Genomic DNA, 144,179 nt, shown 5'->3' with positions numbered 1-144,179 from the left:
CAAATCTTGAGGAGGACCCTGTGAACTAGTGAAGTCGGAGGGAACACGTACATCAGCCTGCCTGACCAGGAGACACTGAAGGTGTCTGCTTAGGACCCCAGGCTCTGCTTGCGGTAGGAGCAAAATGTCCTGCATTTCGCATTGAGGTGGAAAAGGAACAGGTCCACCTGGGCATACCCCCACTTCTGCAAAATAGAATGAACAACCTCCAAGTGGAGAGACCACTTCTGATCTGTAAAGGACCTGCCGAAATGGTGTGCCAGTGAATTGTACAAACCTGGCAGGTAAAAGGCCTGCAGCATGATGCTGTGCTGTATGCAGAAATCCCAGAGCATCACGGTCTTGTGGCACAAGGGAGGGGAGCGTGCACCCCCATTTGTTGATATGGTACGTTGCTCTCATATTGTCTGTAGTGACTGACACGTAATGTCCTGTCAGACTGGCCTTGAAAAATCACACATGCCCGTCTGATGGCCCTGAGCTCCCTCACATTTGTGTGAAGCCAAAGGTCCAACACACTCCAAAGAGCCTGGGTTTGTAGCTGACCCAGGTGCACTCTCCACCCTTGGTCCAAAGCGTCCATTATTAGGGAAATTGAGAGATGCTGAAGGGCAAAGGGGACTTCTGTGAGGACACCCACCTCATCCAACCACCAGGGCAGGGTCGACAAAGTGTGTGTTGGCACCGTAACCACCAAGCCTAAACTGTCTCTACAGGTCAATGCACCAATGACAGACAGAGCTGTAGCGAGCGCATCCTTAGCCTGGCGTGCTGTACCACGAAGGTGCATGCTGCCATGTGACCCAGCAAACGCAGGCAGCACCTGGCCGTTATGGTGAGAACTGCCAAAATGTCTCGGATGATGGCCCCCATGGACCTGAACCTGTCATCCAACAGGAATTCCTTGGCACATGTGGCATCCAGTTGTGCCCTTCCAAACTCTTTTGATTGAGATGGGAACAACCAACTTTACCTCATTGATCAAGAGACCAAGGCTTACAAGGTTTGATGGATCAACTGTACATGCTGAATCACCTGCTTCCTGGAACGACCCTTGACTAGCCAGTCATCCAGGTACGGGAACAGCTGCACCCCTTGCCTACATAGGTGCGCTGCTATTACCACCATGAATTTGGTGAAGACCCTTGGGGCTGCAGACAGACCGAAAAGCAGGACTGTGAACTGGTAATTGTTTCCATCTGCCATGAACCTGAGAAACCTCCTGTGAAGAGGATAGATTGAAATATGGAAACATGCATCCTGTAAGTCAGGACCTGTGAACCAATCCCCCTGCTCCAGCATTGGGAGTATGAAACCCAGGGATATTATATGACACTTTATCTTTTTCATGAACTCCTTGAGACCTCTTAGGTCCAGGATGGGTCTCAAGAATAAAACCCCTGTCCCCTGAACCTGGGAGGAACTTCTTCTATGGCTCCAGAACCCAGGAGGGATTTCAATTCCTGCTGTAACAGGATCTCAAGAGAGGAGTCCCAGAAGAGGGACAGGGAAGGGGGTTGGGAAGAGGAGTATGAAGAGAACTGAATGATGTATCCCTTCTCTACTGTATGCCAGACCCACCGGTCTGTGGTGATACTGCACCAGGTATGGTAAAAGGGGGATAGATGAAATGAAAAAAGTGGGGACGCTGGAGTGGGTGAGATCGACTCGATGCTCCCGATCATGCCATCAAAACTGAAGCTTGTGTCCTGGTGGGCTCTTTTGGTGGCCTTGAGGTTGCTGGCTTCAACGGCGCCTGCCTGTCCTTTCCGCCTTCTACTGCCATCCCTCTGTGGCTGCAGAAACTGTCTTTGCTGCGGGTGGGGGTTAAAATGCCTGTGTTGGTTGGCAGGTGTATGCAGGCCCAAGGAGAGAAGGGTGGCCCTAGAGTCTTTCAGACTATGCAGTCTTTTATCTGTCTTATCTGAAAATAAGGGAGGGCCAGCAAACAGGAGGTCCTGGATTGTCTTCTGGACTTCATGAGACAGGTGGGAAACCTGCAACCAAGTCCCCCTGCCACTCTGGAGGCCATAACCCTCGTGGCAGCCTCCGCAGCACCCAATGCTGCCTGCCGGGATGCCCTTGAAATCAGTTTGTTCTCCTCCACCACAGCTGTGAAGTCCTGCTTGGCTTTGGGTGGTACCATCTCAGAGAACCTAGACATGGTGCTGACTGTATTATAAGTGTACCTGCTAACCAGAGCCTGCTGATTCTGAATTGCAACCCTCCTGTTGAATATACCTTCTTCCCATAGATGTCTGAGAGTTTAGCTTCTCTATTTTTCAAGGAGAAAGCCTGGAAACCTTGGCGCTTAGCAGAGACCACTACCAGGGAGTCAGGTGGCGGGTGCATGAACAAACGTTCATTGCTCTGGGATGGGACAAAGTACCGTCTCTCATTCCTATGGGCCGTAGGAAGGGCAGAAGCAGGGGTCTGCCAAACCGTTTTAGCCGTCGCGTCAATTGTTTTGATTATGGGCAGAGCCACCCTGGTGGGGCCTGTGGAGCACAAAATGTCCGTGACAGGGACCATTTCATCCTGGACCTCCTCTGCCTGCACCCCCTAGTTTTGGGGCACTCTCCTAAGGAGCTGTTGAAAAGCCCTGCCATCCTCCAGTACAAGTGAGGCCGATGAGCCCACCACCGCCCCAGGCAGGGAGGAAGAAGATGATAGCACTCGCACCTCCATTTGGAGGGGAAGGGCAGTAGAGACCTGTTCAGGCACTTGAACCCCATGGAAATTACGGGCAAACTGGGAGTTACCATAGGCAGAGCGAGCATAGGCACCGGCTGGACAGAAAACCCCACCACAGGCGGCACCAACGGTGCCGTTACCACTCCCTGTACTTGAATTGGTGCCAGTGCCTGGGCTGGCGCCTGCCCCATTAACACCATAGATACAATTACAGATGGCGCCGGCACCAAAGGGGTCCAGTCCCACTGTGATGGTACCGATGAGGATGCCAAGGTAGACGCCAACAAAGTAGATGCAGGTGGCTCCATGATGACTGCCACCTCCTGTCTTTGTTCCAGTGGTGGGGCACACACTGACACCGACGGGGCCGAGCACAGGATCGGAGGGACCCCCAGCACAGTTAAAGTTAAAGGCCAACCAACACAGTTAAAGGCACTGCAACAGCCTGGCCCTGCACCTGGTGAAATGCCCATGGAGTCCAGAAGAGCCATTGCTGAGTCACCTGCGAAGCCAGCAGCCAACCTGTGTCATCCGAGTGAGGGCTACGGTGCCTGTGACGGCTATGGTTCGACCTTCTCGAGCTCCCACTCCGTCCAGAGCTCGAGTAATAGGAGTCCGACTTTGATGCCAATTCAGCAGCAGATGACCACGGCGGGGCCATCCAAGTTGGCGCGGCTGTCATGTGTGCTGAGGACAGTGCTGGTACTGGAGCACAGGGCACCTGAAACTGGCCCACAGGCTTCTGGGTCGGCACTGGAGCGCTCAGCACTGAATACGGTGTCAGTGTCAGTGTTGACGTGAGCACAGGGGTTGGCACTGGTGTTACGTTCGTGGGCCCTGATCGCTCCGTTTCAGTGCTACAGCGCCTGTTCTCCATAGATAAAGAAGGACCCGACACCGTCATCTGTAGGAGTCCTTGTGCTGCTTGAAACGTCACCGGCATTGAGGGCAAGTCCGGCACCTGGGGGATCCGGCTCTGCACCGGCTTCAGCAGTGTGCGCCGGAGCCTTGGACTTGAGGCTGCCGTGCTTCGACTTCGGCAAGCGATGCCTCTCATGCCTTGTCCTCTTCATCGGCACCGGAGATTGACTTCTATGGCACCAAGAGGGTGATGGTGCCTTCACCTGCTCTCTGTGCCGGGAGTCCTTAGGCAGCACCGTGGCTGATGGCGCCGGTGCACTTTGCACGGAGGAGGCCCCATTCTCTGCTCCTGCTGCAGACTCTTGAAGCTGAAAAGCTGCCTCCATGAAAAGGACTTTAAGGACTTTAATGGATGCATTGGATTGGGTCCAGCGGAGGGCAATGAAAATGATTAAGGGGCTGGAGCACATGACCTGTGAGGAGAAGCTGAGGGATTTGGGTTTATTTAGTTTGCAGAAGAGAAGACTGAGGGGTGATTTAATAGCAGCCTTCAACTTCCTGAAGGGGGAATCTAAAGAGGATGGAGAGAAACTATTCCCAGTAGTGGCAGATGGCAGAACAAGGAGCAATGGTGCAAAATTACAGTGGGAGGTGTAGGCTGTATAGTAAGGAAAACTTTTTCACCAGTAGAGTGCTAAAGCACTGGAATGAGTTACCTAGTGAGGTGGTAGAATCTCCTTCCCTAGAAGTTTTTATGTCCCAGCTTGACAAAGTCCTGGCTGCATGATTTATTTAGGCTTGATCCTGCTTTAGGCAGGGGGCTGGACTCTATGACCTCCTAAGTTCCCTTCCAGCCCCCAGATTCTATGATTCTATGATAAGGCATTGGGCCCTATTTTTCATGGTTCTGGGCTTAAAGGCCTTACAAATTTGACAGCGATCACGCAAGTGTCCTTCCCCCAAGCAAACAGACAAGCTGAATGGGGGTCACTTTTGGGCATACGTTTGCCAGAGTCTGAACAAGTCTTAAAGCCTGGGGAGCCAGGCATTTCCCAGCACCAAGGGGAACGGAAAGCCCAGCTTTGGCTATTAGTTAAAACAGTAAGGCTACGTCTACACGAGCCCCAAACTTCGAAATGGCCACACAAATGGCCATTTTGAAGTTTATCAATGAAGCGCTGAAATGCACATTCAGTGCTTCATTAGCATGTGGGCGGCTGCGGCGCTTCGAAATTGACGCGCCTCGCTGCCGTGCGGCTCGTCCCGACAGGGCTCCTTTTTGAAAGGACCCCGCCTACTTCGAAGTCCCCTTATTCCCATGAGCTGATGGGAATAAGGGGACTTTGAAGTAGGCGGGGTCCTTTCGAAAAGGAGCCCCATTGGGACAAGCCGCGCGGCAGCGAGGCACATCAATTTCGAAGTGCTGTGGCCGCCTGCATGCTAATGAAGCGCTGAATATGCATTGCAGCGCTTCATTGATAAACTTCGAAATGGCCATTTGCGTGGCCATTTCGAAGTTTGGGGCTCGTGTAGACACAGCCCATATCAGTGCCACTCCAGGGGGTGCCGCACCAACCCTATGGCTATTGGCTAGGGCAAAAAGCTTCTGGTGACTGGGCATCCGCCAGCGCATATCCAACTTGGAATGGACATGAGTGATCACTCAAAGAGGAACGGTCTCTTTCTCACCAATTTCTTCACACTCCACTTCAGCCCCCTGCCTGACCTGGCCTGAGTCCATGGGGTTTGTTTTTATTTGCCTCCTTTAGCTCAGCTGCCAGCAGTTTGGGGCAGGGCATGTCTCCCCCTCACTCACTGGTTTGTAAAAGGTGATGTTTTGAATGTGTGGGGAATAACACTGTAACTCAGCTAACTAGCTGGAGGGGAACAAGGGCCTTCTTTGGCAGGGAAGTGCTCCTGCTTAGTCCTTACTGGAGGATATTGGTCTTCTATGCAAGGACAAGAACAAATGAGAGAAATAATCATTTGAAGTAACATAGTTTGTCTGCTGGAGTCTTGAGTCATTTCCCTTCCCATTTCCGATGCCACAGTGAAACTTAGGGGATGTCTACACTGCAGTTAGACACTCCTGGCTGGTCCCTGTGAGGTGACTCGGGCTGCTTCTACTCTCGCCCCCTCCTGTCAGAGGGGGCGTGGTAATGAGGCCGTTTGCAGCAGGCTAATAAGGAGCTAATGTACATATTCAGCGCTTCATTAGCATAATGGCAGCCACACAAATTTCAAAGTGCAGACTTTGAATCACAGATTGACACTGAAGGTGGGGGCGGCTTTGAAATAAATTCCCCACTTCGACATCCCTTACTCCCACAGAACTACACTGTCAACCTGCAATTGGACGTCTGCCCTTCAAAAGTTGCATAGTTGCCATTATGCTAATGAGGTGCTGAATATGCATGTCAGCGTCTCATTAGCCTGCTTCAAACTGCCTCATTACCATGCCCGCTGTGACAGGAGTGGGAGAGTGCAGAAGCAGCCTCTCTTTCACTTAGGCGTCGATGTTCAGACTTGATCTGGAGCCTGGACTGTAGGGGCCGGTGAGTGGGGAAGGTTGAAAGCTCAGACTCCAGCCCAAGCCATAGCCAGAATATCTACACTGGAATGAAATAGCCCTGGGAGCCTGCCTCAGCTGGCCTGGACTGGCCCTGGGTGTCTAACCGCACTATGGGTGTACCTTAGACATTTGAACAATATAGCACCAAATCCAAATGCCAGCCTCCCATTTCAGGGAACTCTTTTATGGCCATGGAGCACACAGGCACTGCTCTCTCCTTTTTCTTCTAGAGGCACCCAGCATCTCAAAGGGCATGGGGGAAGGGAAAAGGGGCAGCACCCTGGCTATTTCCCCCATTTGCAGTTGTTCACAAAGCAAGTGTGTATTGCAGTGCCCCCTGCTGGGCTGCATGCACACAGCAGCATGCTGGGGCTCAGCCTGGCACCTGGAGGTGTGCGACTCAGTACAGGATTGTACCTTAAAGAGAACACTGGGCCCAAAGAGAAGGCTGAGGTGAGTAAAGCTTTGAAGGGTCAGGCTCCGTTTGCATAATGACCCAGATGCGTGGGTATCAGCACATTCTCAGGGGAGGCTGGGGGCATGCCGCTTACCTACTCACTGCCTACAGATTGTGGTGTTATTGCATGTGCACTAGTGTACTTTTGCTGTGGTCCTCCTGCTGTCTCGTTGTTGAGATGCATTGAAACACGCAGCAAAGAGACAGTGCCACGGAGTTAGGGTGTGAAGAGACCAAAGCAGTACGAAGGCAGCGAAGGCTCCACTGTGGAACATTCCATGGAAAAGATTTTTGTCGTTGATTAAAGAGTACATGGTGAGTAGATACGCACTGGGGGCTTCTCATTTCATTTGTTGGGCATATGCCCTTTTGAGAGCTAAGCTACATTCTCTAGCCAGGGTAGCCCCTGCGTGCTGCCCCATATGCAGCTGTCAGTACGCTGATGGACAGTGCAGGCTCAACGTCCCAGAGCTGCGAGTCCCTGCCCCAAATTCTCCTTTTACTGCATTGTAGGGTGAATTATAGAGGCATTTCAGTGAGCAAACCTTTCAGCTGTTGTGATCACAAGTTGTTTGTGATTCACCCCATTTAGCACCTCACTTTCTAACTTCACCCCAAGCTGACTAGAATTTGATGGGGGTGGTGGTTTAATACAATATCACATTATAGAAAGAAAAAAAATACATGGCAAAATTGAATTGTAATCTTTTGAAGTTCCAGGGCTGTCACATCTGAAATATACTGGAACTCTGTAACCCTGCATTGCCCATTTTTAGTAGAAATAATTTTGTGCCAGCGCAGAGCTCAGGGGACATTTGAGAAAAATGTCGCACTGCTGTGCCTTCTTTATAGGCAGCGTGGTCACTCATTCATTCATACATTATCAGCTGCCATTGGAACATGTGGCCAGGACTTTCAACTTAAAAAAAAATCAACTATTTATGCTCATTATTTTCCATAAGGTGCCCACCATTGTATTAAGACTGCTCTGAATACACCATTTCAAATAGGTCTGTGAAAAAAAAACCCCAGCAACTCTATCAGACAACCCCCTTTGGAGATGACTGTATCACCACAGACTTAAACAATGGGTTTGTGGCAGAGTTCTTGATCTAGCTCAAGAAGTGAGGGGTTTTCTCATTGTTCCCCAGAAGCATAAGTTAAACAGCACCCACCAGTGGAATTCTTTCTGATGCAAACGGGTAAATGTAGTGTACGCATTTCTGATGCAAAGTGTAACTTGCATTGACTAAGTGTGGTTCTTGTTTCTATTGTACCGGAAAAATCAGTGTGAGAGCTGAGTTTCAAAAAGCACCTGTGGCCAGATAGGACTGGACGCTACTGAGTTTAAACAAGATCTCTGAAACTGGGCATTCAGAACTAAAAGGCAGAACCTTTGCTGGTGCAAACTCAGATAGGTTCACCAAAGTTAATGGAGTTATACGAATATACACATGCTCTTAATGTGCCTTAAACCTTTAATCTGACTTTGAGAGTTTCAATGCAGCATTTTGGAAGAAGTTGTAAGTATTATCAGAACACAAAAGGTAAGTTTTAGGATACAGTCCTGTGAACACAATAATCATCTTCCTGATATTGCTACCTAATCCCTTTTTAAGTCTGTTTTTCACTGTTATCTGTATTATGCACCTTAAACACCCAAGATCTACACCTGGTCAAAACGTCTCCAGAACCACCTTAAAATACAGAATTAAAACCAAAGCTCCCTCCCCGCAACAAGCAAGTCAGCATGAGTTCCTTTTGAAGCTTTCTACATTCCTGCTGGATCCCTAAAACTTGCCTGATCCATAGTGAACCCCCCACCTTCCCCATGCTATACCTTTTTAACAAACTAGCCTTTTTAGGTTAACCCACGCAAAGCAAATGACATTTGCAGACTATCATTTTTGAGCTCTGGAGAGACAAACAGCTTCCAGTTATGTCAATTGTTAAATTACTCACTGAGCAGGTGGAACTGCACCCTCTGCGAAGGATTCACCCTTTATAGACTGGACAGGTGGTGACAGTGTGTGAAATTAAGGGACACCTTTGAAGGACTAACAGGAGCAGCACACACACACACATCACCTAGGTGATGTATGTCTACTCAATCAAAAATGGTTTGCTCCTGTTGTACCAGTAAACAAGCCTATCTTTAAAACACCTGAAAAGATAAATCAACTAATATAAAGTGTACTCCTTTGGTCCTTGGTAAGTTAGATGCCTCCTGTCCTTAAAGGTAAAATCAGCATGTAAAAATATTGCCTCTAGCAATTGTCAGTTAAGTTGGATTTAATTCTTTGGATCCTTAACACATGATTTGGAGGTATTAAAAGATCATTTTAGATTGATTGCCTGAGGAGCTACATTAAAAAAATAAAATCTGCTGTAAATATTGTTGCCCACTATTCCTGTTTCAAGGACAGAGCTTTTAAAAATGGAAGAGGCATACACCTAGCAAAGAAAGGAAAAAAAACCAGTTTGATTTATATTTGCAAAAAGCATGAAGACACTCAACATATTCACAGGGATAGTTTAAATAGAGAAACTGTTACTTACACTCATGGACAAGTAGAGATGCACGCACACACAGAAAACCAGCAGAACACACTGATAGCCTGCACCGTTCTTTATTAAACTCTTCCTGAAAACACAATCCGAGTAGCATGACTAAGTTAAGGTGTGGTTCGGTGTACATAGTAATCGTACAGCAGGGTAACTCTGCGTGTATCACATGCATACAGTAGGCAATTTAGGATTGCTAAAGTTAACATACAGCAGGACATGCAACCAAATGACAGCTGCTTAAACAGGGCTCAACAACAAAAACAAGGCATAGAGCAAGAAGAAGAAGAAGCATGCATTGCCCTTACCTATTGTTTATGTTAAAACACTGCTTAGTGTCTTTACAGAGACCAGCTATTTCGACCTAGTGGGCATATGACTTTCTGCACATGCACACAGACTATTGCAAAAGCCATCTTCTCCCTGTCTGTTAGCACACTGTAAGTCTGCGGTAGCTTGGCTCTCCAACTGCAAACATCTCATTAGACGCATTCAGCACAGGCAGAAAACTCGATTTACCATAGCTACAGCAATGAATTTCCATTACGATGACAGCTTCAACCACATCATGTCCGGAAAACCAGCCAACCACTGCCTTTTTAAAGAACACACACATTTTACACACAGAAAATGAGGCTTGTGTGTTGTTTCCTTTAGCTTAGCAGCTAAGCTAATGGGTGGGAGACGATGGAGGAAAATCACCATTTATTTATTTATTTAATATCCACACAAACTGAGATGGAATGCCACTTTCACTTTTGTAATAGTTGTGTCTCTTGCAATAACATTAATTAAATTATGATGATCGGAATGGATGTTGGCAACATTTCTGTTTTGACTACCCCTCCTCTGTTGCCATAGAAACCTGACTGTATCATCATCTCTGTGTCCCGATCATGCAGCAATGTGGCCCAATATTGAGCTTTCTACAAACCTGATGGATGAGTTGTTTGACTTTTGGTAATTAAAACAAGGATCAATGATTTGGTGCTGCGGATAATTTAATGATGCTCTGTGCATGGGAATAGCTTTCTACACACACGTGTACACAGCTCTAGAGTGTGGAGACTAGCGGTACAGTATGACAGAGAGTAATGGGCAACTATAGTCACCGTACATGAAAATATGGGGTGAAGATCAGCATAACATGGTACTTCATCAGGATATGGGAGATGCTTTTCATGGCATTTGGCTTGTAAACACTTTCAAGAAGGAACCGTGCCCTCATTTATTTTGCACAGTGCTGAGCATAATCGTTCTAAAAAAAGGCCCTCCTATAATTAATAATTATCCTAATCCAATCACACTCCACGACCTCGTCTGTGCTAGATCAGTTATACTACCAAAGGGGCTGTTGGGTGGTTTAAAAGTGTTGCAAATGTCCCTGCTGTCTGCTGCACATACATATGCTGCTACAAAGTATTTATTACAAGCCAAGATGCACTGCTAACCAGGATAAGGGCTATTCACATGAATGCCTCTGTGAGTATGTGTGATGGGGTTGATTGTGGTCTCACTAATACTGGTTTCACACTGGGGCAACTTTCCTGAATTCTCCGAAGTCGCTTCTGATTTACAACTGTTCACACTGAAATCAGAATTGAAGTGCTAGCATATTTATGAAGCAGTGGCTGGGAAGAGAAAACAAAAATGAAGAATGATTCCACTCATACAAGTAAAAGGCCAAAGCCTTGACGCGTGATATTCATGCACAACGTTAGCAAAACTTTTATAAGAGTTGGCTAGAATTGCCTTCATCTGACATACTCTTAATCAACGCTCTGCAGGTAAGGTGAGACACTTTAACCCACATCACTAATTGCCTACGTGAAGAATGTGTCTAATAACATGGTTAATATGGCATTTTCCCTTTGTTTCAAAATATACTTCCAGAAACCTGGATAGCTTGAGAAAGAGGGGTAAGACTAATGGGTTAACACAGATGTAAAGCCAACAGGCTTAATGCTATATTTTCTTGCCCAGGTTGCTGAGGTCAACAGGTATGCAGAGTGCAAGGAACATGTTAGACAAATCTATATACGGAGAAACACATCACATCTCATAGAGCTGGAAGGGAGCTTGGGAGGTCATTGAATCTAGTCCCCTGCACTCTTGGCAGGACCCAGCACCATCCCTGACAGATTTTTTCCTGTTGTTGATCTATGTGCCCCAGACCCCTAAATGGCCTCCTCCAGGACTGAGCTCACAACCCTGGGTTTAGCAGGCTATTCCCCCCTCTTTCTGATTTCTCTCACATGTTTTTGTTAATGACACTCATGTTATTTGCATGTGTGTATTATGTATTTAACAAGAGTAAAGGCAAGATCGTTGCAGCTGAGGGTTTGTGCTGACTGGAGATCAAACCTTAAATTTACTTTTTTTTTTCTTTACTATTTGGAAAAAGCAGCAACACCAGGCCAGCATCTATGAGTTAGCAAACAATCTACAGTTAACAAACAACCCAAGAAAAAACCAATAACATATGTAGATCTGAATTTCAAGTTTTCACTAGTTTAAACAATAACAAGTAAAAAAAAATAAAAAAAATCATGACAGGGTCTTTTTAAAGCCCCTTTCTTCTCTTCTAATCTGTTCAAAGTTTGGTGCATTGTTCTCCGACACGCCTGTCTTTTCATATTTTTCTCAGCTAATGTGTCATTGTGATTTGTCATGTCCAGTTATGTCAGTCATGTCACAGCATGTTTATCAATGCCATCTAACTGAAGGCATACCAGCACAGCAGCAAGACATCAGCTTGGACCATTGCATAGCATTAGGACGGTTCCAGCCACTGCGCTTCGAAACCGCGTGGCTCGGCACGGCTACATGGGGCTCCTTTTTGAAAGGACCCCGCACCTTTCAAAATCCCCTTATCCCGATCACTGATCAGAATAAGGGGATTTCAGAAGGTGCGGGGTCCTTTCGAAAAGGACCCCCATGTAGCCACGCTGAGCCGCGCGCTTTTGAAAGCAGAGCTTTTGAAGCACCGCAGCCGGAAGCGTCCTAATGCTGATGGACAGTGCAGCGTCCTAATGCTAGTGAATATTCAATTCAGTGCCTCATTAGTAATCTTCGAAATATGGCTATTTCAAAGAGTTGTGCCCGTGTAGACACAGCCAGGTTGATTTGCTTGATGAAGGATCCCTGAATTTGCTCATTTTTCTTTGGGGGTCCAGTGAGAGGCATTGGCCCTAGGAATTTAAAATACATGGGGTGTGTCTACACTTGCATTCCTCTTTTGCAAGAGGCATGCAAATGAGGGGAATCAAAAATGCAAATGAGGTGCAGAGTTACATATCTGGTCTCATTTGCATATTCTTCTTTAGAAAGACCTTCTTTCGAAAGAAGAAAAGCAGTGTAGACACAGCTCTTTCAAAAGTAAACCCCATCTTTGAAAAAAGCCTTTTTCCCTTTTTTTATGGGAAGAATGGTTCTTTCGAAGATGGGGTTTATTTTCAAGAGAGCCGTGTCTACACTGCTGTTCTTCTTTCGCAAGAAGCTCTTTTGAAAAAAGGATATGCAAATGAGGTACCATATATGTAAATCTGCACCTCATTTGCATTTTTGTTTTCCCTTGTTTGTATGCCTCTTTCGAAAGAGGAATGCCAATGTCGACATAGCCGTGGGTATTATGAAAGGGAATATAAGCTACAAACAAAAAGGAGGGTTAGCTATTGTGGCAAAATCGTTAAAGACATTAAAATTAGATAAAGGCTACAAATCCACGTCCAGATTTTGATCATTACAGGACTGGAAAAGTGGACAATTTAGGGTGGGGGGGGTCCTGGATTGGTCCCATTAATAAGATATGGCCTTTTTGGAGAGGTAAGACCAGGTTTTGAATTTCAGTCCAGCACACCCTCAAAGATGAGAGGGTTTGTACCCAGCATTCTGGTTTTGAGACAAATCTAATTTACAAGTGATCTGGTGTAAGTAGTATGTAAACAAAACTACTTACAGAGAGAATGCTTTTTTGAAAACAGCACGTTTGTTTAAGAATCTGGCATGTTGTTAATTTTCTTTAGCAAAGTATGTACATTTCTATTCTGCAACTATTTGGGCTGAATGCACACGCTAGGAGCTGACAGAATACAGTCAGTCGATGTCGGTACAACGCTGTACAAAAGATAGCAAGTTCTATCGTATGCCACAGGGATTTCCATAAGGGAGAGGTGCGGCAGTTTTGCAATCCTGTCTCGTATGGTCAGCTTCTATTCACGGTGAGACCTCTTCACAAGAGACCTGCTCTGGTCACTAAAGAACTGGTCATTCTCTGCTTATTTTGTTTAAACTCTTTACCCCAGGTTCCAACGCTCCACTTCCTGTGCTGTCTGGCAAGTATGTTGCCAAAGAAGTTTCCAAAGACCCTTTTGAAATCTCAGGTTCAATTTGCTTTCATGCATTTATGAGAACATATGTTTGGTTACATGTCTGTGCATACAAAAATGGACTTGTGCATGCACTGCTCCTGGACACCTGCCTTACAAGTTGTTCATTATTTAACTTCAGTGGAACAGTGTCGTTGGCGAGGGGGACTGGAACCCTCAGTAGCATGATCATTGGTTAGAGCACTCATCCGGGAGGAACGAATCCACGGTGGAAATGCTTCATCAGGCAAGATGGAGGGACCCCCACAGGGAAAGTCCCATAGCTCCATAGTTAGGGCACTCACTGGAGGAGTGGTGGCTTTCTGTTCCAAACCCTTCTCCCCCTCAGGTGGAGTGGGGACTTGAACCAGAGGTGTAGACCATAAGCACTCTGCTTGAAGTAATGAGGAAGGATGCCCCCTCCCCCACAGATCTCCCTGGCATAGACACCTAATACCAAGAGAGGGTTTGCACTGGAGAATCTCAAGTGTGTGCGTGCGGGGGGGAGGGACTTATTCCTCCAGGGCTGATTTAGGTGCTATCTTGCAGAGGAGTAAGTTTTAGCCCACAACCTTTGGCTTAGCATCTCCCACTAGCTAACCTAGGTGATAAGCACCTCACACGTTGGACCCATTCTAACACAGGTGACACATAGGGTGCAAAGGGCCCCCCCCCACACACACAAACAGAGTGAATTCTGCGCCGCTTTGGATGAGTACGAGGGCAGGCCCACCCCTCCTGCTCAATGATGCAGTCAGAAAGTGCTACTCCCAGGCTGTGCTGCTCCAGAGGAAGGTGGTGACTGCCCCCGCACTCACAGCAAGTGGCGAGTGCTTCCATAGGAAGGGATGGGCAGGACGGAGCAGGTGCAGGGAGAGGGCAGGGCGTAGGTGGAGCAGGGGCAGGGAAGGGGCAATGCATGGGTGGGAAAGCAGAGGGGCAGGGGTAGGGAGTGGGCGACGCCAGGCCATTTGACTGGCTCATTCTGAGGTGCCTATCATGCAGGCGCCTGAGTGCCTAAACTCAGGCTCTGTGGACCCCAGGGGTTTTCTAGGTGCCTAAAAGTGAGGCATGGCGACTCTGACTGGAGCCAAGCCTACATCACTACAGGAATCTAGGCCTGTGGGCCTGATCCACAGCCCACTCCCCTCAGCAAGAAGCTTTCTATTGACTGCAGTGAGCTCTGGATCACACCTGTGCTTTAGTTTGTGAGCTGTTTTATTCTCAGGGCACTTCGGCTTTTAAAAATCCAGATTCTTCTAGAGGGCAGGACACCCCCCCCCCCCCCGTAGTGATACAAGGGCTTATTTAACAATTTAACCTGGTACGTATGGTCCCTGTGTGCAGTGAGTACACTGGATGCATTTGTCATTCTCCCACTGCATCTCCTCCCCACATTCAGTTTGTCACAGCCCCTCAGTGTTTGCATTGATTTTTACTGATTTTTTGCTAATTTTTAGGGATTTTTCAGCCCCCCCCCGCTGCTCTCCACTTCCAGGCTGCGCCTACACTACAAGATCTTTTCAAATTTAAGGCGGTTAGCTTGGTTTTACCACCTGACTGTCTTCACTCTAAAGACCATTAGCTCGATTTTGGGTGCACTAATCTCAAGATTACAAAATCGCAGTTAACTGATGGGTTTAGTGTCAAGCTCAAATTCAGAAGTTCAGTTAAAGACTAGCATGGAAGCGCCATGTCTTAAAAGCGAATTTATTAGCCTCCAGAGGTGTCCCAGATGTAACCCAGAATGTTCCTCTCATGGCTACACACTGGCCGCTGCTCTCCAGCAACAGGAAGAGCCTGATTTTCCAAGTGGGAGCAGCGAGCCTGTAGCCGTGGGCTCATGTTACTTTATGACAGCCTGAGAAATGGCTTTGTTCTTTCTATGCTGTTAGCGATGTGCGTGCATCTACCCATTCAAATAGCCCCTGCAGGGTGTTCACAGCTCTGTCTGTACACTTGCTATTTTTTTCTGCGCTGCCTGGCACCAGCCACTGCCCCACTGTGCCACATCACCAAGGCTGTGCTCATGGTCGTGCTCGCATAACAAGCTGAGAAACTTCTTCTCAGCATTTTACATTTGTGTGTGAACCTCCGTCCCACCCCCATAGGCGCCACGCAGTCTGGGTCTTTCCCATGCTCTGCCACGTCATATAGGTAGCCCCAACACAACCCAAGAAAAGGATGTGCCTGCCGTTCAGTGCTGGCAATGCTGCCAGTAGTGCAGGAAAGAGAGGGCTTTGCTGACACTGTGGGGAAGTCTCCCCAGTGGTTAAGATACTGGGGCTTTTGCTGCTGCTGTGGGGAAGTCTCCCCTGGCAGTTAAGATACTGAGGGCTTAGGGGAAAGAACAGCTCAACTGTTCATCCAGCAACACTGCCCTCCTCCCCCTGTTTTGCCCATACCTGGTCTTGCTGCTGCCATCGGCTGGGGAAAAGTCTCCCCCAGCAGCCAAGGAGCTCGCTACCGATGGGGGAGAATACTTCAGCTGGTCATCCACTGACACCACCCACCCCTTGGCCCATACCTGGGAAATGTCTCCCACAGCAGTTAAGATACTGGGGACTTTGCTGCTGCTGCTGCAAGGAAAAAGTGTCCCCCAGCAGTTAAGATGCTGGAGGTTTGGGGGAAGAAACAGCTCAACTGGTCATCCAGACACACACACACACCTGGCCCATATCTGGGCTTTCTGCTGCCACTGGGGAAAAGTCTCCCCTGGTGACTAAGGGGCTCACTGCCAATGGGGGAGAAAATTTCAACTGGTCATCCAGTTGAGACCCCCACCACCTCATTGGCCCATACCTGGCTGTGTTGCTGCCTCTGGGGAAAACCAAACACTTATTTTTTTCTGTGATGATGGGAGGAGAGATGGATGGCCAGTTGAGAATACAGTCACTGCACCTGTGCTGTCAATATAGTGTGGGGGGAAACCAAAAATTCTTTCCTCATACATTCTTCTCAATCTAACATCCCTGTCCTTTGAATGATTTTCAGGGATCCCATGCAGGCAATAATGGGAGGTGGGAAGGATGACCAGTTGAGAATACAGTCACTACACCTGTGTTGGCAATGTAATCTTGGGGGAAACCAAAGACTCTTTCTTCTAATTTTGAGTGTCTTCTGCATTATTTCCAATGAATGGACATATTTTCAGGGATCGGGAGGGGAATGATGAAAATGCAATGGGGGAAGATGACATCAAGACCAGCGAGCATACCCAGAATGCTATGGGGATGAGAGAACTGTGGGATAGTTTCCCACCATGCACTATTGCAACAGTCAGTGTTAGCCAATGTGTGTGTGGAAGCAATGACTCGACTTTGTGGGGAGCAAGGTGTGAAGTGAGGATGGTCAAAATTGAACGTATATATTCCAAAACTAGAAAACTGATACAAATAAATTCAAATTTGTCTCATAGTGTAGACACAGCCCCCTGTAAGAGGGTGAGAGCAAGGCCAGGCAAGGTAGGGGGTTAAACAGGGCCTGTTGGCCCAATTAGCCCCACCCCAGTTCACCTGCAGCCAGTGTCAGGCCTGCAGAGGTATTAAGGGAGGGAAGCCAGCCCAATTGGAGGCTGAGCAGCCAAGGGGCAGGAGCTGGCTCTGAGGCAGCAGGGCCCGAGCCACAGCTGCCACCCGGTTGGCTGCCAGAGGCAGGCCCTCAGGACCCTCTCCCAGGTACAAAGGGCGTGAAGCCCCTCCAGGAACCTCTCTCCCACCAGAGTGGAAACTAGGTTTTCGGGCCACTCCCCAAACTTAGCCAACAGACTCACAGGTGGGGCGGAAGACCTACACCCCAGATGCGGCAAGGGGGCCTAGCCACTAGGCTACGTTGTCACCACAGGGAACCGTTCACACCCACATAGAAACAAATCCAAGAAATTGTGAAACCAATGTTCAGTGCAAATGATGGAGAAAAGGGGGCAGAGAGAGGCTAAGAAAATTGCCCCAGTATGCAGAGTGGGTCAGCACCACAGACAGGATCAGAATTCAAGAATCCTTGGACCCTAGGCTAATTCCCAGACCATGCCACCCCTCTGAAGCTTACCACTAATAATACTTGCTTTCCTGCAGCCTATCCACTTCAAAACAATCATTATTGATAATATGGAACATGATTATAACTATAATTGCCACCTGTGACATTACATGATTAACATATGACCATGTGCATCATTATTGCTATCGCTGTTACAGAATCACAACAAATCTTGTACAAAAGGTGTAGCGTAAGGTGTCTACAGAAAAGTTATGAATATTTGAATACCGGCATAATTTTTTTATCTAAAGTTATGAATGTCGACTATGTTCCTGTATTTCAAATGTGTTTGCTCTTGGGCTAACACCCACAAGACAGTTTATAGTCAGTCTAGCCGAGCATTGTGAATGGAGTATTCATGTGACAGCCCATTGACAGACATAATGGACCATGGAAAAGGCCTGTGTGCCAAGTTGTTCAGGACAGTCAAACCAAGTTGTTCAGGACAGTCAAAACCAAAACAGATTGTAAAGAACTACAAAAAGATCTCAGCAAACTGAGTGATTGGGCAGCAAAATGGCAAATGAAATTTAATGTGGGTAAGTGTAAGGAAATGCATGTTGGAAAAAATAACCCAAATTACACATACTACATGATGGGGTCAAATTTAGCTACGACAGATCAGGAAAGGGATCTTGGAGTTATAGTGGATAGTTCTCTGAAGACATCCACGCAGTGTGCAGCAGCAGTTAGTAAGGCAAATAGGATGTTAGGAATTATTAAAAAAGGGATCGATAATAAGACAAAAGATATCATACTTCCCCTATATAAAACTATGGTATGTCCACATCTTGAGTACTGCGTGCAGATGTGGTCTCCTCACCTCAAATAAGATATATTGGCATTAGAAAAGGTTCAGAAAAGGGCGACTAAGATGATTAGGGGCTTGGAACGGGTCCCATATGGGGAGAGGCTAGAGAGACTGGGACTTTTCAGTTTGGAAAAGAGGCGATTGAGGGGCGATATGATAGAGGTATATAAAATCATGAATGGTGTGGAGAAAGTGAATATAGAAAAATTATTTACCTTTTCCCATAATACAAGAACTAGGGGACACCAAATGAAATGGATGGGTAGTAGGTTCAAAACTAATAAAAGGAAATTTTTCTTCACACAGCGCACAGTCAACCTGTGGAACTCCTTGCCCGAGGAGGCTGTGAAGGCCAGGACTCTATTAGGGTTTAAAAAAGAGCTTGATAAATTTTTGCAGGTTAGGTCCATAAATGGCTATTAGCCAGGGATAAAGTATGGTGCCCTAGCCTTCAGAACAAGGGCAGGAGATGGATGGCAGGAGATAAATCACTTGATCATTGTCTTCTGTTCTCCTTCTCTGGGGCACCTGGCATTGGCCACCGTCGGCGGATGGGATGTTGGGCTGGATGGACCTTTGGTCTGACCCAGTATGGCCATTCTTATGTTATGTTCTTAATGGCCTTTCATGTGGATGTTCTAGCCAGAGTATGGGTAATGGCTGCTCTGACTCAAAGCATGTAAGTGCATGTGACTAGATCATGTAACCCTAACTCCTGTTTTGTGCCTGTATTTTTCCACAAACTAGGGCTTTGTTTGAAACAGTGGGTTCCTCCCCACATTGCAGAACCATCTGGAAACTTTGACATTTTACCTCTTTCCTCCTCTGGTCTCTGGACTATGGGCTTATAGTCCATTGCAGCATTCTAGCCAACGGACTGAGAGACTTCCAATTATTTGGGTGCAACCAGGGACATAACGAGTTAGCAGTTTATTACATTACTGCTTCAACCCTAATCCAAGAACTCTTTGCAATTCTAAAACACATTGTCTCTACCATGAAACTAACTTTAAAACTGTATTCATGTACATAGCTACAGTGATATTTTAACCAATACTATCACTTTCCTTTTTATATACATTTTAGTTTAGTTAATAAGAACTGGCTGTAAGAGTGAGCCTGGGTAAGATCTGAAGTATACATTAATCAGGGAGATAATGTGTCCAATCCTTTGGGATTGGTAAAAGTTTTCATATGCTTCAGGAGAACTGTATTTTGGCTTCTGTGTAACCAGTAAGGTGTGATAGAAGCTGTCTTGTTGGGTAGATCTAAGAATTAGAATAACCACCATCTTTGTGGATTGTCTGTTCCATTCTTTGCAGTTTGCAAAGAATTGAGTAACCTCAGTGCAACCTCTCCCATCCCCCAGGGTACTCCAGTCACACTATCTACCTGGTTTTTGTCCTGCTGAAGAATAGCGTCATTCTGGATCTTGCTGCATTTGCTCTTCCATGCATACTACTTGCCCATATACGTCACCCTTGTGCCAGAAGCGGTCAGCAGCAACCAGGGCCCTGTTCAATATCTAGGGGTTCCTTTTTATCCATTTCACACAGAACCAGCTCAAGCCCCCACCCAGAAACCTGGGAAATTCACACACTCCTGGGTGCCTCGGAGAGGCAATGCTTCCCCACTCGCAAGCACAGACCCTGAGTGTAGAAAAGAAACCTTTAATGAAAGAGGCAGAGAACTTACATGGCATTAGCTTGGGAAAAATAAATTAGCTTGGGAAAATACCTAGAGTTCGTAACCAACCCACAAGTAACTGTCCCAACTCAAATGGATTGAGCAATGTCCTATGCTTCTTAGGCTCACCAGTCTGACACTGTAAGGGTCCCATTCAAACACCCAAACTTTATATGTACCTCGCTTCAAATGCCTCACTTAAAACTCTGTCCAGTCTGTGCAGGCCCTGAGACACCACCCTGCTGCATTCCCCCATTGAGCCTGAGGTAATGCCACCTTTGTGCTGGTCCTGAGTTCCACTTGCCCCTACCAGTTGCCCCACCAGCTGCTCATCAGTCACTCCTACCAACCGCCCTGCTGGCCACCTGCTGCTTCTCCTACTGGCCGCCCACCAGTCACTCCTGCCAGTCACTTGTCTGCTGTGCTCCACCAGCTGCTTGCCCACTGTATTGTGGGTTTTGCTGTAGGCAAAACCCTGTGATTCCCACTCTCCGTGGCTTCAGGAGCCAGTAATTTCCGCTCATAGTCTCTGGGCCTAGCTACAGCATCTCAGTATCCATCAGGGTGGATTTTCACAAAATAACTATAGACCACAGCTTTAGCTCTATCTTTGAACAGTGGGGGAAGAACTAGTCAAACCAGTCTTACAGCTATATGGCCAAAAGGATCCCAGCCAGCTGGTTCAACCACTGTCCCTCCCCACCTTCTGCCTCACAATGCTCAGATGGGAGGAGCCCTGTGTAATCCATATCTTAGACAATGATGATCCTGTACCCCCACAACAACTTCAAACATTCATGAGACTCCACAATTCTTACACTAAGTGATAGCATAAACTGTGACTTTACGGCAACATGTTGTTTACAATAGACAAAATCTCATTGCTTCACCTGCTACCCATCAGGCGTCACCTGCTACCCATCAGCCTTTGTTTACAAGGAATTACATATGCACACCTTTGCATGCACACCTTTGCATGCAAATGATCTCTAAAGGACGCATTCCACAAATCCTTCCACAGTATTGAGCTCCTGCTGGCACAATACTTACATCCACAATATATAGACTGCAGCCTGAGGCTTTGATCAGATGAAATTCTTTAATTTGGTTTATTCTAGGCAGAAGACATGACACCAAAATTAGTGTACACCCACAGACGATCATTTCATTTCAGACATTATTCTGTAATTTAAACAATCCTTTAAAAATTAAATTCATTGATCTTAGATTTTCAGTTGAATTATAAAGTATCTGTGATATGTGAAAAGGAAATTAATATCCCAAAGCAGCCTAAGTCCTGTGCCATATATAGTCTTAAGATAAGTAGCCAGCATATTGAAAAGTCTAGTGTTCTAAGGCAGGGGTATTCGTGCAGCTGTCTTTTTAAATAGAAAAATGCTGGACTCTGATGCCTCCATTAGCTCACTATGTAGCCAGTGTATGCAGCACTAATAACAGGACTTAAGAGAGTCCATATGTCCACTCAGTAGTGTTGATCTGATTTTCTCCAAGTCTTTCATTATTTGACATTTAAGTTTAACCATGTTTGTATCCACAAATCTGGTTAGATACTGAGATGGTCATGTGATGCCTGTGTTGATATTGATAAAATTGGTTAGGATGGAGAGAGATCTGGGTTAAGAGAATGAATTTAAACAATTACCTTAACTACAACAGCAATATCATCTTTTAAGAGCGCAGGTCCCTAGGAAGACCATCTTTGGGTAAGTCATGAAAGTTAATAGTAACAGAGAGGTAGCTGTATTAGTCTGTATCTTAACAGAACAAAAAAAGCAGTCATGTAGTACTTCAAAGACTAACAAAATAATATATTAGGTGATGAGCTTTTGTGGGGCAGATCCACTTCTTCAGATCTGGAGATAGTGCTGTACTGGAAATAGTCAGCTCATCACCTCACAAATTGTTTTGTTAGTCTGTAAAGTGATACATGACTGCTTTTTTGTCATGAAAGTGAGCGAGTCTTTAATAACCATGGCTAAGAGGGAACCCAGTACCAGATGTCACTGAAAGCTATAAACCCTGAAATTCAAACTCTGTACATATATAGCAGTTGAGTCAAGGGTTTCAAAGCACTTTACAAATGACAGTTAGTTAAGCCTTCCAACATGCAAGCCCAAATTCAGGCATTCTCTCTTCAGCAAATCAGTTACACACATAGGTAGCTTTAGATGCATTCTTAAAAGTGATTTGCTTCTATGGGATTTGAGGATGTGCTTAAGTGATTTGCTGAATAGGGATGGACTTAAAATTTATGTTGAAATTTCAGCACGTGTAAATGTTCTGCTGAGTTGGGGCACCAGGGAAGGAGGTAGGAATTTTAGAGGTGGGTAAACTCTGGGAAAACTACAAATTGCATAAGCTATTTTGAGTTAACTTATTTCGAACTTGGTGCTGTCCACACTGCACAGAGGTTTGATATAAGCGGCTGTTTCAAAGTTTTCTGCTGCTCTTTGTACAACGAGGGGCACCGGAACCATAATACCACACCCCAAATAGCACTGCTATTTCAAGCGCAGTGCTTAGCTTGACATTTGTTTGCTGAAATAGCAACTATAGTTTAGCCGTAGCCTGGGGAAACAACTGACCTAGCCTGTCATGGTGTGGCAATGCCAGGAACAGAATTGTGTTGTCCTATCTCAAACGAATCTGGTCAAACCCCTTTTTCTTCCTGAAGACAGTCCTAAGTGATCTGAGGAACCAGAGGCCCCTCTCCCTCCCCTAGAAGCTCATCTGCAGCTCTCAAAGCACTTGATGTCACGTAGGTAATTTTAATTAAATTGACTTTACAGCAAAGGAAATTTGGATGCTGGTATATTTCCAAAGGTCAGTGAATCTGACCTTGTCTCTGCTAGGATTTAAAAGTGTATTATTAGGAAGTGTTCACTAACACACACATTGGGAAAGTCTGGTGTAGACAAGGCAGACAGCTGTCAACTCATGCCAAACTAGTTCAGTTAAAACTTAAGTGGGACCCATAGGCTTTAACTTGATCACTGTAGCATTTGTGTCTAGATTAGAGTGCGCTTATACAAGCTAAAGAACCTACTTGAAACCATAGTCGAACAAACTCTTTTAAATCCTTGTCTGAACCAGGCCCAATTGTTTCCTTCCTATGAGCTAGTCCAAGGCCTTGACAGTCAGGAAAGCATCCTGCTCAGGACAGCATATCAGCACACGCTATCAGCTGAAATCAACTGCACTTTAGCACATGCTTAAATGTTGGCCCGAATAGGGATAGGCATCAGCACACACTCAACTGCTTTTCTCAGTCTGGGCACTGATAAGTGGAAGATGCTCTCCCCGTGGCAAGGGATGACAGGGCAAGAGGTGCAAATCAGAGCCCCTGCAAAAACCAGGGTGAGTTACTGGACGCACGTTGGCCTGCTGTGCTCTCAAGTTTTCCAGGAGAGGCATTTGGGGCATTACTGTAGCTAAAAGTTCCCAGTGGCAAAAGGAAACTGTGCTCTGCTCTCTCATTCCATAGCCTCCCTCCCTACTCCCATACACCAAACTATTTTAAGTTGAATATAAATACAGAGGTTCCTCATGGTGCCTTTTTCACTGACTACTATTATAGACTTTTGCTCTTTGAAAATTTTACCCTGATTTGGAAGCTAAAGATCTATATTCAAAGGTGATTTAGGTACTTGTGAGCCTAAGTCTTGCTGAAAGTTACCAGTGAAAGTATGTTTTAAAAAGAACAGCAATGGAAAGGGATACTGCAAAGATAGACGGGCTTGTCAGTTGCTCTGACACTAGGCTTCAGTATTTGGAAACCTTCACTGTAATATTCTCAATACAACTGAACAAGAGTATGAGGCTTCCAAATTAGCATTCCTGGAAGTTGTCCCAAAAGGATGGATGTACAAGTTATTGAATATCCCATTAGCATATGTTCGGAATAGATACAGCAGACATTGGGAAGAAGGTATTGCTCCAGAAATTAGAGTTTGAATGGTAATTCATTCCATGTAATGATCAAAGAACAGGCAGGAGTATTTTTTGCATGATTTTCTGTTGCTAATTACATTACAACCGCATGAGAAGGCTGAGGTGTTGAAAGGCTGGAGAAACTCTCCACTGAGAACACGCCAGGATAATTATCTATGAGGCAACATGCTGAAAAATTAGCTTTTTCATTGTAAGAATGACAACACTATACAGACGCAGAGGGGTAGCCATGTTAGTCTGTAGTTTCACATATAATAAGCAGTCATGTGGCACCATAAAGACGAACACATTTATTTATCAGGTAATGAGCTTTGTGGGTAAGACCCACTTAAGCTTACCCATAAAAGCTCTTTACTTAATAATATCCTGATTGAGCTTTTGGTTCCTCCAAGGTTTTAGGGGAGAAAGAGAGCCCAGTGGCTTGAGTACTAGCCTACTAAACCCATGGCTGTGAGCTCCATCCTTAAGGAGGCCATTTAGGGGTCTGGGGCAAATAAATTAAAAAAAACCATCAGAGATGGCACTTAGTCCTGCAAAGAGTGCAGGGGACTGCACTTGAGGGCCTCCCAAGGTCCCTTCCAGCTCTGTGAGATGTGTATCTCTGGATTTTATCACATATCATGAACACATTGGGGCGACCATTATATTCTCTTAGCACAAGCACGAGGCTCATAGGGTGTACCCATTAGATCTAATAGTGGCCTGTAGGCTGAGGTTTAGGGCCAGATGGAATAGATCAAGGACTTTTTTAGGCTTTTACAAAATGATAACATGCAACTAGAAACTCTGTATACCAGGGGTCAGCAACCTTTCCAAGGCAGAGTGCTGAAATTTGACACTTTGACCTCCATGTATGGTCCAAGTACCAGGGATACTTTTTAAAGTCATTGAGTCCTCCTTACAATAGCTTCATAAATGACGATGCAGAGGTTTACCATTTAGGTGGTGGTTGGTAGCATTAGCTGGTCTTTTGTTAATCCACAGGCGACATGGATTTCTTTGCACAAGCTCCCAGCTGCATGGTAGAGGAGGGGCAGGGGCTGAGCTCCCACCTTGCATGCCGGTGAACATAGGCTCGCATGCTACTCTTGGCAACTGTGGTTGGGGTTACTGATTCCTGTTATGTATGGTACTGTGTGTGTTGATAGTAATTTGTATGGGGCAGCACCCAAAATCATCTAGAAGCTCTGTGGATATATAGGTGAAGATATTCCCTTTCTTGAAAAGTTGAGGCTCTGCAAGGGAAACATACAGACAAGGGGGCCAGGAAAGACATTGACTGCTTGAGCAATAGTTCCCAATTGGCTGCTGTTTTATGCAGCCAGGTGTTTCTAGTACACATGCCTCAAGGTACCTAGGTACCAAAACAAGGGCAGGAGTTAGATAAAGCTAATGCAATCCCAGAGCCACTGAGACCACTGACAAGGTAGAGTGAAGTCTCTGCTCTACAGCCTCAGCTGAGCAGCAGCTGGCTTTTAGCTCAGACCAGAGAGCCCATGTGTTTAGCCCCCCTAAGGTCACAGGTTCATTCTCTCCTGCTGACGACCTGGATCTAGTGGCTTTACATTAACATAAAAGCACAGTAAAGCACAAAAGTAATAGCACACACTGAATAGAATGACTGAATGACCAGAGCAGCATTTTCTAAGGTTAGAGTGAAAAATATATTCCACCCCCGTTTTCCCACTCACCTCCCCCACCCCATCATTCTTTGCCTGGAGAGAAGCAAATTGTAAGAACTACCATATATTTTCTTTGGTGCAGAGGCTGTTTGGTAATCTATGGTGGTTTATCACCTAGCAAAAGAGGGCCCTGGTTTTGACTGGGGCCTCTCGGGGCTGCTGGAATAAAAATAAATCTATAAGTAAATTAATGTTCTGGATCCTGCATATGAAAACTATAAAAGCAGAAAGGGGGGATTTGATAGGCTGCTCTGCAATATGGAAGGGGCCATGAAAGTGTTTAATTCTGCAGTCTCTGAATGGTGATAGCCCCTAAATGGTTTTGTATATGTGTTTTATATGGGCTCAGGTAAATTTCCTTGCGGACTCTCTGCTCGCTAAACATCATTTTAACTATGACAAAAAGCAAATTCATTTGAACAATGGGTGTCCATTTTGGCAATAAGCTTTGCAGTGCATTTAATCACAAACATACAGTTGCCAGCAGCAGAATTCAGCCAAAAAGAACGAGCTCCTTTGCTGAAGCCATGTGTATATGACAACCTTTAGCACAGTGAATATCACACCTGCACATGTCTGCATGGTGCCACAGTTACACACCAGGCTGGCTTGTGTCAATGCAAAATGCTCTGCTCCCATGGCTTGGTAGCCCAAAGGACCACACTGTCATCTGATGAAATGCATTTTTTGTGATATTTTCACAATGCTTTATGGGACAGAAATTCATCATTCTAGGATCTCTGGGAGCCAGGGCGCTAGTTCCCAGAATGCAAGTGTCTCCAACCTCACTGCCATCAATAGCCCACAGTTTGTGTCTTTTTAAAAAAAATCCCATAAACCAAGGGCACCAACAGCCACTGTGGACCTGAGGCAGGGTAGGAGGGGACCCAGCTCAGGGTGGGGCCCAGGGCAGAAGTGGGGGGCTTTGGTCAGTCAGCTCTGTCTCCCCAACCACACATGGAGGGACAGCACAAAGCTCCACATCATTTCAAAGGGGCCCCTGGGAAACTGGCCCCTTTGCTCCTGCCCCTGGCAGGGGACCTGCCACAAACCACAGCGCATTGCAGCATCTTCAAAAACAGCAAAAAGTCCTGGGGCACCTTAACAGATATTTTGGAGCATAAACTTTCATGGGCAAAGACCCGCTTTGTCGTGCATCTAACAAAGCAGCTCTTTGCCCATGAAAGCTTATGCTCCAAAATATCTGTTAGTCTATAAGGTGCCACAGGACACGTTGTTTTTGAAGATACAGACTAACTCGGTTACCCCTTTGCAGCATCCGCCATATTTGACAGCAGCCATAAAGCTCTGCAAAAGCATGGCGCACGTGCAGCCTGTAATTGCAATATTCATGAGAACCATGCAGAGCCTCAGGAAGTGCTCCAACAAAAGGAGACTTAACCATTCTTTCAAGCACAGACTGTTAAGGAATACGGCAAAAAAACAAAGCTAGTGGTGGCATTTCTGAGCAGCTGCAGATGATGGAATTCTGCCTGCAGGCTCAGGAAACAAGCCCTGGGTTATTGGAAAGCAACCCTATTCAGGCAGAGCACTTCAATAGGGTCTGAACTATAAGCATGTGCTCCTGTGCTTTCCTGATGGAGGGCTAAGTTTTTGATGCTTTGAAATTAGTCCTCCAACCCTGTTATGAAACAGTATTTCAATCTAGCAACAGAATTAGCACTCAGACACCACAGTGCTTTGTATTTTCAAAGTGTTATATAAACACACACATTAATTCTGATAATACACACCCAAGGACCACGTTTATCTATATTTTACAGATGAGGAAACTGAATTCCAGGAGTTGCATGGTTTGCCCCAGGTGAACAAGAAGGCAGGTCAGACTCCTGGCCACTTTGGCAATGGGTGCACTGCACACTAAGCCTGGCCTGTGGGACCTGGGCTTGTAGGCTTGGTGTTTCCAATCCCAAGCTTGAGTGGACACACTGTATTGTAAACCTGGGTTTACAATTGGAAGACATAGGTGTCTCAGCCATGGTATCAGTTTCATACTGAGCTATGCAGACCTTCCACCTCAGGACTGTGGATTGACTTGCGTCCACACTGCAAAGTAAGAGGGCTTGGACCTTGCAGGGCTCCTAGGACCTGGGGCTCCTGAGTGACTATTAGGCTACATTACCTCCAGATGTCCATGAAAACCAGGGAAGACTTTGTTTTTCATGGTCTCATCCAGAAAACCATAGACATAGTAAGCTGTTTGTCTATATTCATGTCTTTAGTACCTTAGAAAGACAGATTGGTTTGATCCTGCTGGAATTCAGAGCTGTAATTTCGGAATGCAAATATTTTAAACCTGATGCTTAGACCGTTACAGTTGTACAATACACCTTTACAATCACACTGCCAACATTCAGATTTGTCTTTGGATGTAATTACTTTAGGGCACAATGATTGGCATGCTTAATATGCTCAGGTTGTGAAATATAAACTAATGCTGGCATAGACATATACAGAAATTCAAATCGGTAATTAGCCAAAAGTTTGACATTCAACTGCAAAGCACAGAAGCAGCTAACTAGCTTGCCAAATATTTGTAGTGCAAAGGATTGCTTTACATTTTGGCACAAAACTTGAGCTTCATCTCAGTTTTCATCAAAATTTTGACCAGCTCCTACATAATCAGAGATACTGTTGGAGGTATTGCATGAAACAGAAGAGGAAATGTAGCAAACTTTAGGCCAAATGGTTAGATGCTCAATTTTGCTGCACTTTAGCATGCCTTTTCTCAAACATGTTGGTAGAAGCATCTGACTTTGATGATTTATTTTCCCCTTTTAGTTAAAAGGGGTTTTATTCAGTTTTCTTGGCTGTGAGATATCTGAAGCTCACACACCAGCTTCAGGGAAGTAATTTCAAATATCCATTCAAAGTTAAATGACACAAATAGCCACAACTTGTGAGAATCATCTCAAAATGTCTTCTTTTAAGATATACCTTGCAAGGCATTGTGGGATGTGTGAGTTTATGCTTTTGCAAGCTGCAGGAACAAGGGCCCACAGCAGTAAGCCTTGTACTTCAGTAACATGCTGGGGTACAGGCAGAGGTGCCATATATCCAGAAAGAATGGGAGAAGAGGAATCAGGGGACTCAAAGCCCCATGCTCAGAGCCCATCCACAGCTCAGCAAATACCAGCGTTTGTTTGGATACACACGGTCTTTAATGGGCCGAGCCTTATAGCACTCATCTGACGTAGAAAACTACCCTAACATCCCTGTTAGACAGGAAAGGAACTGACACACAAAGTAAGGCTATATCTACACAGCACAGATATTTCAAAAGAGCAGCCACAATTTCAAAATATCTATGCGAGTGTCTACACAATGCAACTGCTATTTCAAAACAGAGGATACCTTATGTTAAAGTTGGTGTACAAGGAATAGAATCTATTTTGAAACAGGTGATTCTGAAATAGGGGCTGCGTAGACAGGGGATAGACCCTATTTCAAAATAAGCCACAGTGCATTCAGTGGCTCTATTTTTAAATAGAACGCCTACACACAATAGAGCCTATCTCAAAATGCATTTTGTGCGTAGCTGTGCTATTTCAGAATATACTGTTCTGGAATACTTCCTCAGGAATATCTTATTCGGGAACAACGCTGCTGTGCAGACATAGGCTGTCTCTCCACTGTGAGATAAAATCAAATTTCAAGGAGTTAGCTTGATATTAAAATGTCACTGTCTTCACAGTTAATGCTATTATCTTAATTTATTGAGTGTAATACCGATAACAAAATATCAATATTATGGGATGGGTATAGTATCAATTCGAATTTCAAATCTTGAATCAAGGCTAGTGTGGAAGCGCCATGTCCTTACTTCGAATTGCTTAGCCTCCAGAAGCGTGTTGTACGTATCCCACAAAGCTACGCAGTGACCCGCCATATATGGCCGCTTCGTTGTATGCTGCTCTTCATCTACGTGCACAGGAAGAAGGTCACAGTAAGCCTGGGAAGTTTGGATAGAATTCAGCAGCACCCAATCCTGCAAATATAAAGGGTGCCCATTATGAAAAAATTCCTTTGTCCATCACACCGCACCAGTATCAATTGCATTGTTAGCCATTTATTGCAGTCATGAGCACTCAGGTTAGTGACTGCCTAATACTTTTCTGGGTCACAAGAGAGCCCCAGCATGGACCCACGAGGAGCTTCTGAATCTTACTACAATTTGTGGAGACCTCGGTGGTGAAAAGACTTTGGGTGGCCACGAGAGACATGGCAATCTGCACGTGAGGTGACCACCCAAGGTTGCTCCTGGGACTCTATGCAATGCTGGGTGAAGGTGAAAGAACTCTGGCAGGCATATCAAAAAGTCTAGGAAGCCAACCAGCGGTCAGGGACAGCTCCACTTACATGTCGCTATTATGAACAACTGAACTTGCTTATGAGGAGCAACCCACCATGCAGCCTGGTTTGAATTACCACACGCCTGGGGGCCCTGGTATGGAGTTTGGGTGAGCCCAGAGGAGGTGGGTGGCCTGGAGGAAGAGGGCAACAGAGAGGAGGAAGAGGGCAAGGAGCAGGGGACCAAGAAAGTTCTGCCAGAAAGCCTTCACCACGGATGTGGAACCATTCCCCTCTACTGTGGTCCCCTCCACAGCAGTCCCGGAGACCCCTGGACCAAGAGGTTCAGGTGAGTATGTATTCTGCATGCTAAAAGCCGGTTGGGGCTGGTATAGCTATAGGGTTGTGTATGGGTACAGGTTTGCTAGCCATGGGCCAGTGCCCCTCAGAACAGCATGTTAACATTTCTTGGTATGGAGCACTTCTTCTTTTTGGAGATCTCCTCGAAAGCCTCATCTGGGCACTTGTATTTTTTTCACTAGGTTCTTGGGCAGCTTCCACAGTAGCACACTTTGCGATGCCAGGCAACCAGACAGCGATCTGCTGCCATGGCGCCACACAGCATCTTAGCAAATTTTCCAGGCTTTTGGTCCCCCTGCAGGAGTAGCTGCTCTTTCTCCATAAGTGTGAGTTTTAGGAGGGTGATGTCTTCTTTGACAAGCTGCAGAAGCACAGGAATTTGCCTCTTTTTTTTTTTTTCGGTTTGTTTGTTTGTTTTAAAAAAAAAAAAAAAACATGCTTCCTGCCCCTTTACATTTGCCTGCTGCAGGCAGTGGGCACTCAGTTCACCACCCCCTAAGTGGTTTGCAGGCTCAGCAGGGCTTCTCCCCACCCCCAAACTCCCTTTCCAACCACCATTTGTTTTCATTTTTCGGGAATCCCCTGGGCCCTGCAGCTGCCGGACTCTGATGGGTGTTTCCCCTCCCATGTCCCCTTCCACCAGCATTTCCTTTGATTTTTTTCAGGACTCCCTGGTGCCATGCAGCTGCTGTACTCTGCTGGGCATTTTCCCTGCCATGTCTCTTTCCCCCAGCACTTCTTTTGATTTTTCAGGACTCCCCAGCACCACACAGCTGCCATGCACTGCTGAGCATTTCCCCTCCATGTCTCTTTACATCCAGCCTCTCTTTGGATTATTTATTTGATTTTTCTGTATTTTTATTGTACATCAACCCCCCTCCCCCATAGGCAGCCATCCATGCGGTTGTAATCGAACCCTTCCCCACCATCCCCTTCACATGATTTGAGCATTGGAAAAGATTGCTCCAAAAACGGCCAAAAATTTTTTTTTGCCTCCCACAGGACACCCCCAGGACACCTGATGGGTTCCCCTGCTTTGCAGCCCTCCCCTTCCCCCGAAAAGCGAACAATTGCTTATAGCTTACCATGTCCACAAAGAAAAGCGCTGGATAAGTGATGGCGAATGATGTATTGTGAAACTCATGCTTACTATACCATCCTCGGTAAGCCTTCAGCAGCCTTCAAAAAGTTAACTTTCCCAGATGGACAGAGAGACCCATTCTTCCAGACATTTCAGCCCATCCACAAGTACCTGTTTGCCACAAAGCTACTCTGTTCCAAGAATTGCCTCCAAACAGAATAAACCGGAGAGTATGGTGCCATCTCTGACCACTTTTCTCCAGTGATCACTGCGAAAGGAAACAGCAAAGTGCATCTTCCAAACGCCAAATATTTGCTTGCATACACACACACACATTTTGAATAATTAAAACAAAAAGCAGTCAAGTATATAGTGTATAGACTAGCATGGCTTACTCTCCGTTACTATTCAATTTTGAACAATTGTGTGCAATAGCACCATCAGCTAAATCCTTCAATAATAAATAATTAATAATAATATAGTCATTTGGCCCATGCCCACCTAACACTAATACAGCAATAGCCGTAACAGAGAAAACTATTACAACAAAATTATGTGAAGATGTGCAAGTCCTGTGGGATTTGATTTATCCCAGTAGTTACTGCAGCAACAACATCTTTTACATATAAAATGGCTTTTCATAATCATTTTTCCTGCTGTAATTCAACACATAATTTAAGTCAGTTGCTATCCAAACTCCCTATCTTGGGGCAGGAGATATTTTTTAGTCCATAAAAATATATGGCTAAACTACAACAAAGTTGTTTTAAAAATTATATATGCCAGTGTAGTTTATAGAATTTAATTAGATATGTAGTTGGGTGGCTATCATCCATCAAGGAGAATTACATATTATTTGCTATAATCTCAGTGCAAAAATCTCTTTATATAATCAGCTAGAAACAAACTTTGACGGCTGAAGTAGACCCTTTCCAGTAGCTACATCAGATTTGGTACCGTTTATGTTCAGTTTTAGAAGTTTGAATAGTAGTCATGAGCCAAGAAATCAATTAAAGTGGCACTTTCACTCATAGATGTATGGATTTTAAGACCAGAAGGTCAACACTCTGTAAAGCTTCTCAGAATTGGAACAATTAAAAAAATAAGTCACCATTGTGATTGGAATGAACATGCTACTCTGAATATTCATCTCTTAGGATAACCCTACTGAACATTTAGAGACCAATACTCAGAAGCACTTAGCTCTCATGTGTCCCAGGAGAAGTCAGCAAGTTACTCTGGCTCAGATCCTTATGGATTCAGACTCTGTCAAAATTATATCAGCTCAAACCTTTGCCTTGTATCTGTTCCTCACATAGGCTGTGGCCACACTTGGCCAAAACTTTGAAATGGCCGTGCTAATGGCCAAATCGAAGAATACTAATGAGGCACTGAAATGAATATTCAGCGCCTCATTAGCATGCTGCCAGCCACAACAGTTCAAAAGTGCCGCTTTCGAATGTGCGGCTTGGCTACGCAGGGGTCCTTTTCGAAAGGACCCCACACATTTCAAAATCCCCTTATTCCTCTATTCAGCTGAGAGGAATAAGGGGATTTTAAAATGTGGGGGATGCTTTAGGAAAGACCCTCGGGTAACCAAGCCACTCGTGTTCAATAGTGGCACTTTCGAAGCGCTGTGGCCGGCAGCATGCTAATGAGACTCTGAATATTCATTTCAGAGCCTCATTAATATTCTTCAATTTGTCCATTAGCATGGCCATTTTGAAGTTTTGGCCAAGTGTGGTCACAGCCACAGGGTAAAAGCCTGGGCCTATTGAAAATGATCATTTTCCAGGACTATCCCTCAGAAGCCAGCACTACACAGAACAGCTCTTAATATTTTGCTTCATTTTCCATTAATAAATCTCCGACTATCTACAGGAGATGCTCCTTGCAGTATGAGAAATATTAGCAAAATGCTTGCTGTCCAAGGTGGAAATGCAATTGAGTGCATATCCACAGGGCATATTAAAATCAGTATCTGGTTCAGCTGCTCTACGACTCATTCAAATAAACTATATGAGTGTTGTCAACCATATCAGTGGGATGAATTCATCCGCCTGCCACACTTTGTGCTGAAATCCAAGAGCTGTTTACAGAGTATAGCACAAGCAACCAGCCCAAACAGCTGCATAAATGAGACCAGAGCCGTGTCTACACGTGCACGCTACTTCGAAGTAGCGGCACTAACTTCAAAATAGTGCCCCTCACAGCTACAGGTGTTGGGCGCTATTTTGATGTTAATATCGACATTAGGTGGCGAGACGTCGAAGCCGCTAACCCCATGAGGGGATGGGAATAGCGCCCTACTTCGAAGTTGAACGTTGAAGTAGGGCACGTGTAGACGATCCGCGTCCCGCAACATCGAAATAGCGGGGTCCACCATGGCGGCCATCAGCTGAGGGGTTGAGAGACGCTCTCTCTCCAGCCCCTGCGGGGCTCTATGGTCACCGTGGGCAGCACCCCTTAGCCCAGGGCTTCTGGCTGCTGCTGCTGCAGCTGGGGATCCATGCTGCATGCACAGGGTCTGCAACCAGTTGTTGGCTCTGTGGATCTTGTGTTGTTTAGTGCAGCTGTGTCTGGGAGGGGCCCTTTAAGGGAGCAGCTTGCTGTTGAGTCCGCCCTGTGACCCTGTCTGCAGCTGTGCCTGGCACCCTTATTTCGATGTGTGCTACTTTGGTGTGTAGACGTTCCCTTGCAGCGCCTATTTCGATGTGGTGCTGCGCAACGTCGATGTTCAACGTCGACGTTGCCAGCCCTGGAGGACGTGTAGACGTTATTCATCGAAATAGCCTATTTCGATGTCACTACATCGAAATAAGCTACTTCGATGTAGGCTTCACGTGTAGACGTAGCTCAGATGTGCTGGTGAACATTAGATTTTTAGGCAGACTAAAAGCAGCTACGTGTAATTTACAAAAATTGGAATTCTGTGTCACCTTTTCCCTAACTCAGGAAGAAGTGAAACAATCTCTATAGAATCTGGGCCAACTAATATTAATTACTTTTCATGTACAATCCTGATACATTTTTTGCAATCAACGACGACAAAAATTGTCTGTGAGGTAACTTTTTTTTTTTTTTTTTTTTTTAAAATTGGACCAACTCTGTTTGGCAAAACAAGATTAGCTCCACAGCTCTTCTGAGGAGCTTCAAAACTTGTACCTTTCACCAAAACAAGTCATCTCAATAAAATATATTACCTTACCCACATTGTGTCTCTCATGCTCTGGCATCATCGCAGTCATAACAACATTGCAAACTGAAACTGGGCATCCTTTATTTAAAAAAAATATTTTAGTGGCATAATGTGTGTGTAAGCCAATATAGCAATATTTGCATCTGTTGCCTGGATAGGCAGTGAAATAAATCCATAGCAATGCTTGAAATACAACTGAAGTAGCTAAAGTGCGCAATGTACATTACCTGACATGTACCAGCAAAAACTTCACTACTGAGAGCACCTTTTGACTTCTTATTTGGCTCAGAAGCTTTAGCAAGCCCAGCTGAGGCAGACCTAAAGCTTCTTGGGGCAGGAATCCCAAGAAAAAGATCATCAATAATTCTTTAGTATCAGGAGGGCTCAAATTCACAACAAAGGGAAAAACTCAAACGTGGATTTTGAAAATTACATGCTTTCAACACAAAGAAAAAAATCTGTTGTACAAGTGGTCTTTATTTTCCACATCTCCAAGCAAAGCCAGTCATGATCCATAATCTTTCTTTGCTTAATATCAGAATACATTACCTTTTCAGTATATAATGATCTTTAGCATTTTGTTTTTATGCAGTGCATGCAAATGTTTTCTTCCATAAGCAGTACAGCCATTACATTTGATCTTAAATATTTCACCAAAATGCTAGTAAAAGAGTGGGTGAAATTAGGCGTCTAATATGGATGATATGGCCTAAATAAGCCACCTGAAGTGACTGAGTACCCTACCCAACCCACCCTGTTGATTTTGGTGGGTGCTGCTTAGAGCCCTACAACTTTTGAGCAACAGATCGCCTATTTAGATGACTAATATGAATTTAGGCACTTAAATACAGGCCCCAGTTTTTTAAAATCTTGGCCCTAGATTTTCTTTATTTAAAAATCTTAAATATTAAATGTTATTGCACTTTTCTGTAGAAGAGCCATGAAAAGCTCCATGCATTCAATAAGTTAGAATTTACAGAACAATCTTTAAAGCACTTTCTTAGAATTTATAACTGACAGCTATACCTGGCACTGCTCAGGTCCTGGATCTCAAGTAATAATTTTCATTAAAAAAATGTACATGCTTCAAACAATTGTATTCTTCAGAAATACAGTGCTACTTGCCCTCAGCTGGAGTACTGTGTCCAGTTCTGGGCACCACATTTCAGGAAAGAGGTAGAGAAATTGGAGAGGGTCCAGAGAAGAGCAACTAAAATGATTACATTTCTAAAAAAACATGACCTATGACAGAAGATTTAAAGAATTGGGTCAGTTTAGTTTGGAAAAAAGAAGGGACTTGATAGCAGCTTTCAAGTACCTAAATGGGTGTTGCAAGGAGGAGGGAGAAAAATTATTCTCCTTAACCTCTGACAGGAAAACAAAGAATGAGGTTAAATTGCAGCAAGGGAGATTTAGGTTCAACATAAGGAAAAATTTCATAACTGACAGGGTGGTTAAGTACTGTATAAATTGCCTAGGGTGGTTGTAGAATCTCTATCACTGGAGATATTAAGGGGTCTGCAACCGAAATAGTGAGAAGAGACATTTTTTCAAATTCAGTTAAAGAATCAATATGCCAGGAGCCACAACGCACAAGGATACAAGACAGTCCTTAATAAATAGTCAAACTGTACTTTTTGTCACCCCATTTCAACAGCACCACACACTGATTTGAACCAATTAGTGACCCTCATCTCCAGACTTTACCTGCCTCAGCCACCAAACCTGCCTCCCTAGCCCCAAGCTTTGCCACCCCCATCCCCCAAACCTGGCTCCCATCCCCAGGTTTAACCCCTTCAGCCCCATACTGCCTCTGCCATCCCCAGGATTTACCTTCTCCAGATTCTCTGCGTGCTACCCACCTCCCTTGGCTGCTGAGGTATAAGGCAGCAACCTGGAGCTGGTGCCCATCCTGCTCCCCTCGCAGTACAGGCAGATGGTGCAGTCCTAGCAGTAGCAGCACTCGTGTTGGCTGCTGTAGATAGTGGCTTCCGAGCGGGCAGCAGCAGCAGCAGCAGGGAAGATGGGGGAGCAAATAGCTGGCAGAAGAGCTGCTGTCTCTTTCCCCTTTGGCTGCAGTGCCCCACTGACGCTGGAGGAGAGCTGCCTTCTCTGTCCGACTGCTGCCACCGCTGCTGAATGCAGCACCAGCTGGGTGGACGGGCTGGAGCAGGGTGGCAGCCAGAGGGGGACAAGGCCCGCCTCCGCTGGGCTGGGAGATGAGGAAGTGGCACTGGCTCTGGCTGGGGGTGAGCCAGCTGCTTTCTTCCCCCATCGCCCTGGCACGGGTAGTGGCTGGTGGGCAGTGGGCTGCCAGGGGCAGGGCTTGGTTCCTGCTCTGTGCCTGCACTGCCATCTCCCCCTGCCCCACATCCTGCTTTCATCATGGATCTGGCAGGAGAGTCCTGCCAGCTTCCTCTTTTGGGGCTCTTTTGTGCCAGCTGGCTGCTTCTTCCACGGCCCCCTGGTGCTGCAGCTGACTCCATTGGCAGCTCCAGAAGTGGCCACCACTTTAAACAAAAAAACTCAAGCCTGTTTTAACTGCAGACATTGTTTGAGTGGTAGCCACCTCCAGAGCCACCAGTGGAGTCAGTGGCCCCAGCAGGAACAGCGCTCAGAGCCACAAGTGTCTCCTTAAAGAGACGCAGGCAGATCTGGAGCCACAGGTTGCCAACCCTGATATAGATCGTGCTTGGTTGTAGTATGAGGGCAGAGGACTGGACTTGATAATCTCTTTAGGTCCCTTCCAGTTTTAGTATTCTATGATTTTTATTTCAAATTTCTTTAAAAAAAAAAAAAAGATAGTTTTTGTTTTTGTTTTTTTAGTTTTTCATCCCGCTGAAATCTTACCACTTGCTGTGTCTTAACAAAAAAGGGCTATAGCCAATCTGATTTCTTCTAGTTTTCAAATCAAACATTTATTTAGCTGTGCCAAAACAGAGCACTACCTCAAATTTCCCTATTTTATCTCTTCTTTATCACGTTTGAGGAGCAATCCTACTCCAGGTTCATTCTATTTTTCTGGCTCACCCTGGTTCAGTCTCTTTCAATATTCACTCAGTTATGTCAGCTGCAACAGCTGTACTTGATTTGGTGATTGTCTCTTTTCTGCTTGGTTTTATGAGAAACAATCCCATGCCAAGCACATCCTGTTTTCCTGGCACATCCAAACCCTTACTTGGCTTTAAATTACTTGAAGAGGAAGCTGTATACAAAATGGGGTGATCCTAGCTTTTACCAGTTGGGAAGCATTCTTGAACAGACCTACAAATGCTCTAAAAGAGACAGTAGATCATTGCAATGGTCCTTGGCTGTAGTATTTCATCTCACAGACTGGTGAGCTGAGTGAGAAGTTAAAGACTTGTATGTGGACACCGGAGTCAGTGTCAGAACTGGAACTGAAGTGGGAGTGTAAACCCGCAAATATTAACTGCACATTCAGCAGCAGGCCTAGAACCTGAAATCGCTATAAACTCTTTTTAAAACTGATGAGGCTTCAATGACACAGTGTTCCATTCAAAAGAATAAAGATTAGTAAAGGAAGATGCAGCAAGGCTCACCAATCAAATTCCTTGTGTGGTTATCTTAACATCTGACATAAAAACAGGGCTTTAAATCCCCTTGAAAACAGGGACTTCCAATTTACATCCAATGAAGAGTATGACTAATTATCCACGTTCTTCACCCAGCTATAACTCTGCCACAGCATATCAGATTCTCTTATAAATATGACTCAAGCTTTGCAAACTACAGAAGTGACCTATGCTTAGTACCAGTGGCAGGGAATTTTTATTTTGCTGTGTCTGTATAGTTGACTAACACCTACAATGAATTTTTAAATCATATTATAGTTAGCTTAATTTTATTATAACTTTGGGGGTGATTTCTAGCCAAGCAGCTTTAGAGCTTTCCCTAAACATAGAGATGATAGATGACCCTCTGTTACAATACTTCCATCAATTGCAGATGGTCGTGAAATGCATCCTAAAGAGTCTTGCCAATGTCTATGAATTATCATAATACCGTCTGGCCTGTAGCCTTAAACCCATTGAAACTTACATTACAAAGGCTGGTGTTACACTCAGGTTGGAGCTCCTGTAATATTTAATTCTTAGTACTTACCTAACATTTCAAAGCGGAGTACAAAGATTAATTACCATCTTTCCTGTGACTCTCCCTGTCATGTGCGTGACCAAATGACCAGGCTTCTCTCTTAAAAGCTGTTATGGTTTGAATAATAGTGTTCTAATTTTTTTACAATTAGCATTTAATAGTAAGTGCAGAAGTTGCTTATGCTGCCAAGTGGTCTCTGAATAGAGCCTAAAGCGTAGCTTTGACGTATAACCAGCTGATTGGCAGTGTGCTGACACTGACCATCAGAATTGTTTTGTTTGCTCATTTCATCTTTTATTTGCTTTAATCCACCTGTTGTCTCACCGTTGTATGGATTGCCAACTCTTTGGTATCTGCCCAGAGAGGGAAGGGATGTACAGGGCCTCGCAGAATAAGGCCCTGATCACCATTTGGGAGCCTAGGTATTCCTGTAATAGAAATAACAGTGCTATTCTGAAATATTGGGTATGTAAGGGGTCACCTCATGCCATGTTAATACAGTTAGATTTGGAGATACTTACACTTGATGCCTACCATGAAAGAAGACAGCCACAAGAGCATTCTCTGTAAGGGTCCCTGGAATTCACTCCCTACCCAATTCTGAAATAGTCAGGACCCAGATGTACATCCCAGCTCAGAGACTGACTCACTGGTGACAACCAATCCTAACCGAGCACAGGGGCACTCCTTCCTTTGCAAATGAGAGGATCTGACAGGCTCTTCCCCAGCAGCTGATTAACTTGCTTAGACACAGCTGACCCTTCTTTAGGTCAGGAGGAGCAGCAGAGGTAAGAGTGCATACAAAACCCACCACCATGCTGCGTTTCCCATGCAGCCAGTCAATGCTCCTCTTCAGATATCTCTGACGCGCCTCCACTTGTAATGTTGACAGACCACAGTCATCGGGGGAGGCGGGGGGATGAAATCAACACCAGGGACTTCTGAAGCTTAGCCCAAGAGCCTCCACCACATGAGCTAAAAGCTAGCTGACCAGCCGCTCAGGCTTTAGAGCACACTCATTGTCCCTGTAAGTGATCACAGTGCCATGAGATGACACATTATACCACAAGCAGCAGACAGGAAGGGACGGTGGTGTGTTTATCCACAATTGCTTGGGCACTTCAGCATAGGGATCTAGAGGTGTAGGGGGTGCAGTAGTCAGGGCCCAGTCTCAGGAAAGTGGGAGAAGGTGATGTTCATGGGGGCCGGCCCAGGGCAGTGGGGGCCAAGCTGGTCAGTCGCTGGCATTGCTCACTGGGATGGTGGGAACATGCTTGCTTGCTTACTAATTCTGTAGTGTGTGTGCACCTGCTACCCAATCCCACCCTTTCCATTTGATGAGAAACAATGCCCATCCCATTGGCCTGGCACAATCAAACACAGACCTTGCTTTAAGTTAAGAGGAAGCTGCACAGCAAACTTGATGGTCCTAGCACTTACCGTTTAGGAGTTCTTGAGCAAAAGGGCTCACGGAAGGAGGGACTGAAACACAGAGACAGATGCAAAAACTCAAATATATCACAAAAAAAGCTACACGGAGATTCAAGATAACATAACTGAGTAAATAAGATCCCTCATCTTAAATAGCAGACAGGAACCTGCTCATAGGTGAGTCCAGCAGTTCACTCAAGGAAACAATGAGCAGAACAGTGCAAAACTCTGGGAATTTCACCTATATGTGTTTGCTTGAATTTGTGTCCACATGCACATCTGGTTCACACGGTTCTCAGTTTGGATCAACCCAAAACAACAAAGCAGAAAGTGCCAAGTTGCAGCCTTTCATTTTGAAACATGCTGCATGTCTTCAGTGATCAACAGCTTGCCCTACAATCTGTCACGTCACACCACCCCGCACAGACAGAGTATCTTTCATCCTTTCTAACCTAATCTCTCATAACTTGATTTATGTACAGTAATTACTAAAGCTTTGGTTGCTCAACTTGAAAATAAATGATTGCACCAGACATGCATAAATTAGTAAATCCAAAAGATACTGCTGAGATATGAGCATAAGACTAAATGAACAGGAGAAAAATAAAACGTGAAAATGAACACTGCCCACTCATGCATTTCTCTGTCTCCTAAACTGACCTCTAGCTATCAATGAAGTTCGTGAAGGTAATGGAACTATTGATGAGTAAGGATCAGTGAAGATTCTTTTGTGTCAGTACTTGCTGACACTGAGTACTTGCACCTCAGCAGCCCTAGCCATGGGATTGGCTGTGGGTGAGGGGTGTAGAGTCAGCTGAGTACAAGCTCCTCCTTTTCTGTTTTTAAAAAAAAGGCACTGGTAAGGACTATACACAGACACAATCAAATGGAAGGTGCAGGAGGGTATTTGCTCTGCTATAAATGTTTTAAATTGAGTGTCCTTGTGATGCTCCAATGAATGCAGGTTGACCAGAAGTATGGTTTGCACAAACTTCTCCCTACTTTATGATCAGCCCTTTCAAGCTTTCAGATGGTTTGGGAAGAACCTAGTATCAGGTATATTGCTTCTTTATAATTAAATAGATTTCTCCTCCAAGTGTTCAAAGGCTTGGAACATATATACAACATTATGATGGCGGCCTGAGAATATACAGGAATGGAAGTCTCCAAACATTTACATTTCTGGATACCGTTAGCAGCTCTTGAAATTGTCTGTTAATAACATATCTATCTCAAGCTGGCTCCTGTATGCTGTAGTCATGCATGTGCATGCCTCCTTCCCTATGCAAACAGAAAAAATGCTTCTTATATTCATAAGTCCTAGACTATGTCTCACTGACTGACCATCCACGTTACATGGTCCATAGACAAAAGTCTCACTGGACTTGCACATGCAAATTGGGCAGTGAATCTGGCCCAATGGCTCTTCTAAAAAATAGTTAAACCTGTCAACAAGCCATAAAGCTGAAGAACACCAAAGCCATTCTACTTTGGAAAATCCTAGCCCTAAAGCCTTGCATAGAGCTAAATACTATGAAGGGTCCTATCCTGCTCCATGTGGACAGATATTTACTTCTGTGCAGAGTGGCCGTCTTTAACAGAACTCTGTATTGGTTTATGAGTGTCGGCATAACTTTAACAGAAGAATCAGGATGAAGTGTCAGCCTGAAAGAAATAAATGCAAAAATTCTCAGAGTTGCAGAAATATAAACACAGAATTCCCCTTATCTGAATTTAAAGACCTGTTTCTGGAGCCACTCTCCATGCTGGACTACTTGGGATCATTCCCCAAAATGTGGATGGGAAACTATGCTACCATTTAGTGAGGTGTACAATTCTTCTAGGAAGTAGGCTCCCCTTGTTTTCAGAGGAGGCAAAAAGGTTAATTTTTTAAATATTAACTTAAAGATGAAAGTCTTGCCCTTAATGTTCTGTGGAACACACTGTTACATTACATTTACAAGGCTGGTGTCAAAGCTTACTTTTCCATTTAGTTTTCAGTAAAGGCAGAAAGTCCTCACCAAGTAAACCCATTAAAATAATCACTTACTTCATACATTGATTAAATAAATAAATTCTGCCTCAATTCCATATGCATAACTTTCCGATAAAAAGCAGGGTTCTGTACAAGTTTTGACCAATCATGTCAATTCTAATTAACTTCCTTATTGCAATCCGTCAACTATACATACCTTAATTAAAATAAACTTATTTAAGCATTCAACTGAGTGCAAGAGTTCCAGTTACTTTAGCAGCAGATTATTTCAAACTAAGTGTAGTCTCTGTGTTTAAGGTAATGGCTTCTAAGGGATTTACATAAAGGAACTAAAAGTACAAACCATGTATATCAATATATACAGCAAAAACAAAGCAGCAGTCACGTAGCACTTCAAAGACTAACAGAACAATTTATACGGTGATGAAGTTTGGTGGGACAGACCCAAGCCACTCATCACTTAATAAATCATTCTGTTAGTCTTTAAAGTGCTACATGACTGCTGGCTTGTTTTGTTGGAATACTGACTAACATAGCTAACTCTGTTACTATTCAATATATATAGCAGTATTTGTAATTAATCTACATGCAAGTTCAATGTTTACACAAGTGTGCAAACCTTATACATATCTTGCACAATAACTCTTTGCTACACAGTTCATATTTATTAAGCGCCCAACTTAACAAAAGCAATTATGTACATGCTTCAGTTGCTGAATAGGGATGAACTTAAATCAGTGCTTAAAAACTGACCAAATACTAAAATACTTCGCTGAATCATTGTAAGGTATTTGAATAAAAAAGATTTCCTCCATCACAGTCCCTTTCAAACCCCTATTTGTTATCCTAGAATTTTAAATCTAATAATATTTAAGATTAATATGACTTTATATAAAAGTTAAAGAGTGAAGTCTTCCTTCAAAGAGGTAGTCACCAGCTAGAACACTCGGGCTACATTATACTTTATGGCTCCAAACGTACAGTTGTCAATTTAGTCAAAGATTTTTACGTTTCTATCTAATGTTTCTTTAGAGGATCTTGCAGTATACAGTAGCTAAACCTCAAACACTTAAGTTAAATAAATATCACCAGTATTTAAGGCATAAATTCTAGAAAATAAAAGCAAAGCGATGCGCTACTAAAAGACAATAGTGAGTCAGTGGAAAGGGTAAAAAACAAAATTCAAGAGTCCTGCCTTTTGTCTCCCTGTTGCAAACACCACAGAACACTGTCTTCCTTCTATTGCAGAAATTTATAATTAGTTTCTAGCTGACAGATACCTAACTGTTTTTGTAAACGCTGCACTTCTGGTTATTAACTTTAATTAATTTTAAACTTAAATAATATTTATTTGTACCAGGACACAGAATGGCCATTGGAAAGTTGTATGAATGGTTTGGAGTTTAGAGCTATAGGAATACACAGAATTGTTCATATCACTGTCACAACATACTTCTGCCAGTCCTCAAAATAATTCAATATTTAATTTAAACATGTCCTTGTGTTTGACATTTATATCTACAGTTTTTTCTCCCCCCCCCCCATTTACACCTTTTTATGCAATTCCACATCCTGTATTTGAAAACTGGTTTTTAAAAAACAAATTTAGCCTGCTAAGATTCTACTCCTTAGAACACTGGCTAAAATTATGATTCAAACAGCTGATCTGTTCTAATGCTATTTTAATAAGCATTTCTAGTTATTTTGCCACAACCTAAAGATGATTATTTTTTAAAAAGCGTTAATTTGAAACAAGTGCAGATGTAACATTCTCCTGTGCCCAAAAGGAATGAATGTCAGACCAAAAATAGGTATAGGAGGAGACCTCTAGAGCAGAGGAAAATTCTTTTCACTAAAGAAACTTAGACACCTGTCTCCCCCTGCTGGAATCAGATCAAGAACCACATTAAGTAGCTTTTAAAAGAGAGGAAAATGTTAAATATTTTGTTTTTCTGTTTTAATGAATGTGGATGTTTGAAAGTTTTATTATTTAATTGCTAAGCAACCAGCTCTGCCCTCTCACAGAAGGCACTAAATAGCTTTTATTATAAGAATTCTGACTATACATACCTGTGTTGCCACCAGACTTTAAAATCTCCAATACTGAAATGAAGAAGATTTTGGTATAAATGACAATCTGATTCCTCCTTAGCCCTACACATACTTTACCACTAATACACTGGAAATCATGTGTGCATTGAGGACTGTACTCCAATTGGTAATTGAGTCCATGCCGGGAAAAATTCACTGTGGCCGTGTCTACATGAGCCCCAAACTTCGAAATGGCCATTTCGAAGTTTACTAATGAAGTGCTGAAATGCATATTCAGCACTTCATTAGTATGCGGGCGGCCGTGGCGCTTCGAAATTGACACGGCTCATCCCAACGGGGCTCCTTTTCGAAAGGACCCCGCCTACTTCGAAGTCCCCTTATTCCCATCAGCTCATGGGAACAAGGGGACTTCGAAGTAGGCGGGGTCCTTTCAAAAAGGAGCCCCATCAGGACGAGATGCACGGTGGCGAGGCGCGTCAATTTCGAAGTGCTGCGGCCGCCCGCATGCTAATGAAGCGCTCAATATGCATTTCAGCGCTTCATTAGTAAACTTTGAAATGGCCATTTGCATGGCCATTTCGAAGTTTGGGGCTCATGTAGACGTAGCCTTTGAGTGTGTTTGGCCTTGGCATCCTGTGGTGTTCCACGGCAAACTACACCTTGTACAAAATGACAGTGTAAGCTCTTCCCCAGCACTTATCCTCCAGTGTAGGCACCCAGGACATCTGCAACTGGAATAGCCATGCAAGGTGCTGCAGTTCATGCATGCAGGATGGAGACAAAGGTGGGTGTGTGTTCTTCTAATCAGCTATGTTGCACCTGAATCTCTCCTGCGTTGCTGACCAAGCGCTCAGCTTACAAGGGACACCATAAGTGACAAAGGAATAACTTAAAACATCTTAGCCCCAGGTTGGGTATACCAGCAGAGGGATTTCAATTCTACTATGTTTTCAACTGCATCAAGTCCCCTGAATCATGACAGTTCCATCAAAGTTGGTTCAGTGATTTATTTTCTCTTAGTCTATCTTTTCTTCTGTCTCTTTTAGGCCTTGGAAAATTTTAAAAGTAGGAAAGTGATTTTCAAAAGAGGTGGACACAATTATTTCCCAAAGTCAAGTCCCTAAACATGAGCATAAACAAACATATCTGCCACCCCAGAATATCCAAAGCATCTCCTGCATTAAGCACAATAAAGTTAGTGAGCTTTTTTCCAGATGCTGTTAACGTAAAGTACATCAATGTTTACCATATTTATTTTACTTATTTGATATACTACATCTGATGGTTCTTCCTCTGGTTCCTTTCAACAGTGGGAAGTCTGCTGCATGGTTGAGATTACTGAAATTTTCTAGGAAAAAATTATATCTATTTGCATAACGTAGATGACAAAAATAATCCAAAACCATACAAAATATAATGCAGAAAGGGATGTTCACCTCTGGTGTTGAAAGGTGACAAATGGACAAGCCATTTCAACTGGAACAGCTTGTCAAGCAAGAGCCCAACCTTCATACTTTTCTGCTAAGCACCACCACACTGCTGCTACATCAGCAAATAACTGGTTTTCTTCTCTGAAGTGCTATCACACAGGAGTGTTTTAAGAGATACTATATTCACATTTATTTTCAAATTCTATTTGCAAATATTGCAATTACAAAAGAATATATAAATGTAAAGTTGCATTAAAGTAATAACTCTTTAATAAACAAGGTCCAAATCAGTGAGCAGCTATTTTGGTCTTGTGGATGGCTTCCACAAGGTAGAAATTACCCTGTAGGACAAATTTGTGTGTGCCACAATATGTATGTTAGTACTTTAATCTTTTAGTTCTGCTACACTTAGTAACAGAAACACATCCCTTTTTATACAGTTGACATCTGTAATCACCTTTATACAGCCACTCCCTTAACTGATTATACTTGAGGTGGGAAAAATATAAGCACTTTGCTTGAGCTGTAGAAATACCTGGTTGGCCATATGGCAGGGTTGTGTGTGTGTTTTGTTTTTTTTTAATTAAAAAAAAAAAAGGATGCACACTATTACAAATGCAGAGTCTTCAAATTTTGTCCAGTTTATTGTTAGGAATTCAAAACTCATACAAAACATGCCTCTTTTGCACACTGTTCTTTTTCTTTAAAAGTGTTCTGACAGTGTGAGATAGGTAAGAGTTAAGAATGTATTTAAACTTTAAGAGTGAACCTTTTACAAAAGGTATAACAATTAACAACCTCATGTAACATATGGTTCCACACTCATTTTTAGATATAATTTATTAAAAGAATTAGATGTCATGTTTATCTTCTGACGTATAGGCTTAAAAATGTTTTAAGCCATTAATAACATCTTGGGAACTTGTCCAGAAATTTTTATAATCCGCATGATAATTCTGGGCAATAAAGAAAAGGCAGAAGAGTCCCAAAAAGCAGCCCCCAAGACTAAATAGAATGTGCCCAGAATTATGATGCCAACTTGTGATGATCAATTAAAGAAAAATGGAAGATTTAAAGCTATGGTTTGAGCGGTATTACTGCAAAATATCATATGAATATCACAGAACTGAAAAAGATCAAAACTTAAGCAGACGTAATTTCAATCAGAGACTTGAGATATAACCCAGACCTAATGTCTTCTAAAATAAACTCCTAATGCAGAAAAATTGATTTCAAGGTTGTTCCTGGCTACCAGTACCTTTTATTTCATTGGACCCTAAATTGATCAGAAACAATATGCAATTTATAATAAAAAGATTTTATTTTAAATTGAAATAAATGCATCATCCTGCACTTAATGATATAGCAAACCACGAGCATCTTCCAGACTGTAACAATCATAACCCATTTGTTTGGCCTTCACTGAGAAGTTACATAATGCAGTTACACTTCGCAAAGAGAAACTGAACTCAGCCTTCTCAATGTTACCACACTGTTGCTTGTTGATTGTACAATTCCACAGTCAAACCACAAGTTTGCAAGGTGTGTAAATGTTGTAGTTAATAGCACTATTTAATCATCATCCTCTTCTTCCTCCTCTTCTTCCTCAAAGCTGTCATCAAAGCCTTCGCTGTCTTCCTGGTCCTCATCACCCTCTATTGTTGTATCCCACTGTGGATGATTTTCTGGCACTGGTTTAGCTTCATGAACTTCCAGCTGCACGAGTGATCAGCCAGACAGAAGGAAAAAAAATGATTGAAAAACACCAATGAGAACTAGAAACACCAATGAGAAAAACATGAAAAATGATCATATGCTTCTTATACCTCATAAAAGCGTAAACAAGTTGCTTTCGGGGTGTGCAGAGTTAGAATTTCTGATTGCTTTTGTGTGTTTAAATTTTGGAAAAAAAGAAAGAGACAGTTACCAGTTTCCATAACTGGTGCTCTTCAAGATGTTTTGCTCATGTCCATTGTGTGCTTGTGCTTGCCACATGCACTGGCGCCTGGAAGATCCTCCCTTAACAGTATCCATAGGGGACCAGCTTGAGCCCCCCCATGATTGGTGTGCACATGTAACACTATATCGGATGCTGCCAGACCCTGTTCCACCTCAGTTGCTTCTTGCTGAAGACTGAAAGAGGTCAAGGAGGGTGGATCATGGAATGAACAGGAGCAACACATCTTGAGCACCAGTTAGAGAAATCAGTTGCTGTCTTTTCTTCAAGCATTTGCTCATATCCATTCAACACAGGTGAGTCCAAGCAATGTTCTTGGAGGTGGGAAGGAGTCTGAAGACATGCCTATAACAGAGCTTTTCCAAAACCAGCATAATCACTGGCAGATTGGGTGATGGCATCGTGGGATGTGAAAGTACATACTGAACATTGCACCCTTGTACATGTCCTAGATGGAGATATGAGTTAGGAAGGCTGTCGAAGAGGCCTGCACCCTGGTGAAGTGTGCTCTCACCAAAGGCAGCCTTGTCAGCTCCTAACACATCCAAAAGCAAGAGGTTATCCGGTTACAGATCCTCTGCTTGGACACCAGGAGACCTTTCATTTGTTTGAAAGAGCGATGAAAAGCCAGGATGGCCTATTTAAGGATTTTGTCTGATCCAGTAAAAGGCAAGAGACTGCCTGATGTCCAGGGAATGAAGGTGCCTTTCCTCATTGGTCTAAGGTGGTTTAGGTTAAAAGACCAGAAGGAAGATGTCTTGGCCCACAGGGAATGCAGAAACCACATTCTGAAGGAAGTCTGAGAGAGGTCAGAGCTGCATCTTGTCCTTAAAGACGACACTGTAAGGCAGCTCCAATGTCAAGGCGCAGAGTTCAGTGACTCTTCTGGTGAATGTTATTGATACCAAAAATGCTGCCTTCCATGATAGCTACAAGAGGGAGCAGGAGGCAATGGGTTCAAAAGGCAGTTTCATCAGCTGGGAGAGGATCAGGTTAAGACCTCACCGGCAGAAGGGGGCTCAAAGCTGCAGAAAAAGTCTCTTGAGGCCCTCCAAGAACCAGACTGGTCATTCTGTGTGAAAACACTGATCGGCATTGAATTGGAGGATGGAGGGCCGAAACTGCTGCCAAGCATACCTGGACTGATGAATGCACTAGGCCCTGATGCTTCAGATGGAGATGGTAATCCAAAATAGTTTGTACAGATTGAACCTCTCTAATCTGGAACTCTCTAGTCCAGCAATATCCGTAATCCAGCGTGATTTTAGTTATTCAGATGACCTCTGATTATGGGTGTGGCCAAGTTTCCCGTGGTCCGATAAAATTTGTTTACAGCCACCAGTCCTGACTCAGCATTCTGTGCTGTTATTTAGCAGTAATTTAACCCTAAATGTCTTCTAAGAGCCCAGTAAGCAGTGGAAGTGTTGGTAATGTGCTAGACAATGTTAACATTTCATGGTCTGAAAGTCTCTTGTCTGGCACAAGTCAGGTTCCGAGGGTGCTGGACAAATTCAGCCTGTCAGGAGGGCTCAAAGGGAGAATCCCTTTACCTGCAGCACACGCTGAGACTGTAGGCCATTTTGATATGCACATCTGCCTGGTTGTACACTTTCAACCCTCCAAGAGAGCAAACAGCACCTGAACATGAAGCAGCCACATGGTCGTGTGGAGGGACAGTAGGTCGGGATGCCGCAGATGACTGTGCTCCTGGGACAGCAGAGCTGGTTCAATGAGCAGAGCCATGGCAGAAGTGCTGCAAGGTTCACAGTTCTGAACCACTGCTGAGGCAGTCACATGGATGCAGTAAGAATGACTCAAGCCCTGCCCTGCCTGATCTCCTATAGGATCTTGCTGATGATGGAAACTGGAGGAAACGCACAGAATAGCCTTCCTGTTCAGGGAAGGAGAAGTGTCCAGGAGGGATCCTTTGTCCATAGCTCAATGGGGAAGATCACAAACTGATATTGGTTGGCACCTATCATAAATCTGAGGAAGCATCTGTGATGATGAAAACACTCATCCTTGAGACTGAAGGCAAGATACCAATCTCCTAGATCCAGGGAGGGGATGATGAAGGCTAGGCAGACCTTGGGGAATGTGTCACAAGGTTGCAATTTAGGTCTTGCAGGTCCAGAGTGGACCAAAGGTTGCCCTTGACCTTGGGGATTAAGTAATAATGACACACAACTCTCCTGTACTGGGGCACAACCTCCTCCACTGCACCCATCTACAACAACCCTGACTTCCTGCATGAGCAGGTTCTCATGAGAAGGGTCCCTGAAGACGACGGGAGAGAGTTGGAAGAGGGGGGCGTGACAAGGCATCTGCCCCACACTGGCTCTGCAAGGGTTAAAACCAGTCTTGAGAGGCTGAGTGGTAGGCAGCCACAGGTGGGTCTGCAGACCATTAGGGCCCAGCTGAAGGTGTACAAATAGGGGCTCCTTGAGAAGATCAAAAAACAGCACACACTTGCTCCAGCAGCAGAGCAGAGGGGATCTGGCTGCCAGGGAAACTAGAGGCTTCCTGAGACCGAGTAGTGCTGGAGAGAGGTGGACAGAGATGGGGAGCTCTGGCCTGACCGTATTGAGACAAGGCCTGAAGGTACTAGGGCTGCAAGGAGGCAGCCAGAGCAGCAGGGCACTGCCACAGGACTGTACCATGAGGGAAAGGCACCTTCGGCTGGGAGGGACCTGGAGGCTGAAGAGAAAGAGAAGACAGGTAACTGAGGGTGAGACACTGGTCAGCAGGGGGCACAGCTTGGCTGAAGAGCTCATTCCCATGCAGAGCAGGAGAAGGCTCTCCACTGGTGAGCTGCTCTCTGTAACAGAGGGGTATAGGTGAGAGTTTCAAGGTGGAGTCTTCCTGAACTGTGCTGAGCATCCAATGGTCCATTGCTATAGCATGCCAGGCCAGAAGGGTGTAAACCAGGGCTGGGCAAAATATGGCTCACAGGTTGGATTTGTCAAACCAAGCCACTACATCTGGCCTGCAGACATGGTGAGGAGTTTCAGGCAGTCTCGTTGCCTGCCACTGCCCTGGCCCCCCTCCCCACACATGCTGCTCAGAAAAGCAGCTTCAGGGCCTTGTTTTGTTTCTCAACAGCTGTGAGCCCAGGGAAAGGGGGGAGAGGCTGCAAGTGCTGCCCCCACCCCCTGCATAATCCCACTGGCTAATTTCTGGGCTCTTCTGAGGCACACGCTGGGAAGTATAGTGCCAGTGAATGGCATCAGTGAGGGGAGCGGTGCCAGGATATGGGTGACCTGTGATCGTGGGGGGTGCCAGTCCTCAGCGCCAGTATCCTGCAAGTGCCAGCGGACGTGGACCTCTATACATCTACCTCCTCCTACTGGTGAGCCATGCCACAAGCTATGTTGTGCCACCTCTGCCATCAGGTTGACAGCTGTCTGCCCTTTGGTAGTCATGGGCAATCTCTGGCGCAATGCCACCCCTCTAGAGTGGGACTGTTGTCTACTTGGGGATTGAGGCAGGTCAAACATAGGTTTTCCCCCACATACTGAAGCACTTGTACTTTGTGCTGAATCCAAGCCCTGCCCCTGTAGGGCCCAGGCTAACTCCACAGAGAGCGCTTTTAAAAGAATCTCTCCTGCCTGGTTTGTGGCTGGAAAGATTTACAAATTCAGCACTTGTCACTAACACGGGCTTCTCCCAAGCAGCGTGAGCACACCCATCGTGCGGGTCACCAATGGGCAGGCATGCAACTACAAACACACACCTTAAAAGTGGGGGAGCCAGACATGCCCCACTCCAAGGCAAAATCCTTAAGAAACTAAACACTGCTAACCACTAAGAGGGAACTATTTACAAGTAAAACAACTACTACTGAGGAGAAAAATGAAAGCAAGGTCTGCAGCACTGCAGTGCCAAGCACTGTCACTGGTGACGACAAGAAACTGATGGGACAGAGGATCCTGCAGTGCCTGATATAGCGCGGCATATGCACACCTCTCCTGGGGACACTGGGATATTGCTGAGGGAAAATCTGCCAGCATCAGTGCCTACGCTGAGCACATGCACCAATGCTGGATGGAGAGGAGCAAACACTCGAATTTTCTTCGCTATCTGAACTGTGGGACGAACTCAGAATGAAAAGCACCCTGGTATATTTAAATACATATAAACAAGCTTATCTGAGAGTGGGTGACTAATAAAATGAAATTGCTGTTAGTGACCTCATTCTTGGTGTTTCCTAAAACAAAAACAAAAACCCAGACTGAGATTCCGAACATTGTTCTAAATGTGTAAGTCTATAGCATTTATATATCACACAAATAACTGGCAGAAAAGAATTGTTCAGATTTGAAGCGTCAGTTTTAGAATTATTGAATCCAAAGCTAGAAGTCAGCAATTTCATACTGCCTCACTTCTGCTCAGCTACTTGGGCATTAAAATCTGTACGAGGTGATTTTCAGCAAGAAATCAATTTGTGTTACTTATCACCTTCAATTGTTTAACCTGGTCCAAACCCATAAACGAATCCGATCTTAAATAAACGGTGTACTGGTAGTTTCCAGGTTTGCTTGGTGCAGGAAACTTCAGTTCTACCTAAAAAACAATTACAGGCATTTTTATTCTGAACAAACCTTCAAAGGATACATGTGAACAACTTGTAACTGGTTTCTGTACCTTAGCACACAGTACATATCACAAAATAAGACTGAAGGATTTTTAGTTGTTACTTAAGAATGCTACCTTTGTCCAAGATCCACAGCACAGAAAAATAAGTGTATAAAATAGCCACAAATGGGTACCAAAGAGAGGGGCTATGTAAGCACAATATCTGCAGCTAAGGATTAAACTTTAACACTACATCAGTTTTATTGTTTGTAGTTCTGGCAGAGTCATATGTGTTTAAAACTTTCAGGAAAATAAAACAGTTCTGTACTTCTGAAGGATAAAAAAAAACTATAGTAATTTTAGAGATTAAATAACTAGCTCATGGAATGTATTTAATGCACTTTATCACTACTGCCACATTATACTGCAGTTTACTTAGTATATTGTTAATAAGTAAAAATGGAGCACTTATTTCTTAAACACAGAGTGACAGGATTAAATATTCAACAGGATTTTAACAGGAGAAATTAATGTAATTTTAAATGATGAAAGATTTTAAAATTCTACTTTTAAGAACTAGAAAACGACTGCCTCATTGCCACATGACAAGTACATATTTCTGTGGCACTGAGAATTTGCTCAGAAATCCCAGAAAAACAAAAAGGTAAAATGCTAAGAGTAAATACAGCGGGAGCTGAATTGCATGTTACTGCTTATCTTGGATGATTTTTGCACTTAATACCTCGCTTGGTCTTTGATGGTATGACAGACAAACTTAAAAAAAACTCATTTGAGTAGAAATGTTTTATTTCCAATAATAAAATAAAAAGCAATTGAAGGAACAAAATTCTGTGAAATTTGTAGGATGACCTGACATAAGCAACATAAAAACAAGAGACTTCCTTTTCTGAAATATTTTATCTTATTTCAATAATTATTAAATTAACCCATGTAGTATGACAAAGTAACAAAAACTGAAATCACTTCAAACCTATGATAATACCCCTTGCTGTCTTATGTGAAAAACCATACAGATGGAATTACTGTATTTCTATTACACCAATTCTTTTCATGTAACAGTTTTATTTTATAACATTAAACACTTCGAAAAGCAATGTTCCAACTTTAAAATTCTCTGCTAAAATGTAACAATAATATAACATTGTGGTATGTCAACTGCTGAAATTGGTGATTTAGTATACTCTGGTGTCCAGAAGTTCATCACTCTTAACTGTCCTAAGTTTATTTCAAAGCTCTCAAACCAGATGAATCCTGCCTGCCATCAACTTTTCATGCCAAAATCAACCACAGTTCCTCATTACCAACCTCACTTTTTTCCATCCTCAATTTTGGAAAGGCAGGAAGCCAGAATAAAACTATCCAAAAGTTATGTTCCTCCAGGAAGCTTTACAGTACTATGAGACCTTTGCCTATGTTTAATCAGTCCGATGGAGGCAAACTCTCTCTATCCGAGAGAGAGAGAGAGATTATGAAACACGACATTGCAATTCAGAACATGCTATGTAAATATATTCCTACTTCATATAAACCACTGAAAAGTAATTTATAAATATTTAAAATTAAGCCTTTGACAATACACAAAGCTACAAATCCTTTACCTCTTCTCTATCCTTCAGTGTGCACACATGATATGGCATAGATACTAATGTCAGATCCTTCCGATCTGCAATATACAGCCACCACCATTCTTGTTTTTCCTGTGGGGTTAAAAAAAATAAATTGAAAGACTAGAAAGTAGAGGTAACATTTTGTAAGGCCTGGCATACCATAATTTATTATAGTCTAGGGTAGTAGTTTATGCTTACATTTATCTTAACAGTATATATTCACTCCCTTCAGCGTGTAGATTTCTGGGGCCTGGCCTATACTAAAATTAAATTGACATAGCTACATTAGTCAGAGTTAATCAAAATTTCATAGCCCGAGTGCGAGAGTCAGTCTGACCTAATCTCAAGGACAGGCATAGGTAGGTAGAGAGAAGAATTCTATCAGTCTAGTCACTGCCTTTAGAAGAGATGGATTAACTACACTGGTGGAAAAACCCTGTCCATTTATGCAGGAAGCATCAACTCTATGGTCTCACAGGCATAGCTGCAGAGCCAAAGCTGTGCTACTGTAATGAAGATAGTGAGCATACACAGCCCACTTAGCGGTACTATACAGGATAAAATAGGAGCTAAGGCCTGTATTTTTTGTTTCGGTTATAGAAGAAAATGGATGGGAGAAACTAAAATGCCAGTTCTGGTCAGCTATCTTCTCCTTATTTAACTTGTCTGGTGGTCTGGCAAACAGACAACGCAATATAAAATAAATTGAAAATCGCTCTCTAGAGGGAGACTTGGACATATTATTGCCTTCATACTAATGTATGATATGAAGTTGTTTCAACGCTAATAGCTGCTGAAGTGTTTCAACTGCTTTGAAGGAACTCTTCTGCTGGTCCAAACTGAAGGGCAGGGCTTAAGCTTAGAAAATCTAGCAACAACACAGGACAACTTCCTAATTCCATAGATGAGAGGCATCTTTTAAATGATGTGTAGAATGGGAAATGATTCCTGGAATTTGGTGAAACACACTTTCAATCTCAATTAATTTTGTAACTATATTTTTTGCTTATAAATATTTAAAATTAACCCTTTGACTAGACACAAATCTACAAATCCTTTACCTCTTCTCTATCTTCCAGTGCACACACATGATATGGCATAGACACTAATGTCAGATCCTTCCGATCTGCGATATACAGCCACCATCATTCTGGTTTTTCAGAAGCCAACAGGATTGCACAGTAACCAAAGAATTAAATTGATATTTAAGTTACAAAATAACAGTAAACTACACCTTTTAGTTTTTAAAAGTGACTGCTTTTAAAACTAGTAAATTGCAGAAACCCACTAAAATATATACACTGGACAAACAGAAGGCCTTTTTTTTTTTTTAATGCCCTCAATAGAATCCTGAATTCCTATCACACTAGTGAATATTAAGGCTGAGACTGTGAAAATAACCTGACATACTATAAAAATGGAAAATTAATATAACAATTAATGGGAAAGGACCTGCATCTATGCTCAGTAGCATCCCTGCTTTTTGTGTATACTGGGTCAGTCAATACAAATCAGGACACGCAGGGACCTATGCATAAACTGATTTTTAAAGTTTAGATTGTTCTAAGCTTAAAATTATTTTAAATTTTATGAAGTTTTCTGTATGCATGTTGTTACATGTTGATATCAAGGACAGATGATTTTTTCATTTAAATTAAAATTTAAAAATCAGATCACAATTTAAAATAATTTTGATAAAGATGGATTCTATGCAGAAACAATTTTTACATTTAAGTATGTAAGAGTCAATGGTAGCTACAGATACCTAAAACATGAGGGTAGGTCTACACAGCACAGTTATTTCAAAATAACTGCTGTTATTTCAAAATAAGTATCCTACCATCTACATAACGAAGTTGGTAAACCTCATTCTACCAGGAATAGCACCTATTTCAAAATAGCTATTTTGAAATAGGTGCTGTTAAGAGAGAATAGTGCCTATTTCAAAATAAGACATAGTGCAGCCAACAGCTATTTCGAAATAGGCTCTGTGTGTGTAGATGCTGTATTTTGAAATAGCTGAGTGCTAATTCAAAATGTCTTTCATGAGTAGCTGGGTTACTTCAGCATATTTCAAAAATAAGGCTGCTGTGTAGCCATACACGTAGCCATATATGTAGTCTGAATGATGAGGGACACACTAGAGATAGGCAAAACTTTTCAGCTTGAATTATTCACAGATAAATGAAAATTTGGGTGAAGCAGGAAACAATAAAACAACTAATTTTGACATTTATGAAATGAAATATTTTTTCAGACTAGATCAGCGGCTTCCTGCCACCCGTTTCCACTAGCAGCCACTGCAGCCTGGAGCCACATCCCACGGTGAAGTCCCAGCTTCTCCAGGACTCAGCCCAGCTCCCTGCCCAGCCCCAGTGAGTCTGTTGCCAGCACTGCTGGGTGGGGAGCGGCTGGGAAAGCTGAAGGCATTTTCTGGCCTGAGAAGTTGAGGGAGGAGGGCAGGGAGACCCAGACTGTGTGTGGGGACAGAGAAGTGGGTGGGCAAGTAAGATCCAGTTTCAGTGGGCAGGTTAATCCTGGAGGTGGGAGGGCAGGTTTGGAGCTATTTTGTGTTTGGTCCTCGGAACATGTAAAAAGTCATCACGTGGCCCCTGATGAATAAAGGCTGGCCATCCCTGGGCTAGACTGACCAGCGACTTAACCACTAATCACAAAACCTAAGAGATGGAAGGCAGTGAACCCCTCATCTTACCTATAGCCTGCTGGTTTAAGAACTATTCCAAGAAAGAAGCCCCAGGTTCAAATCCCCATTCTACTTGGTGTGAAGGCAGGATCTGAACTCGGGTCTCCCACCTCTCACTCTCTTTACTCTGAAAAGCAACACTAAATTTCTGCGTAATCTGAGGCAGCACAAGGATTTTAAGCTACTAAGAATAGTAATTTTTCAAAAAGTAAATAACCGACAAACCTAACTGAGGGCTACATTTCAGTATGGAATGTCATGAATGCTCACAAAATTGAGGGAACTGTTGTGAAGCAGCAAAATGAGTTCAGGGTACAGGAGGTGGTTCTCGGCTGGGAGAGGGTGGGGCCACAAATGAGGGGTCTGAGGTATAGGAGGTGGAAAAGAACAGGAGTGGGATCAGGGCAGGGTCAGGGGGCTGGGGTGCAGTAGGAGGGGAGGGCTCCTGCTAGGGATGTGGGGTTTGGGTGCAGGAGGGTGCTCTGGGCTGGGATATAGGGGTTTGGAGTATGGGGGGAGGATCAGGCAGAGCTGGGGGAAGTGTCCTGGGGAATGGGAGCAGTGCAGGCTCCAAGACACGCTTATCTTAAGTGGCTGCAGGACTCCTTTGTGGAGATGTAGCCAGGCAGTTCGCTGTTCTGACCCATCTGCAAGTTCTGTCTCAAACTTCCACTGGAAACAGCTCCCAATCAATTGGAGCTGCAGCACCAGTGGTTTGGCTGGGTGTAGGGCAGCATGCGGAGCTTCCTGGCTGTTCCTGCTTCCACGAGCCAGGAAGTGCCATGTGCACAGCGGGGTGAGTCCCCAACCTCATTCCCTACTGGGTGCTTGAGGGCTAGTGTAAAAGGTCTGACTGGCTGGACATAGCCTGCCACCTGTAGTTTGCCCACCTGTTATGGTAGTGCTACTGCTCTGCTATAACATTCTGTAAAGAGACAAGGATTATAAGAAGTCATCATACAAGAGCAGCTCTCGGCAGCAGATTCTGTTGGTTTTGTGACCAACACTGAGCAACAGCTCAATGGAAAGAGCACAAAAGAAGCTGATAGTGGAAGTTGCACCTTTTCTGCTCAACAGGGCCTTAAGAACTCATACATCAAAGTTTGGGAAATCCAGTGTAAAATTCAGTTTTCCAAAACGCAATGCCAGAACCAACTTTTTTACCTAACTTCATCAGACAAGCAAGCAATGTATAAAAAAGCAATCTTAAAATTAGAATTAACTTTAACACACTACCTAAATTAACTATTTTAAAATATATTTTAGAAATGTGCCTGTGACTGAGTCCATTTGCTCAAGAATGCCTCATGAATGAAGAGAACTAGGACCACCAAATTTAGTATGTACCATCCTCCTATCATAACTTAAAGCAAGAAAAATGTGTCGGGAAAATGGGATGTGCCTGGAATCAGACTGTTTCTCGTTAAATCTAAAGCAGGCGGTCTGATTGAAGGGACATTTATGTTCTATAGTGAGCACAGGGGCAGCAAGTATGGGGAACAGTTGCACTGCAGAGTATGGCCACACCTGTAAGAGTGGCCAGCCAGGGTTGGGGCTCTGTGTGTTACATATAAGTGGCCTCCTGCCCCCAAAACATTCCCCAAAGCCCTTGGCCCCAGCACCAGACACAGAAGTCGGGGAAGCATCCTGATGGCCCACAGCCCTGCTGCCACAGCCCGCAGGTAGCAGCTGCAAGAAAAGGCTGGGTAACAGCCCTGATACTGTGTCGCCCTCAGGAAGCACTGCCAGCAGGGCAGCACAGGCCCAATCAGCCCAAAGATGGGGTCAGCCAGCTCAGCCCCCATTGCTCTGCACCCTGCCTGGGAGGAGCCACTGGCAGGACAGTGCAGCCATACCTGGCCTTAGGGCTCCCGAGCCCCTCCCCAACACAGCAACCCCCTACCCTGAGGTCCCCCCTCCCCAAAGACCCAAGCAATGACATGTAAATCCTCTTGTTAAGTTATATACTTTGGTTGATTAATTTCCCGTTGCCAAGCTCTAATGAAGTATACTATTGCTGACCTCAGGAAAGTAAAGACTGTAAACAGGATGTGTTATCTTTGATTTGGTTTCCAAAAGGGCTCGCTCCTTTCTCTGTATACTTTGCTGTAATTCTTGCCATTCCTGTTGAAAACAAAGACTTAAAGAACTATTTTAGTAATCTCTTCTCCTATTAAAAATCAAACCCCAGCACCTCATGAAAAGCATACAGACAGCATGGTAAATGCTTATTGTGAAATGTGAGGCTTAACACAAACAAGCCAGTGTAGATAAGGTTCAAATTCTAAAGCCTGATGCTTAAAAATCAAATGGCAGTGAAACACAGACCAGTCACAACACTTCTTAATATGTACTTGCTCCCTCTATAAATCTGCAAGGCTGCTGCATTAGTCTCATGCAAATCACTCGAAGATTTCTTTTTCAATCTTACCTTCAAAATATTCATCAATAGCTAAGCAGTTGATTGGCCATAACCATAGTTAACTACACTTAATTACTCACTTGTACTCCCCATTTGTTGCATCTAAATGGTCTCTCTTATTTGTAAAATTTTTGTTGTATGAGACCCTAGCACAACAGGGTCCCAATCCTTGAATGAGGCTTCTGGATGCTGATACAACCCAAACTCACAAACATTTAATTTACCAATTTAAGCAAAAAGCTTTAGAATTTACTTACATACACTCACTCTCCTCCCACTGCTCTGTGGGACGCACACAGAATCTATTATACAATGTGCAATAGTAACTATGTGCAAGGATGTAAAATGTAATAGGAGGTTTTATATTGAAATCTCACAGCAACTGTCATATTAAGTTGAAAAATGTTATTACATTCGTATGTTAAAACTGAAGTTTCATTCCTTTTGTCCTTACCAATACATTGGACGAGGAAGGCTTGATATAACTTTCTCCTGAAAGAGTTCATGATACTATTTCATCCTTGTGTTGTTCAGCTTGAGGTAATTGCTAAAGTAAAAAAAAGTTTTCCCCACAACTCCAGAGACAGAGCCACCCCCCAACACAAAGTAAAACTTACAGCTTCATCATCCTTGTTTTGTTTCTCATCTTGTTCTCTGTCGGAATCCCTTTCACTTCCATCATCTTTTTCACTTTGAGAGTCCCTGTTGGTTTCTTCTTCCTCAGACTCACTTCCTTTATCAGAAATTTCTTCTTCTTCCTCCTTTATTATAGCTTCCTATAAACAAAAAACAAACCATCTGTTATTCCCATGGGCAGCATGCCTGTACTCCAACTCTGACGGTCATGGATTCTTCAGTCTCACTTGAAGTCTAATATTTGACATTGAAATGCCATGTTGGTATTCCATTGTTTCAGAAAGTGTCTTTGGATGAAATGTAAAACAGATTTCATGACTATTTGTGGTTCAAATACAGAGGGAATGAAACACCCCACAGTACGAAAAAATTATGATGTAAGAGACAGCAGTACCTAAACACTTATTGCCAGGTATATTTGTCCACTGTTTATGCTCTCGAGGGAACACTGGGCCAAAAAATAATTCTGCACACACTATTTTAAAATTCTGCAGATTTTGTTTGTGAAAAAATATAATCACATCGATTTCAATTATTTGCTGGCAAGTATTTTAAAATAAACTACAAAAATAATTGAAAAAGGTGTAATTATATTATTGTGTTTCTGTGGTATATTGACAATTATATATGCAGAACTCTGAAGAATTTTAACAATTTTAATTAGTTGGTGCAGAATTCGTTCAAGAGTACCAGGGTCCTGTGTTGCACAATCGGGGTGCAGACATCTCAATCTGCTCTGGGGGTGTGGGGGAGGTGGAAGAGCATATGCAGACATCACGGCTTGGTACAGGGCTCTGAGTTTTTCTGGGGAGGTCCAGGTGAAGGTCTCATGCACTGAAGTACCACAACACCATGCTACCATGAAGAAATACTTTGGGTCAAATTCCATCCTGGTTCAGTGGAAAAGATAAGGCAGCAATCATACATAAAACAGATGAAAAAAGGGGATACTGTTAGCAATTGAAATAAATTAAAAGTTATGGCTGTGTAGAAATTAATATGGGAAACTAAAGACACCACCAAGTTAAAAAAAAAAACAAAACAAAAAACTAAGGCTTCCAGGGCTAAGGAGAGCAAAAAAAAAACCCCTAACTATATTAGGAACAGCTCCCTGCTGCACCATTCGCCCCACATTTGAAAAGCAGCTTTAGGGCCCTGTTTATCTTACAACAGCTGTGAGCTTGGGGGAAGGAGGGAGAGGCTTCATGCACTTCCCCTGTCCCCACCAGCACAATCCTATTGGCTGGTTTCTGGCCAATGGGAACTGCATATCTGAAGCACAGGCACTGTGCGACATCACCCGCTTCTCCTCAGGCTTGTAGCTGTTCAGAAACAAATTGCCCCTGTTATGACCAGACATGCAGGGAGCCTGCTTGAGAAATCGCTGGGCTGCTGACCAGGAGTTACCAGGTAAGTTTCTTGGCCAGAATCTACCACTGGTACTCCAGCCCCTCCCTCCCCCAACATTTTGCCCTCACTTCTGCCCCCACGTAACCCAAACTCTCTGTGCCCCCTCCCATACCTATGCCCCCTCCCAGACTCTGCACTCCAATCCCCGGCCCCAGGTCACAACCCCCTCCTGCCTTAAGTACAGCCCTAGCCCCTGCACCCACTCCTTCACCCCAGCCCATCTCAGGTCACAAGTGCCTCCTTCACCCAAACTACCTCCCAGACCCACCCCCCCACACTCTCTTGCATCTCAGTCCTTTACCCCAAGGTCTCTTCTACACCTAAACTCCATCCCAGATCCCTCACATCCTTCATTAATATCAAGGAAGAGTTCAGCCCTCGATCACTTGCCAAATTCTTGGCGTGTCCTTCCCATCAAACATTATTGCCCACCCCACGCCTGGATGAATTAACAGTCCCTTCTGGCTTTAAAAAAATCTTTCAATGTAATACCCCATTAGCTTGCTTTTGCTTCTGTGGCTTTGGCTGCTGCAATGATGGAGGAGCAGGCTTCTTTTTCAAAGGTTTTTTTTTCTTTGTTTTTGATGCCTTTTTGGCTCCTTTATTCTTTTGTTGCCATCCTCTGTTCTTAATTTTGTTGGCCTCTCCTTGCTGTAAGGAAATATGGTGGTCAAAGTGTAGGCTGATTAAACCACAGTAAATATTTATATTCAGACGCAATCTTCATGTACTTCAAATGTTTTAAGATATATTACTTTAAAAGCTATGTTATACTGGATATTTGTATAGGACTTTGTGACCAGCTATATCACGAGTACATGAATGACTCATTCAAAATCTCAGTGAAGATTCATTTCTTCAACTAGAAAGCAAAGGCACTGTGATATAGACAAATTCTCAGCTTACCCCATCCTCCACAGGTTGCTCTTCTGCTGAACAGATGGACTGTTCCTTTTCAAACACTTCCTGATAAAGGAAGAAAGATGAAATCTTAGTGTCATCAAGCACGGATACTTAGAGACAATTACAATGTCACATATACTAAAACAAAAATTTAATTTAAATCTTAAGAGATTTTGTTCATTATTTAGAATTCCATTTCCAGTGACAATCATAAGACACTAATTCACCAGCGCTGAAAAGATTAAGTAAAAATTCAACCCTTTGTAGAGGATTTTACCAATACTTGCATAGTTCATCTATTTCAAAAATATTCAAAATAATCACAGTGCTGTCTTGCACTGAAAGATTTAATTAAACTAGAAACTGTGAAAATTCTGTACCACAAAATGAAGCAGTAGTAGTAAAATGCAAATTCTTTCCAAGGCACATGAATATTAAGACACAGGAACTCCATATCTAGCCTGTCATTCATGGAGCACAAATCAAGCCAGAAATATCAATGTTTAGATTAGCAAAACGTAATACTTTTTACCTGCCTCTCTCTAGAGGAACAGAAGCATCTTAGGCGGAGAAGTATTTTTCAGTTGTTACATACACAGCACAATACCAGTTATGTGGCACAAAAATTCAGGGCAATATCATAAATGCACATAGCTTACATAAAATAATTTGGGTTGCCAGTACACATTCTAATTTTAGAAGCTATTATCTGTTTAGTTTTTAACCATGAGAAATGTAAATACATTGTTTAAAGAGTTGTTTTCGACACAGTAGCAATAGCAAAATTGACTAAATTTTACATTTCGGTGCATTGAAAATGTCAAGATTATAGTGCATAGCAAAATTCATTTAACTTGCTATACTGTTACATGTTGTACGTTAGGAAAATACAATTATTCCAAATCTACCAGGTATTCAACTTCCTCAAATTTTATTTCATACAAACAATACAAAAACTACACAGAGCCATTTTAAGCATTAAGTTTAGAAAGTCAAGCACTCAGAAGTTAGAAAATGTGAGAATATTGTCTGTACAGCCTAAATTCAGCCCCCTTGTGAGAGTGCACTATGAAAAAAAATCTTTAATTTCATGATCACATACCACCGTGTACCACAGGGCCCGTGTCTCACCGGATTCAGAGCACAAAATGAATAATGCGCTGCTGAGGCATCAGCTATCCAATACTTTGTATCATTCTCCTCACAATGTGTGGCCCTAGGCTTTGACTTACTTGACTTAAAAACACCCTGGTACTCTAAATGGAGCATCGGCCATCCACAAGTCTCCTCCACTTCACTCTGACTCAAAACAAAACTTCCAGCTGACTCCAGGAGTACCCCAGCTGCTGTCTTCAACGTCAGTAGATCTTCTCCAAGTTGCTGGAGGTCTCTCTCTTCAGTGTTTTCCTTGCAGGTTCCATGTGAGACCTTGACAAATTATACTGGATGATGGTTTTCTGAGAGAGTGACCTAACCATCCCCACTTCCTTCTCTTGATTTGAACGTCAAGTGGCTTTTGTCCTGCTATATTCCAAAGCTCCTCATTTGTGAAACTCTTGCTGTTTGATGTGAAGGATGTACCTCGGGCATCTGTTTATGAATGTCTGCAGCTTGTGATTTGAAGATTTCTTTAGTATGCCAGGTCTTGCTTCCATACAGAAGCATATGCTTCAAGTTTGTATTAAAGATCCGCAGTTTCGTCTTTGCAGCTTTTACTTGTGAACTCCAGATGGGACCAAGAGTCTTGAATGCAGCTGCTGCTTTTCCTATCCTGGCTCTAATATGCTTGTTCATTCCTCTGTCTCTGCCCATAATACTCCCCAAGTAGCTGAACTGCTCCACTTCTTCCGTGTCATCCCCTCCACGCGTGATGGTGTTGCTGTTGGACTGGTTGGTCTTCATTGCCTTGGTCTTTCCCTTATTAAGGCTCAGTCTAGTCACTGAGGCAGTTCTGCCTAGCATTGCAACTACTTCTTCCATGCTTTCATGTTGATGTGAAAAGAGGGTGACAACATCAGCAAAATCAATGTCCTCCAGCTGTTTGAAAAGGGGCCCTAGGCTTTATTTACACATAATTCAAACCCCATTCTGAAGACAGAATTGATTTTCTCCAGAGATTTTCCTATGGAGCTCATTGTTACAATTTGTGTGCTTCAAACATTAATCAAGCTATCATCACAAACCCACTCAGAGATGATAGCAGGGTATTACCCCCTTTTTAAAGATCGAAAGCTAGGCTATAGAAAGAATAAGATCAAAAGCATCCACCAATTTTAGGCACCCAGTCGAAACACTAAGGACCTGGGATTTCATACGACATAACACTGTATAGCACTTAACATGTTCAAGCACAGTTCTCATGGACTTGAGTTGGAGTTGCGCGTGCTCAGTTTCTCTCAAAACAAAGGTACCATACTTGGTGACAAGAAAAGAACGTACACAATTAGTGGCCACACAGGAAAAGCATGGAATTCTGTGGCACAGTGAGGGATAGAATCCAGCTCCTCGGGACATGAGACCCTTTCCCTTCAGTTTCTACAGTACTTTGCCTTATTCACTACACATTCCAGGTTCTGCACCAATGACACAGGGATCTTACAGACAGCAGCTTATTTTACTATACAACCCTGATTCATCCCCAGAACAGGTCCACCCTTCCCCACAACCAAGAGTGACTGGTGATTTGCCCCTCTTGCCTGAAAACTAGAAGATGCACACATGTTTCAAACAAAAGGATTTATTCTCCTGAAGTCTTTATTTTGCCAGCAGGAGGTAACTGGTGTGCAGATACCACTGCCTACCCTACTGATCAATACTGTTTCATTGTATTCCTCATCTGCCCATTTCCATCTGTTGTCTCACACTTCGTTTGGAAGCTCTTTGGACCTTTTGTTCTGTGTTTGTACAATGCCAAATGCGAGAGTCCTCATGTAGGTCAGATGCTACAGTAAGACAAATAATAATGAAAATGCCAGCCGTTGGGAATTTTTGTGACATGAAAACCTATTTGAAGCTGGGCACATACCACTGACCCATTTCACAGATCAATGTCAGTGCTGGACAGCAATCATATGAAATATTTTAGCCACTACAAGTGAGAGTCATGTTTGAATGGCTGTTTAATCAGCGAGTAAGTCTTTGACCAATATTTAAAAACTCGGTTCACCAAAAAAAAGATAAACACGTGTGCTTTAAGCTGGTCTATGAAAAAGGAAAAACTGGGGCAGCTCTCAATGAGGATGGGTTTTTCTATCTTTGTGCTTAGCCAGTTGTACAATTCTCGGGGACATTGTGCGATATTAAATCTTTGGTTGAAATATCAACAAATGCTGAAGATTAGTGTTTCCAAGTTATCAGAAATACTACTTCAAAAATTAGCAACTACAGCCAGCCTCCTGCAACAAGAAGCTTTGACTGGGAAAGACACCAACTAAAGAAAAAATGTCAGCTAGCAAATTATCCAAGAGGCTAACAAAGATGTGATGGATGTGAGAGGAAGCTAATTATTTCTGATGGTGGCTAATGACTAATGGCAACACTTTGAGACAGAGTACCATAAATTCATCAAAAAACATTCGCAGATAGAGAAAAATGGAGTGCTAGGAGCTCTGGCTCAGAAAATCCACTGATGGAAGGCTTTACGGAAGAAGGGTTCTCCGGCAAACAGTTGGTTTTAAAGACTTTTCTGGAAAACCGCAGTTTGTTTTGTGTATTTCTGGAGAGACCAGAATTGGTATTGGCATATCAATCATAGTGATGTTATCTGTCTCATGGAACAATTTCAATTTCAGAATCAATCAAAATAGTTTTCAGAAATAAGTGGGTTTTTGTAAGTCCAATCACAGGTCATCTTTCATATACCAGGTCTACACAATGGGTGCTATAGTGCTGTAGCTATGACACTGCAAACTGTAGTACACAAAACATTGAGAAAAGACATTTTACTGTGTCTACAGGAACTCCTCCTACCTGAGCAATGGTAGCTAGGTCAACAACACAGGAACTCCTCCTACCTGAGCACCATGATTATGTCAACCTAAGGTTTAAGTGTATGCCAGGCCTTAAGACTGCAGGTTTTAATCTTCAGATTTGGAGAAAAAATTGAGTATTGTCTAGGAAATGGGATATTTATGAAGACAAAAATACATCAGCCAAATTTAGATGATTGAGGTTTGGCTTGTTTTCCCCTTCAAAGTAGGCTACCTGGTGCCCAAATTCAGCCTGTTTTCACATGGCTTAGACTAGCCAGAAAGGTGATCCGTTACATATACATCTTCTGTACTCAGCTGAATTATTTTTATGGAAACTTCTCTTGTCACTATGATTCTTCTATAAGTGTGCACCTGTTGCAAGACTAGACTCTTATCTATGTGCTATGGCCACCAAACAAAAATAAGCTGCAACTTTTTATCTTCTTTTAAAAGATGTACCTTTGCTATTTAATCTATTAAACTAACTCTATTATTGCTATTAAACTCATGACAAGCACTACCACTGGAACTTTCAATGTGAACTAGTGCAAAAGCTATCAGCCAGCCTATTAAGGGTAAAGTTATTCCATAACCTTTTCAGAACAAGATATTCCATTGAATCTAACTAGTGTAGTAAACAGAATTAATTGTCAGCTTTCCAACATGAAACAAAACCCTTGAGGAACAGAGGCTGTTTTGACAACAGAAGAGTTTAAGAATGGTGTCTTAAAATCAATTACCATAAAAATTAACAAGAAATCAGCCCCAAACAAAAATTCTAGGTTATTGCAACACATTTGAAAGTAATCAAAAGTCATATGTTGTCTACTTACTGCCATTGTTTGCCTTGTTAATGTAACCAAAACAGTGACTAGCGATCCCACTGTAATATTGTTGCTGTCTTCATCATCCAAAACTAAGGGAAAAGAAAAGTTAATGAACAATGGTTAAATGGAAGTATAATCAATTTCACATTTATTTTTTGAATTAAACATTACTTCAGTGAGAGATACAATTGTGAGTGTAATCATACAAGTTTTCCAGTGAACTCAACAGAAAAGAATTCGTAAATATTTGCAAGAATAAAGACTTTCATCAACATCTTTAAATAGTCTTATTTAGAATACTTTAACAGAATGAGGAGAAATAACAAACTTTCATATTATAAAATACCACTTACGAGCAAGGGGGCTAAATTACAGTTCTGGGAACCATAAAAATTGGTTATTTACTTCTAGTCACTGTTGTTCTTTGAGATGTGTTGTTCATGTCCATTCCACTTCTATGACTATCAGAAGGTTTCTCCCCTAGCAGCATCCACTGGAGTCCATGGAGACCCCTGAAGCAGCATGGGGCATATATACCCCTGACAACCCTCTGCCCTCTCATTTCCTTCTTCCAGGAACACTCCAATGCAGTGGAGGTGGGCAGCGTATGGAATGGACAGGAGCAACACATCTTTAAGAACAGTTATGAAGGGTAATCAACATTTTTTTCTTGAAGTCATTGCTCATCTCTATTCCATTTAGGTCATTTCCAAACTGAATGACCAGAGGAGGGTCAGAACTCATGTGGAAATGAATTGCAACACTGCTCTGCTGAAGGCTATGTCATCCCTAGCTTGCTAGATCACCTAGCGAGAGATGAACGTATGACTGGAGAACCAGGTAGCTACCCTGCATATGTGCTGGATGGGCACCTGCACTTGGAATGTGGCTGAAGATGCTCGGGCCCTGGTGGAATAAATCATGAGTGCTAAGGCTGGCACTTTTGCAAGATCATAGCACGCCCTAATTCAGGATGTGATCCATACCAAAATGCACTGGAAGGAAACTGGGAGCCCTTTCATTCTCTCAACTATTGAGATGAACACCTGAGGGGACTTAAAAAAAGGCTTTGTACGACAAATAAAAGGCCAAAATGCATCTAAGAAGTGAAGCATGTGTTTTTTTTTTTTACTGACGTATGGTTTAGGGAGAAAGGCCACAAGGAAGATATTCTGGCTTATAATAAAATTTGGCACCAACTTAAAGAAAACCACTGGATGTTGGTGTAGCTGCACCTAGTCTTTAAGGAAGATGGTGTAAGTGATTTTCAACATTAGTGCCCTGAGCTCAGGCACTTCTAGCTAAGGTGACAGCCACCAGAAAGGCCACCTTCCAGGACAGGCAGCGTAAGCATGTTGCCATGAGTTCAAATAGCAGGGCCATTAGATGACCAAGCACCAAGATGAAGTCCCAGAGGAGTAGGGGCTAATGTATATGAGGGTACTACCTCTCTAGTCTCTTGAGGAAGGGGTTTACCAGTGGGTTAGCTAAGACTGAGCTTCCCTGGGTTCCTGGGTGGAAGATGGAAATGGCCAGTAAGTGAACCCTGACTGAAGATGTGGACAACTCCTTTCAGATCAATGCATAATTTAAGATAATGGGGATCAAAGCCTGCAGCACACGGGTTCCCTTCTTCAAGGAACAGATGGAGAAGTGCTTCCACTTGTCCTGACAAGCAGGTTGGGTAGAGGGCTTTCTACTTCCCAGTCTCGGACTGACTCAGAACACCGGGTCCTCAGCACAGGTCAACCATGAAGCTTCCATACCATGTGGTGGAGGGATTCCAGGTTGAGGTGAGGTCCTAGATGTAAAGGCACCCTTGCCTGCATCCACTGCTATTCATGTCTCAGGGAAGAGCTAAAGGTCTGTCCATGGCGAGGTTCAGCAGGATGGTGAACCACTGCTGCCAAGGCCAAGCCAGCACTATCAGGATTAGAGAGACCTCTGACTGGCAGACCTTGAAGATGATCTGGGGAAAAGACAGCAATGCACGGAGGAGGTGGTATGCACATCCCCTAGTGAGCCCAGGATATGCTCTGCATAGTGAGCAAATCTAGGTAGGGAAACTCATCTTCAGAACATGGTCAAGGCAACATTCAATCTGAGGGACCACATCACTGTCGTGTGTCAGTCCTGACAGACAACACATCTGCCATGAATGCAGACATGGAACATGTGGCATGCCAGACCATGATAGTTCTGCTTGGGACCATGTATCTTGTGTCCTCATGTCACCAAGGTGCACACACCACGCCAGGGCTGAGGCATACATGATCAGCTAAATGGAAGGCTGTGATTTGGCAAACGGTACCCTGCTGTACACATCTGGTTCCTGCAGCCACCATCAGAGGGCATTCAGCATGTGGGAAGGCACAGTGACCCCTCTGTCCAGTGGATCTTGGGCTTGTACAGGTAATCAAACTTACCATTATTATTGTAGACTGGCATACTCTGCGTTCAGCCATAAGACTCAGAAACCTCACGAGTTTCTGGCTTTCGTAGTGGGAAATAGCTGAAAATGCTTGATTATGTCCATTATGGCCTGGTAGCAGGACTTGGCGGAATGCTCTGGTTTGCATCTCGTCCAGACAGGGTCCTACAAACGCTATGCTGTGTGGGCACTAGAGCAGGATTTGGCCTTATGGAACACGAAGCTGAGGTTGAGGAACATGGTTTGAGCGAGGGCTATAAGCTCCTCTACCTGTTCCCACAATCTGGCCTCGATGAGCCAGTTGTCCAGGTATGGAAACACCTGGCCCAATGTTTCCAGAGGAAGGCAGCTATGACCGCCATATGCTTCTAAAACATGAGGGGCTGTTGAGAGTATGAAACAGAGAAAGTAATTCAAACTGGTAACGGGAGGGATAAACTGTGAACCTGAGAAATCACCTGCGGGTCAGAATGACAGAGATATGCGAGTACGCATCTTTTAACATGAAAGATCCCAGGAGGGTATAATGGAGACCAAGGTTACCATATGGAACTTTGCTTTCTTTACGAACATGTTGAGGTCTTGCAGTTCTAGAATGGGATGCTGCGGTGTTTTTCCAACCACAGAGGTGTTAAATGTTATTACATTATGGTCGCTACCACCAAGTGGTTCAGTTATATTTCATCTTGGACCAGATCCTGCATTCCACTTAGGACTAAAATCAAGAATGGCCTGTCCTCTTGAGGGTTCCAGAACCAGCTGCTCCGAGGAGGAGTCGTTTAAATTGTCAAGAAATTTTATCTCTGCATCCTGTCCTGAGGTGACATGTACCCAGTCAATATGGAGATAGTGGAAATCCCTCCATATATCTTCTGTAATCAATCCTGGCATGTCACAGCGGCTATTGCCTTCCTGGTCAGGCAGCGGTAATATAGCCCTACTGCTATATTCTGATTAGAGCATGAAATTATTATCCATACAGATTTTAGGTAACCATTTGGTTCAATTAAGATTTTTACTTCATTTTATTCTATACTTTCTTTCATATACAGTGCCACTACCCCACCAACAAGACCTGTTCTGTCCTTGGGATATATTTTGTATGCTGGTATTACTGTGTCTCATTAACTATCTTCATGCCACCAAGTTCTGTGATGTCTATTATATCAACATCCTTGTTTTACAGCAGGCATTCTAATTCACCCATATTATTTAGACTTCTAGTGTTTGTACATATGCACTTCAAAAACTTGTCACTATTTTGTTATCTGCCATTACATGATGTGACTGAATGGAACTCTTTCATATCCTATGAGATATTACCTGTATATTTTACCATCTTCCATCTTCTCCCTCTTTACTAGGGCATACAGAATCTCCATTTATAAAGCCTATGCTAAGGGATGTCCATCCAACCCACGTGCTCCTTTGCACCTGTCAGATTTCCCCCGGCCATTAAATTTAAAAAGACTGTAGAGCAGTTTTTAAACTAAGTGCCAGCAATCTGGTACCATTTTGGTTTAGTTGGATCCCATTCTTCCTGCATAGGCTCTATCTTCCCCAAAAGCGTCCCAAGTTCCTAACAAATATAACACCCTTCTAGGGAGTTATTCATGCACCGAGACCCGGCAGTGCTGCCCATCTCCTGGGCTCTGAGTGTGGAGCTGGAAGCATTTCCAAAAACACTACACTGGAGGTCTCAGATTTTCATCTCTTATTTAGCAGCCTAAATTTGGCCTCCAAGACCTCTCACCTCTCCTTTCCTATGTCACGGGTACCAACACACACCACAACCACTGACTCCTCCCTATCAGTAAATATAAGTCTATGTAAATGTCTTGCAAGATCTGCAACTTTTGCAACAGGCAGACAAGTCACCATGCAGCTCTCCTAGTCATCACAAACCCAACTATCCACGTTTCTGATGATTGACTCTCCCACTAACAACAACCATATCTTCCTAATAACTGGTGTTCCCTTCCACCGAGAGGCATCCCCAGTGCAAGAATATACCACAACATCTGGAAGCAGAGTCTCAACTATGGGATCATTTCCCTTTGCTCCAACTGAACAGTCTCCTCCTCTGAGACTCACCCATAGGGCAGGTTATCATAAATACTGTATGGGTGCAATAAACTGGATAGCCCCACTCTGTTGCTGGTCTTCAGTCTGCATTCTCTTTAAGCTAACACTCCTGGATTTTCTCTTTTTTTCAAATCAGGTGGTTTTGATTTTCATTTAAATAATGTTAAGTCTATCTAGCCCCCTTTAAATTCCTGTTAGCTGTTCCTGTTCACTAGCTCCTCTGGTCACTTAGAATCTGACCTTCCTGTGTAAGCCCGTCCCTACTTAAGCATTGATGGGTGTTAGGTATCAAAGCTTCCTGAAGAAACGCTCAACCTTGCCTAGCAGAGTGCTAGCTTCAGCACATGGTCCTCCAAACAAACAAGCTCAACCAAAGGGTATTTTTCAGGCACGCAGCAAGCACAATATAAACATACACACTACAGTCAAAAAACTTACCCCTAGGATCAAGTAATCACTCCTTCTCCTGAAGGATTCCCTCGCAAAACTCATCTGTTAGCTTCTTTTGTTCACTAGCTCCCAGGCTTAAAGCCCTGAGATTGAGGCATACCCTGGTCCCAGAAAGGGGGAAGAACCCCAACTACAAAAACACTAGTTAGCTAGAACTACATACAACAAGATGAGATGAAATGACCACTAGAAAAGGCACTTGGGGAATGCAAAGACCGACACACTCCAACAATTGTGACAGGCGGCTGGGGCGGAGGGTTAGCAGGGGGTATACATGTGCTACCGTGGAGGCATCACACCACACAGCTCTACAGCTGAGTCAATGGGTACCACTATGGGACAATCATGCACACATCATACTACACTTTGAGAATCTGGCATGCAGTGCCTGCCCACCTAAATGGAACGGACATGAACAACCAAAGAACTATGATTTTCCTGACCTCTGAGTGATTACTATGTTGCTTTCAAAGCTGCAACACACTTAATTCCTTCCCACAGAGGAAGAAATCAGGAAAGTGTGCCATTTTACAGGTCACATAAATAATGTAACAGAGAGGGAGCCGTGCTAGTCTGTATATTATCAAAACAAAAAAGCAGTCAAGTAGCAATTTAAAGACTACCAAAATAATTTATTAGGTGAGCTTTCATGTTTTTGGTTCTCTGTGCCTTAAATATTGAGTCTGTTCTGGTCCGGCTATGGTCTGAAGTGGACTTGTCCCACAAAAGCTCACCCAATAAATTATTTTGTTAGTCTTTAAAGTGCTACTTGACTGCTTTTTTGTTTTGATAAATAATGTAAGGAATTGGTGTTTAAAAATCACTTATCACTGCCAGCAGACTCTCCAGCTGTCAAGGAGTATGTATGCAGCAATGGAACAACATCCCATCTTACCTTGTGGTTTTATATCCATGGTGACATGGGGGAAGCTGCCTAATACAGCCATAACTTCCTCATATTTTTCTTCTTCAAGGAAATGGAGTAAGTTGCGGCGATCAGATCCTTTCAGACTCACCATGTCCTGGATACTTTTGATTTTGAACTTGGTTGAAAAGAGAAACACACTATGAAAGAACATTGCTCAAAACCAAACTCTAGTTAATGTAACAGTGGTGACACAAGCAAGCTGTTTATTCATTTCAGTCCCACTACAATAATTATAAATCTTGAGCTAAAGTAGAAATTAAATTTCTGTTCCATTTAACTGTTGCATTTAAGATACTGTTTTGGAGGAATATCAGAATAGGAAAATGTATCTTCTTCAATACTAGGTTCAGGAACTATGTAATTAACTCAACATACCTTTGATATTTCAGGTATGTCCTCACAAAACACTCCAAATTATGTTTTGTGGGAGGGCACAGTCTGAAGTAAACAAGATGTTGTGCTTTGCCTTGTATGCCTATCCTATATTTTCCCATGCCATAGATCATAACTCCTTGTTAACTGTGATGAACAGTCACACTTCATTTGTAAAGCCAACTGTTACAGTTTAAGGAACATAAAGCACGAAGACTCAAGAGGTACTGCATGCCTGAACAAAGGCTTTTTATTCTGCGAACTATTAATAAGTTTGCTTAGTGAGAGACAGAGCCAAGTTAAAGGAGGAAATGTAAACAAAACAAAAAGACTGAGCATCATCTGTAGCTTTATACCTTTTTATGATTGGAAACTCGCCTTAGATTGTCCTCTTCAATATGAGGGAGCTGCAGAAGGGGAGACTTGAACTGCTGAAGTCCTTGGACAGTCATCTGTGAAAGCTTCATACAGTTTTCCAAAGATCCCAGTGATGGAGCATGGAATTCCCTTTCTTGGGGAAATGAATGTTACAAGAGCTTGTTTTTCCAGTATATTTTGAAATGTGCAATACACGATGTATTAAATTAACATATTTTTATCAGCTCAGCACATTATAAGTTCATAAGAAAAGACGTACAATACCTTATAATGCATATGGCATTTTCTTAATGCTGTACAGCTTTTAAATAGTTGCCACTGGAGCCTAGTATTCATGGCCACCTTGCTATAAAAGCTGTTGCTGTATAGTTTAGCAAACAATTTAGTGCCTGTTAATGTTCTTTCTTTAGGTTGTGCTAAATTAGTCAAAGGACTGTGTGAAAGAATAATGTACTTTCAAAGCACGATAGGTTGGTCAAGACATTAAGGAGAAAGATGGGATAGCTTGCCTATTTATTATAATCCAACTGCTTTCAGTTCTAATTTTCTTCTTAAAATGATGAAGCACCAGGATTAAATTCCTGCAACACCAGAAACTAGTTTGCTTTAGAAGATTTTTTGCATAACCTCCTAGACACAGAGCAGCATTTTAAAAATAATTAACTAAAACGGTCATTAGGGGAGGTTACTGGTATTCTTTTAAAAACAAAATGGATCTGTAACTGTACTATTTAACGATAATGCCACAGCAAGGCACTGAGGACATGGGATCATCAAACCAGTAAAACAACAGTACTGAGGAGTGTTCTAAGACAGAACAAGGTGTATTCATTGTTGTAGGCGTAACCAACCCTTGGCACTAGAGGTGCGATTTCTAGCTTGCCCAGATGTATCTGTGTTTGATTGAGATAGTACGCTAAAAATAGCAGCATAACCAGGCTAGTTGGATGGTAGCTCAAGTCTGGTACCTCTGTACAACCAACCAAATCCTATACCCGTGGTGTCAAATACGCTTCCCATTCACCACATGCGGTGAATAGTGCAGTGGGATGCAGCGAATGCAGCTCAGGAGAGCTGCACACATGGAATGCCCCTCTGGCCACTCCGTGCGTGCACCCCATCACATGGTGGAACAAGTGCCTGGCCGCAGTGGCTGAAGCAGCTCCTCTGGGCTCCTGCCCCAGGTGGCTCATTCGGCTCTAAAGTCAGCAATCTCATGGTATGCGTGGGGGAAGGAGTGCACCTGGCTGGTGGGGAGGGTGTCTGGTGATGCGGGGGGCGGAGGGGAACATGACACAGTGGCTCATGGCCGTTGGGGACAAGGGGGTAAATTTATTTTGGACACCACTGCTGTATACCAAGGGTGCTAGACTGTGCTGCCTCTCACTGCTCCCTGTACTATCTGTGCTAGTTCAACGAAAGCCAGTGTGATTATGTCTGCTCCCTAGCTCTAAGTACAGACATACCATAACAACAGTGCAAATGGGTGAGTACTGTACTTCTAGTTTAAATACAACACTAAGATTTCTTCCTTACCTTCACGGCTACGTGCCATTATTATTAATTGGCAGATTACATTAATCATTTCTTGAAGTAAGGCAGGACACTTTTTCAGGATAAACTGTTGATCTGCAAAAGAGTGAGGTGCTAAAATAATCGGATTCTCTGCCCAATCACTATTTTCTCTAACTGTGTGCACCCCACCCTACTGTTATTTATAACACTGCCCACCCAGTCACACACACCCTGTGTTTTTTGTTTTTTTTTTTAACTCTCCAAGCTAGTCTCTAATATATATGTGTATTTTAAACCACAATGGGTCAGATTCTACCAAATGCTGGTCATGTTCAACTCCCACCACACTGTACAATTCAAAAGTATTTAGATAAGAAGTCTAAGAAAAGTTACACATTTCAATAAAAGTCAAACATGCAGAATGCCATTTTAAAAATTTATTAAAAAATTTTAAAGGTTACCTATTGAGGAAAAAATAGACATATATTCTCTTTGATTCATTCAATGTCAATGCCTGAAAGGTTTTTAATTGAAGTTTTTCTACTTGAATTTCAGAACAAAAATCAAAGTGTCAAGTTGGAAGACACTATGGAAACTAGAGAAATCATGGTAAGATGCAATAAATTGAAAATGGAGCAAATGAGAGGGAAAGGGAATTTTAGTCATATACTTTAAAAATGTTTACTTACATGTACTTGTTCTTCAATATATGTTGCACATACGTACATTCCATGACAGATGTGTGCACACCCAGAGCACTCAAGCTGTGATTTTGCCAGCTGTACCTGCAGGTGGCAAATGCATCACTGCTATTGCCACGTGTCAAGCCAAGCATATAAAGAGGACATGGTAACTTCCTCCTCTCTGTTCCTTCATATAACCATTAAGTTATACCTGAAGCACTGGAAGGGTCATGAAATGCTTACATGCAAAACACATGTTGAAGAACAGTTACAAGTAAAGTAATTATCTTTTCTCCTTCAACTGATTGTGAGGTTACACATTCCATTGTAAATCCTACCAGAAGACTCCCTACAGGTGGTGGGACTTCAGGTTACTTGAAGAGACACTATAAAAACTGACTTGCTAAAGTCTGCATGATCTCTGGAACCGAGATTGCGTGTAGATATGGTACACACAGAGGACCACATGGCTGCTTTGCGAACACTCACTTGGAGGAATGTTGCTTAAAAAAAAGTTAATGAAGCAAAATGAGCCCTATTGGAGGGAGATGATATTCTCTGTAGAAGAGAGACCTTTGGCAAATTGTAGCAAAGTCTGATATATTCAGGCTGCATCTACATTGCCCCTCCCTTTCGGAAGGGGCATGTAAATACGGCACATCAAAAATGTTAATGAGGCACTGAGATGAATATTCATCACTCTATTTGCATAATGGTGGCCATTCAACACATCAAAAGTGCTGATTTCAAAGTGCAAATAGCTGTAAGGAAGATGGGTGCTTTTGAAAGTGGGGCTTCCTTTCAAAGGAACCCCATCTACACAGCGAGATTGCATTTCAAAAGCAGCACTTAACGTAGCGAGTGGCTGTCTTTATGCAAATGAGGCACTGCATATTCACATCCGTGCTCCATTAGCATTTTCGATCTGTTGCGTTTACACACCCCTTCTGAAAGGGAGGGGCAGTGTACATGCAGCCTCAGACATCCAGCATGAAATACATGGGCTATAACAGGTTGCCCTTTAGTCCTGTCAGCACAGACTACAAAAAGTCTAGGAGAATCTGAGAGTACAATTATACTGATAAAAATTCCCACAGAACTCAGAGCCCAGAGTCTCAGAGCCCAGGTCAGCTGACTTGTGCTCACAGGGCTAAAAATTGTGGGGCTAAAAATTGAAGTGTATGTGAAGTTGGGCTGGAACATGGACCCTAAAACCCGACAAAAGGAAGGAAGGTCTTAGAGCCTGGGTTCCAGCCTAATCTTGCTACAATTCTATGGTCCTGCAGCCCGAGCCTTGCGAGCCCATCACCTGACAAGTCAAAGGTCTTTTATCACAGTGTGAACATGCACTGAGAGTGTGTAATCCAGGTAAAAATACCAGAAGCTTCTAATATCTACGGTATAGAATTCTTTTTCAGAACTAGAAGGATGAGGTTTCGAAAAAGAATATTGGGACGTGAATAGTCTGGTTGAAATAGACTTCAGAAATCACATTAGGCATAAACATAGGCTGCAGCCTAAGCACGACATAATTTTTTATGGCATACTGTGAAACCACGGTCTACAGCAAGTACCTGGAGCACTGATACCTTCCTTGACAAAGTAATCACTTCTAACATTTTTTCTTTTTTGTTCTCTTTGATAATCGTGACAGACATCGCCAATAGTTCAATGGTGAAAGCCATCAAAAGATAAATTCAGATCCCATGAAGGCACTAGATTAGATGCAGAATACCCAAAGAAGCCCTTTCAAATTTATACCCCTAATGGATGTAAAAAGAAAACATCTGCTGGCAGCTGTACTGATAAATGGATTCTCACTAAACTGGTGAAGAGACTGGAATATTTCAGATGCAATAGGTAATCCAATACAGGTCTAATTTCTGTACTCTCTCATGACAGCTGATAAGAGTCTGCTCAAACTGAAAACTTCATTTGACTGCATATGTGGTTCTGCTGCTCATCAGAATGGCTTGCACATCTCAAGAGCAGAGTCACTTTGCTCAGCTAGAGATCCTCTATGCCCTGAAGTGAAGAGACTGAGCTTGGTCTGCAATTTCAAGACAAGTGAACCTCAGCCAGAGGTTGAACGTATGGATGGTTGAATTTAGAGTCGATATAAGTGCAGATACCAATGCTGTCTTAGGTCAGGCAGCTGCTGCAAGCACTAGAATTATCTGATCTCTTTTTGGCTACCTCATCACCCTTGGAATCAGAAGGGCTGAAGGGAATGCATAGAGCAGATAGCTTGAGCAGAAAATAAAGGCGCTTATCATAGAATCTCAACTGCAACTGCTTTGGAACAGAACCACTAGAACCACTCCTAGATGGTAGAAGTTCTTTAGGGAGATACTATTCTTTATATAGAAGTTGCACAAGGTGATCTCCTCTTGGCCCATGAGCCAACCCTGCACGTCCATGCTTATTCTGACAACATATAGCAGTAGTGCTGTTGGTGAGAACCTGACCCAGTTGACCACGATGAACATTCATTGCCACCACAGGCCCAAGGCATGGCTCAAAACTTCACCACATTTTTATGGAACTAAACTTCCTCAGGCATTCAAACACTTAAGCGTCAAGTTGACTTAAATATGTTCTCCACCGCAGCCCTTTGCAAAAAGCAGCTGTTACCAGAGTCATAGCTGGTTGTGATGGTAACAAAGGAACCACCCGATGCATACATTTTGAAAGTCTAAGCACCAATTCAAGGACTGAAGCACTCATGCAAGTATACTGATCAGCATGTCCAATGAATATCTGTTCAGATATACTGAGTGAAATCAGGCCTGCAGACACTTGACATGAAACCTATCATGATGAATCTCACACATGCAGGAGGCTACATCTCCCAACAGCTGCAAACGTGAACACACTCTTGTCCTTATGTTGAACTTGAGATTCTGTGGCACAGAGTACGGTCTGGAAACTGTCCACCAAGAAGTAAACAATGGCAGTTGCAGCATCAAGATACAGCCCTCAAATTTATTTTCTTGTTGGCTGCATCATCAATTTCTCTACTTCAGGTTTACATCTGGACAAAAGAACAGATGTCTGATGACAAGGACACTATTTTAGACATGGCACCTTGACCTTCCCCAAATTAGCCAGCTGTCCAGGTACAGAAATATTTGAATGCCAAGACTGACTACTGTCATATACTTTCTGAACAGCTTGAAATGGAGGACAAGCCAAAGTAGCACATAATGGTAATGCATACTGTTCTCCCGGGAATCAACATTTTCCATGGCCATGATTTTATTGCCCTGTAAAAGTAAATATTCTGCATGGTAAAGGTGGCATTAAATCTCTGTGGAAAACGTGCCAGGATGATTATTCTGAATATCATCTTTTCAATAAATCCATTCATCCTCCTTAAATCCAGAATGGGTCAAAGACAACACTGCTTTCTGGAAATCAGAGAAAACAGAACACTTTCCCTGCATATTAGTAAGAAGCATCCTTCATTGCCCCCAATTCCAATACAGATGGTATTACTAGATGTAAAACAGCCTTATGAAATTGGTCCCTGAAAAGGTAGGTTGGTGAAAGGGAAGGAGATGATCCCTTTCTTTACTGTTCTAAATATTGATTTATCCATTGTAATCTGCCCATGCAGTGTAAAACTGAGATGGATGCTTTGTCAGAGAAGAGTTTGCATGAAGAACAAAGGTTCCTAATGGTTTTTCCTTTCTGAGCTATCCCACCCCAATACGCTACAAAAATCCCAGGACCCAGCCGGGGAGGTGGGCGACAGAACTCTGGGCTTTAGCTCCAGAGGACAGCCAGGCTCAAGACTTTGGCCCCATGGGGGTGGTGGATTCTACCATATGGCGCACTGGGGCTTCTTCACCATGGAGCATTAGATGTTGGCCCTGATGGACTAAGGTCTTCAGTCGTACCAGACTAGCAGCCTTCTCCTTTGTGGGACTGAGTCTTTGGGGTTTCTGCTGCACAGGGCACTAGGGTTCAAGGGCTTTAGCTCCCAAGATGCTAAGGCTACGAGCTTTAGCCCTGTGTTGAAAGCGTTTTGGGCACTCCCTGTAACAGCGTGCAGCTTCCCAGGAGGCCACAGACATCTAGTTGAGAACCAGTGACACAGAAGGTGAGAAATGGTAAGTACACAATACTTGATTGTGTCAGAATGACTTATGAAGTCACTGAAGTTGGACAAAAAGGCTTCATACAAACTGTTAAATGGGCGCTTATTGAGGAGACTAAGGGTTTCTGCTGTACTAGTTCTGTACTGCATTTGGGGCTTCAACTGCTTTCTCTTTGTCGCTCAGGTGCAGACACCCAGCGAACCAAGGGTGGCACAACAATCTTTCAGAGTGCACACTCTGCTTTCAGTCTTCTTGGAAAGCTGTTTAGCACTTTAAACCAAGAGATCTTCTATGGTATTTTGTAGCTATTTTATGATGTCGGAGGCCTACAAATAAGAACAATTAATTGTAACACCTGTAACCATTGTCAGTAATGTTAATACCCACCATGGTGATCACTGCTTGGATGGGTATGCAAGTAATAAGATCACCTTTAGATACTACAGCCAGAAACTCATCCCTGTATTCCTCAGGCAGTTTGTCTACAAATTTTGAAGCTGCTGACCAGTTACTAAAAAGTATATTGAGATAACAATGCTACTAGTTTGACACCCTCATCTGAAGGCTCATGTTGGTATAAGCCTTGCTGCCACATAAGCTCAGTCTGTTCAGGATAGATTTAGGATGATGCTGCACTGAACATTCGTTTGCCATTACAATCACTAGTCTGGAATAGGGTACATAAGAGTCTTGAAAAACCTTAACATCATCCTCAAGAGGAGGATATAGACTCTGGGGGTAATGGCATCATCCAGGAAAGACACATGGGGGGGGGCGGGAAATCAAGGGGATTCTCCTCTTCCTCTGTGGACTCCAATTAAAGAGGGAGGCTGTGGACTTGGTGGACTATCTTCTCTAGGCACTACACGTCCAGAAAGAGGTGGCTTTCTCCTGGATTGAGCAGCCTATGGGTGCCTAGATGGTCCTGAAGCAGGACTATGTGGCCCAGTAAGGCCAAGGACTACAGACAATCTTTCTGCTTCTTAGCAATCCCCAGCACGGGTGCTAGGAATGGCCTGCGAGCAGACTGTCACCGGCACACGAGGCAGGAGCTCAGCCCTGTCCCTCTTCACACATGCAGCTGGGAGCTTGCTCAAAGCCAGGCTGCACAGGGATTAACAAAAGACCAGCTAATGTTACTATACACTACCTTAACAGCAAAGCTCTGCATCTTTATAAATGAAGCTGTTGTAAGGTAGGACTATTGCTGATTCTAAAAAGTATCACCAGAACTCAAAATGTAAATAGAGGTCAAAAGATCAAATTTGGGCACGCTGCCTTTGAAAATTTGCTGACCCCTGCTCTAGGGTTTGGATATTCTAGAGCAGGCGTGTCCAACCCACGGCCCTGGACAGCTAGTAATGCGGCCCATACAAGATTGTAAACTTTTAACATTATTATATGATTTATATACATTAACTATATTATATATTTTATATGAGGCTCAAGACAATTCCTCTTCACTCAATGCGGCCCAGGCAAGCCAAAAGGTTGGACACCCATGTTCTAGAGTGTTGTCTGCATGAAGACCTGGAAAGACCTTGCTGGAAATATGGAATCACAGTCAGATTCTGAGGAGGAGGAGGAGGAACATAACTCTTCCGTAAAATGGTGGTACAATCTCTTTAGACATGTGTGGCAATCTCAGTATTAGTGATACATGGCACCGTTCCAAAGGCATCAAAGTCAACAACGTAGCCTACACTGCCGTGGATGAAGTAGTCAGAATGCAAACATGTCAGTCAACATACATTATGCTGGTGGAGCCAATGGAGCATGCATTGATAAAGTGGATGAAACTCCCAGTATCATAGTGGTAAGAAGTCACCAGGGCTGATGAAGTTGAGATGAGATTGGAATTGGATAATGCAACAAAGAAAATCCAGGAGATCTCATCGTGAAGACATGATAATGCATAACAATGCCTGTGACACTGACCAGAAAAATAATGGGGGTGTTTTGGCCACTTATACTGATGGTGTTGGACCTCACAGTACTGGGGTCAAAGATCTCTCTAGTAGGACTGAAAGCACCAATCTTGACTGCCTCTGTAAAGTCAGAATTGAAAGTGTCACCTCAGACAGCACTGGTGAACTTCAGTGCTTAGAACCAGACTTTGCCTCTGTACTGGAAGACTTTCTCCAGAATCCTTTTGTGAAAGAATGAGATTCAAAGTCCATCAGTCTCTGAGGACAAGCAGAGTTTTGAGTACATCAAGGAAGCTGCAGAAGACGAATGACATGTCTCACTAGATTTTGGCTTAGAGTGTGAGGCAGTTGGGTAGTGCTCTTAAGAAATCTCTCCAGCCTCTCACCATCTGATTTAGGCTCTGAAGAGGCATATGTTGCCTTACTGAGATGTACTTTAAGGCAGAAATATCTTCGTTTGCTCTTGTTGGGAAGGAAGTACAATTAAGACATTTCTCCCTCACATGCCCATTAGGCAAATTGTGTATATGTTTCACTAACAAGGACAAGTGCCCTGAACAAAAGCACACTAATTGAAACCTGGGGATTTCCATATATTAAATTCCCATTAACTGCTTTACTAACTGCCCCAAGCGATAGTGTTTTACATATTTTTCTTAACCATAGGGATTTAAAATTAGAATTTCAGATCACCAATCTGACTTAAAGATTATATTTAAAGATTAAGGTCCATACCTATCTCTGTGCAATTTGTAATTAGAAGGTAATTTCAGGATTTGCAGGGATTACACAGGCAACACTGTTTAGTAACACACTTTTGCAGCATGATGGTAAGAAACAGCAATAAAAATAAACTATATGATGCGAAGTACAGTTAATATTTGAATACAACCTCATCCTAAACACACACACACACACACACACACACACACACACACACACAAATGGCTTAATGGTTATGCTAAGTTAAAAATCTGCTAAGCTTCTATAACAAAATTATACTCACTACTCCTTTGGTGCAGGGACCCAGGGGACCCACTGCACTCCCAGCAGGAGTGAAGGATAGCGAGTACCAAAGTAAAGTACAGAGATCCGAGGCTTTAAGAAAATAGAGAATTGGTACCAAAGAAGGTGGTGCTCTCCAACAGAGTATTGAGACCTGTGTTACTGAAACACATCTGTACAGTTACAACAGGGAAATATTTATACCCCATCTGTTTTCGACCTATAGTAAACTCCTAAATTCTGGAATTTCCCCCAACGTCTTGGAATGTTGATTAAATGTCAACATTAACCACAGGTCTGTCCTATCTAACTGGACTTTAGGTAATGCTCACCAAATCATAGGGTGGTGACTGAAACGTTAGTCTGTTTGTACAGACATCTCTCCTTGCAGCTGCAAAATCAGTAAAAGATATGGACAGGATTGATGCAAAATGGTTAGCCTTGCTTTTATTTTACACATAGGGTGTTGCTGCTTTACTACCAAGTGTGCAGAAAACCAGGCCTCTTTAGCCTAAACTATCATGGCTCCTTACCTAAACTATACAGGATTAATAGGCAAAGCAAAAAATCAAATGAGTGTGCCTCTTATATGTTAGTAGAGGTAACAATTTTTTTTAAATGTTAGCTGACCAAAGCTCCAGAGCAACTGAGCTCCAATTCTCACTGCAAGCAACCAGAAACTTGGAGGTAGATGGCAACCATACCCTTTTATTCTCTGATCCTGGTACTTGACAACAGTGGGTGGGGGGAAGGGAGAGAGAGAGGGTGTCTGACCAAGTGCTGGTACAACTAACAAAAGGCTGACTCCAATGGACTAAGGGTATGTGGACCCACAGTGGAATGCAGATGTGTGTAATCACTTGAAGGAGAACTGTTCACTTTTACTAGATACATCTAATTCCAATGGTTCTCACACATTAGAAAGGATCCATTCGTTCAAGTTAAAACACCCATGTTCCTTCAATTATAAAGCAGGGCTGGGGAACCCTTTTTGCATGGCAGGCCACCAATCCACAGAAAAATCAGTTGAGGACCACACAAAACAACCCAGCCGCACTTCCCTTGTGCACCAGCTCAACAGGTGAGGGAGGAAGAAGGCTGAGGTTCAGGGCTTCCTCCAGGCCAGATCACCCAGGCCCAATTAACTCTTCTGGGGGCCTGGGGCTAGTAGATTGTGGACCCCCCCCCCCAAGGCTCTCAGTTTGGGCCAAAAATGAGAGGTTCAGTGTGTGGGAGGGGACTACTGGGAACAGGATGGGGATGGGAGCATGACGGGAAGGAGAGTGCAGGGGCAGGGTGGGGGGTGGAAGGTTAGGGCAGAAGGAAAGGTTCAGGAAAGGGCTGGGTCGCTTACCTGCACAGCACCTTGGGGGCACATGTAGCTCTGCACCCCAGCTGCTCCCATAAGCCAGAACCATGGCCAATGGGAACAGTCGGGAAAAGCCTCCAGGCTAGCACTTTTCTGTGCTACTGTTCCCCCAGCCACGCAGGGGGGAGAGGGGATTATGGAGGGGGAAGCAAGGGAGCATGAAATGCTGCTTCTTCCCCCTGCCAGGCAGAGCCTGCAGACCTGATAGAGCCATGGCTTGCCTGGATCTGAACCCACCCTCTGTGGTGAAACATGTGATATGATGCCTCTATTCCTAAAGAGCCTTCTTAAGAGGAGAAAAAATGGTTACTCACCTTCTAATAACTGCTGCTCCTCAAGATGCGTTGTTTATGTTCATTCCAATCGGGGCGTGCACGCACACATGCATGGTGAGAGAAAGACTGTCCCATAGCAGTACCCATACGCTCAGCTGGGGAAGCCCCTGGAGTTGCTTCTTCATGGCACCCAATATACAGCCCTGTTGACCTGCCCCCCCCACCCTCCCGCCCTCAGTTCTTTTTTGTCCGTTACTTGAACAGACTGGGAAGCATTGGAATGGACATGAACAACACATCTCAAAGAACAGTTACAAGGTGGTGAGTAACCGATTTTTCTTTGAGTGCTTGTTCATGTAAATTCCAACCAGGTAACTCAAAAGCCCAAGGTTAGGAGATGGGGCCAGAGGCTATGACTGACTGGAGCACTGCTTATCCAAAGGTCACGTCTTCTCTGGCCTGGTGGGTAATAGTGAAATGACTGACAAATGTGTGGCTCAAGAACCATGTTGCCACTCTATTAATCTCATGAGTGGGGGCCTGAGCAAAAACGCTGTGGATGAAGCTTGTGCTCTGTGCTGCAATTGGAAGTATGGGAATTCCTGCTAATCTAACACTCCCCAATGCAGGACACAGTCATGACAAGAGGTATGTCCTTTCACTCTGTCTGCAATTACCAACAATAGCTGAACTAATTTGCAGAATGTCTTAGGTCTCTCGATATAGGGCCAGCACCCCACAGGTGTCCAGAAAGAAGTCTCTGTTCCTTGGCAATAGAATGTGCCTTGGGGTTAAAAAAAAAAAAAAAAAGTGTCGGTTTACATGAAACTGACACAACCTTTGTAAGGAATGCCAAATGTGGTGTAAGCTGGATGGACCTTGTCCTTATGTAACATGTCGTAGTGGGGACTCTGATGTTGTACCCCTCAACTCAGCCTCTCTCTGGGCTGAGGCTATGGCTACCAAGAATGCCACCTGGAGAGAGAAGAGCAGGGAACAAGTCCTCAAGAGTTCTAAAGGTAGTCTTGTGAGTTTACAGGATGGGACTAGATGGTGGAGGAGTGGGTGAAGTCTGTCCAGGCTCTTTAGGAAGTGACTGACCAGAGGGTTAGTGAAAAATGAATGTCCATCTGCCCCAGGGTGGAACACTGACATGGCTACTAAATGACTGACTTATGGCAAGGTGACACTCTTGTTTAAGGTGCAGGAGATAGTCCAGGATGAGTGGCATTGAATCCAGCAAGAAATCTGAGGGAGCGGTTACCCCATGGTAACACTACTAACTAAAAATGAGGAATACCACCTACAAGTAAGAATATGAAGAAATGTAAGTGCGCTTGCAAAAGCAAGATCTATGGGAACTTCCAGTTCAATGCTAATGAGAAGGAACTGAGGAGGTGGGTCAGTAGGGCTCTATACTGGGCACCATGAAGGTGAGACTCCAAGGGGTGCTACGATCAACCCTATGGACACTTCTATGGGAAAATATTCCTGCCTTCGTGCATATGTGCACGTACACACCTGATGGGAACTAACATGAAAAAGCACTCAAAGAATCATAATTACCTTCTTCAAGTGTCTCAGGAATTTTCATCCTGGCAAGATGAGCCAGTAAGAGAACTCTGGCCTTCAAACTATAGGGGCAGGTAAGTGGAGGCTCATTCTTCTTTAAATTAATGCTACCAAGTTCTCTGATTAGCTAAAGGAAACAGAATAATTACGAATAAAAATGGCTCTTAGTAACAAAATGATAAACACAGCACAAAGAAAATAGTTTGTATATAACATTTAAAAGTTCATATTTCAAATGTGTTTTTTTATCTTGATAAAGTTTTCACTCTTCTCCATCAAGATGAAGATCAAAGAACAGCTGTTTGATTTACATCCCAGTTCCAAAACAGAACTGTACCTTACCTGCCTCAAGAATGAGAATATTTGTGCACACATTACCAAAGAAGAAACTGGGATAATGAAACTGATCATAAGGTTGATTTTTAATTTTGTTGACTAATGTTGGATAATAAGTTTTGTTGTCAGAGTTTATTCTAATCAGTTATTTTTATAAGTTTTTACATTATACTTTCTGTAAATTGGTGATAATTTCATCTGAAGATCTTTCACCCAGACCAGACAGTGACAGCTGCCTCAAATAGATATACTGTTTTATATGGCGAGGACACAGTCTCTCGGGCATGTAAAACACTTTAAAAATTACTGATTTAAGAGGAGGCAGCTACTTACCTTGTGCAGTAATGGACATTCTTCAAGATGTTGCTGAGAGTGCTCTGGAGCCCTGGGCGTAGCACTGGAGATTTGCAGCAGCAGTATCCTGCATGGCAGCATGTATGCTGCCAACGCCACACGCTGCCATGAGTGGTGCTGCCAACCATCCCTCCCCTTCCTTCTATACCACGAAGGAACAGAGTGCACCTCTGAAGTGGGGAGAGAGGGGGAACCATGGAGCACCCACAGGGACAGCCATCTTGAAGAGTCAGTTACTAGAGAAAGTGAGTAACTGCTGCTTCTTTCAAGGAGCATCCCTGTGGATGCTTCGGTGTATGTGACTATGGAACAAGGCCCTTCTACAAAAGGAGCGGCTTCAGAACTTCTTGCTGAATATGAGCAAGAACAGCATGCCCAAACTGTGCATCAGCTGAAGCATTTTTTCCATAGCATAATAGTGTTTAGTGAATGTATACACTGAGGACCATGTAACTGCCCTGCACATGTCAGAGTAGAATGTTGTTCAGAAATGTCATAGAGGTGGCTACTGCTCTGATAGAAGGCATGCATACGGTGGGAGGAGCCAGAATGTCATGATGGTTGCAGCAGAGACAGATGCAAAGTGTTTTCCATTTTGACAGTCTCACTGATGATCGTGTGTCTTTTAGTGCTCTCAGCAATGGACAGGAATAGATGAGGTTATGTCCTAAATGGTTTTGGCCTTTTCAGGCAAAATGCAAGCGTCCTGCACACATCCAGGTTGTGAAGAGAAGCAGTGCTGGTGTCGGTAAGGGCAGAAGGAAGGAATAAAGGACAGACAAGGCAGAACGGGGGCACAAAATCAAATCAGTATCTTAGTTAATGCAAGATGTATGGGGAATAAAAAGGAAGAACTTGAAATGCCAGCAAACAAAAATTAGGAAAAAAGGGAGGAGATGCTGTTGTACATATTAAAAACTCATACATTTGGACTGAAGTTGAGATGGACACAGGTGACAGATCTGTTGAGAGTCTCGGGGTAAGCATAAAAAGAGTAAAAAAGGAGGAAAATGTAATGGTAGGGGGTCTATTATAGATTACCTAACCAGAAAGAAGAGATGGATGAGGATTTTTCTAAACAAAATCACTCAAAGCACAAAGTGTGGTGGTGATGGTGGGGGAATTCAACTAAATATAGCACCTCAGGACACAGATTATCCAAGAGGTTCTTGGAATGCATTGGAGACTTTTTTCTTTTAGAACACGGAGAAAGCTACTGGAGGGAGGCTGTTCTAGATTTGATTTTAACAAACAGGGAGGAACTGGTTGAGAACTTGACACTGGAAGGCAGCTTGGGTGAAAGTGACCATGAAATGAGAGTTCATGACTAAGGAATGGTTGGAGAGAGAACAGAAAAATAAAGGCAACAGATTTCAAGATGGCAGTCTTCACAAAACTCAGGGACTTGGTAGGTAAGGCCCATGGGAACAAGACAGAGGAAAAACAACTGAAGATAGTTGACAGTTTCTCAAAGGGACATTATTAAGGGCTCAAGAGCAGAATATTCATATCTTTTCTATACAGTAGAAGTACGGCAAGACACTAGCTTGGCTTAACCAGAAGATTCTGAATCATCTAAAAATAAAAAGGAGTTCTGAAAAAAAGGCAGAAACTAGGTCAAAACACAAAGGAGGACTATAAACAACACTAGTACATAGGGGCAATTCTTCTGCTCTACTCTGCACTGATTAGACACAAATGGAGTATTGTATCGAGTTCTGGGCACCAGATATTAGGAAAGATGTGGAGAAACTGGAGAAGATCCAGAGAAGAGCAACAAAAAATTACTAAAGATCTACAAAACAAGATCTATTAGAGGAGACTGAAAGAATTGGGTTTGTTTCATTTGGAAAAGAGAACAAGGCTGTTATGTCCCCTCTTTCAAGTACATAAAAGGGAGGAGGGGAGAGAAAAATTATTCCCCGTAATATCTGATGATTGGGCAAGAAGAAATGGTCTTAAGTGCAGCACGGGAGGTTTAGAATCATAGAATCCTAGGGATGGAAGAGACATCAGGAGGTCATCAAATCCAGCCCCCGGCCTAAAGCAGGATCAACCTTAACACTGGTCATTAGGAAAATATTCTTATCAGCTTGGTTAAGTACTGGAATAAAGTGCCCATGGAGATTTGTAATCTCACTAATAGGTGTTTGTTTTTTTTAAGAGCAGGTTAGACAAACATCTGACGGGGATGATATAGATGGTGCTTAGTTCCATGACCACAGGGGAATGGACTTGATGACCTCCCAAGGTTCCTTCCAGTTCTATGAGTCTATTAATTATAGACAGGCTGATAAGGCAGAGGAAGAGACTCTGGGTCCAAAAACTGACTGAGTGACTTCTCCATTAGGAGAAGCTTTAGTTGTAGGTCTCTTGCCTTGAGACACCGGGCCCATGGTTTTTAACAACTGACATATTTGTGGGATATGCCTCCCCTCCAGCCAGGGCATGGCCATCCAATACAGGGATTGATAGCCTACAGTGAGGCACTTTTTAAATCCAGGAGAACCCAGCATGATGAAGGGACCCGATTTCAAACTAGGATCTGGAGAGAAGAACAGCTGAAAGTACCAGACAAAAAATTAAAGTAACATAAAGGGAGAGAAGGGAATATGGAGGGATAAGGATTTTGTTAAGAGGAGTATGCTCAGCTGCCAAAAGAGACAAGATCTGCTAGCACTGAGTCAAGCCTTGAATGGTAGAGAAGGAACGTGGTGGGGGGGGGAGTGGCAGCATATGACAGATAAGCACTCGCAATGGCATGTAACAGCAGCCATGCATATGCTGCAACCCATGGTATTTGCTGCTGCTGCAGATCTCCAACTATAAAAGTGGAGGGCAGCAAAGCACCCTCAGGCACACACTTGGAAGAAAAGACAGTTACCTCTGTTACTGGTGTTCGAGGGGTGTTGCTCGTGTCCATTCACAGTAGAGGCGCATGCTCATCACATGCACTATTGCCAGAAGTTTCTCCCTCAGCAATAGCCATAGGGGAGCCACCCTAGCGATCCCTGTACTGGCACAGTATAGGGGGAGCTACATGCTTCCCCCACCCTCAGTTCCTTCTTGATGGAAACTCTGACAGTGGGGCAGGAGGGTGGGATGTAGAGTGGATATGAGCAACACATCCCAAAGAACACCAGTTAAAAAAGGTGAATGTCTTTTCTCCGAGTTCTTGCTCACATCCATTCCAACAAGAAGTGACCCATGGTGGAGGGGAGCAGTTCATGGCTATGTTGACTGCAGCACTGCTCTGCCGAACTCAGCATCATCATCTCTGGCTTGTTAGGCAATGGCATAGTATGATACGAACATACAGACATACACAGTGGCCCTACAGAACTCATGGATGGGCTCATGTGTTTAAAAGGCTGCCGCCAAAGCCAAGGACCTAAGAGAGCTCAGATGATAGCCAGCTGGGGAATCCTTGCCAGTTCCTGAGGTAATCCTGCTATGAGGTAATCTACTTCGAAAGCCACTAAGCTAACACCTGCAGGCATTTCAATCTCTTGGCAGTGATCACAAAGAACTGCGCTGATTTACGGAAGGGCTTGGTGTGCTCCAAGCTGAATGCCGTCCTGGGCACAGGGCCACCATTCTTCACTGACCTACAGCGCTTGGGGCAGAACCCTGGCTGGAATGTATCTTGGTTAACATGAAAGGCAGACGCTACCTTTGGCAGAAAATCTGGGTGCAATCACAACTGGACCTCGTTCTTGTGGAAGACCATATTCAGTGGGTCAGAATTCAAGGATCTGATTTCTGACACCCGACATGCTGAAATAATGACTACCAGGAATGCCACCTTCCGGGACAGATAGCACAGGGAGCAGGAACCAAGGAATTCAAAGGGAGGGCTAGTTAGCCAGAAAGGAGGAGACTGAGGTCCCATTGTGGGACAGGGTTCCTAACCTGCGGGTAGAGTCTTGAGACCCCAAGAGGAATTGTGCCATTAAGTCGTGTGAAATTATTATCTGCCCTTGGATCGTCTCATGGAAAGCAGAGATGGCCGCAAGGTACACTTGGACAGAATAGTGCACCAGCCCAATTCTGAAGATTCACCTGGTAGTCAAGGATAGCCTGGACTGCACACCAGCCCGACCAGCTTCTGTCACAGGACCTTAGGGAGTAGGGTGGACCAATGGATTGGTGATGAGTCCAGTGATCTACAACTCCCAGTGCTCCCTCGGTAGTGGGATAGAGATCAGGACCTGGACCAGGAATGAGACCCGCTCAAGATGAATGATGAGAAGGTGACTGGTGTCGATGAGATGACGACCACTCGCGGTGCCTCAAGCAGTCTCAGGAGGAGTACTGAGATCTTTGTAATGCTAGGCACCAACCCTGGTGTGATCCATAGGAGCCTGAGACCTCACACATGTTCTACGGGGCTCCAAGGAGTGCCATTTTGAGTCCTGCCTCCTGTGCCCAGGATGGGGGAATACGCAGGGGCATGCAGAGCCCTTCTCCCATCATCTGATGCCTGAAGGCTGAGAGTTGGGGAGTGCTGGTACCATGAGAGGGGACCGAGGGCTCTGGGAAGGCAACAGCCACACCAGGCCCAACATGGGCTTGCCCCAGACCAAACGGCCACCTGGGCCAGTGCAGCCGGTACTGGCAGAATTAAAATTCTATTAATTTTATGAAAATGTCCTGTGCTGCCTGAAAGGCCTTCAGTGTAGATGGCTCTTCCTCCTCCTGGATGCCCTCACTGCCACACTGCATTGCTGGAGCAGAGTGGGAAGGACTTGGCTACTCTGCCTGGGCTGGCCCTGGGGTCTCCTGAGGGGGTCAACATGGGCCTGAGCACTCCCCCACATCATCTCCTGCCCTTAAGGGCTGTTGGGGGCACCCCCTCAACAGCATCTGTGCATTCTACACCAGAGATTGCAGAGGTAACAGTGCTAGACTGAGTCTAACTTGACCTCTGGTACCAGGCTAGCACTGACTCCATGAAGAGTGCCTGGAGGCGAATGTCTCTTTTTTAGTCTGAGGTTTAAATGACTTACAAATGTGGAACTTCTCGCTAATGTGTCCCTCACCCAAACAGTTCAGGCAACTGTCATGCATATCACTAACAGGCACAGGGTGTTTGCATTCTGAACATAGTTTAAAAGCTGGGGACCAGGGCATTCTCATCCTTAGGCTAAGTGCTATCCAGGACGCTAAGCAGAACTACGAATGCTAACTAACTAACACTGATTAACAGCACAGAGAGAAATAGCTAACAAATGACACTGCCTACACAGCAAGAAAAGAAGCTGTCTGGAGCACAGCAATTTTGATGAACTGTCACTGGTGGCAAAAAGGAAATGAAGGTGCGGGGAGCACACTGTGCCCCTTATAACATGCCATGGAGGCGCACCAGGTAGGAGACTAGGGCTGATCCCCTATGGGAACTGGTGAGAGAAAAATTTCCAGTACTGGTGCATGTGGTAAACACACACCTACCATGGAATGGACATGAGCAAGCACTCAAAGAAAAAGTAGTTTTCCAAATTGACACTAGAAAGGACAGCCTCATTTGAATGTGACTGAAACAAACTGCATGGCTCAAAGGTAATATCTTTTGGACACCCAGGGAGGGTGAGAGGAGAGAAGGTTTAGTCATCTTACACGATTTGAAATCTGAAAAGTAACCTTTACATTGGCTCTGATATGGTGGTTTAGACACTAGATAGTAATTTGGTTTCAGTATTAAGTTATTTAACCAGATTTCAGTTATAGATTTGATAAAATGGTTTTATCAAAAAATTTTTCAAAGGCATTTGCAACCAAATGACTAGTCAACTTCTCAAATGCTTCCTTTGAATTTAAGCATTTTCAGTAATACTATTTTGATTATTTAAATTAAAATCTAATAAGAATTACCTTGTTTGTTGATCATGATTTGTTGTAATGCTTCATTTTCAGTGTAGTTTAATATTAATAGGACCATGATTGGATGAGATTGCTTGCTTTAATGTACTTTTCTTTCAATAAGCAATGTGAATCCAGAACCTTTGGAGGACCTGGTTGTGTATCTCCAGACAATTTAAATGCCTGACCAATTCCACTTTTAAATAATTCGTTCTCATAACAGTGACACACCTTTCAGGATTAACTAACCTGAGGTATCTGAACATTATCAGTTGGTCTGCTTGTAGCATCTTTGTTATACTGAGGGTCAAATTCAGAGGCGCCTGCTAAAACCATTATAAGACCTGCAAAGATAATTGTGGACAAAACACAGGAAAGTAAACACAAAGTTCCAGATAAAATCCCACCAGACCAGGTGGGTGGGCGAGTGAACGACTACTTAAATCAGAAAACTCCTAGCTACATCCCTCCACAACAGTAGCAAGTTCCACCCCTCAGTAAGATATCCAATGGACCAATACTGCATCTAAGGTAATAGCTGCTCTGATATAACCCCCACCAAAAAAAAAAAAAAAATCAGTCAAAACTGCTCATTTACAATATGGCCTTTCCACATATGCCACCACATCTAGCAGGATATGCTTAAGGTTTTAAAAGTAGACAACTTTCCACATGGTTGCAGTCTAAATACAGCAGAAAACCTTGGTCCCATCTTCCTGACAGTGACTGAAGGTGTTGTGCAAAGAGCCTTCGCATGTGCTTATGCAAACTTCACATCAACTGAAGTGACTGGGACTGTCTCTCTCCACCTCCCAAATGGGCAAAAAGGTGGTGTAGAAAAGGGGGTATAACACTGTTTTCACTTGAAATGTTCTGATCAAGCCCACTAGTTTGGAGTAGGGATAGAATGCCAGGCCAGTGGGTACTGCTGCAGGTGGGTGCTGCCACTCGGCAGTTTGGTATAGTGCACCCACTGAACCAGGAGAGCACATCTGCCTTTAGTTTCAAAAGTTTACAGCATACATTCATTGAATTTTACAGATGTGTCCTAACCCTCTGACCAGAGAGGGTCAGGGGAAACCCTGTTATTTCACTAAATCCCAGAGTGAGAAAGGCAATGTTACACATGGGCTGATTAACTTCTTGCTAAAGAGGGCGTCAGAAGCAGTGGGCCCAGAAGTCCCTTACAGCCAGCTTGTTACTCCATGTCTGAGCTGTTCTCTCTTCCCTCAATAACTATAAGAGAGAGAAAAAGCAGAGACACTGCCAAACCATGGCCTGAGCAAGGTCTGACTAACAAAGGCATTGTATCTTCTTCCTTACAGCCAACTAGAGGAGCAGGGATTTTAAAGAGTTCCTGGAAGAAAAACGCCCTAGACATGCCACAAGTCAACTACTAGAGTACCAAAAGCAGTGTTTCCACCAATCTTGCTGCAGAGCACTGGAGCATAACCACCAGATTAAGCCTCAGAATTCAGGAAATCAATTATTAAGAACAAACAGGATCTAATTTTAATTTTTTTTATATTTGTTTTCTTGTTGCTCTGAGAAGATCTGTTAAACCTTTCAGATACTGTCAGAAGATGGAACTATACAGGTCTTCAAGGGTATAATAACTTCCACCATGCTTTCTTTAACATGTCCAATTCTGCCTCCAAAGAGTTGCTAAGCAGGGGTAGTAAGATCCATTGAGAGTTGTGTGGATTTTCCCGATAAAAGATTATTTTAAACCAATTATAAGTAGACAAAAATTAGGCATAACAAATACAAACAATGAACAATCCATCTGAAATGGACATTCGATGTTTTGGCACGGAGCAAGGTTTTACTACTCAAGTCTTTCAGAGATGTTATTTACACTGACAACCTTTGGCTATGAAACTATGACTGGTATCTCCAATTCTATATTTAGCTCTTAGGTCACACAAATGTTTGAAAATACTCTAGGGTCCCCAGAATTCTAGGATTCTTCCCCAACAGTAAGCTAGTAAGTGACAGCATGTTACAATAAATACAGCAGGAGCTAAGAGCACATGGAGACCTAGGTTACAATTCCGCTGACAGTGGCTCGATGTGTGATCAAGAACAAGTTGGCTTCTGTGCTTCCATTTCACCATCTTTACAGTGAGGTTATATTTGAACACTCCTGTAAATTACTGAAATATTCAGATGAAGAGTGCCATCCTAAAGGAGCTTAAAATGCAACTTTGCACCTTTAACCAAACAGATATATAAAGAAGACTGACATTACTTCATGCTGTTTTCTTAGATGCCTTTTTTACTTACGTTTCAGATCCATATTTCGTGTTTTATAAACAAAGTATGTATAGATTTGAGTTGTGCGGATAAGAATCTGATCTCCACTGTAGCGTATTGATCGATACCACCAAGAACCCTAAAACATTCAATACGGAAATACTATGTCATGAATGAATCTTAAATTATACCTACCAAATACCACAATACATTAAAACGTAGCTAAACTGCTTTTTAATTCAGGATCTTTTTCAGAATCAAACTCCAATATTCATACCCAAAACAAAAAAATTAGATTCACACTACAGAGACTGAATTTGTCTTAAGTGATGATGGAACTATTAGTCCAATTTCAGTTTCGTAAAAAATCAGTTTTTACCAACTCTAAGATTAAAGATTATAACATTTTACAAGGTACCAAAAGTGTCACCCCGAAGTACTTATAAACCAAAAGGTAGCAAGACTGTGTTAGAGCATACCAAACAGCAGGTGAAACTGACTAAAAACAATTTTGTATTCATTCTTCAAGAAATCTATTCCCACAGTATAAATGTAAAATACTTCTAACTTTTCTTTTTTTAAATCTAACACAGCTGAGTTTTGCAGGCCTAGCCAATTTACAGTCACACTTCCCCTTTCCTCCAAATTTGGGAGATTTTCTAATGTAAACAATTATTTCAGTATTTATGGGGGTTTTTTTAATTTTTCTAACTTCTTCTTGCAGAGACAGTGTTGAAAATAAACTGATACTAACCAGTCACAAGAGTCAAAAGCTAGACACCTAAGTCTCCTGAACAGACAGGTTACTCACCCCCTTTCCCCCACACCCACACACACTGACAGTGCATTCCCTTTGGTTTCTGCAGAGCAGTTTTTTTTTTAAGTAAGCCAATTAAGAACTACTTAAGATCCTCAATGGGCTAAGACAGCTTTGAAATGATATCACCAAAATATGAATGTTAAAAAATCTCAACAGTTTGATGAACTGGTACACAGATTCATAGAGGTCCCACTGAACCTTAATTTTCTACAGTTTTGTCTTCTCTTTTCCTCACCCCTACACTTCCACCTATGCTCCCCACCTTCTCTCTCCATTCCTTTAACCCAAGTCTTCTCCCCTCCCCAAACTACCCTCCCTATAACTAATATTGTTTCCTTGTACACTCCTCTTGTTGCCTTCTATTTTATATTAAGATTGTTAACTTTCCAGGGCAGGGAAAATCCTCTGGTCTATGTTTGCACAGTGCCTGGCACAATGAGGTTCTGTCCTGGTCTCGTCTGGGGCTTCTAAATATTAGAGTAATAAAAATAACACATTTTACTGATTTTCTCTCTCTCACACACTTAACTGCTCACTTGCTCCCACTTTCTATATCCTGCCACAATCTACTGCTGCCCTTTTGGGCAGATAAGGATAGCAGCCAGTATGGTCTCTACCTAGACCCCAGTCTGATTCAGTAGCCACCTGCATCAGTAGTGGTGACATTGAGGTGCCTGTAAGCTGACCATGCATAGTAGTAGCCATGGTCTCAAAACTCCATACATGTTCCTACGCATGGAGAAAGGAGAGCAAAGGGAGTTTTCACAGACGAGTCCAAGGAAGAGACAGCAAAAGTTTTCACACAAAACCAAAGCTAAAATAAAATTTATGACACAAAAAATTGACAGAAATTGTAGAACAAAGTAATCAAAAGAAAATGAAACATCAACTTGTTCCATCACTGAAAGAAGTCATTCCAGTGGCTTTAGTTCAAGGTTGAGGCTCAGGTCTGAGCCTCCAGCAACAACCCCAAATTGCCTCCAAATGCCACAGATGAAAGGTGTTCCCCAATTCTGAGGAATGAGAAGAGATGTGTGGCAGAATATGAAGTATTATGAACTTGCACAGCAGTTAGGCTGGGGCTACACGTGCCCCTTCCTTTCAAAAGGGACATGTTAATGAGCAGGTTCGAAAGATGCTAATGAGGTGCTGCAATGACTATCAGTGTCTCATGAGCATAATGGCGGCCAAGGCGATTCGAAAGTTCGGCTCTTCGAATCACGCGTACCCGTGGAGACAGTACCTTCCGAAAGGACCCCCACCCCCAAGTTTTCAAAAGCCCTTCTTCCAATCACAGATAGGAAGAAGGGCTTTCGAAAACTGGTGGGGGGGGGTCCTTTCAGAAGGTCCTGTCTCCACAGGCAGCGCGTGATTCGAAAAGCCGCACTTTTGAATCGCCGCGGCCACCATTATGCTAATGAGGCGCTGCATATTCATTGCAGCGCCTCGTTAGCATCTTTCAAACCTGCTCATTAACATGTCCCTTTCGAAAGGAAGGGGCACGTGTAGACGCAGCCTTAGTGTTTCCTATTGAAGCTCCAGCTCTTGAATGTTTATTTTCACTGTAAAAGTTGTTAGTGCTCAGGGTTTCAGAGAAAAGCACGACAAAATGAAGCCTGAAATAGTCAAATGTCAAGTGAAAAGAGTCCAACACTTTTTAAACAGTTTACATTTAGCCTAATATTCATGACTTCTTATTGTTTGAAAGATGGTAATACTATGTATACCTAACGCCGCATGACAAAGCAATGGGCAAATTCTAAAACAACAGATTGTGAATTTCAACAAAATTAAGCAGCATGGCACATAATCCTTCATAAAAGAGTTTTCCTGCAAGTACATATCAAAAAGGAAGCAAACAGTTACTAAATGGCAGACAAACCTGTCTTTAGGCACAAGAGCCAAGCTCCTCATTCCCCACTTTTATAAAATAAAGATTTTTTTTTTCCCCTTATTTCAGATAATACTTACCACTACAACTGGAAGAATAACCATAAATGCTACTCCATACACAAGCAAAACCTAAAAATAAACAGATTTGATGTATATAAGTCTAAATTTCAGTTATTTACTGCAAGTCATTCTTACCTATATTTCAAGAGAAGTTTTGTTACATACATACACAATAATTTGCTAAAATTTCCCTCAGTAGCCTTCTCGAAGTTTTCTTCCCCAATGGTCAACAGCCTCTACTACCAGGGTGCTCGGGACTGGGTGGAAATAAAGGTACTCGTGACTCTTAACCAGTACAAAGTATTTGGGCTCCACCTTCTTGGAAATGGGAGGAATGGACGAGACATTTTCCACTGGATAATGGTGATTTTGGCCACCCCATTTTGGAGGGGTGAGACCACCCTGGCCAAGGCTGCCTGTCCCACCACCCCAAAAAGAGTATCCTCAGGCTCCTTGAGCTTCTCCTAGAAATTTAAGTTGCTGGTCACCCTCTTAAGGAAATCCTGATGAGACCAATGTGGTCTGGGGGACCCCACAATGGCCTTATCCTGAGAAGAGGAAGAGGGCAACTTCCTCGAGACAAGGGGAGGCTAAAGGCTGTGCCTCTATCTCCAGTCCAACCTGCAGAGTGGGAGCCTTTGAAGCCAGGGATGTTGCGGGGGCATTTAGCAGAGTTGGAGGTGATCAGCGGTGCCACTGACATACTGGCTACTGGGAACAGCGGCTGGGCAGCATGGGAAACCCCTTTGGGTTCCAGAGGTACCACTGTGAAAGGCAGACCTTTAGCCATTAAGGAGTCAGGGAGCCCGTATACAGTACCAGTAACATAAAACAAGATGCTTGAGCTGAAGACACCAAGGCTTAGTCCAAGACCAGGCTGCTGGAGCATGCGGTGCTGGAGGACCAGGAACAAGGGCTGGTAGCACTGTGGTACAAGGCTTGGAAGACTTCAAATGTGGCACTTATCACTTAGGTGTGCCTCTCCTAAGCACTGCAAAAATATGCAGTAGGGTTCACTTCCTGGGATGGGCTGATTGCAACTGCAACACAACTTGAAGCCCAGGAAATGGGGTATGTTCTGACCCAAAGGTAAGTTCGCATGGGACCCACATTATTTAACGACTTAGAACAGAGAACTAGCTAACAATACAAATAATTTACAAGGAAAACAAAGTCCAAAGCGGTAAACGTGAAACAGCTTGCACTGAGATGAGCAGCCTCCAAGTACTTCCCTGGTGGCAAGAAGGGACTGAGGACGGAGGTGACCAGAGGCACCCTATTTAGCACAACACATGCACACCACTCCAGGGAGTGCCCAAGCCAGCTCTCTTATGGGTACTGCTAAGGAAAAACCTTCCAGCACCGGGGCATCTGGTGAATAGAAACACCAAAGTTGCACTGACATGAGCAATAACTCAAAAAAGAATGGTACACTTCAAGTAAGTGATATGCTTGAAGGTAGAAACATCTGAAAAGTTAATACATATTCATATATTTGAAGTTAAGAATGGGGCTTAACATACTTGCAGGATTAATGTCTGAGGCTGTGTCACGGAATATTACGTAAAGTTATGTTAACTCACCAAAATAGAATTTTTCTGATCCACAATCCAAGCTGGCAATGCAATACCAAAGCTTGTAGCTGGAGAGAACAAGAGAAAACAAATCTTTTATAAAATGGAAAGATTCTTTTAAAAATCACTGGAAGCCTGTATTCCTGTCAGTATTAAGCAAAAAAAATTCTAAAATTCATCTAGACAAAAAAAAAAAAAAAAAGAGGTTTTGGAAATAGTTCTACTCCAAGGTGCAGAAAACTGGTAAGAGTTTGATGCTCTGGAAATTTCACCCAACTATTTTGGTTCAAAAGCTAAGTACAAGACAAATACATCAAAAGAGAGGAATAGGTGAACAGAAGGATTTAAGAGTTTAATACAGTTGTCCAAATCTGCAATGCTTCCAGTGGTACAAACACATACAGTACAACAAATAGCTTGATGGAAAAGAAGTGATAAGCCACTTTTTCATAGTTCCTGTTCTTCTAGATGTGTTGCCCAGGTTTACTCCCCTGTAGTTGTGTGCATGACCTGCACGGTGCTGTCAGAACATTCTCCCTCAGCAATACTCATTGAGGCAGTTTGAGTGCACTCCACTGTTGTTCATCACTGTGTGCAAAGCTGTTCCTGGTCTGCCTCAGTTCCTTCCTACAGGATAGACTCCTGTAGAAAGGGGAAGGAGGATGGACACGGGATGGACAAGTAAAGCACACTTCAAAAGACCATTTATGGAAAGATAGGCAACTATTTTGTAAAGTGATTATCCATCTATTCCACTGTAGGTGACTCTCAAGCAGAATAACTTGGAGGTGGGCTCAGGATCTTCTTCAGAGACTGGAGAATATCATGTCCAAAAGCAGCATCTCTCCTAAACTGACGGGCTATCATTTAATCAGAAGCAAACGTGTGCACTCATGACCAGGTTGTTGCCTTCCAAATGTCCAGACTAAGTACCTGAGTCAGAAAAGCTGCTGATGCTGCACCCACTCCAATCAAATGAGACACATCCCTGACTGGTGGAGTCTCATTAGCCAACAAGAAACAAACAAAAGCACAAGTAAATCCAGGATGAAATCCTCTGAGTGGAAACAGTCTATTCCTTCAATGAAGTTTTGTTATGGTCACAGATGGAGTGAAGACCTGAAAAACTTAGTTGGTCCAGGTAGACAGCGAAAGCTAAGCTCACATCTAAATCTCATCTCTTCTTGCGTTGGAAAGAAAGGCAGTAAATACACTGCCTGGTTAATGGGAAAACTACACACCAACTTTGACAGGAACTTAGGATGAGGGTTTAAGTAAACACTGTCCTTATGGTAAGCAGCAGAGGGACTGCCCTCAACTCCTCTATTCTCCTCACCAAGGTATTCACAATTAAAATGCCCCTCCATAGAGTAGGATCAGAAAGCAAGTTACAGAAGCTCAAAAGATGGCCCCCATTAATTTTGCCAACACCAAGATCAGATCCCATGAAGTAACGGGCTCATGGACAAATTATACCCACAGTACATCAGGTACAGACCTTCACAAACTTAATGGTGATGTGGCTAGAAAAAGGGGATCTACTGTCTGCTAAGGGATGGAAAGCTGACAAAATTATTTCAATCAGTGTACATCTGACAGCTGTTTATGTTTTAGGTGTAAAAGATAATCTAATACATGACTGATGGAAGCTTGTTTCATAGGAACACCTTTCTGTTGGGACCAGAGGTACTACTCGGAATTACTTCAACATCCTTAGAGCCAGGCATTTCCAACAGTGTTAACTATGAAGAATCCATGCTGTCAAGTGGAGAGCTTTGCAGGCTGGGGTCGAGCAAGTGCTTAAAGTCCTAGGATTCACGTCTGAGTCCAACAGGAAAGAAAGTAGAAGTCTGACAAGCTTATAAGGTCTCAGAGGGTAGCTGTGTTAGTCTGTAGCTGTAAAAACATCAAGGAGCCCTGTGGAGTTATTTGGGCATAAGCATATGAAAAAGTGGTTTTTACCCACAAAAGCTTATGCCCAAATAAACCTGTTAGCCTTTAAAAGTGCCACAGGACTCCTTCCTTGTATTTAAACTTATCAGGGTCAAATTTCAGTGGTACTAAGAAGGGGCTCTGGGCAGTAATGAAACCAGAGGGAAGGCATAAAGGAGGCAGTTCTTCCAGGATAGCAAAAATGTATCTGTCAATGAGCCTAAAGTGAAACCTCCCTAAGAAAACAACAAATAGCATCTCCTTTTCAGCTTTGTTGCTAAAAAGAGAGTCCACTTAGGGAAACCCATATTGCTCAGAGATGGATCTGGCCATCTCAGAACTCAGTGACCGCTCATGGTCATCAGAGGAGGACGACGTGTACAACCCATCTGACAGTGCATTTCACACCCCACTACATATGCAGCTCTAAAGTGAAAAATAATTGGCTACGTGAAAAGTCCCACAGGCAAACTGCTTCTTGGCACAGCTGAGTCAAATGCTCTCTTTCCTGATAGTTCACGTGAAAGTGCAATTGCTGTGCTATCAGCTAAGAGTAACAGATTTTTTTCTCTTAATGTGTGAAAGGAAAGCTGAACAGGTCAGACAACAGCTTACAACTCTCAAAGACATAAAGACACATGTAAATATCAGAAAGATCTACAGATCTCATGTGCTCCCCAGCACAGGGATGACATTCTAGACTAAAGTCAGAGTTGGCTGTGGAGAGCGAAGCAGCACCCTGACAGACTTTCTGAAGGTCCATTCACTAGTTCATTAACAAAACATTGGTACTTAAATCACTCAGTCTAAATTTTGGTAGTTCAGAGCATACCCTGAAACAAGCCACCCTTGCAGCTTTCTGAGGTGCGGTGTGAAATGCTACGCTGCATAGGCACACACTACCATGTGCCCCAGGAATCTGATGTAGCTGTACACTGTGGTATGAGGACGTGCCTTCAGTTTTAGAACTAAATCCCACAATTTTCTGAACCTTAAATTCGGTAAAAAAGTGTTGGCCTTCACGGAGTCTAAGGTAACCGTAATAAATTCTCTGTATTGGTTTCAGGATTGATGTATCCCAATTTACAAAGAGGATAGGAAACAGACTTGCTGAGAGTCTTTGGGTAAGGATAAAAGAGGTAAAAAACAAGGGTGATGTCATGATAAAGGTCTACTATAGACCACCTAAACATGAAGAGGTGCTTACCCTCCCCCCTTTTTCTTTTTTAATAAACAAAATACCATCCAAAGCACAAGACTTGGTGGTGATGATGTGGGACTTCACCCATCCAGACATCTGTTGCAAAAATAGCACAGAAGGGAACAGATTATCCAAACAAGTTCTTGGAATGCATTGGGGACAATTTTTATTTAAGAAAGCTCCTAGGGGAGAGGTTTTTCTTGATTGATTGGTCTGGGGGTAAGGTTATCTGCTTGAGGTGATGGATTGCTATGCATGAGTACCACAGGTTCCTTGTAGCCACTCTGAGTTGAGAGATACTGCTCCTTATCTTTCACTTGAATTGTCTGAGCAGGACATAACCCAAGACCTCTCACATCAAGCCAGAATCACAGCCCCAGATGACAAGCCACTTGCTTGCTGCTAAAAATATTTTACAAGTATAACAAAGTCTTTTGGTGAATGGCTAAATCTGAGGATACATATGCGCCATGAAATTAAACTCTATGTAAGTTGGCCATTAACTTCTGATTTTATAAAGTCAAAGTGCATATCCTCTCCATGCACAGTCAGTTGTCAGCATGTCCCACACTCCCATGATGATCATCAACTCAGAGAGCAGTGCACTAAACAGGTAATTCCCACTGCTCATTTGAACTCTGGGTTAGGCTACTAATGCGTGATGGGACATAGATATTGTTGCAGATGTCTGGGGTGCATGTCAGCAGCCTCCCATGATACGCTTACCTCCCCCCTCCTTGAAAGGAATGGAAAATAATAATTTTGCACCTTTCTTCCTGAGTTATCTGTGCAGATGCCACAGCATGACAAGCATGGACCCCACTCAATGCACACTGTTAGTGTGAGCACCGCAAACACTTCATGCATTATCCTGTGGCATGTGTAGAGCTTACTCAGGAGCTCCTGGCACAAGGAAGACTTTAAAAGAAGCCATGCATATAGACATGCAGAAACTCAGTGAAGGGAGCAAATGGCAAATGCTGGTAGCATTCAGGCATACTGACACAGTGGAACACCAGTTCTGGTCCTGGGAAAACAAGCAGAGACTGGTGGGACTGCACAGTTACACAGGTATGGGAAGAGGACCACTGGCTACAAAAGTTTTGAACATGTAAGGCCTCTTTCATGGAACTTTGCAAACTGCTCTCCCCCACGCTGAAGTGTAGCAATACCAAATGCAACCAGCTCTGAAAGCTGATAGAAGAGTCGTGATAGCCCTGTGGAAGCTTACAAAAAGCAGGCACTTATCAGTCAGTTGGGAGTTATTTTAGCATGGTTAAAACAGTGTGGGCTGTTGTAATCCAACTAGAAAATCAATACCCTTCAGCTATGAAGGCTAGTAACTTTGAGAAACGGGCAGGCCACAGTGTCTGCCATGATGGGATTCCCTAATTGTAGCAGAGCACATACTGCATCTTGCCGAACGTACATAAACGGCAAAGGGATACGTCTCAATGGCATTGCAACCGCTGTTGGACCACAAGAACTGTTTCACCGATATCAGTGTGGGATGGCTGGGAAAGGTGCATGGCGCATGCATCTTTAGGAACTTCACTCTATTCAGAAAGCTGCAAGATGGAACTCTTCCCAGATCAGAAAATATCATTGGCGACCTTGAAATACCAATTGTTATCTTTGGAGACCCAGTTTACTCCTTGCTCCCATGGCTCATGAAATGGAACAAAGGCAGCCTGGGCAACAGAAAGGTGCAGTTTAATTATATGCTGAGCAAGTGCAGAATCACAGTAGCATGACCCTTTGGCCATCTAAAAGGGCACTGGTGCAGTTTACTGACCATGTTAGATCTCAGCAAAAACAATGTTCCCATTGTTGTTGTTGCTTTTTGCAGTGTGCTGCATAGCATCTATGACAGTATGAGGGAAAGTTTCTGGTGGAGAAGGGTGAGGCAGATTACTTGCCAGCCAATTATGACCAGTCAGACACCAGTGAAATAAGAAGGGTATATTTTATCAGAGAGCCTATGAAAATCAGTTTCCTGAATGACCAGACAATAATATGATAGGTGTGCATGTCACTCATTGCCTCGTTTCCTGCTATTGTACATGTACAAGCCTGTAAACCAATTCCCTCTGAAGTCGCTGTTGGCTCAGTGAATAAAGATCCTATTTTTCTGAATTCATGCACTTGTATTTAGGCTATACAGTGAACACAGGCATCACTGAACACAAAAGGAATCGTGGATGTCACAAGGGTCTGATAACACAGGGAGTGGGAGAGAAGAGCACAAGGCCACATAGCTTATTACAATCGCCCTGTGTCGTGAACAGAGCTGAGGGAATGACAGCCGTCTGCTCCCTGAGCTACTCCCCCAGATTAGAGTGAAAGGTTTCCCAGACCTTACTCTCCCCCATTTTCCAAGATGCCTGGGAGAGGAGGATAGGGAACTTGGTGACAAGGGCAGAAAGTTTCTCAATGGCCGTGTCTACACGTGCCCCAAACTTCGAAATGGCCACGCAAATGGCCATTTCGAAGTTTACTAATGGAGCACTGAAATGCATATTCAGTGCTTCATTAGCATGCGGGCGGCCGCGGCACTTCGAAATTGACGCGCCTTGCCACCACGCGGCTCGTCCAGACAGGGCTCCTTTTCAAAAGGACCCCGCCTACTTCGAAGTCCCCTTATTCCCATCAGCTCATGGGAATAAGGGGACTTCGAAGTAGGCAGGGTCCTTTCGAAAAGGAGCCCCATCGGGACGAGCCGCACGGCGGCGAGCCGCATCAATTTCGAAGTGCCGCAGCCGCCTGCATGCAAGTGAAGTGCTGAATATGCATTTTAGCGCTTCATTAGTAAACTTCGAAATGGCCATTTGTGTGGCCATTTCAAAGTTTGGGGCTAGTGTAGACGTAGCCAGTGTGTGCAGGGAGTGTCTGTGTTCTAGCTGCCATTTCCACACCTTTGTAAGATGCCTCACATCAGGTCTTTTTGCTCCCCCATAAACTTCAGTATCTCAGTTAAGCACATGTTCCTTGCATGCTTTGCTGTCCTCCTTTTCCTTGCATTTGACGTGTAACAGCATGCACCACAACGCACTGAGCTATGCCCTATCAGGGTGGACAGACTGCATGAGATCATTAAACATGTCATCATGTGTGCTTGTTTGCCTTGTAATCTGTGATAGCCTCGTTGCTGAAGCAGAGCAGCTGGTGCCAGAGACAGGCCTCTAGCTGCATCGGGGCGGGGGGGGGGGCAGACTTCACAGAAGACACATCGTTAAAAAGTGAAGGTTCTCTTTCACAGCGAATGAAGGACTTTATAGAACAAAATTGACCTAACACTGCTTACTTCAGCCTAACCTCATATTGTACACAGGCATGAGAATGAAATTTGTGTGTAGCATTTCTCATTTGGCTGGCTTACAAAAACTATACTTTGCTTATCTTTTTGGGACCTAAAAATCTTTGGAGTTTGCCAGTCCAGCTGAGAGGGGTTCTCCTTTCCTTTTGAATCCTCAAACTCTTGCTCAAACTTTCTCATGATGGAGAAAGGCTTTGGGCGGGTTCAAAGGCCAGGCAAGAACGTGCATTTCAAGCCCCATGCATGGGCAAACCAATTTGGCAAAGCAACTGTTTATGGCAGCAGGGCATACCTCGTCCTCTAAGGATCCTGAAAAGCTGCCTGTAGCACCTCCTGGACTTTGTCCAATGCTTACAAAACTTATTTTGATGTCACTTCAAGGGGCAAAGAGGCCTGCTCAAAAGGTGCTTTACTGGAAAAACAAGGCAATTAGAAATTTGGTGTTTTGGCCATTCCTCGACTCAGAAGAAGAGCTAGAAGCTGAAAATAATGTTGCATAGCACAAGACAGAAAGATGTTTTGTAACAAACTGGTCAGGAGAAACTGACTCTTCAGTTCATTTAGGTAGCAGAGGCAGTAATTCTGTGGGGTTGAGTTGAAGGGTACAACATACTTCAGAAATAACACTGCATTCCACAAGTAGGAAACATTACCCTTAGGCCATGAGTTAGGAGAGAAGCTGTGCAGCAGGAAAAAAACATGTTAATTCTCACCTGTAACTTTATATTTAATCAACATTAGCAATTTTCATTTCATGTTTCCACACCAGCTTCTACTCGCTCCTTGAAGATATGCATTATAATCTCAGACTGTACTACATGGGCCAAAAGTGGCCTGTGACAATCTGCATGGTCACATGATATTAGCCTTCCTTTCTGGTAGCTGCTAAACATTAGCGCTTCATCAATCTTGAACCATCAGATACATAAGCCAGAAGTCAAACAGTGCCAATCACCAGGCTCCTGTGCTTCTTTTTCCAGGTGTTTTAAATTCAGATTTAACAATGCCACTTCAATGATTATTGTGCTCTGGAGTGTACCTCTAGTCAGCCTTCTCCACCTCTTGCCCTGGAGTTGCCAATGAAATCCTTGTTTAGGTAGCTTATCAAGCATTCTTAAAAGATATCCCCAGTATGTCTTCTTTACTACTTACAGGCCGTGTCTACACTACAAAAACAACTTCAAAAGTTGCTTACTTCTAAGTATGACTTCAAAGTAACAAACTTCAAAGATGAGCATCTACACTCATCCTACTTTGAAGTAGGGCACTACTCCATTCCCAGGAAGTGAGTAAGGACTCCTAAGTAAGGGAAAACATGTAGACTCTCTGCAGGCTACTTTGACGTAGCTCCTAATGTAGATGCACTCAGATTGTGGTTTGTAGTTGTGCCATTTATAGGAACTCATTATTGCATAGTCTATCAATACATTTTACTTTGACTACTTTTACAGAGACACCTGCATTGAAAGCTGTTCAGTCTGTCTTGGATTGGTTCATTCTCCCCCTAGGACACTTCTGCTGTGCACGTGCAGATGCTTAAGATGTAGTTTCCTAAAGATCTTCAGTTTGGCTAACCACACTGGATGTCCATAATGTTAAGATTCTTAAATGAAGCACTTGCTTCACCCATTCCAGACTTTAAATCAAATATTCATTAGAGTGAATTATATTAGCTCAGTAAATAAGTTTACTAACAGGTTCCCAAGGCTACATTTCCAAGTAGATAAAAGTCACCAGCAGATAATTTTCATGACTTCCATCTCTGATTGACTGATCGGATATTATTTGTGTGGCAGAATTTGATAGACCATCTGTCTTTCACTCTGTTTTTCTTTGATTGATTGATTTATAAGACAGATGTCTTCTCAGAAGTTTAAGCCTACAAGTTCATGATTTAGCCATGCAATGCCCATTTCCACACCATCACATAATGAAGTTAAGTAACAACATGTAACAAGATGGCTGGACCTCTATATGGAAACTGAGCTCAGCTCTCCTTTTCCAGGTCAGGTGCTCCCTGTCTGGGCTAAGTAAGAGCGTGGGCAGAACCTGGGAAGATGCAAGAGGCATGAGATCAGCTTAGGGCAACCAAAGCAGACTGATTTAGTGAGGAAGAGAGGTCACTGAGAGAGGGCTGAAAGCCTGAGTGCAGCAAAGGGTTTGCTGACTGAGAACCAGGGTTGAAAACAGGAAGGAGCAACAGAGGGAGATGCCTGCTGTCTCGAAGCTGGAAAGCCAGAGCCTTAAGCCTTAGGGAGGGAGCACCTGTGAGCCTCACCCATCAGTATGTCCCTGATGGGAAGCTGGGTCCCAGAGGAACCAAGAAAGACTCCTAGTGGAAAGGCCTTGAGTTTTCACTGGGAAGAGCAGAGCTGTGCCCCAGAAGAGCGAGCTGGGTTGGCAGTCCTGATAGAGGGATAAGACATAAATGGAAGAGTCCAGGTAAAGTGGCAGACAATGGGATGGTGAGAACAGAGCCAGGTTTTTTTAAAGATTGTATTAATGGGGGTGGATATGGACTATGTTGTGGGACTTTTGCATTGTGATTTGGTTAATAAATTACAAGGTACTTGCTGACAGCTTGTATTGGATTTACTGTGAATTCAAGAGGGAAAGAGGCGAAAGGCCACTCACCAGGCTGTCTTGTGGTCCCCAGAGGGCATAAAGAAAGAGGTCACCAGTCTACATGACTTCACAGAATCACAGGGTTGGAAGGGACCTCAGGAGGTCAACTAGTCCAGCTCCCTGCTTCAAGCAGGATCAATGACCACTAAGTCATTCCAGCCAGGACTAGAACTAGATACACCCATGCCTGACACCATGGTTAACATTAATACCATCTGTCAACTTCTGGTTTATTTTTCCAGTACACTGAGCATACTCATACAAATGTAATACATTGAACACTTTTGCCGTGGACTCTGAAGATTCACGTTATCTGCCAGCCATGGTGATTCACTACCTGCCCTATCAGATACCTTTTGGAAATGCCTCTTCAGCTGGTGTTGGAGACAGACTATTTCACAGAAGAACAGAAAAGATGGATTATAATCATACTTCCCAGCAAGAGAGATTTGACTGGCACAATATTAAGCTTCTTTTAGTCTCAGGGAAAGTCTTCTATGTCATCATCCTAAATAGATTTGGAGGTCACCAATAGCAGGCATAGATAATATTAGGCTTTTTTTCATTCTTGTATAATCCAGAACTTGATTGAGTAATATCGCAGAGCAAAATAACGAATGGCAGTTGTTAGTAATTCTAACTCGTGACTTTCCAAAAGACACTTGAGAGACTAAAAAATACAAGTCAGTTCTTTCCTAACAGTAACCCATAAGTTGGAGCTGCCACAAGGAAGCTATATGATCGTGGAGGTGGTCCATACAATCACAAATGTGAGGGGAGATAATCCACCAGTTTCTCTGTTCTATTGTGGTCCTCGCTCTAAGAAGTTTGAAAATCTTTGTACTAAAATTACTCTGTTGCATAATTAGGGCACTGGGTAGCTACTTTGCTCAGGACAGGCTTCAGCCTTCGGTAGCAATGCCTTGTTCCACTAAGTCATTTTGGAGGAAACCTGATGCATTCTTCTCTAGAGAAAGGGGTTTTTGAGGGCATATGCACCCAATCACCCAGCTAGCAGCAATGATGGTATTACATTAGACCTGATATGGGCTTCCCTGGCAGTCATATTCCAAACCGTACAAAGTATTCAGAAATGTGGAAAGCTTGGAATCTTAGGTTTTGGAAGCACACAATACATAACTGAATACCATTACTGTTGCAGCCTGTTGGGATGAGGTATATATGTCCCACCCTGGAACCGAAGGGGATAAAAAAAAATATCATGCCCAGCTAGCCTCACCACTCCAGAGCTGCTGAGCATGCTTCAGATTTGAGGAGCAGGTGAAACAGCGCTCTGAAGCTGAGGCAAAGGGTGGTGGACAGGTCACAGCAGAGCGGTATCTGTGCACTACCCACAAGGCATACCAGTCCTCTGAGCTCCCTATCACACCTGGAAGGAGACTTACTACACTCACCTTTTATGGGACACCCAAGTTTGTTTTGCTGACCTTGCTCACACATCCCCCATTGTAACATATGCTGTACTTGCAAGGAGGACAGTTACTTTTACTGTGAGAAATCTTAACTCAAAGTTTCCTGAAATTTTCATATTTCTATTGCACTTTAACTTTTAATAAAGTTTTTTGCTCTAGAAATAATCTTAGAACTCTTAATGCTACAGTACAGTGTGAACAGCTCTAATGTTACTTTGAACATTTCATATAGGGCCTGTTTGTCACCTCTGCTAATATTACGGAATAAGATACTGACTGAATAGTTCCACGGAGTACCACTTGAATGTAAATTTGGCAGAATGTGACCCTTAGGTATTAAGGACAGATTCTGCTGTTAGTAAGAACATCTGACTCCTACTGACAACAATGGGAATTGGATATCAAAGTGCTCGTAGTATAAACCATAACAGGGTAAAGGCAAGTAGTTGTGAAATAACATTGTTGAACTTAATGGAAGATATCTTAATACAATGAAAGATTACAGGAATCTGTTTACTCAATCATTATCTATGATATCTTTGAGAGAGTTTGTCTGTTCAAGAATTCCTTGTAGTCAGTATGAGCTAGGACCACCAAATTCAGCATACAGCTTCCTCTTATCAAATAAAAACAAGTTAAGGGTTTGACTGTGCTAGGAATGGGATTGTTTCTGAAAAACCCACACACAAAAAGAATCACCAGCCAGGGGAAAGGGACTGGCTGGGGGTGCACCTCCCTCTGAGCCCCTCCCGCCCCCCAGTGCCCTTTAGGGAAGCTGAAGTTCCTTCACCCTCCAATTCATATGACAACATTGCTGACTGTTCCCCTTCATCAAGGAGCAAGGAGAAAGTGCTCAGTTTGCCATTCCTCATGCTGGCTGGGGAGTACAAGGGGAGGACAAATCTGGACCTGGCCTAACTGGGGCACCTGCACCCCTCCAACTGTCTGCTGGAGCCATGGAGAGGTGATTCTCACCTGACCCCCAGCTGCTGAGGTGAGAGAGGTCTGGGGTAGCCCTCCCTCCCTGGAGCAGTCTGTACACTGAATGCCTCATCTCCAGCCACACCCCCAAAGCAATGATCTAAATGAAGCGTGTACATTTTCATTTGATTTTTCCAAATAATCAAATGTAATTGTGTTAAAGACCCAAACAATGCCAGGAAAATCTTCTAGCAGCCTATTTCTCTTTAGCAGTTCCTCATGTTATAAAGAAACTTCTCAAAACAAGTTACTGACAGAAAATATTTATAAAAACAACAAAAAAACAAACAATAAACAAAAAAAACCACCTCATCCTCTCTGTTCCTTCAACTACTGGCAATTCTTTCTGGATACTTACTGAATTGGCAGACCATGTGTTTCTATATAAAAGTTGTAAGTTAGCAAAGCTTCTCTGGATTTCCCATCTATCCTAGAACCCTTTTTCTAATATTTTAAATTTTGAAAACTGACAGTTTCCTTCTGCCACATTTTAAAAAGTATTTTACACCCAATGAGAAGTGAATCTGACTCAATTGGACTGAGGCACTACACATGTTGTGACACAGTAGCTACAGCAAAAAAAATTTATCATATATAATTATTACCTTGTGGCCCATCTGGGTTGCCAAATTCTTCCCAGTTTTTTCGAGATTCTTCATCAGTTAAACTAATAAATAAAAATTAATACATTAGTAAAAATACAGTAAATTTCTCTGCATCATTAATATACACTGAACTTCTATATTCCAGCACCCTTGGGACCTGACTGGTGCCCAATGAGAGAAAATTTGCCTGACCACAGGAGGTTAATATTGTCTAGCACATTACCAACACTTCTACTGCTTACTGGGCTCTTATAGGATATTTATGGGTAAATTATAGTTAAACAACAGCACGTCACAGAGCTGTAAACAAACCTGATTGGACCACAAGGAAACTTGGCCACACCCACAATAAATGGTTTTCCAGCTAACTAAAATCATGCCACATAACGAATGTTGCCAGATGAGAGCTCCAGATTAGAGAGGTTCAACCAGTACCTCTTTTTAGGAAAAAAAAAAAAAAAAAAAGTCATCAAGCCCCATTAAATATATTTCAGTCAGTTCGGTTTGATGACCTAAAAGAAGCAGAATGTACGACAAAGGATAAGACAAGAATGAGAATTCTAAATTTAATCTTCAGCTCCTCACACCTGGAAAGAAAGAAAGTTCCATAGTACAGGTTCTACTTCCCTCTTCTGGCAACCTTGGGACCTAACTGGTCCCGGATAAGGGAATGTGCCAGATGAAGGGCAGTTCCCCTGCTCTGGTCACCTAATCTGCTGCCAGCTCCTCTTTTGTCCCCACTACCCAATTCTCAAGTCCAGCCCAAGGCCCCCTTCCCTGGCCACACTGATCGCTTGAGGTCCAGCTAGACTGCCAAACATAGCCCAAACCCTGCAGGCACCAGGTCCTGATGCAGTCGCAGCTACAGCCACATGGCACCAGCTCAGCCAAGACAAAGCTGCCGGCATAGCACCTGAGACTGGCAGCTGGCTCTGGCCCCAGCCTCGCGGAGACTGTCTGTAGCTCGGGCTGCTGGCTCTAGCCTGCTCAGCACAAAGAAATCCAAAAAACCCCAAAAATAAAGGAAAAAATCTGAGCGTTATCTGACTGAACACTCTGGTTATGTCTACACTACGAACTAGTTGAATTCATTAAAGTTGACTTTGTAACACTGGGTTTTATGAAGTCGAAGTTGAGTTTCTGCACCAGCCCACAAAGTCACCTTAGTGCATCCCCTCTAAATTGCCAAAGTTTGACTGTTGCAACTCAGCATTCTGAGAACCTATCCCACAGATCCCTCAGTCCCATGGCATTTTGGGGGTTTTTGCTGGTGCATTTTGGGGAAAAAAGCTTGGTTGTGGGTGTGTGATGCCATCTTCCCAAAATGCACTGACCTCATTCCTCTCCGATTTTTTGGAGTCTCTTCTGAAGTTTCTTTCCTCAACCAGAGAAATTGAGTTGTCTGCATTATGCCCCTCCCGCAACCACCTAAGCAGCCCTGCAGCGGTTACATTTCTAAGTGGTCACTGCTGGGACTGTGGTTTCATTCTGTCTCTTTTAAAGAACAGTGACTAAGAAAATAACCTGACTGTACCATGTCAATAGGTTACTCAACTACTTTTCCGCCAGTGAAAACACACCGAACAGGTGGGCTTCAGAAACTGAAGCACATGATGCCCAAGAGGAACAAACGGGCTCCATGTGACTAGGGAAAGACTTTGTATTATTCACAAAGAAAGAAGACACACTACCAATACACTTCCACATCTGCTTTGTATCTGGATGAACTGAGGAATGCTCTAAGTGAGGAGACCTTTGAAACTATTTGCTCCAGACTCATTATGAATCCCCAGGACTAAACAGAAGAGAGGGAAATAATCAGAGGGCATTGGTGTCTAGTGGCTGCTAGAAGGAGCCATTACCCTGTCAGAAGTAGTAGTGGCTTGAGAAGAGAAGGGAAAGTTAACGAAGCATCAGAAGATAGAAAACTTGAGGAAAGAATGGAGCGATTCCCTCGCCTCTTCTAGTAAAGAGAGCGAGCCCACAAGCTCCATTTCTTCACAGAAATCTTCCTCTGAGCCACACCATTTGGGAAGGGAGAGTACTGACACCTTGGTCATGATGTGCTTCCGGGCGACCAGCCCTCCCCGCCACAAAATATGTGCTGCAAGGGGCCAGCCTCCCATGCATGTTGCTGGGGGTGGGGGAGGGAAGCAGGCAAAAATATCAGCTAGCAGGGGCCAGCTCAGCAACCTATTGAAATGGTTCAATCAGTTGTGTGCATAGAGAGGGGAGCGGAGGGCAGCCCCAAAACTATCTGATGCCAGGGGCTAGCCTTCCCAATGCGTGTTGCCTCTGGGGGGGGCCAGCCCCCAGAAATATTTACCACCAGAGGCCAGCTCCCTGGTGCTTGGTGAGCCCCGGAAAATATGAAGGGGGGAAAACTAGTTTCTCGCAGGAAAGAAGCCTTCACTCTGCACAGGGCAGGACATGCCACTGTCTGCTGTGCCGCTGTCTGGTCCCCATAGCAAAGCTGCCACTTGACATGGTGGGGCAGGGGCTAGCCCGCCAGCCAAAACAAGCAGCCCCCATTGGTTAGTCATAACAGATAAGTTAACTAATGCTATCCCTAATGCAGAAAATGGCACTGAAATTGCATCCAAAAATCTATGCTAGAGAACCTTGACACACACAGGTTGGTATCGATTTCAAGACTAATAGACTATAGGCTTTGAGAAGACAAGTACATCTCAGCTTTAAATGTCTCTCCCTTTTCATGTAAAGCGTGGCATGCTGCACAATAAGGCTCCGAGTGGTGCTCATCCAGGCGTAAGACATCAAACAAGTATTTGTCTGCAGATGACTGAAGAGGAGAAAAGGCATTCCTTTATGCACGTACAAGGCTCTAGGTACCCCAAACAGGCAGCTACACACACCAAGCTATTCTATTCCACATGAATGGAAATTTTTCACAAATATTTGAACTGGACTACAACAATCTCTCCTAAAGACATGAACATGTATTCCATTTAGTTCTCGACTACAGAGAGACCACATCTACACTAGAAGCATCTGTTGACAGAGTAGTGTTAGCAGAGAGCGTCGACAGATTGCATCTATACACAAAAGCATATCAGAGCAACCTGCTCTGTTGAAAAGAGAGCAGCCAGACTGCCCTGCCCTCTGTCGACAGAACTGCTGACCAGAAGCTCTGCAAACAGGGATGCCTGGTGAACCAGAAGCCTCCTCTGTCAACAGAAATGTCTCCATTGCACTTCTGTTGACAGAGGCATTAGTCCTCCAATTTTCAAGGGATAACACTGTCAAGACAAATGCAGAGTTCTGCCGAGACTCTGTCAACAGAATGCTTTGTGTGTATAGAATCTCCCCGAGTTGTTGACAAAACTCTCTAGTGTAGACACAGCCAGAAAGAGGTCAGGCAGTTAAGGGAGCACCTCCCTGTACGTTGCAGAGTATTAATATCAACCTCATGCAAAATCACTCATGCATTTCCAATGGCTACACCTTTCAAGGAAGTTCTGCAGCTCAATGACAGTCCCTGGATCTGAAAAAAGCCTAATTTTAAAATCAAGTATGTGTTTGAAACTCATGTTCAGATTAATTTAAACAAAAAAAAAAAAAAAAGCAGAGCCACTGTGGGGTTCACTTTATACATACATCTGGAGGCCCAGCCATTTGAAACTCACACTGCATATAATTCAGCACACACACGTCAACTGAGAAATTAAATGCATAAGTGAAAAATTTCAACACACTCACAACAGTGAGTTGTATACAGCCATGCTGTACAATTTATACTAAGGAAAATGCACTAGTGCATACACCAATACAAATGCACGACACATTCTGGAAATTAAAATGATCTTGACATGCATTTAAATTCTCAGCCATAAAGTTCTATTAATTTAGTATCATAAAGACACTGAGTCCCAGCAAGTTAATCTCAGCTGTCCAAACAATGCCAGATAAACTGAGGAAAAAACAAAAGACTCTTTCTAAAAAGCAGTAACTCAAAATCCACAAGTTTGGCAGCAGACTGCATGCAGATAAAGGACGTTTTATAAGCTACCCCAAGACCCCCCGCTTTCCAGAAACAAGATCCCTCCTACATAACATCTTCAGATTACCTCCTGCTAGATTATTTGTGATTGCCTCCTGTTATTTGTATTATAGCAGAGCCCAGAAATTCAAGTAAATTTGAGAGCATTATTGTGCCAGGTGCTTTGAATACACACTAAGCAACAGCTCCTGCCTGGAAGAGATTCGGTCTAATTAAAAGGTAAGTAGTAACAGGGTACAGGTGGCAGATAAAAGTAACAGAATATGAAACGCACAGTTATATGATCTAGCTTTGCTTAATTTACAGATTTCAAATGGTGGGAGAAGTGGTAACTAAACAAGATATGACTGAATCTATAAACAGGCCACCTGGTTAATCCTTGTCAATGAGGCAGTTTACCCCTGAAACAGAGGACCACTTTCCTCAGAACACTGCTCTAAACCCTGTTTAGAATTTTGACAAAAATCAGCAGTTAACAAGAAAACCAGTTTTCTACTCTGTCCTTCTTAAATTAGGCTCATCTTAACATCTGAGTGAGTTTAGCAATATGACTACCATCTGTCATATATAAAAAAAGCAGTCAGGTAGCACTTTAAAAGACTAACAAAATAATTTATTAGGTGAGCTTTCATGGGACAGACCCACTTCTTCAAACCATAGCCATACCACAACAGATTCAATATTTAAGGCACAGAGAACCAAAAACAGTAATCAAGGAGGACAAATCAGGAATAAAAGTGATCAAGGTGAGCAAATCAGAGAGTGGGGGGGGGGGGAAGGGGAAAGGTCAAGAATTAGATTAAGCCAAGTATGCAAACGAGCCCCTATAGTGACTCAGAAAATTCCCATCCCGGTTCAAACCACGTGTTAATGTGCCGAATTCGAATATAAAAGACAGATTGGCTATCTCCCTCTCTCTGTCAGGTGGATCAGAGCAAATGGGATGGTACCTAAGGATTCCACAGAGACTTTAACAATCTACACCCCACCGTCAACTTATGCCTTGATTACTCCACACAAGAGATACAGTTCCTGGACGCTACAGTACAAATCAAGGATGACCTGATCGGTACCACACACTACCAGAAACCCACTGATTGCTATACTTACCTACATTTACTCTGATTCAACTGACAGACCAAAAACTACAAGACCTTTACCAAATAGTCATAAACCTGAATTACCCACCAGGAGAAATATAAAAAAAAAAAAAAAAAAAAAACAGGGTCACACGAATACCCAGAGACCAGCTACTCCAAGATAGGCCTAAAAAAGACAAGAACAGAACACCACTGATCATCACCTACAGACACCAACTCAAACCACTGCAATGCATTAAAGACCTACAACCTATCCTTAATCAGGATGCCACACTCCAGAAGGCCCTAGGTTACATGCCTGTTCTCTCCTACAGACAAATCTCCCAACCTTATGAGGATCCTCACCAACAGCCACAGTCTATACCCCAGGAATACCTGTCCTGGAATCTTACCTTGCAACAAAGCCTGCAAAGCCATATCTCTTTTCTGGAAATACCATCACTGGACCTAACCAGGTAATTCACAGAATCACAGGCACATTCTCATGTTCCTCAACTAACATCATATATGCCATCATGTGCCAACAATGCCCAGATGCTTTGTATATTGGACAGACTTCTAACTCCCTTAGACAAAGTTAATGGGCACAAAACAGACATAAAAACACTCCAGATCCACAAACTGGTTAGTCAACATTTTAATGGAGTGGGCCATTCTGTTAATGACTTAAGAGTTTGCGTGTTATTGAAGAAAAATTTTCACACCACTATTGAAAGGGAGACAGCCAAGCTGTCTTTTATATTCAAATTCAGCACATTAATACATGGTTTGAACCGGGATGGGAATTTTCTGAGTCACTATAGGGGCTCGTTTGCATACTTGGCTTAATCTAATTCTTGACCTTCCCCCTCCCCCACTTCTGCCCCTCCACTCTCTGATTTCCTCACCTTGATCTTCTTTTCTGTTTGTCCTCCTTGATTACTGTTTTTGGTTCTCTGTGCCTTAAATATTGAGTCTGTTGTGGTCTGGCTATGGTCTGGAGAAGTGGGTCTGTGCCACGAAAGCTCACCGAATAAACTATTTTGTTAGTCTTTAAAGTGCTACTTGACTGTTTTGAGAGTATAGACACTAGCACGGCTCCCTCTCTGTTACTATCTGTCATATATTTGTTCTCTCATCCTTTCCCCAGACAGAGATGCATGTAATGAAGACTTAGTTCTTTTAAAAAAAAACAAAAAACACTACAGATCCTTTGCTACACGTTCATATTAGAGAAACCAAGAACAGAGGACCGTGCCTTGCTCTTAGGGCAGGGGGCGCTAAGGTTTGTTATGGTTTTAATTAATTCCCTACTTTTAAGCTACCCCTGGTAAAAGCTCCATCTCCTGTTCTACAAAGAAACTTACTGTGAGGACCTCTTCTAATACACAACACATCTTAAATGGTCATTTTACAAGATAAGGCATTTAGGACACTTTCTCCCCTCTTTATTTAAAGTGCCACATTGCTAGGTTTAATATTTTGCCTTGAAGACCACCCACAGCACCGATCAAAATCATTTACCAGTTTCTTGGATAGTCTTCACAACAGAAATAAAATAAAGTCTGTCTTAAGATTCAACATTTGAATTACGTTAGAATACATATTTGAATTTTGGAAAAATTTATTAAGACAGAAGGTAGACCTCCCCAAGAGAGGATGCAGTCTACAAAGGACTCATTACACATCATATCAAAAGCAAAAAGCTGTTAGCTGTGGAATGACTAGAAGCAACATGAAGAGAGTCGGGGGAAAAGCATTTCATGACAGTTTAAAACTACTGGGGTAATTTAAGAAGGGCATTAAATCAAAGATATAAGCTAAAATGAACTTCAAAAGTCTGGTAAGTAAGACAGCTGAGACAACACTAGAGGTATAAGTGGTGGTGAGGGAATGTTACAAAGAAAATTACTCAAAGGCCAATATGAAATGTCTCCATTGGTGGATGAAAGCAGAAGAATTAAAACAAAGTCTGTTCTTTGTTACCTGTACCTACTTTTATTGCAAGAAACAGTACACTGATGCTTCAAACCCATCACTTGGGCATCAAATAATTAGCCTTTAATCACAATTCTGAAATTTATATTAAAGCAAGACTACTCATTGGCCATGTCTACACTAGCAAATCCTTTCAGAAGATCAAGCCCTCTCCTGAAAGAGCAAGCCAAGCATCCACCCACAAAACGTGCTTTTTTGAATTCCTTTCAAAAAAAAAAACAGTGCTTCTTCCAGAGGTTCTCTTTCTCTCCCAAATGACTTCTGTTAATGATTTAAGAGTTTGCGTGTTACTGAAGAAAAATTTTCACACCACTATTGAAAGGGAGACAGCCAAGCTGTCTTTTATATTCAAATTCGACACATTAACACATGGTTTGAACCAGGATGGGAATTTTCTGAGTCAGTATAGGGGCTATGGTCTGAAGAAGTGGGTCTGTCCCACAAAAGTTCACCTAATAAGTTATTTTGTTAGTCTTTAAAGTGCTACTTGACTGCCTTTTTTTTTTTTTTTTTTTTACTGACATATACTGCTAGAAACAATTCCGTTGCATAATATATTAGCTAGGTGTTAGACTGAAAAGCAACTGACTTTTATTATGTATTTAATTAAATTATATTTACAAAATGACAGCAAAATCAGTCTCTGCTGATATCCTAAGGCTGCATTTTGATTTCTGTTCAATCCACCCAGACCAAGTTCCTACTCTGTGAAATAGCCAGGAACTTACGCTGCATAAGCCTTTGCAATCCTCATGAACATAACTTCATCTCCTCCTTTATCTGGATGGTATTTTAGTGACAGTGCACGGTACTGTTTTTTAATTTCCAACACAGTTGCTCCCTAAAAGAAAAGCTTAATGTTAGAACCGTATTATGAAACATTACGCCAAAGCAGCATATTCTACCATATTTGTACTCCATAACACATTTCTTTTTGATTGCAGTAAGTTTCTGAGCCATTCAGCATAAGGGTAGGGAATTCTACTCCAACAGCTTTTGTGATCACACCAAAACATGCATTAAAAGAATTTACATCTTATAAAAGCCAAATATCTACAAATGTACAGATTGAAAACCAAAACGATGCAATTTAACAGCGAACATTTTCAGAAATCTGGTAAATGGAAGGGGATTTCTGAATGATCTTGTTCATCCATCAAAGCAGGAGTTTTCTTCAGTTGATATAAATCTAACATTCCTCTGCACACACCTAGTGATCAGGAACCATTACCAATTTACCTCAAGATTTCCGGTCTCTGGACAGCAAGTTCAACGGGTCCACTATAAAGGGTACTTCAGATTGTTTGCAGCTTGGGGATTGGGTGGGAAGCCAGAACCAGACCTGTCAGTCATGTGTAACTGTGGAATGCCCCACGCCCTGAGATTCCCTCTAGTTTAGATAGTTCATAGCCTGGATAATTCAAATTTTCTTTTAATTCCTATATTGCATTAACTACACATTGATGAGGAAAAGTACAGTGTCTCCTGCGACTAAGCATGGTAAATTCCACCTAATGATGGCAAACCCAAATTTCTGGACAATTGGCACATCTGCTCTAGATGACCCATTCCTCCTTATGACTCTTAAGAAAAAACATTTTCAGAACAGTGAAAATGTGTTTTCCAACTCTACTTCACACTAAGGTCCATGAACCCATTTACAATAGGATCATCATAGCAGTTTACCTAGAGGCTGGGAAGCAGGATCATTCTTAAGTGCTGGACATCCAGAATCTCTAAACACGGGGTGGACAATCATTTTTGGATGAGACACACACCAAGAATTTGGTAGGTCATCCAGATCCTCATTTTTCTATGATATTAATGGAAAAGGTACAGGGTCAGGAACAGAATTTGGGTACAGAAAAAAGCTCGGGGGAGGGGATCGGAGAGGCGCACATGTGGGGTCTGGGAGGGAGTTTGAGTAATGAGGTGATTGTGACCTGGGGCAGGGAATTGGAGTGCGGGGTCTTGGGGGAAGTTGTGAATAGGGACAGGAGGTGCAGGAGGGGGTGTGTGATCTGGGACAGGGATCTGGGGTGCAGGAGTAGGTGAGGTGCCAGGTGCAGATTCTGGCCAGGTGGTGCTTACCAGGTGGCTCCTAGCCAGCAGGAACCTCAGGCAGTCTCCCTACCTGCTACGTCACCCCACATGCTACTCAAAGCAGCCAGGAGCCAGCACATGTCCGTGTGTAGCACACACCATGTGAGGAGAGAGGGCTCAATATTCTAGGAATTTGCCAAAATTAAGGTCACTTGTGCAATCAAAACACCTTTTCTACCCCAGAGGTAGATGAACCTTCAGAATGGGCAGGACTGTTACTGGGTAGATTTACTCCTGTTCCCCCCACCATGATCCCCTAGTTGATGGAAGAGTGAAAAGACAGAACAGCTGTGGACTTCTGGTAAGACCCACCTCATGTCCACAGAAATGTAAGTGCTCTGGATATCCAGTGTATGCCTTGAAAGCATAGGATTAGGAGGCATAGCAAAAGCTGAAAAGGCTGGCATCAGTGGATATCAAGTGTCACCAGCTCAGACATCAGATACCTCTGCTGGAATATCAATGAATAAGACCACCATTTGAGGACGGAAGTGACTGACCTAGGAAGGGGAAACTCTCCAATCCCAACTGGTTGCAATTTCTTCCTGCAATGGTAAGAGACTGTTTGAAGCATCCTCATGAAATCTGACCCAATGGAAAGCATCCACACATGAAACTAGCATACTGAGGAATTGTGTCAGGATTTTCAGTGATATATGATGACATGCATAAAGTAAGAAGAGAATCTCCTGTTGCACCTCCCCAAGAGAACTAACACCTCTGTGTTCAGGATCACATCAGAAGGCAAAAGCTGCTGAGATGGTTGGAGGTGGCTCAGCACTTTCACCAGCCGGGGCGGGGGGGGAGGGGTGAGAATCAGTCCTATTGCAAGGTTAGTTGCCCCTAAACACCAAAAGGTCCACATGAAAGGACAAGGAACAGATGATATGGTCTAAGATAAGGATAAATGTGTCTCCTCCTGCACCCACCGTCAGGAATCAGGTCTGCAGCTAATCCAATTTACTGATCTATAAACAAAACTAACCTATACTAGGCTGCCAGACTGGCTACAATGTTATTGGTGGGAAGAGTCAACATATCTGTTTTTAAGCCCATCCAAATCTGTATCAGTGGTACAAGCTTTATAGCTCCATTCCAGGGGTTTGAGCAGGTTCTTTGATCTGGTGGCGAAGACTGAACTTGTCTCTGACGGACCTGATTGGTTTGATGGCATAACCCTTTAGAACTCTCTAGCACTCATCTCTTATTTGTGTTTAAACTTCTGAAGCTTCTCTCCCAGACACATGGGCTTCTTGGAGATGGGGCTCATAAACCAGAAATCAAATGCTGGTCTCGAAGGTCTTCTCCAAGCGTCCTTTTTAAAGTTTCTCTATCTACGTCGTCCAGATCTGTGGATTTCACATGGTCTGGTAACCAGGAAGGAAAAAGAATGTAGCAAAAGGGAGGAAGCTGATGAAACAGAAAACAAGCAGTCCTGTACCACCTTAAAGACTAACAGTTTTATTTATTAGGTAATGAGCTTTTACAGGAAAGACCCACTTCATCAGATTCCAGGAGTTGGGACTCAGTCTACCTAAACAGTTCCCAGAGGGGGGCATCAAGGAGGGGCCCTTTTCTCCACAGCTGTGGCAGCTCAGTGCTGGAGCTACCAGGAAGGAGCTGCTCTCCTCTGAACACAGCAGATCTATGCTGAGGCTGGCAGGGATGGGATTCTCCCCATCACCCTTGGCAGCTTCAGGGCTTGGGGAGAGATACCCCTGTGCACAGTTTAATGGGATGCTGAACAGCCACACAAGTTACGGGAAAACTAGGGATATAATAGAGTATCCAGTTACACGACTAATCAATAAACATCTGCCTGGATAAGTAGATCTTGCTTTCTAGTGAAAATTTCTCCCATTTAGAAACGAGTCCCCGACCACGCAGGAAAATAGCAACACTACCTTCAGCAGTGACACCAGGCAGATACTGCAGGGCCCATTTCACTGCCATGAAGGGACTCAGGGGTGGCTGGATTTACAGCACTCTTCATGCATTCAGGCGAGGGATGGGAAAGCACAACAATCTCTCTAAAACGTAGATATGGCCCCCAATGCAGACTAACAGAATCCAATTCTACATACATGGGACACATTAACACTACAAGTGCAATCCATATGAGCAACCACTTAAAAGATTAACTGTAAGGAAATTTGCATGTGATGCATTCCCTTGCTGCAAGTGACTGACATTTCTGGTTGTGCCCCTATAAACCAGCTGAAGTACCTACTGCTAACAATTCTGTGGAGCTTAATATAAAGGACAAAGAGCCTGAACAAGACTTAGATATATTGTACCATTTACCATACATTAAGAATGGTCTAGAACTGGGATTCTCAACCTGTGGATCGGAACCTAAACACGATCGCCATTAGATCTTCTAAGGGTCACTGACTGGGCAGATCCAAGCCACATGTGGCTCTTTAAGAAGCCATTTGCCGCTCCTGACACTCACTCCTCCAGCTCCCAGTCCCTGCCCTGATGCACTGAAATGGAACTCAATTCAATTGGTTTAAACAGATGGAAGGAAGGATCCCGCCTTAAACCAATTAAGCTGAGTCCCATTTCAGTGTGGCGAGGCAGGGAACTGCCCATGCTGCAGGTGGGGAAGGGAGTAGGAGGGCTGGGGGGAGCCCAGCAAAGGAGCAGCAACACATGTGAGAGTTCAGGTGGCGGGGTGAGCTTTTTGGGGCTACAAGTGGTTTAAGCCTGGGGGTGGGGAGACCAAGATTTATAAAAAGAATTTTTCCTAGGGGAGAACCTCTCCTCTCCTCCCCCTACCCCTGGTTTTGAATTGTCTTGAGTCAAAGTCCATCACTGGTCTACAACATAAGAGGCAAGCAGATGTGAACCATATAAAGCTTACCCCACCTGCATTACCAAAACAGCTCCACAACTTTCAGGTGCACAGAGGACTTTTGGGAGCCTTTACAGCTCAGACTATTGTTTGTTGTAGTTCTGCTATGTTCCCAATATGCCTGCAGCCCATACCAGTCTGATTCTTGCTCTGAATCCTTTTCAGAAAATGCCTTAGCTACTACCATAGCACAATTCATTCAAAACAGATAATATTGACATCTCTCTCAGCACGATAAATAATAAGGGCATCAGAAATTTTAAGGGACTACAGTATTAAAGCTACAAATTAAAAATTAATGTAGTGGAGCATCAGCAACTACATGATACACGCTACCAATGTTCAGAAGATGAAAGTTAACTGGATTTTGTGGTATGCTTTCATCCCTCACAGACATCCTCACTATTTCCCCCAGCTTACTTTCACAAATAAAGCAAATCCTAATATTCATTACCCAACAAAGGCACCTCTTACTTACTGGATCCAAATGTAAGACTTCATAAGGGTTGTATTCTTGATATTCTCTGTCTGTTTTGGAAACTTTGTATGCAAGAAACAGAAATAGTGCCCATCCAGCAAGAAGAATTACTTTCCTGTTTGGAAAAAATATGAAGGGCAAAGAAAAAAAAATACACAAAATTCACTTTACTTCTAATCAAACACTGTACAAGTAATTTGAGAAGATCATTTATATAAATGAACTGAAGGACACCATATTAAATAATAAGATCCAAAAAACCAACATCTAGAATGAATGCTCTTAGTTATAAAATGACTTTGGATGCCGATGGGTCTGCTGAATGAGCAGGCTTTTCTATTACCATTTACACAGACAAGCAAAACAATGACAGTTTCTCCATTTCCTCACCTCTCTGTCCCCACATATGAAAAAAATCTCCCCAGACGAACAGCACAGATTAACAAAAAACTGTGTCTGCTCCTTATTTACGCAAAATATTTTGCGCCCAACTGATGCAGGTACTGCTTTAAAGGAAAAACAACATACAAAAAAAGGAACAGAACTAAACAGCTTGGAAGTGAAGGGAGGAGGAGATGTGAGAAAGGGTAACAGTTGGGGAGACAAGATGACAGACATCATATTTATCAGAGCGAACTACCTGAATACCTTTCTATGCAGTGTATTTAACCGACTATCAATAGCCTTGGTTAATTTGAATTCAAAAGAATCCTGCTCCATTACTGACAAGATCCAGGTCAAACTGTTGATTACTGTTGTGGTCTACTAGGTTATCAGAACAGGAATTTAAGAAATTGTAACCCACAGTGGCTTTTCTCTGAATTTCAAGCCCTACTAGATATAAATCATTAACAATTTTTCATTATGCAATTTATTTAAAAGATTTTAGTTATCCCTTTCTTTCAAAAAGTTGCAAAAGCTATTACTGTATTACAGAACTAGTTCCAGCTGCTTCAATTAAAACATGAAACGAATGTTAGAAAAACACAAAATACAGTAGTATCCTCATTGAGAGAAGTTACCCAAATTAAATATACTTACTTTATAGTAGGAATTATGTTTTGTTGTGGTTTTAATAGCCGCAAACGATACCACAGACATCTTCCATACACTTTTCTTAAACTTTTTAATCGAATTTGCTCTGCAAAGAAAGTTACAATGGCTAGTTAAAATGCAATTAGAATTTAGGGGAAATGAAAATTGACAAGTGGATAGTGTTACATCTTGAGTTTTGCAGTGCAAGCCCATTTCAAAACTTAAGAGTTTCATAATCTAAAAAGCAATAGGGGAAATAGATCTGTTTTCTTGGCAGCTGAGCAATACCAAATTTGTAAGTAAAAGTTTAGCTTGGATTATTCTACGTTACCTTCTACAGGAACAAATTATGTTTTTTCTGTCAATCATGAGATAATAATCACTGAGATGTAGCTTGTCTATTACACGCCCAATGTGTCACAATTGCAATTTTAAAGCTAGTCAACTCATTCAAATCATTTTCCCCCCCAATACCAGATGCAGTTTCTTGAGGCAAAGAAAAGAAGACAGTATATGAAAGAGGTATTTTCTGAGCGAGGCACTAGAAAACGAAAAACCTTCTACTGTTATTTTCACCTTTGGGTATGTCTACACTAAAAAGTTAGATCAAATTTATTAATGTTAAGGAGGCACAGGTCCTCAACTAGGCATATGAGGTCGATGGAGTACATCCCCAGTAGTGTGGCTACCTTCAACTTTAGCAGCAATGCACCACAAATGGCCACAGGTCCTGTTGCCCATCTGTATTCTGGATTAGGCTCCCAAAGCCTGATAGAACAAAAACATTGCAGCAGGTGGTTCAGGTACATATCAGCCAACCATACTGTGCTCATCTCCTTCCTTCCTCCTTACTACAGAGCAATAGCAAACAATCATTTTGTACCCTTCTTTCCCCCAGGTTTTATCTGTGAAGATGCCATAACATGGCAAGCATGGAACCTGCTCTAGTGCAAACTAGCTCTGCTAGCATTTGGAATGTTATATAGCCATTTGTCCAGAGCATAGCCAGGACATGCCAGAAACTAAAACTGCTGTATCTACAAGAATAAGAACATGTGTCTATATTCAGATTAGCAGAAAAGAAAGTGGAAATGATTAAATGTGTCATATTTTAATTAATTTTATTTTTGCTGATAAATTAATATTGAACAACTAGTTTTGTTAGGCTGGAGTTATTCCGATTAGCTATTTTTATAAGTGATTATTTTGAATTTTCCCTAAACTGCTGGTTCTCAAACTGTGGTCTGTAGATGCAGGTGGGGCGTGAGGCTCAGGGCTCACCTCCGCCCAGTCATGCCTCTGCAGCAGGGAATCCATGCTGGCATTTCAACCTTATTGCCCCATGTGAGGCTGTAGCACCAGCCCCAGCTTTCTGCTGCAGGCAGCGCGGCAGCCCCAAGTCCCACCAGCTGGATCTGGTGGGGAGAGGGCTCCGTGCATTGCCATTCCCGTTGCCACCCCGACTGGGGGAATGCAGTGTTGGAAACCCCTCATTGGAGCGTTTCTCTACCGCTTCCATTGGTCAGAACTGCTGCCAATGGCAGCAGTGGAGGGCAGTACCTGACAGCAGCAGGGAGTGCAGAGCCAAGTAGGTGTCCCTGACCCTCCTCTTGCCCAGCTCTCCACCCCAACCCCAGTCTGCTCCTGTACTCTCCCCCGCCAACCTGCTCCTGCACCTCTTCCCTCCCAGCTCTTCCAAAGCTCTGTACCCTCCCTCTTGGCCAGTCTGCACTCTCCCCCACCAGCCAGACACCCCATCTCCAACCCACTGCTGCACTTTTCTTGCCTTCCAAACCCTGCACCCACAGATCTCTCCTGGCCAGATCTCCACTCTCAGTCTGCTCCAGAACCCTACCTCCCACCAAGACCCCTCCCATTCCACTCCCTGGAAGCCCTTCCCCCACCCACCCGCCCAGGTTTCATCTGAAAACCTTTGGCCTACCCTTGCACCACTCACCTCCTCCAGCTGAGATGGGGCTGTGCACGGAGCCCATGGGAACAGCAAGAGGATGAAGCTCAGGGCTGCCAGAGCCCAAGCTGATCCTGCAGGAGAAGAGGGGAGCCAGGGGATAGTGCTGGCTGTAGTCCTCCAGCCTGCACTCATGCCAGTCACAGCCACTGCACCTCCTATCTGCTCCCAAGGCTGCAGAGAAGCTTTCCTCTGCGTGGATGTTAGCAGCTCGGGGAGGGTCTGTATTAGGATATTTAATCCACTTCAAATTGTACATACGATTGACTATAGCAAAATTCTTTAGTTGGGATTTTTAACCAGATGGACAGCCATGGTCTTATACTCTTTAAAATGTACACATGTTCATCACTGTGAGTATTAACTTAATGATGGAACTCAAGTCTATTACTGGATTACTAACTTGGATGATGCAATCTTGATTTCAATTTATAGCATTTTATTTTCAGTTTATCTTCTCAACTTTCATGTCTTTTAGATTTTTTTTAAATGTTTTGGCTTCCTACTCCATGACCTCCGACTTCCCCTTAGTTCAGTAGAGGCATCCTCCCCTCAGCTGCAGATCGTCCCCTCAATCCATGCATTGTCTCATTCACGATATACCGCAGTCCTCAGCTATCTCAGTTTATCAGCATGTAACCGTTTCAGCTCTGTAAATCCTGCACAACACAGAGAAGACTAGCATACATAGTAATACAGAGCTGGACATGTGGGGGACCTACTTGGGGGGTGAAGAGCTGTGCAGGAAGCAGACAGCTGCCAAAGCTATGCTTCAGGTCACTAAGAACGAACCATGTGATGTGCTGTCCCATTATTTTATGGCTACTCCTTAAAGCCTGTAAGGAACATTTCACAAGCTCCAGTATAGTAGATATAAGGTCTTTCCTGTGACTGGCAAGTTACAGAGCTGTTAAGTAGTGTCCACACTGGCAAGGCACTTAAGCACACATTATCTCTGCACTCACTGCACTCTAGGAAAACCACCTCAACCAGAGGCACAGTGCTTTCTGTAGCACAGCTCCAGAGTTGCAGTACCAGTGTGGACACTTCAATTGTTTACTGTGCTGTAACTGGCCTCCAGAAATGTTCCATAATCCCTCCAATGGACACTCTGCTCATTGTTTTGTCTTCAGCTGGTTGCCCTGCAGGCAGGCCTCTATCTCCTTTCAGAGCTCTGTTTTGGACAGCCTGCTTGCCATGCCGATCTGGTCTGTGAGACAGAGCAAACCATTTAGGTAGAGCACTCATGCTGTTTAACGTAGAGACAGGCATGTGCGTGCACTGCGCAAAGAGACCCAGAGGAAGGCAGAGCAAGATGTCAGGATTTTAATCTCCCCTTGCCTCAGGACAGGTTGTTTTCTGCCACTGTCTGAACTTAAAATCCAGTGTTTTTGGGGGGGGTGTCAACATGCTCTCTCTCCTGCCCTAAAAACACATGTGCACCCCCTAGCACACTCTCCCACTTCCCCCCACCCCACACACACTTCAGTTGAAAAGCAGCTTTCAATGTAGCAGGATGACCATGGAACAATGAGATTTGGAAACCTGCATCATGTGACTGCCGGCCTCATGTGACATTGCAAACCCTTCTTATAAGGCCCTATGGTCGGCTGCACTGTGCGATAGCTACCTCTGTGCCATTGCAAGAGCTGCTAAGGAGGTGGATATACTTCATGGTCAAAAGGTACACAATCCAGACACAAAAGTTTTTTGCAGCACTCTGTGAGCAAACCTCTGACTCCCAGAACTGTACATCTACCAGTGTAGACATACTACACTTACATAAGAATACTTCTTGGTGCTCCAGTAGTTTTTTTGAGAGCAACAGATCTCAATTATCTACACTGAGTTTCATGAGGACCTTGCCAAAAAAAACCCACACGCTGTTTGTATACAAAGAATACCTTTCTCTGTCCTTATACACCCTGGAATAAACATCCTGAAAAGGTTCAAGGGAAGTTTTTTTTTGTTTTTTTTTTGAGGGATTCATATCAAATGACTCAGGCATCATACTGCCTGTGAGCCTATTTCCGTAGGACATGACTGTTCTTCTCTTCAAGTGGTTATAAAGCCAAGCAGACCTCTGACCATACCTCTCTCTGCAACTAGGTTATAAGTACACTATTACATTACTTGCTGGAGTTCTGAAGGAAAAATCCAGCTGCCACTAACCTCAAATGGATAAGACAAGAAAACAGGAAGTGTCCACGTTATAAGACTGGCTGCAAGAGAAGACATCTTTCTTTGCCATGATATGGGTCTAAAAGCAGCTCCCTCCAACTGCAGAGGACAAAACGTCTGATGTTGAAGCTATGCAGTCATCACTGAAAGCCCTGCTAATAACTGACAGTATTGGAGAGCAAACAACTTACCCCAGTGACGAGCAAAGTTTTTACGCTGGGCCCCCCTTTTTGGCTCTGCAATTAGCCAGGGCCCTGCAACCTGTCTAATAAAATCCAAACCAATGGAAATTTCAGTTATGTTCCTATACTTTCAGCAAGTATAAGACAATAAGTACGTAAAATGTGAAAACTTCATCAATCAGTATATAAATGTGAATATACATACATAAAAACAGTAACATTACAAAATTTTAATGAGATGGAGAGTACTAGCTATCTGTCTAAAAAACTATCCTGATGTTTCAAAACCCCATCCCACCCACTTCTCCAGCTTGTGGGGTGGGAGAGAAAACAAAAAACAAAAACCCAACAGCTCCCTACTGTTTAAAGAGCCCGCTCACCCCCACCCCTTTTCTCCAGCTCTCTGGAGGAAAGTTAAACAAAAGAACAAAACAAACGATCAACATAATTACATTTAAAAATAAAAGCCTGAACTTTCTCCAGGAAGCTGAACAAAGAATGTCCTGGTAGAAGATGACTCCCACTCAGCTGCCTCTGCACATGTACCACCCAGCTTGCTCACGCTGCGAGACAGGAAATGATTCCAGCATTCCCAGGGGATGGTATCCCCCCGTGCGGGCAGAGGATGATGACAACAACAGGAGGGCCGGCAACACAGATCCACCTAGCCCAGAGAGGTTGCAGCAAAGCTGCAGAGTCCCCAACAGGGGTGGGGGGAGGACCATCAATGAGGCCAGCAGACAGCACTGCCAAGCTGACAGAAGCTGTGGTGAGGCAGCGGGGTGGGGGGAAGGTGGGGAGAGAAGAGCCACTTGTGCTGTGCCCTGCTTTTGAATTTTCACATCCTCCCATTTGTGCACCCCTGGCCTACCCTATGGCAGCAGAAGTTTGAATATAAGCAATCCTACTCCAAAGTACATTTACAGAAAGTGTTGAATTGACCAGGAACTCAGTTTTTCCCCTATGGTTTTCTACAGGCAAACAGAGAGACTTATGAGCCAGCCCATTTCTCCCACAAGGAGCTACTTGTCCAATACTCTTAATGAACCCCAGAACCCCAATACTGCCCCTTTAGACCAGTTAAACTCAAGAAACACAATACTCACCCAAATCCAGCACTATCCAACATAAATTCCCCATACTTTCTACTTCACACATACCCTACTGTATCAGAAGCATCTAATGCAGCCTACAGCAACAACCTGGGCTACTAACTGTCCTTCCAACAATGAATTTTAACTCTTCCCTTTCCACTTGTGGAAACAGCTCCACACCCTGATAAGAGATTTAGCAAGTCTGAACCGCGAAGAAAGGTTAGGAAATCTGGGCATGTTTAGTCTACAGAAAAGCCCACTGAAGGGGCTGTGCAGGTGCTCAGGGCTGCAGCCACACAGAACAGACATCAGCATTCCCTGTTATCTCAGCGCTTGGACAGCTGCCCGGGAGAGATTCATGAGCCACCCAGATGATTAGCAGAGTGCTCACAGCCACCCGCAGTGCACAGCGTGCGTTTCTATAGGTGGTGCACATCTGCTCATGCCCTGGTGCACACTACAAAATTTATTCTGAACAGGGATGGAGAAAGATTAGTAGGAACACTGACAGGCACTCTCCCCCGTGGCCCCAGAGTGGCCAGAGGGTGGGGACGGGGCAGGGAATCTTCTCTTCCTGATAGCCCCCAGACAGCCTGAATCCCAAACCCCTCATTCCCAGCACCACACCAAAACCTGCCCCCCCCCCCGGATGGAGACCTTTCTCCCTCCCACCCCAACCTGCTGCCCCAGCCATGAGCCCTCTCCCGCATACCTCAACTCCTCATCCTTGTGCCTGTCACAAAGAGCTCACTCCCTGACACACCCTAAGCTGCTACTTCAGCTGAACCCCTCACACATCCTGAGCCCCTCACCCCTGGTCCTACCAAGACCCTGTGCTCCCAGCCAGAGACCTCACCCCACCAGTTTAACCCTCTGACCCAGCCCTGAGCCCCTTCCAAAATTCTAAACTCCTCCATGCCACACCTCCCCTACAACCTCCATATTGGTGCTCATATGATAATTCGTTCTTAGCATGCACAAGAAAAATTTTGAGGGAAGCACGGCCAGGGAGTGACCCTGCAGGGAGACGCATTTATTGCTTGTGTTGGGAGGGCCAAGCCAAGAGCTTAGTTTTACAACCCATTCACTGATACCTACAGGCCTGCATGCAACATTACTAAAGATCACAAAGGAACAGAAACAGCTGCCCACAGTATGCTCCCTCTGTTCCCTGGAGCCGGCAGGAGCCAATGGCACTTATTTGGATACACCACAGGGTCAGTCAATGTGCTGCAAGTTAAGCACCTACACGGAGGGGGAAGCAGTATTTGGGCCTGCTTGGTAAAGAAGTGTTAGGCATACAAAGCCATGTGGGCATTTCATGATGGTGTGACAGAGCTGTGATTATGATTGAGGACATCTATAATTTTACATCCTCTAATGCTTACAACCTAAAGGAGGGGCCGCGCATGTTCCTCCAGAATCCATCATTTACTGAAGAGCTGTATATAATTAGCAGGGTGTGACAAATATGGCAATTTCCTGCAATACCCTTGCAAAACCTTACTCATTGAATTATGTTTTGCCTTTGGAGTTTATTACATTGACTATGTCTTGAGAGCCAGGACTGCATGTACTCTCTCTAAGGGGAGATGTGAACACTGGGAAGCACTATGAACTTCAAAGGACTGTGCTCAACAACATGCTGGGAGAGAACAGATATTTGGGAGAAACAGCATCAAGTATTTGTCTGCAGAATCTCCGGAGAGGCAAATTCAAAGTCCAACCTCTGGTTTGCAATGATGAAAGCTCTAGTTTGTCAAAACATACTACTCTGAACAATGGAAGTACATGACCATGGATGTTACTGGACCAAAGTCCCCACGTTGGGAGGCTATTAGGGGGAGGGCCAGCTGGAGCCTGGCTATGCTTGCCTCTCTGACTGGAGCCAGCCTCCATAGGGCTAGGGCCAGGACTGCACCTGTGATGCCCATGGGGCTGGGGCTCAAGCTGGCACCCGTGGGGACATGGCCATTTCCATGTCCAGTGCACACAGGGCCAGGGCCACAGAAGCAGCCTGGCCAGGGTTGGAGCAAGCCTCCAGGTCCGGAGCCACCACCTGCACAGCCAGGGAGCACAACAGGGCTTGTGTCCCCTGCTGGAGCTGTCCTCTACAGGGCCACACCAGCAGCCTGGCTGGGGATGAACCTGGTGCCCGATGGGCTGGGGCTGCGCCGACAGTCCAGCTACAATCACAGCCAGCCCTGGGGGGAGGCCAAGACCAGAGCCAGTGCCCCAGGCAGGGCTGGATCTTGCTTACATAGAGCTGGAGCCGGGGACAGGGCTGCACTGGCAGCCTGGTTGGTGATGGGACCTGGCTATATCCAGCACCCACGGGGCGATGGCTGCAGCTGGCAGTGGCACCTGTGGGGCCACACCCAGCAGTTCAGCTGGGGTTGGAGCTAGCCTCCACTGCCAGGAGCCTGAGCATGGCTGGCAGGAGTCAGCCCAAGGTCTGGGGACTACAGTTCTGAAGATGGGAGGGCAAGGACAAAGACGGAATCAGCAGCAGGGAGGAACAGCAGGCAGGGTGGCAAGAGGCAGTGGACCTCCCTTCATCTGGCAAATTCCTTTGTCCGGGACCAGTCAGGTCTCCAGGGTGCTGGATGAGGGAGATGCTGTCTGTATTAATGGAGTGATGTAATTTTAACTGGCTTCAGTTAGATTCAAGCAGCACAGATAACTTCCATTGTAAATTTCAAGATGTGCCTGCAGATGCCCTTTCTGAGGATCTGAGCTCTGCTTTGTGCTCAGAAGTTTTTCCTTTCCATCAAGAGATCATAGCAAGTGACTAATATTGAAACTGCTTTAATATACGTCCATGGGCTGATCACCATTAAGCAAAAAGACATCTTGCTCCTCTGTACATTATGCATCTACTTCATTTGATATTAGCCTCTGCTCAGCCACAGAGGGGGAAAGAAGTGACCCTACTCTTGAATGTGCATTTCTTGTACAGAAACTTAAAATGTGTTCTAAATCTATCATATTTTAATCATACTCTTACAAATAGCAAACACTGCAAAACCTTAAACAAAAAAATCTCTATTCTTCAGTTTGTTGGCTTTGTGCCTTTCACAGCACCTCACATCTAATCCATTTTGCTTTCTGGTGCACAAGGAACGCACTACTAGGGCAATGGCCTCAGTAAGCACATCAACATATTTTTGCTCAGGCTTTGAAAAAAAAAACCTGGTTAAGTTAACAGAAAGAGTAGCAAAGCCAAACAGAGTTTGAGGACAGGTTAGCATCTCTTTCCCCAGACTCCATCATGACTTGGGGAGGACTGGCACAAACCCCCTTCAACACTGAATGCTTCAAGGGTGGCTGGAGGAATTCGTTTGGGCAGTTTACGGCCCCCTTCATCTTCACCACTCAGAAGATTCCGTGGACTCAGATAGCTCCTGGCTGCTTGTGATGGAAAAGGAAAAGTAAGTGACCCTTCCATCCCGCACCCCTTTTTGAGACTGTGAAAAACAACTACATAGCAGCAATTACACCTGTGGCATAGGCCAGAGGTCTGTGATCTGTGGCTCTGGAGCCACGTGAATCTCTTTAAGGACTTCTTTGTGGCTTCTGATGCTATAACTACAAAAGTTTAAAAAAAAACGATTATTTTTGATGAACGGTGAACATCTCAAACCCCAACAACGAATAAGTCATATCTAAATAGCAAACAACGTGATCTCGAAACATGGGATAACTCCTTTTAATATGTGCAGTGCCTTGTGGTATACGATACTGTATCGGTGTTTTGATCGTGTTACTAATAACGTCAATTTTAAAAAGAAAAAAGAAGCTTGAGGCATTCCTGCTGTGAAGAGCAACATGCATTTTAAGAAAAAAAATTAAATTAAAAAATTAAAGTAAAATTGGTATAATTAAAGTGCGGCTGGAATGACTTCTAAAAGAAGAAAATCGAAGATTAGAACAATTTCAAACTGAAAGGACCCAATCCTTTGGATTAATATTGAGTTCAGCTGGGCTCCCTTTCCGTCATGAGCAATGAGAAATTCATCAACAACAAAAATATGCAACCTCGAGAAGCATTTTCTCAAAAACACGTTACTTTTGCCAAACAGCATCCAGCTGGAGATGTCCGGAAAAAAAACCCATGAAGGAGTTGCTATGCAAATCAAAGCAAAGTAAGAACATGTTCGCTAAATAGGCAAAATCACCAAGTCGCATAACTGAAGCTAGTATTGGGGCAACTCAAGAGATTGTGAAATGAGGAAAGCCATTCACAGGCACCGACTACATAAAAAAGAGTGCTTTATCAGAACATCAGAGCAGTCGTACAAGGATTTCAAAACCAAAAATGAAATGCTTGAGAAAATTAGAGATCTGCCATTGTCTGCAAAGATGGTGAGACACAGAACTCTACAAATGGCCACAGGCATCACCAGCCAAGAGATTAAGGACATTAATACAGCCATGGGGTTCTCTCTTACTTGTGATGAGTTTGTGGACATCCTGCCGTAAACACGTATTGCATCGCAAATCATTGTAATGCACTGTTCTTACAGAGGTTACAAAAAGTATGATTTGGTGTTAGATTTGTTAAGGATTGTCTTCTATTCACATGCATTACAGCTCTTGAATTATCGAGTTTTTAACAAAATTCAAAAAAATGGCTCTTCTTGATAATTCGGTTGCCAACCACTGGCATACGCCAACCACTCAAAGGGGTAGGGACAAGAAAGGTGAAGTACAGTTGTAGCAGAAAGCAGCCCTATCCTTGCCTCCATCCTGCATCCTGGAGCCCCTCTAAGTAATCAGGCTGTTAGGAGTGGCAACTAACTGCAACAAGATCTGGACTGAACACACATACTAATGTACATACGCAGAAGTGGCCAATTCTCTGAGACATACTTTCCCCTTCCTGTGAGCGCACAAGTCCAAGGTTTTAAAAACTGGAGGAAAAGGAAAAATACTAGAAAGAAAAAACATGCACAGTAGTATGGGATGGGAGTAATATCCCAAGATATACCTTTCATTATACACACTTGACCATGTATTTCTTTCTTATAAATTGCCTTTAAAATGTTCACTGTGTCCCTGGAATGTACTGCTAACACCAGGGGTCAGCATCCCCCAGCACAGCTGCCACGAGTGGCACGCAAGCCGACTTTCATTGGCATGCCAGGTGGAAGCTCAGTCCCACCCTTCCTGGCCCATGCAGCCAGAATCTTGCTGAAAGGCATACCACCTGTGGGATAACAGAAGACCAGCTAATGCTACCCACCACCTAAATGGCAAAGGTCTGCATCTTAATTTTTCTGATGAAGCTATTTTAAGTTAGCTATTAGTGACTTTTAAAAGTATCACCAGCACTCAGACCGTACATAGTCAAAAGGTCAAATTTCAGCACTCCACCTAACAAAAGTTGCTGATCACTCTGCTAGACAACTCTGAGGTCAGCATGTCATGTGCTAACTTCTTCATCTGAGCATCAAACGCTGGCAGGGGTGAAACGACCCCTTATGCCAAAGAAACTATATGAATCTGAAGTATATCGCTACTCATGAGATTTTTTCCAATCAGCTTTACATTAACCTAGTAAGAATAACTCATTAGCCTTCATATTTTTAAAAAATAAAAAAAACAAATCTATTACCTGGGGCTTTTCTTTACAGACCATGTTGTTTCCTATAAAGCTTTATGAAGAGAAGATCAGAGCAATTCAGTTGCTGGCATAGGCTACAGAAATATGCCATTAAAATGCTCCAAATGTCATTGGAGAGAGATAGGCCTGGTCTACACTTAAAAATTAGATTGAACTAGACACTGCACTCAGGAATGTGAAAAATTTCACACTGAACGCTGTCATTAGGTCAATAGTATAGACACAGCTAACCTGACAGAAGAATCCTACCACTTCTGAGAGGTCGATTTATTAAATCAACTTCAGTTGCTGTAGGAAACATTTACATTAGAGAGCTACAGCTACATCATTGTAAGCAGAAATATGTAGAAACCAAGAATCTATTGTCTTTTTATGGTCCCCTAGCTACACATCACTGAAATGCTTCAAAATCTTTTTCTGCAATATCACAGCAGAAATGGACTGTCATGTCCCAGTTCAAAGACTGAGCTGAATCACAAATGAGGTGGTTGTATTTATTTTTTTCCATGCATGTAACAGCATTATGAAAGATTTAATAAACAATTCTTACCCTAAATATATCTAAAAATGTTGGTTTCTCTAGAGATTTAATTCACATTGGCTCTTGAGAAAAATATCTGACTACACTTAACTGAAGAACAAATTCATAAAAAATGAGTACACACACATCCATAAACTATTCATATGTGGATGCACCCAAACTGCATTGCGAGGAATTCTCTAGCAACACTGTCCAGGTGTACATTCATTACCCGTTTTACATACACATTTATATTGATGTTTTAACCAGAAAAGAAATGGGCAATTATCCCTCCTCAGTCATAACACAGAAACTGTATTTTTCCCACTCTGATAAGCAGCAGAGACCCCTATGATTGACAGACTCTGTTTTCTCATTTACTGTTTTTTCCTTTCAGTTTACGTTCACCTCCCCACCCGAGATGGTCCAATGTTTCCATGCACTTGAACCACTGTCCTAAATATTGTTGATCCAAGTTAGCTTGTAAGTTTCTTATTCTCTGTAAGAGTCCTTATTCTTTACACATTACACATCACAAAATGTATAAGGTTAAGATGTAGCCATAGGTATTTTTAGTAGAAGTCATGATCAGGTCACAGGCAATATACAAAAATTCACAGCCCACGGCCAAATCAGAACTTTTGCTACAGATATCCTTTACTAAATCTTAGATGCTCTTCGGGCCTTGGAGGTACCACTGCTCGAGGGAAGGCTTCACTGCAGTGGCTGGCCCCTGCTTCAACAGAAGGTGCTGACTGCCCTCAGCCACCTGCTGCTTCAAAGCATACCAGGACCACTGCTCCCGAGGCCTCCAGAATGGCCCCTCAAGACCACTACGTCAGTGATGCCCTCTGGACCACTGCTGCTCCAGCAGCCCCCCGGCATCAGCCACTACTTGAGCAGTCCCAGGGCCAACTGCTCAAGTGGTCCTGGAATCAGACACAAGGGCCTCTGCAGCTGCAGAAGTCATGAAACCTGTGATCTCTGTGACTGACTTGCACCCTTAACTATTATGCTTACAGCACACTAACCACATTTAAAACTGCAGGCTGCAATATCGTGACCCAGTGCATACAAATGCTTACGTGTTATCAAACAGGTAGGCACTTATAATCAAATTGTGTTTCACTGATTACAGGGTGAGCACTGTCAGTCTTACATCACTTCAGTAAAGGACACATCAGCATTGCAGGCCAGCCAGTATATTAGCCAACAACTAGACTTAACGCGCTTCTTGTTCTTCATCTGCTTCCCGGGTTTGAGACTGAACCCTTATGTTAACCTGTAACCAAACTGTTTGAAAACAAATCCAAAAATATCAATGGACTTTGAAGGCTATTTATCCATCCCTTCAAGCTCTTCTGGTTCTATCTTTATTGTTGCCTTTAAAAGGCAGATAGAAAAGTAGATAAAAACTGGCTTTCAGAGTTTCCTAGAGCTGCACCACATTCAATTTTGTAGCTACCTCATTCAATAGTATCAGAAATGTGGCTGTATTAGTCTGTAACTTCACAAACAACAATCAGCAAATAATTTTTATAGATCATTTTAAAGATTGTCTTACATCATTTTAAAGACCATTTTAGAAACTTGCAATAGTTTACTTTCTTGTTGAATTTTGTTTACAGCAATCTTAGCAGTAATATCTACCATAATTCTCTTGCTGAATGCTGAAGAACAGATAAGAGAAATAAGGACAACCCAGGAAATTACAGGTCAGCATAACTTCTGTATCAGAAAAGATGGATTCCTTGATTATTTGCACTATATTTAATAACGAGACAATCAGGTGATAAGTAACAGCATGGATGTGTAAAGAACAAATCATATCAAAAGAAATTGATAGTTTTCCATATTAGGATAACCAACCTTGTGTATAAGGAAGAAGCAGTTGATGTGCTATACCTAAATTTTAGAAAAGTATATGACAAAGACTTGTATCACCTTCTCATTAATAAACTAGTGAAATGCAACCTAGATGAACATACTATAAGGTGGGTGCATAACTGATTGGATAACAGTCACCACAGAATAATTATCAATGGCTTACAAAACATGCTGCAAAGATATAGCAAGTGGGGTTCTGCAGGAATCAGTTCTGTTCAACATCTTCAATCAACAATTTAGGTAATGCCACAGAGAGCATGCCTATAAAGTCTGCAAATGACATGAAGCTAGGAGGGGTTGCAAGTGCTTTGGTGGATGTGATTATAATTCAAAATGATCTGGACAACCGGTCTGAGGTCAATATGACGAAATTCAATAAGGACAAATGCAAAGTATGCCAGTTTGGAAGGAACTATCAATCTCACATGTATAAGATGGGAAGAGACAGTCTAGGACAGTGGTGTCCCAAAGAAACATCACAATCGCCACAGCCCCACCAACCACACACTGCCCCCTCCTAGCTGCCACCCCCACCCAGAGCAATCAACAGAGCTGTGCAAGCCACAGCTGGAACTGCTGCCACACGTGTGAGCAAATGAGCCATGACTGGACCCATGCAGCAGCCCACCAGGGCCACAAGAGCTCACGGCTCAGAGCTGCAGAAGAAGCCGCCTCCCGCACGTGCTTGTCCCACCAAGTGGTGTGGCATATGCACAGAACATGTGGAGGATCCTCCATTTCGCCACATTGCGGTTTTCCATTTGCCACATGGGGCAAATGGGAAGCATACTGGACACCATGGGTCTAGGAAGGAGTACTACAGAAAGGGATCTAGTGGTCACACTAGACCTCAAGCTAAAACAGAGTCAACAGTGTGACAACTGTTGCAAAAAAAATCGTCCTGGGACCTACTAACACGGAGGTGGGCAAGAAAGCAATGGCGGTTCACAAGGGTAGCCCCTGGTGGGCCATTGCTGCTATATTTACCTGTGCCTCCGCAGGTATGGGCAATTATAGCCCCCACCGGCTGCAGGTTGCTACTCCCAACACATGGGAACTGTGGGAAGTGGTGGGGCCTGGGAAAGGGCACATCTTCACTCTTTATAAAAGACTGTACTCTTTATGAAAAGACGTGAACATTTACAAAAGACAAGGGGAATTCAATACGGATTCTCTAGTTTCCCTGCACTCCACTTTCCTTGTGTCACGGTCAGAAGCACCGTATCTGTGTGCAGCTCCTGCTGTCGGAATGCCAGTTCCTGAACAGCCCGCTCCCACTAGGGCTGGAGAAGAGCAGGGAACGAGCGGTACAAAACCAGAACGGAGCCCAGAGACGCTCAGGAGAGATACCGATCTATGAGCAGCCTCCCAAAGGAGGCAGAGACGGAGCCCCCAACACCCGGGACATTTAAAGGTCACCTGCAAAGAGAGTGGGAGAGCGCCGATCTGGGCGCGTGCCCTTTCTGTCCCCCCATCCCCCCGAGCTTTCGGGGGGTCACAAAGCCGGCCGGCAACGGAAAGGAGCCAGGGAAGCAGCCACACCAGGTTGCGCCAGCGCGGGGGGCCGGAGCAGAAGAAGCTCTGCCCCAGGCCGTTGGAAGCGCTGGACTTTGCGGCTCTCTCCGCCTGACGCCCCCCGGGTCCGGCACTAACGCCACCAGCCCCGCCACCGGACGTTTCGGGTCAGGGCACCTCAACGAAGCTCCCCCTCCGACGCGGCCGGCTCCCCCGAGCGCCCCGCAAGGAAGGGGTTTCAGGCTGGCCCAGGCCCGCTCTCCACCCCGGGGAGGGTCCGCTCCGACACCCCCCCCAACCCCGACTCCTCCCCAGGCGGCGGGGGCGCGAGACCGCCATGGCCAGGCCCGGCTCACCCGCGTGCTGGTCCCGCGGCCACAGGTAGTAGGTGGCGGGGATGACGATGAGCCCCACGAAGCTGGTGAGGAAGTAGAAGAAGGTGTTGCCGCTGTCGTCGTACTGGAACTGCTGCCCCGCCATCGCCGCGCGTCCCCGCCAAGCTAGACGTGTGCGCCCAGCATAGGCGTCCCACGCTGCGTCGTGACCTCACAAGAGGAGAAACGCGTCCGCCGAACGTCGCCGGGAGAGGGGCGTGGCTGAAGCGGAGCGAACGGAAGTATCGGGAGTAGGCGGGGAAGGGGGAGTGGCCGTCTGCCTGTCACGTGATTGACCCTGGTGGCTGGAACGTGGCGAGCCCCGGGGCTGGGCGTGGCTGGGGTTGACAGAAGGGAAACTCGCGGTTCTGGGCGGGGCCTCTGTGGGGCCCAGCGTGCGGCTGCGCGGCAGTAGCTACTCCTGGGTCAGACGCGAGGCTGTGTGGCCGTGGGTGCTCGCCGTTCTCGGGGTGCGTGCTCTGGGGAGCAGGAGCGGATGTCGCAGACTTTTCCCTTCGTTTAAATGGCTCCTCTCCAGTGAGCCGGAGCCGGAAGGAAGGCTCCGTTCACCGCCCAGGCGTTCCCTGGGCCCAGGGCCCCACCAGATTCATGGACCGGGAAACCTGGTCCTGTGCACTTGGCCTGGTATTACACAGATCTCATATTCCAGGTTCCAAAGCTAACCCTTCTCTTTTCACCACAGGTGGGTGAACCCAGTGGACGCCATTGTCCACTGGCGGGGGGGGAGGGCGCTGATTTTAGGTGGCTATGTTCAGGGCATCTTTTCTAGCCTCTAGCAAGGGGAGCAGAGCAGATCCTAGATAGGGCTGCTCAGTTACAGATGCAGCTGCCAGACTGTTCTATCATCTCAGTCTTTGAAACAGAATTACTGATACATCCACCACCTACCTGCTGGCCCATGACTAAAAGCTTCCAGTTTTCATAGTCCTGCTCCCAGTGCCACTCACCAGTCACCATAAGGCCTAAGCTTAGGAAAGTAGTATGCATAGAAAGACACCTGTGTGTGACCTCTTTTAACATGTGGGACTGTTGCACTGCAGCCATCTCATGATCCTTGGTGGATAGAAGGCCCAGGTTCAGTGTCCTGGAATCTACGACAAGTTGGAGTCTCCAAGCTGCTGCAGTCTTCATCTGCCTTCACAGCCATTGTAGCATTACCCTTGCTGTCCCATGCCTGTTCTGCTGGTGAGGATTTCACCTTGCCATCATGGGTGACCCTGACAGGAGTACAAGACACCCTATGGCATTGCTCTCAGGTTCAATGGAACACACAAGCCTACTCACCATGATGAAGTGATGATCCACATAACAGGGATTTAAGCAATTCAAGCGATTTAAGGGCATGCTGAAAAAGTGAAAAAGTACAGCATTGGTTTTGACATGTGGGATAATCTTGCCCAAGACTGTCCCCAGTGGAGAGCGGTAATCTGTGAGAGGGTGACACAGTTTGAGAGGTCCCACTGCAGCACAGACAAGGAGAGATGGAGAAGAAAAGTGCAGCAAAAACTGCCCTGTACACTTTCAACAGCTACCTGCCCCTTCTGTGATAAGACCTGGAGCTCCAGAATTGGGCTGATCAGCCATCAACAGACTCAGAAATAGGATGGTGACATGATCAAAGTCCTACTAATTATCCAGTGACACCAAGACAGATTTCAGTGGGGAGACCCAGGTTGTTCAGATTGGGAGTCTTGACCCAAAAGGTCTTTGCAGGGAACAACAAAGTTATTTTGGTGGAATCACAGTATTGCCACCTACACTTGTGCATTGCCTTCAGTGTTGGGAAGCCAGAATGCGGTGACATCTGATCCTTATCTTTGCATTTCTGATGTTGATGGCTCTGTCTTCAGAGAACCAGCAAGCAGCTGCCTTAAGTCTGAAGGCAGTGCTGCTAGCAGCAGTGGCCCAGAAGTAAGGGTGGCAGTACTCCAAACCTTCCCCACTGTCAATTCTTACAATAATTTTTGACATACACAAAACCTCTTTTTGGTTTAGGACCCTTATAATTATAGCACCATGAAATTACAGATTTAAACAGCTAACCTCATTAAATTTACAATTTTTAAACTCCAACAACCTTGAAATTGATCAAAATGACCTGAATTTTTAGGGATCTATCTATGCCCTTTGCACGACATAGTGAGACATTTCAATACATTATTATCTCTTTATCTAAATGATATTTTCATTCTGAGTTTTATCTAGAATAGCACTGTGGGTTAACTCTGTAGAATGCTTTTCCTAACTGCAAAAATACCTTTCTTTGTGTCTAAATGTAAAATCAAGATTTCACAATGGTAGCAATTTGTGACTGGAGTGCTCCTGTCCTTGTGCCTCTATCCTCTGTTTGCTAGAATAACCTTGGAATATTTCCATGGGCACAGAAGTTAGATCACTCCCAAACGTTCACGTTCCTCTGCCTTAGGAACTGGAGACCATGGTTGCATTCATACTGCACACTCAGGCTGCGTCTGCATTACAAGTTAAAATCGAATTTAAGACATTTAGCTCTATTGTACCAAGTGCCTGTCTTCACTACAAATACAATTAGCTCAATTTATGGAGCACTAAAATCAATATAATATTGATATAATATCATTAGAACCTGACAGGTGTAGCACTCAGGTTGAACCTAAAAATCTGAATGAAGGCTAGTGTGGAAGCATTATGTCTTTACATTGAATTTATTAGCCTCCAGAGATGTCCCATATGTGCCCCACAATGCCCCACAGTTCTCCGCTCTGGCCTCTTCCATCTCCACTGCTCTCAGGTGTGCAGGAATTAGGCAACAGGAAGACCTTTTCAATTCGGCACCTGAAAGCCCATGGTTATAGGGTCATTTTTGTATGAGTCTGAAAATCTTTCTTTGCTGTTAGAGCAGCTGTGGTAGTCTGTGGTTCTGGGTTTAACTCTGCTAGCTGTTTTCTTTTCGGCAGTGCCTGGCACCTGCTGCTCCCCTTGCACCACAGGGCAGCTAGGCTGTGGGTGGTGGCCATGCTTGTGGTGGGTGGTGGTCATGCTTGCTAATCCCATTCAGGCTCAGGCCAAATTTGTGGTCAGAGTTACGGGTCAATCCATTCCAGATCAATGATCTGGAGTAGGGAGACCTTCTTATGAAAAACATTGAAAATACTGTCTGAAGGGAAGAAGAAGCTTTGTCACTAGAGTGGCTGGCCTTTGACAGAAAAGGAACCATAACTGCTTTAATGAGTCATTCGCATTTTCTGTGTAACACCCATGTGTACTGGCCTTTGACAGAAAATTCTTGTTCTGATGATTTTCTTTGCCAGGATGCCTAAATCCAGATCCAAAGGTCATTAAAGTTAATGTCTTAGCTCTGCAGTTACCACAATTAGCCAAGTAAGGCTTGCAGTGACCAAAGGACAATAATTGTTTTAACAGGCCATTTGTATTTTCCCTGTAATGCCCATGTGTACTGGCCTTTGAGAGAAAATTCTTGTTCTGAGGATCTTCTTTGCCAGAAGATCTAAATCTAGATCCAAGCCTTAATTTTACACAGCTGTTGTTTAGGTCTGTCCTAAGTCACAGTTTAGTCTCCAGGTTGCTCATAGAGCAGAAAAGCTATGAGCTACCTCCCATTCAGGGCAGATTGCAAAGGTACAGTAGAGCCACGTGAATTTCTGTTCTCAGCCCCTCCACTTCTGCATGTGATCCAGTGCTTTTGCATCCTGTTTTGAAAACCTGTTGGTTGGGAGACCTGAAATCTTTTTTTCTAACCTTTCTTATGTGCTTTCGTCATATTTTGGCTGAGTCCAGCTCCCTGCACTTGCAGCAAGACCTATTACCATTCTGGACAGATTTGGTTTAAATCTATTTGCCCTATATCCCTAAATGACCCCATTAGGGATTGGACTCCCAGCTCTGGGTTCAGCAGGTGAATGCTCTAACTGCTTTGCTACCCTCCCTGTCACTTATAAAAAGCAAATCACTTAGATAAGTAAGATTCCACCTGGAAAAAGGATGTTTACTTAACACAGCGAAGGAATGAGGGAAATGAAATGGAGGAAGATGTTGTCTGATACCCACAGCCACTTGCAGGGGAATTTTTTCCCAGGCTGCACCAGTGAAGATACCCAGAATGTTATGCGGCTCAGGGAACTGTGGGATAGGCTCCCGCAATACACTGCTGTAGCAGTCAATGTTTGACAACTTGTGTGTGGCATCCTGT

The 144,179-nt window shown here is 43.7% G+C and overlaps 1 protein-coding gene across 1 annotated transcript; it reads right to left on the bottom strand.

Annotated features, from left to right (window-relative positions):
- Window positions 1-45,250: 45,250 nt before the first annotated feature.
- On the bottom strand, window positions 45,251-140,143 carry SEC63 (SEC63 homolog, protein translocation regulator). The gene is made up of 21 exons (XM_074990781.1): window positions 139,952-140,143; window positions 124,628-124,727; window positions 123,587-123,701; window positions 118,877-118,989; window positions 111,051-111,112; window positions 98,967-99,025; window positions 97,402-97,452; window positions 94,641-94,749; window positions 92,604-92,698; window positions 85,800-85,932; window positions 74,892-74,984; window positions 73,334-73,488; window positions 72,573-72,720; window positions 66,718-66,800; window positions 61,917-61,976; window positions 61,503-61,661; window positions 59,582-59,740; window positions 58,565-58,666; window positions 53,830-53,928; window positions 52,094-52,198; window positions 45,251-47,394 (listed from the first exon to the last, which is right to left on the bottom strand). The coding sequence occupies exons 1-21, from the start codon at window positions 140,073-140,075 to the stop codon at window positions 47,251-47,253; spliced, it is 2,268 nt and encodes a 755-aa protein (XP_074846882.1). The 5' UTR covers window positions 140,076-140,143; the 3' UTR covers window positions 45,251-47,250.
- Between the last annotated feature and the right edge of the window lie 4,036 nt (window positions 140,144-144,179).

The sequence above is a fragment of the Carettochelys insculpta genome, chromosome 3 (genome assembly GCF_033958435.1).
Source record: "Carettochelys insculpta isolate YL-2023 chromosome 3, ASM3395843v1, whole genome shotgun sequence".
NCBI lineage: Eukaryota > Metazoa > Chordata > Testudines > Carettochelyidae > Carettochelys > Carettochelys insculpta.
The sequence above is the reverse complement of the archived record's forward strand: the minus strand, read 5'-3'. Positions and strand labels throughout refer to the sequence as shown.

Coding starts and splice junctions, on each gene's coding strand:
- SEC63 (XM_074990781.1), bottom strand. CDS start 140,075: ATGGCGGGGCAGCAGTTCCAGTACGACGACAGCGGCAACACCTTCTTC. Junction 123,702..124,627: donor AACATAATTCCTACTATAAA/GTAAGTATATTT, acceptor TTTTCCAAACAG/GAAAGTAATTCTTCTTGCTG. Junction 74,985..85,799: donor TCCTGAGACACTTGAAGAAG/GTAATTATGATT, acceptor ACTCTTTTGCAG/ATCAACAGTTTATCCTGAAA.